Below are 144,179 nucleotides of genomic sequence, written 5' to 3' on the forward strand. Positions count from 1 at the left end.
ACACAGCCAGGTATGGCAAACCTAGAACGAGAACTTGGTTTTTGAGTTTATAATTTAGTAGGAAACCCTCCCAATATCCTCCTTCAGCTGCACTGCTCTATTTAGTTTTTCTTTCTAAGCAATAATTTTAACTCTCTCTGATCTTCCAGTTTCTGTCTTTAGACCCCAAGGTTCTCTCAGGCTTAGCTATAAAAGATAACAGCAGTTGTAAAAATAGTAGCAGGGCCCTCTCAGCAGTTTACCAAAAACCAGGGAACCCACTCTGGAAAGAATATAATCACCCTCGTGAAAGAACCCCCCACACACCCACACCTGTGGGCAGCAGATCCCAACTCTCCGACGCGCCCAACAGCAATACACAACCAAAGACAGCACACACACACACTTTTGCCACTTTTGTATTTTTATTGTGGAACTGATTTTCTTTTTTCTTTTACATCAAATATCCTCAATGGAAGAGGGGATATTGCACACAAATATCATAAAAGCACTACATATTACTTTCACTGGAAACTAATTTTCTACATTAGATATGACTGGATAGGATAGAAGTGATGCAGGATTATAAGACGTAATACCATACACAGCTGCGGACCGACACAAACGCCATTCAGGACGAGAGAGGAGTGGGAGGTGCTTCTCAGCAGGGCCCAGGTCCCCGCCCTCCCGGGGAAGGACAGGGCCACCCGCGGGGCAGCCTGGTCTCAGGCCCCATCTCAATGGCTCCTTTTTTGCGGGGAGCGCCAAATGAGTACAGAGAAGCTGTTTATTTTTTCCCTTCCTTTTCAGTTTTTGATGCTGCCTTTTAAAATGAATAAAGTCACAGATTTTTTTTTTCATAGTAAATAGTTTTAATACCAGGTGAATAACCTAATCGCCTTCAAAGAAGTGCTCATCCCTAGGCTGCTTTTGGTGTTCAGTTGGTTAAATGATAAAAAGCTTTACAGTTCCTTTCAAATGGAAACAGGATTGTTTCTTCTAAATCTGAAGTGCAAAAAAAAAAAAAAGTTATTAATCTAACTTACCATATCATTACTGAGCAAGAACCTCCTGTGACAGGTGACTAAAGAGACAAGAAAAGCAATTTCAGAATTGCAGGACAGCTCCTGAGAGCTGAAATTTGGTAACAGGGAAAATGGGAAGTGGTAAAATTTCCATTAGCAAATGATTAAACCTTATTAAATGAGTATTGGAAAGCTCCTAAACTGTAAGCTATTGGAGACACTTAAAACATTCATATACACAGGGGAAACCATTCACTATGATATGTAAGGTTAAGAAAAAAAATTTTTTTTTGAACTCCATGGGAAATGGCAGTTAAGGGTTGAGGGAGGGGCGACGGGGAAGGTCAGTCATTGTATCCAGTCCCACCACAAGACTGAGAAAAGCATGCACAAGGATTGGGTTTTGAGAAAGGGGATAGAATTAGTTAAAATTGAAAATGGAGGATTATCTCTAACATTTAGTCTCTGTAGAATTTTAAGAATACTACCAAAAAGGTCATGATCATGAGTGCTATATCTCGATGGAATCCCATCATTTAAACAGAATGTAAATTCCTTCCACTCAAATATTCAATCTATACAATTGGATTACATAATCAGTATGAATAAAGCTCCTAGAAGTCTGTGTCAATCTTTAGCTCTCACCATGAATGTACATGGTACATTGTGATGGCTGTTTCTAAACTAATTGTGTATTTATGGAACTAGCAAAATTAGGTTAGTCACACAGGTAGGAAAGGTGTCTGGAAGGACAGGAGCAACCTATAATGTAAATATTGGTTTTCCTGTGATATTTGGGCTCTGTGGTCATCACTGAGAATAATGGATGGAGAAAGGTACTTAACTATTTAAAGAGCCAGCTGATCAGTGACAGCTTTTGTGTATTTTTTCCACTAAATTCCAAAGCAAAAAAAGAAAAAGAAAAAAAAGAGTGGGATAGAATGGTTATATTTGAAGACTGGCTATAATTCTCCTAAAATGTTTGGTTTTTTTCTTAAAGCAAAATTATGTACATGGTAAATTAATGGGGGAAATTGGAAAACAATTCCATCTTCTATCAAAGAAAAATCAACCAGAGGTCTGGATTTGGCAAGAAGGCTGGAAGTCTATTTCTCTTCCAATGCATTTTGTGAACCAACTTAACAACTAGTTATTAAGAATTATCTTGAGTATCTTAGGTTGGCTCTTAAAATACCTTTGAAGTAGATGAGTTTATACTCACTGAAATCCATTTTTGTCAATGAGTTTTCTATCATGTGTTCACTTTTTGTACCCTTAATCAATGCATGTTCTTAAGGACTTCCAAAAAATAGGGTAATAAATAAAAGCTGCATTTCTAGAGAAGCCTAAAAAAAATAGATTAATTTTTTTAAAAAATTAAACATTTGAAAAATGTAATTCACAGCATTAAGTAGACTGCATTAGGTCCTCAGTGAAGGGACCCAGAAGAAGCATTGTTTAAACCCTCATAGTAGTTAGCAGTGCAAAACACACACTTATCAGACAAAAATAAACTAAATGTTAATTCTGAAATAAATAACTACATAGAAAATAAAACGAGGTGATTGTTGACTACTCCGTAGGTCTTAGAGTCTGCAGGAGACGCAACACGACAGAGCCCAGAACAGCTGTCACCGAAAAGTTTGCCACATCTGAACACTGGGTGCGTTGATCTGCAACTTGAAACTTGACGTCAGTTTTAATCATGATCTGGCTTCCCAGGTTCATAGTTCAGTGATAACAATGATGAACATGATCTCTGAACTCTACATAATAAACCATAGGAGCTGGAAATTCATTTGCTTTCAATGTATTTTTTTTCCCAGAAAAGAAAATCCCAAAGCAAATTTTTGCTAGGGTCCTTTGAACTTGTCTTGGTTCTTTTACCTCATGGTTGAAGATCTTGAAAGAAGTATGCAGGATACCACTGGGTGATGTACTTGTAAAGGCCTAGAAAAGTTTAGCCATTCTCCCCCACTCTCAAATAGCACATACTCAGATTTTTGTTATGGGACTCAAGGGGTGGGAGGTATCACTATTCCTGGTAGGATGGACTTTTAATAAATATTATTACTGCAATATCAGACTTCAGTTTTCACCAGAACTTCAAAAGACACTACTCATTATTTTGTCTTACAAAACACTTTAAAAAAAACAAAAAAAAAAGGACTGTCCCTTGAAAATTTTCTGTGCATTTTCCTGTAAATGAAAACATGTTAAAAAGTTCATCTATGAAAAGTTCCCACATATCTAAAAAAAAATTCTTCTGTACACTTGTTCCCATAATTATGCTGAAATTAATGGAAAATTTAAAAAAAAAAAAAAAAAGCCACTGTAAGACAAAGGAAGCTAAATACTGTTCACTTGCTGAGAACCTCTTCCACCATTAAGATTCACTGTTTTCCCAGTTCTGATCATAGAAGCCGTTTCAGTCTTGAATTTGCAGTAGTAAAGAAGCTAAGACAGGCTCAACTTGTTTGGTTGAGGGGCCTGAGGTGGTATTAACACACAATGCTCAGACTGTTGCACCAATCAGGTAAGCTCCAAGTACCCCTCCCACATGCACACACATGCTCCTGTAACTGGAGTATCTATAATCCTACACGGATGTTTTATAAACTTGCTGTCTCACATTAAAAAATAAGTGCATCAAGTATCTTTGTACATTCAAGTCACTTCCTAAGGCAAATTGTCTACCGTATGTACTCCCAACTGCTTTGGTATTTGCTTGGTAATTGGGGTGGACTTGGGTGTCTCCGCATGCAGGTTAATTGACTCAGAGTGGACTAGCTGTGTGCACAGATGCTGGGAACATGCCTTAGATCAATCTACTTGTGTGTTTGAAGAGTCTGAGAGTTCTGAATGGGGTTCAAACCACTTGCATGTCCAGTCTACACTCACTACACTACATCAGTGTGCAGCCTTCAAACTGAAGGAGCTTAATTAAGGCGTGAAAAATCTCACATGCCCTCATAACAAGTTTTGTTCTTTTCTGTTTTCTTCCAGCCAACTTGTTTTAGGAAATTAAGACCCTTTTGATGACTCAGACTGACACAAGTTGCAAACTTTGCAGACAACAGAATAGACAGAAAATGCAGACGTGACTGTTGGTTATTTTCTCCTCCCTGCCCCACCCTGCTCTCTTTCTCTCTGGTATCTCACCAGCACTCTCTACCATTATATCTCCTTCTCTTGCATTCTTTTTTCCTTCTCATTCTCTCTCTCTCTCTCTCTGTCCTGTGTTCCCTCTCTTTTGTGCACGCGCACTCTCTCTCTCCCTCTCTCTCTCTCTCTCTAAGACAAATGCCTCTACCTTAGCAGAAGTCAGTTGGGTTTGCTAGTGCATGGTTTCCAAATGTTCAGCAGAGATGAACTGGGGTAGGTAATTTTGCAGTAACTTGAACCCTAGTGTGGGAAGACTGCTACTTCCCTTAGCAATCAGCAAAAACTGAGAAATATTAGTGACTTGTATCACCATGACACAGTATAGTGTTTGGCAGGTAATAGTTCAGCGACTTATTTAGATGAATTGACTTTTTTTTTTTTTTTTTTTAGAAAAGGTGGTTTCAAATCGAAGAATTTCTGGAAACAAAGTTCAAATCCTGTGGTGCGGCTGACCTTGGTTGTTACAGTTCGATCTTGCATGCAGGGAAGGATTCATCTTGCATAACCACTGTGCTGCTGCTTGCTAAAACCATGATGTTGAGGTCCTGCTGTTTCTCATGGGTCTCCTGGTACCATTCCCTCATCACTTCTGAGTCATGAGTCGGGATCAGGGTCACCTGCAAGAAGGGAGAAAACAGCTGCTGAAGAGCAGAACCAGAAATGGGGTGGGGAAAAATAGAACAGCAGTAATGTGTTAATTAGACCATTAGAAAAAGAAAGGGCAAGAGAAAAATATTCTATTGTCTTTAGAAAACCCAAAGGACTTTTCAACTTACATTTTCTAGGAACCAGAATAAAGCTGCTAAAAAATTAGTTTTCCTGGGGCAATTGAAGACTAGAACCAAAAGCAAGTCATGACTAGCCAGTTAGTTCATCTATATCAGTTTTCAGTTCTTTAGCGTTATGAGAAGTTCTTCAGTTAAGGTGGAATTTCTTGTATTTTCTTTAACACAACTGATAGGATTTACATTAAAGATATTGCATATTTAAAAACAAAGGGGCTTTAGTTATTAATGCAGCCGAAAACCTTCTAATTGTGTGTTAACTAACATTTAATCAGGAGAGCATAGATTTATGCCTTTAGTTTGTGTGTGTGGCTGGGGACAGGAGTGGGGCGGGTAAGTGATTACTAGCTTAAATTCTACCTAGTATTCAGTAAGAGGCCACTGAGTGCTTCTCATTAGATTTCATATGATGAAATAACCAGGATTTCTATTTAATGTTACGCAAATACAGTTCACTAGATGACTATACAAAACCATAAGTAAAACTTAGATAAAATCCATAGCTGAAATACTATTAAGAGTGGTTTGTGGCTCATTAGGATGTTTGGGAGTTGGGAGTGTCCTGCTGAGGACCATTTTCAGCAGTGCTCCTCCTGCAGAATCTCATGTGGACAGCTGATTTTCTAAATGGCCATATCCCTAGCTTTCGTCTACTTGGGAAAGACAAAGAAGTAAAGACTAATCTTTATCCATCTCACATGGAAATATGACACTTGGTTACATTGGTTAATATTCTTGGTAAATGAAGGGTGCGTAATCTTGGGCTCACTCTGCAGATTATGCTTCAGGGTGGTAAAGTGGCCTTCCTCCAAGTCCATGGTGGCTGGTGGTGAGAATACTTTTAGATCAGCTTCTGTGTGTGAAATCCACTTTGTTCAAGTGCGGCAGGCCCCCTGGGCACCTCATGGGGATCCACGGTGGTGCCTCATTAAACATGATCCCTTCCCGCTGCCTCTGGACACAGCTCCACGTGTTGTGCAGACACCGCCCTGGAACTCTTACCTGCATGTTGCTGCCCCATTGGGCTTTCCCTTCCAGCAAGGCATCCAGGACAGCCCGGCTGGGCTCCTCAGCAGCAGGGTCGTTCCCACTCACCACGTAGTAGGACGACCTCACTCTCTTGAAAAATTCCACGTCGACATTCTTACTATTGCTATGGTTGGGAATATAGCACAGGTCCAGGTACACAGGGGGGCCTGGGGGCACAGCTGAGGGCTTGGATGTCTTGGTGGTTCCTGGCCCTTCAGTAAACAAATAAAAACAAAGAGAAGGCCAGGGTCACAAAAATGTGGAGAGACTCATCTGTCCAGCACACCTTCCCTACTTATTCCCAAGAAGGTGCTCTAGGACATGGGAGGGGGGTGTGGGCATTCCCCTCTTTCATAGAGGGCATTTAACACTGGCAGTTTGGGACAGTATCACCTGGTTGTTTACCATCTCAGGAGAAATGAAGAGTGGGGCATTTCCCTTTGTGGACAATGCATTAGCAACTAAGAAGAGTTGCCAAGGCTTTCCCCGAAGATAGAACTAGACAGTAACACTCCTAGAAGAGCTACTAGTGTGTCTTAATTTGAAATGTGATCTAAGAAATAGATTTTAAAGGATGAAGGAAAGCATCTGCATTTGGTAGAGCATAGTTAAGCCATCTTAGTAATTCATGTTAGGATTTCATTTAAAAGCAATTTGGCCCACAGCTGAATATTATCCCCTCACATTTGATCTAGCCAGTGGTCAGATCTTAATATTATATGACCTCCAAGACCCTCAGCAACTCATTCTCATGCATAAACTGATGAAACACTGTATTCTCTCCTTAGGACAGTACTCTAAAATCGTAGACCTCTCTCCTTAGACAAAGTTTGGATACCAAACTTTAGCAACAGGAAGGTTCTGCAAGAGCCTGCTTTCCCTAGCCAATCAGAACATACCAGACTGAGGTAAGGGGTATGTCGCAGCCAAAATTCCCCCCAAGTCAGAAAGCCCGGGCAAAGTGAAGGTTCAGATTAATCTCAAAGTTTCTGTGTACCTTGTTTCTAGAATTGGCTTTCTGATTTGTTCTAATTAGAAGGATGAAACAGTAACAGAACTAGCACTGTAAGGCAGTGGTTCTTCCTCCTGGCCACATAATTAGAATCACTTAGCATGCTTAATACAGATTCCCTGGCTTCACTGGGCTGGGGTAGGGCTTCACTGGCCTGGGTATCATCATTTTTTTAAAAGCATCCCAGCCAATGCTAAAATATGTATCTGGTTTGAGACCACTGCTGTGAAACCACTTAACATACTAGTGAGATCCTGTATATTTAATCCTCTTTCCTTTCTCCATGGGATGTATAGAGACTGTCATCCCACAGTTAAAACCAGCCATGAACTGGTTTATTTTTATTTTGGAGGGCAGGGGGTAGTGAGAATCAGCCAAACTGGTATTTGGATAAACTGAATCATTTCATGATATAGATTAACCAGCCATTATAATGAACCTAAGCTAAAAGCCCTAAACATATTCATGTGTAAATCTCCCAAAGAATTCTGACTTGTAGCAGAGGTTTGTGAGTTACAGTTCATCTAATATTTTTAAATGCCTACAGTTTCCACTTGCACCTTGAACCACTCCCATTGACACCAAGTGAATATTGCTCATAGAAGCCCAAACTGAGAGAACCACTAGAAGTTGACCCAGGTTTGTTTTAAAATTAATTAATAGTGCAGTTTTGTCTTTTAAAAAAATCTGTTGGGAAAGCATCTTCAATGTAAATTCAAATTAACTCACTTTACCTCAAAATTAAATGACAAAAAAAAAAGTGATAAAAAAATCAATTGTGTGGGCTATAGTGTAAGTTCATGAGTTTGGTAGCAAATTTCAGTTGTGTTTACATATGTTTGAATGGATTTCATGTTTTCTCCTAAGTGCAGGTCACTGTCAAGTCCTTTAGATCAAGATTTATTATCTGGTGATTCTATACTAATTCTAAGCATGAACAAATTCAGTTTGTTTTCTATGTGCAAATAAAAAGGAAATCTGATATGAGTCTTGAAATTGATGCTTCACGTTGCTTAAAAGTAAAAACTTGTACCTGTAACTAGTACTTCCTAAAGTATACTGAATTTTAGAGTCTCAAAGTTTCGTCTGTCAGATTTTCCATAATAAATCAAGAAAGTGTTGCTTATTTTTTGCTTTACATGTTTGTGAACTGTGATCTAAAACCCTCAAGGAACTATGTAAAGCAAATAAAATATATGAATTCAAATCCCTGTAATTGGTTTGAAGCAACAAAATGAAGCTGGGTCATCAGAAACCCGGATTCACCAAAAACCCAAATCACTGCCGAGAACTTGATAAGTCTAAGAATCTGAAGGCAGGGATGCCTGCTCCTGCCAAGTTGAATTTCAACCTAAAACAAAATGTTGAGTCTCTTATTAGTGAGGCAGTGTGGTCAGAGTGGAATAAGTAGAGTCTTGGATGCTCTTTCCTCAATTTGTACTGGGTACCCAGTGGTCAACTGACCTCACTGGTTGATTAAACAGAACATTGCCTTGAATGGAGATGCATCTCCAGCCGGGTGATTTAATTTTGAAAATATTATCATTTTAATTAAAATATTTTTATTTTAAAAAATGGAACCTAAACCTTGGACCTATGCTGTTTACTCCAGGCTTGCCTTGGAACTCTAGGTCTCCCTAGGCCTGTGGGAACTCCTGGCTCATGGCACCTCAGCTTGATTCTGGGGCCAGCATTGCTGAAGCCACTGTCAACAGAATCTTCCTGAGGAGCCTGAAACACACATCCTTGGTTCTGAAGATTCAGACAAGGCTGCAGTTTGGCAAAAGGGAGCAAACCCAGGGGTTGCATCTGGGAAATCGGAGCTACCCTGGGCCCCCCAAGGTCTATGGGCTACCCTGGGCGGGGCTCCCTACCTTGTGGCAAAAGAAAATGGTGAAAGGAAGGGCACTAAGTTGTGCTCTCCCCTCCCCAGTACAAAGTCAGGTGGAAAGGCAGAGGCTGTGGCTAAAGTAGAATTGCAGTGTCCTGTACCAGGATGCCAACACCTCCCACCTACCTGCAGTTGCTGTCTTCACCGATTTGGATGTGGAGGCATTGGCGGCATTCTTGGTCTCCTTGTCTTTCTCTTCCCCACGTGCAGCTTTGACCTCAGGAGTGGTGTTGGTTTTGGTCGCTTTTTCCACAGATTCTTTCTTCTTAGGAGAAGCCACTCTGGACACCTTATCCGAGGATTCCTTCAAGGCCCCTGGCTTGGGTGAAGCCGCAGAGGGCTTGGACTTCCCATCAGCCTTCTTGACAGGTGAGGACGACTTGGTCTTTGTACCAGGCTTTTTGGTCTTGGTCTTCTCTTTCAGGTCTTTCTTCAGAGCTTTGCCCAGGTTCTGCTCGATGGCCAAGGCCTCCGGGTCCATCATGGACACGTCAGGGTGGCGTGGAGAAGGGCTGCGGTCCTGCATGGGGGCCGGAGGTGGATCCATGTGTTTGTAGGTGACGGTTTTGTCTGTGGGGATGGTTTCCGACTCATCTTCAGAGTCGATGTTGGCATCAGCTGTGATGGAGGGGCACTCCTCAGTCTCTGGAGGGACATCAGAGTCAGTCTGGGACGGGGCGGACTCGCTCACTGAGGTGGGAGGGGTTTCGTCACATTGTCGGCCCTGGGGCTTCCCTCCAGGAGGCGGCGGGGCTCCTCCTGACTGGGTGAGGGGCTTTTCTGATTCTTCAGTTGGCTCTTCACTGGCAAACCACTCGAGAGGATTGGGATTAATGAAGGAGGGTGAGAGCTCCGTCTTGGGATGCTTGTATTCGCAGGAGGACACAAGGCATAAGTCCACATCCTGGCGAGCCTCAGAGGGGGACTTCTTTTCGGCCATGTAGCACTGCTCTGAAGTCTCATAGGCATATGAAGACGCCTGGGGGGCTCGAGTGATTTTCTCTGGGGTCTCATAACAGTATGCAGAGGCATCTGGGGATCGAGTGGTTGTTGTCGATGTCTCGTAGGAGTAACTTTCAGACTCAGGGAAACCAGCAGTTTTCTCAGTGGTCTCATAAGAGTAGCTGGAATCCCCAAGTGTGTGGCCCCCCTCTTCAGAATCATCATAGCCATTGCTGATGTCATCCAGGAGCCTTTGAGATCGCTCAGTCTTTTCATAGCTGTAAGCACTCATTTCAGGGGTCCTTATGGTCTTCTCACTTATCTCATATGCGTACCCAGACTCTTCCGGGCTCCGGGTGGTCTTTTCAGTAATCTCATAGGTGTAGCCACCATCTTCAGGAGTCTTGGCAGTCTTCTCCATGGTCTCATAGGAGTAGCTGCTGTCACATGGGGATTTGGTGATGCTCTCGGTCTTCTCATAGTAATAGCCACTCACATCTGGGCTCCGGGTGGTTTTCTCATAAGCCTCATAGTCATAACCTTCTTCATCTGGGGACCTGGTTGTTGTCTCAGGTTTCTGATAAGTGTAGCTGAAGTCTCCAGGTGTCTTCCCTCCAGTATCCTTCTCCATGACAGGTGTGGTCAAATCTCTATCCAAGGCTAGATGGCGCGGCATCGTATCAAATAACATGGAGGCACGGAAGCCATAGGGCTCTGCGGACGCTGCATCCATCGGTGGAGGAGAGGCACTGTGGCACGCTGCTGTGCTCTCTTTGACTGCAGAGGTAGAATCTGAAAGACTAGGGGAATACAAAGGAGAGGATTCTCTCGGGGTGAGTGGAGAGATATCAGATTTAGGGGAGAGCTTCTCAGCTTCCAGACTCTGCACTTTTTCAGAGGTGAGTGAGGCATACAAGGATATGTCTCTGGGAGGAACAACATCGGACAGAGTATCTTCTTGGAGAGGAGATGCTATCTGAGAAGGGGTGTGAGCAGAAGAGGTGGATGGGGAAGCCTCCACCTGAGACACCGAGATAAGCTCAGAGAGATCATTATCTTGGGTGTAGGATGGCTCCTCTGTTGGTGGGATCTTATGGGATAAACTAGAGTCCTGCATGTCAGAAGGACTGTAGTCCACCTCAGTGGGCCCGTTTTCAGTGATATGAAGCATGCCTGCACCCACTGTAGGGTGATCGGGAGACTGACGACTAAAGTCCATAGCAAGGGAGTGCTCAGGGGACTCCTGGCCAAATTCAATAGACATTGAGGATTGTTCTGACCTGTGATCTTGAACTGGTGTCTGAGACTTGGCTGTTTTAGGGGAGAAGTCTGGCGGAGAAATTGACATTGGTCGTGGGCATTCTTCTTTTGATGGAGACATTTCTGTTTCCTGGAAAGTGGTGGGTGTTTGCACAACAGACACGGAAAGAGAGTCATCTACTTCAGTGGAGTGTGGGGATCCAACCTCGGCGTGCAGCGAGGGAGACACATCGTCTGTCGTTGGCTCTGGGAATGAGCTCGTGGCCACAGAAGCTGTGGAGACCGAGGCCACACCCTCCATATGAGAGTATGTGTCTTCCACTACCCCCTCATCGACAGGGGTAGCTGACTTGTCTGAGACGGTGCCTTCAGAAATGGACATCTTTGTGTCTTCTTTAAGAGATCCAAATTGACTGACATCTATTTGTGTAGGAGAAACATCTCCTCCTAACTTCCTTTCATCTAAGGTCAGTCCTGCTTGAGAACTCATGTCTTCAACATCATCAGTTTTCTTTTCTTGACCAAAGTCTTCCTTTATTGGTATAAAATCTGTGCTTTTCCCTTCCTGTTTGTCTTGGAAAAGACCAGTGGAAGTCATGTCAGAAACTGGACTTATTTGGTCTGGAGAGGCTTCTTTTCCATCCTTTCCTTCAAAGGGGCTTTCGGTACCTCTGCCAGGAGCCCTGTCATCTGCACTTAGGAAACTTTCATATGCAGACTCGGATCCAATTAGGGGAGGGCTCCGTAATGGAGACAAAACTTTTTCAATAGGAGATTCTGAGTCAGGCACAGGTTCATCCATGGGGCTAATGGAAGCCCTTTCACTTTCATCTTTGGCATCACTGAATTCAAAGCTCACTGGGACTGCTGCTGGTTTTTCAATGACCTCTGTGGGAAGGTGACTAGATTTCTCTTCAGTTGGAGATTGGTAGTATGGTGTGTGGCCAGCACTGCCAGTCACAGACTGAGATGGAGACACCACTTCCAGGGTCTTATCCTCAGGACTGGCACAGTGTTCTTCCACTACTTCCTGGGTCACCTCAGGAGACACTGGGACAACTTCTGCCTCTGCTGAGACTTTAATCTCATTAGGTGTCAGGGAAAAGTTCACGCTACGTTCACCCAGGGGGGTCTTTTCTATGGGCGATGGCAGAGATGGGCTCAGGGATGGGCTCTTGGGTGGACTGAGTTTTTCATCCAAAACTGGTGAGACCGTGTCTTTGATCTCCAGCGTGGCACTAGCTCTGGCATCTTTCTCTTCAGAGTAGTAGGCCTCGCGTAGAGCAGATCTGCTGAATTTGTCTTCCTCCATGGAGGAGGGTGGTGAGATGGTGGAGGCTGAAGCATTATAGTCCCTCCCATCAGTGGCATCTGTTTTTGACCCATCAGAAAGTCCATTGAGAGATGTCACAGCAGGTTTGGCATATTCCTGAGAATACAATGAAGACTCGTATTTGGTGATATTTACAAATTCTTGAGACGGGGATTCGGTCTCTTCATTGTTGGTCTCGTCACTCATCACGTCTCGTGGAGTAGACATCTCATCCATAGGGGTGGGCTCACTGGATATCTCAATGGTAGACTGGGTGTAGCCGGAGGTGGCCGTGAATTCTTCAGGCTGGTCTTCCCGATTCTCCTCGTCAGAGGCAGTGGCCTCACTCTCCGAGCCTCCAGGTAAAGTCTCATCATGAATGGAAGAGGCAGGTTCTCGAACGGGAGACTGGGCTCCCACTGGCTTGGGGGACGTGGTGAGGAACCCATACTGGTCCTCGGTACGGCTGGCCTCCGCAGCCTTGTCCACCACAGCCATCACGTAGTCTTCCGCTTCAGCCTTTTCGGGCTCGTAGTCTTCCTCTCTGGCGTCCTCAGCTCTGTCCTCCTCATCCCCCTCCTCCTCAGACTGCTCGGCCTCTTCCTTCTCCAGGGCCTCGTCCATGTCTTCTTCGGCTCGGTCGTCAGCACTGGCCACAGACTCCCTCTTCTCCTTGATGTGCACGTCCGCCTCAGCCTTGGCACTCTCCTCCTCTTCCGCCAGGCTGTGCTTGGAGGTGCTCACACGCACGTGGTCCTCTGCATCCTCTTCCGGTTCCTCCGCCTCTTCAGTTTCTGCCTTCTCTTCATAGTCTCCAGTCTCAGAGGACTCCTCGAAACCTGCTCCCTCATCTTCAAATTTTTCGGTGTCCTCCACCCCCTGCTTCTCAACAGGCTCCAGCTCCTCGGGGGTCTGCTCACACTCCCCCTCCCCTTCAGTGGTGGTGATTCCCTCATCGGGGGACTCGGCGGGGCCTTTGATGACTTCGGTCTCTTTCTGGATGACATAGGCTTCGACGGGCTCAGTTTCCTTCAGTTTCTCTTCATCCTCGATCAGCTCCAGCTGAGGCTTGATGTCTTTCGCCACGTCGACCTCTTCAGCCTTCAGCTCCTCAAAGTCCTTGGTCAGATCCTCGGGGGAGGACATGAGGGACCTCTCCGCCTCGAGTTCTTTGGCGGGGCCGGTGGTTGCTAACCCAGCCACGGCTGCTGCGGCGGCCACGGTGCCAAGGGCTGCGGCCGCAGCCTCTGCAGTCTTGCCTTCCTTCTTGACCACTTTAATCTTCCCCTTCTCCTTTGGCTTCCCAGCAGCCACGGACTCTTTCTTGACAGGCTCTTCCTTCTTGGGTACTTTTGGTTTTAATGCAGCCGGTTTTTTTGCTTCAGATACAGGAGTAGGTGATTTCTTTGTGTCTTTAGGAAGTTTCTTAATTTCTTTTTTGGGTTCCTTTTCCTCCTTTTTAATTTCTTTCTTTTCCTCCTTCTTCACCTCCTTCTTGGCTTCCTTGAGTGGGGTTTCTTTCTTAACCTCTTTTTTGATTTCTTTTTTCTCTTCTTTCTTGATTTCTTTTTTGACTTCCTTTTTCACCTCTTCCTTTTTTGGTTTTTCCTCCTTCTTGACGGGTGTTTTGTCCTCCTTCTTAGCCACTTCTTTCTTTGGCTTTTCCTTTTCCTTCTCCTCTTTCTTCTCTTCGGGTTTTGGCTTTGTCTCCTTCTTCACTGTCTTCTCCTTGGCGACTTTGGGTTTGACATCTGTGCCCTGCTTCTCGGCACCCTCAGCTTTGGCCGGGGGCAGCTCTTCTTTGCTGGGCGTCTCCTTTTCTGTCACTGGAGGTTTGGTCTCGGTTTTCACAGGTTTGTCTTTTTTCACCGTCACCTTTTCTTTGCTTTCAACCTTGGGTGCTTTTTCCAGCCCTTTTGTGACTTCAGGGGTTTCTTCTTTTGACTCCTTTCGCACAGTTTTGCCAGGGAGTGGTTTTGCGGCTGGTTTCAAACTCTCGCGGCTATCAGCCCTCTGTTTCAGCTTTACTTGTTTCACAGCAGGGGTGGCCACCTGGCCCGTGAGATCCTTCTGGGTGGCCAGCGGCTGTTTCAGGAAGTCCAAATGTTTGAGCTTTTCCAGTCCTTCCAGGATATTGTATTGGGTGCTGTTGCCAGGAAAGAGAACTCGGATGATCTTCTCTGCAGGGTTCGCTGGATGCCACACGATCAAAGATGAGACTGACGTTAAGTAGGAAATTGGGATGTCTATTTCTTGACCATTAGGCAGGATTAGTTCGGCCTTGTCTTTGTTGGTGCCAGTCCACTGCTGCATGAAATACTGCATCTCCTTGCTGCTCTTGACTGGGTTAAGCACATACATCTCCAATTTACCAACTCCCATTTTTTGGAAAAGAATGACAGGATCGATGGTATTGCCTACGCTTCTGAACAGAGGTTCTGGCTTCATGGACAATTTGTTTAGGTACTGGAGAGTGAAGCAGGCTTCTTCTATGCTTCTCTTCATCTTGATGTTTGGCTCTGGGTTTTTCAGATTTTCAGGTACATTGAGAAATACAACCCCTAAGTCGGGAGAGATGAGGTTTTTCATCCAGTCACTATTGGTGGTGGAGCCCTGGGACTGTTCCTCCTCCAGCTCTGCAATTTTCCGTTGGAGCATGCTGTTTATTCCAGGCAAATTGTCGTCCCCAATGTGGGTGAGCAGGATGGAGTCCACTCGGTCCAAGTGTCGGATGAGCTTCCAAAAGCAGGATTTTCTTTCGGAGCCTCCGTTGATGAGCATATTGAATCCATTCACTGCAAACAGTGCAGAATCACCCCTCCCTCCTGGAAAAATGTAACAGCAGGGCTTGGAGAGCTTTAGAAATCCACCTGATGTGGGGGGTTCTAGGATGTCAAAGGGAGACGGGACTTCCACAGATTCCGAGAGATACTCAGTAAACTCAGAAAGTCCTTCCATTTCTGGCAATATAGACGCTGAGTTGAGTTTAATATTGATGAAGTCTTGGAGATTGTGTCTGTCAAGATTGGAGTTTTTCCAGTCCCCTTCTTCGGGACAGAAAAGGGTTAAGCTGGCTTTGTTCGCAGGATGGGTGGTACTCAGTAATTCCCCAATCTGGGATTTTAAAAAAAATGATAAGAAAAAAAGAAAAAAAAACGGTTTAAGTGACTGTCATCACTGATCCAGCCCCTCCATCTATTACTAGGTATTACAGGATCGTCAGATGCACACAGGGCAAATGTCAGGTGTTGGTAGGTAAATATTTCCATACTGGTAAGCTAACAGCCTCTGTCCTGACTGCTCCTTCCATTCCCTTCTGCCTTCTCCCTGCCCCCTGCCCCCCCACCTCAGACCTCGCCACCATCTGTTCTTGCCCCGCAGGGGATCTTCAGAATTCTGCTCAGCTTCGAAGGCCAGTGACCATCTGGATGATCAGTGCCTATGTGGTTATGAAACACTCTGCACAGCACCCCTGGGTACTTGCCATGCAAAAATGCCCTTTAAAAAGTAATAAACTATCACAGGAGAAGGCTAGGTGAGTCATTTCACCACTGATATAAAATGTTTTCTTTTATTCCACTGGGCCTGGCTAAAAGGACTGATGACACATTAAAAGAATTTAGATATAGTGCACATGGTGTCAATATTTAGAATTTGGTAGGTAGAGAAGAACAAAGTTTGCTGGCTTTTTTTTGCACCTTGTAGACAGGAAGTTATAGACTGCACATTGATACAAAAAACTACTGGTTCTGGCATCAGTTCACACTATGTAAAGCATGAGTGGGTCATCCAGCAGACTTTCTGCAAATACAGATACTCTGAAACTGTGATGGTTAGAGCAGTTGGGTATTACATGAGCAAGTAGCCAGATCTGTCCCCGATTTGCTCCTGTTTGAATCCAAGGTGGGATGTTCTGCTACATTCTAACTCCTATTTTTTTTCAGAGCAAGCCGGGCCTGAGTGGCTAAAATCAAATTCAGCTGAGAGGTGTGGCAGGTAAAGATATGATCCAGCTGTGTATAGGTGGTATTCAGTCACTGGCTCTTTCTATGTGAAGCAGGTAATCACCAAGCTCAAGGAGAAGGTAAAACGATTTAAGGAATACCTCTGTACCCTTCGGCTTTTCACCTCTACCCAGAGAGCTCCTATGAAACAAAGGAAATGACTCCCAAAGAAAACAAGGCTGCACAGAATTCTTAGGAAGTCAAGGGCCTTAAAAAACAGCCAAGAGGCTGGTGAATGGAAAACTGTGATGTACAGGAGAAAGCACAAAAGAAAGTCAGCAGTGCCCAGAGATAGAAAATCTACTTCTTTTGGAGAAGCAACAGTGCGCTATGCACAAGACAAGAACCCAGCCCATCAAGGAGGAAGAGGAGTAAGTACCATGACCTTGGAGCAGCCCCCAGAACTGACTTCCAGACCCGTGCCAGCACACATGCCGGAGAGAGGGGGTCCTCAGGGGCAGAGACTGGGTGTCACAAGTGCCCACTCAACCAAGGAACAGATGAGAGCAACGAAGAAGAGCCAGCAACATGCGGAGTGACCAGAAAACCTGTGAATGTGTCTTAGACTTGGAAACTGAGGCCTTCTCTGAAAGAATCTGGAAATTATCATAGTAAATGGTAGCTAGTAGAGCCCATTATACCAGAAGTTCCTGAACAGGAGGAAACACATCTTCTCTCTGTATCTCTTTATCTTTGTTTCCCCAGTATACCATCAGGTTCAGTAGATGCTTGCTGAGCTGTGCTGAACTTGGCCAATTTCAGTACATGCTCTCCTCCTGAAGTGGACATTTGGGAAGTGACCAGAGCCCATGAGTACTTCTCAAAAATACTGATTGCTACCCCCCCCCACCTTGTTCTTACAAAAATGGATGGGAGACAGTACTGGAAGAAATACTGCTCAGGGTAAAGATAGTCCTTTTTGTTAATTGCCTTTTCTAATTAAGTGCAGGCATACTGGAAGAGGAAGGAAGATATAGGAAGTGACTATGCAGATAATATTAATGAAATAAGAATGTAATTTCTAAACCATACCCTACTAACTACATTTCCTTTTGATTAGATTATATGCTTGGCTAATGAGGAAATACAACAGACAGCGTATCTCTGGGATTTAGCAAGATGTTTCAAAGGATCTCTGAACATTGTGACAGTAGCTGAACTTATAGCTGCTGGTTTGTGTCAGCCTGGAAAGGGGTCTGTGATGGGCTCATTTAGGTCCTGTTGGTAATGACCTGAATGAAAATGGTGGAGGCAGGCTTATCAGATCTGTGGATAGCATGAAAACAGGAGGCCTTGGAAATGTGGGATGGCAGAATTAAGACATTTAGAAAAGCTCTTGACATTGGAATGATGATGCCTAAGTCAACTCTTAACAGAGGCATTCTAAGGGATAAATGTAAAGTCCAGTAAACCAGATGGGAAAGTAGGATTGGGAGAGGGGGTGTGTATCAACAACATCCATAGAAAATACTCAGAGATTTTAGTTGACAGTGAAGTGCCTTTATCATAAGGCTTAAAGAAGCTTAAATTTCAAGTCTCCTCAGTGGTCTGGTCCCCTCCCAAAGTCCTGTACTTAATTGTTTATCAATAATTTTCTTCTTTTTCTTAAAAGGAGCGCCCCCCCCAAAATTATGTTAATTATAGAGCTCCTCAGAGCCCTCCTTCATTAACATTTAATGGTGGATGGTGATGGTCAAAAGTTACTTTTAGACTTATTGAAGATTATATTGAAAACTATAGAAGTCACTAACTCTCACAATCCTAACCTGGTCAGTGACCCCAGAAGTTTGGTATCCAGTGAGTCATAACGTTTTAGAGAAACTGGACCAAAAACAAACAAATTAAAATTGCTGGTTCCTTCTCCTTGGACACAGCCTCTGAATGCTAGACCTGGGCCCCTTTCTCCGCTAACACATTTCTCCCTTTAGATTATGTCATCTGCTTTCTAACGTGCTGGTGGCTTCCACGTTAACATCGCCAGCCCACTCATCCCCCAAGCTCTGGACCCTGCATGTGATTGTCTGGTAACGCCTAGGCACTGAGACATGGCCAAGGCTGAGCTCCTGAATTTCACGCATCTCCACCCCTGTGCCTGCTTCCTACCAGTGGACAGTGGTCAGAGAATGTAAGGACTTTTAATATCTTGGTTTATGAAGAACACTGAGTAGATCTGAGAATGATAAACCTGCAGGGGGAAAAAAATTGGCAGTAAAGGGCGTCTAAGATCTAAGCCACTGTCAGGTGGAAAAGGGATCACATTCCTTCCTTGAAGATAGGATGAGACATATAAGGAAAAACTTCCCAACAGAGAGACTGAAAAATGTCCCCAGGAGATGGTGACTTCACCAGCCTCAGCTTGAGGGAAGGGATGGATTAGCCAGATGACTATCCTATCTGTAGGTTCTGGTTTTTTAGTTGATCTCCAATGACTAAGACTCCCCAAAGCTGAAGCTTAAAATGTACCGATAATTCTGTTATTCAGCCCATTTATTTTTAGCTATTCTTGGGTTTTTTTTTTTTTTAATGTGTCATTTTGTTTTTGCCAAATTGTGTTTCTGGTTTCTCTGGAGTGACTAGTATGTTTCAAGGACTAAATAAAAGGAACAAAAGTAGACACCAAACGGCCTTTAAGATCAGTTAGTTACTGAGTCATTCTGGCCTCAAAACCTTTCCCCAAGGCAACAATAAGGATCAGAGCTCTAAAAAGCCGCTAACCATTGGCCTAGTCCCATGGTTTCCAGTCCACTTTGGCTATGGCATCCTTTCTCCAAAGTCCAGAATGCAAAAAAGATAAAGGCCCAGGTGCTCTGGTTGGAACAAGGGGAAGAAAGTAAATTGAACCCTATGTATTTCCCTTTGCCTGTCTTCCCACAGCACCCCAATACCACTGACCTAGTCTATAAGGGAAAATCCTAGCGATCTTTTCATGTGTGTTAAGCAGCAATGTTCACAACACTGTGCCTTATTTAAAGACATTTGGGGTCCAGATGGGTGGGGGTTGTGATGCCTCCAGATTTAAAATTCCAGCAGTGACAAACCCTTTCCTTTACGTATGTCCTCAATTTTATTTTACTGCCAAAAAGACAAACCTATGACAGGGGTAGACACTAACCTGGAATAGGAATGTAGGAGAGGCACCCATGCGCACATTAACAAGCTGAGGGTGCAGGGCTGAACCCAACATGGGGAAGCCAGGCAATGGCCCACCTGCACGTGGGACTGGGCCCCGGGGCTGGCTCCAGGCCTCTGCAGCCCTCTCTCCTGCCAAGGTGCTGACAGCGTGTGTGACCTCTTAGCTACCAGACAAATCCACAACATGAACCTGGGGACACAATCCTGCAAAAGATTCTGACGTTACGGTGCTCATCCACGCATCTCAAGGCAGTGGGTAGAGTGAGAATTAATGCCCTGGATTGGGCATCTCAATGCCATGGAACAAGGTTGTGTCGGGCCTTTCCTAGGTGTGGGCACCACAGATACAAGACGATCAAGACACGCAACCTGAACTCCAGCAGCCCTGGAGGAAGACAGGGGACAGCTCTGCAGAGACACAGGGCACAGGCCTCCCTTGTGAGGTGGTAACGGTGGGACCAGCTCAGGGCGCCCGGGGCCCTTCCTTGCTGTGGGGAGAGCCTGGGCTATCTGCCTTGGGGCCCAGATGACATCACAGCTTCTGAAAGCCGGAGCTTCAAATGCCAAGTAAAATGTTCCTTTTTATTCCTCCCCAGTGAGCGGAGCAACACAGTGATGTCATCCCACCAGTCTTTTTACAAAAAGCCTCCAGGTGAGCCTAATGAAGCTGGGCAGTTTATTTACAGCTCTTGCCAGTGATGGAAAGTACACAGAGGCCTCTCTGTGATTTGCGGGGCCAAGGAAGATTAAATGCAGAAAGACAGATGGCCTTTCCCAACACCCCCGAGACTAAGAGGCCGCCCTCTCAGGAAGTTCTCAGGAAGATGGTTTTAAATAGATGCTGTAACTCCTCCTGTCAGCACGTCCCTCGACCTCTCCCTGTAGAAGTCTGCTATCAGCCACGGGCAGCCCCAAGCGGCTATGCTGACGGCCCCGAGTTGTCACTCTAACTAGGAGACAGAGGTGCATTATTTTGGAAAGAGAAGTTTCCTAACCAGATAAAATTCTCAAGCAGAAATAACCAAATTAAAATCTTTGATTTGACCAAATAATACTATCATCCTGTTGGTTTCAGTACTTCATCATGTATCACCGTGAGTAAGATATACTCAATAGAAGTGTTAATGATCAGGCTTCAGTCCAACTATTCTAACCCTTTTTCTCTTCGGGCGTGGACGTGTCCTATGGATGCACCCCATTTTCCTACCTGCCTCCTTTCTTGGGCTACTCAAGCAGCCCAAGCTCAAATACTGGGGCCAGGCATTAAAAGTAAGAGAAATCAGAAATAATTTGACCAAGAAAAGTAAGTTACAAGCACTAAAAGAGACCAAGGCAGTTAAATCCTCCCCCTAAAGAGATCTTTGGGGTATTCTCTCAGAAAACAGGCAACCTGGGCCTTCTGGTGGGCTCTGTCATTCCAGGTTCCTCCATCATCTCTGCCATCTGTAAAATGATGACTGTTCCATCCCCCGCCTCCATCGGGCAATCAGAATGGTTCCAATTAATTATAGAGATGAGTGCTCTAAATTCCTCTGGTGATGAGCCACAGGACCTTGTACCACGTGGCTTTGCTTATTTCAAAGGAGTAGGACACCCCATCCCCTCCTCCTATCTCCCGTAAATGCTTTCAAAGATCAGCCTAAGGCTACAACAATAACCGAGCAACTGTAAAGCATGGATACTCCCAGACAGGAGCCTACCTCTTGATCGGTGAAAATCTCTATGAAGTTCTGGAAGGAGAAAGAGCCGGACTGGAGAATGAGCTCTCCGGTATTCTCAAAGCACTGCCCCGTCAGCACGAGCAGCTTGTGTCGGGCGGCGTCCGTGATCATTAAGCGCACCTGAAACGAAGCATGGGGAGCACTGAGCCGTGGTGGGCACTGGCCCCCCACCCGCAGGACCAGGCTGGCCCTTGGAGCGCCTCCGGTTCCTAACCAGCAAGAATCACTCACTTCCCGGTCTTCACACCGGCCCGGGGTGTTGGACAGAGCCAGCGACTATGATCACCAGCTGCCCATGAATGCCCCTTCCAAGTCTGGCTACAGCCGAGACGGGAGCGGTAGCTGGCTCTCCCCTCAGTTTCCGTGTCTTTCCAAAGCAGTCTGCACAGCTGGCCATGGTTCGTTGCACAGCTGTGCCTGCTGGCAGCGTGCAGTCTGCGAGACACGAACATCTCACAGGCTGACTCACCAAGTACAGGGCAGGTCCCCCAACTGCTCCCTTGGGAATCACAGGGCTCCAAGGAGGGTCCCAAGTCAGCCCCTCCCAGCCAGGACAGGACCCCCTTCCTGCCAAGAAGACACACAGCTCCAAAAGCAGTCTCCACTGGCATCAGGAGGGTGCCTGATACTGAACTTGAACATAAACAAAAGGCCACCCTGATTGGGAATCTTTTAAACAGACTTGTGAACCGTTTGCACGAAAGGACTCTCTGTTCTTTTAAATGAAAGGGAGCCAGCCTGTCCTTCAGCAGAACCACCGCTCCAAACACCAGGTTATGCGTTCTAAGCCCGACTCAGTTCAGCACAGAGTGACTGCCAGGCATCATGCGAGGCGCTGGTGGAGGGAATGGACAGTAAACAGGACGTGACCCACTGTCCCCACGAACCCCACAGTCCAAGGAAGTGCACGTGTACCAAAGTCATTGTTCCAGCCCCATCTGCTCCACAGGTGAGCCTGGGTTCTGCAAAGAAATTCCTTATTTTTTCCTTCTCCATTTCTCACAGCTATTCCAGGCGATCTGCCTGTACATATATTCAGCCTCCAGCTTTTTTCCAAGTTGTATCTACTTCCTGATTCTAATAGCCAGGGAGACCACTAGTGCATCATTTGCCTCAATCTTGTACCTTCACGGATTGTCAAAGAGGTCCTGGTCAACCAGAGCAGACGACATGGGATCAAAGCAGGCTATGTGACAACAGCCACAAAGGGCAAACAACCCAAATGTCCATCAACTGATGTATGGATAAATAAACATTGTGTACCCATACACTGGAATAGTATTCTGTCATAAAAGGGAATGAGGTACTGATATAGGCTACACGTGGATGACTCTGGAAAATACTATATTAACTTAAATAAACCCAGCACAAAGGGCCATAGATTGTATGATTCCATAATCTGAAATATTCAGAACAGGAAAATCCATAGAGGTAAAAAGTAGATTAGTGGTTGCCAGAGGTTATGGGGGGATGGTGACTGCTAATGGGCTTGGGATTTTGGGGGGTGGTGGATATGTTCAGGAATTAGATGTTGATGACAGTTTCACAATATTATGAATAAACTAAACCCCAATGAACAGCATACTTTAAAGGGATGGATTTTATGGGTGTGAACTGTATCTCAATTTAAAAAAAGAAAACAATCTACAGTCACAGAGATGCTCAGTGTGGGCAGAAGAAATGCCGTGGATAGTGGAGGCACCTGGGTCTGTGGCTATTCTGACATCCAAGAAGCAATTCAACCCTAAAGGTACCAAACTGCAGTAAAGACACTGGGAAATGGAGATGCATCAATTCCTCTGGCCTGGGGACCAAAGATTCTTGGTGTTAGCCTAGTTCTGATCTTACAGTAGGCTCTGAAATAGCCAGTTACTCTCTCTGGCAAAAGTTTTATATGGTGGCAATAAAAACAATAAGAAGAACGGCCAGCATTGATGTTTTGGTTGCCGTGTGCCATGCTCTGTTCTGATCACTCAACACGTCTGGACACATCACTAAATGCAAGCGCTATTAGCATCTGCATTTCACAAAGACAGAAACTGAGACAGAGATGGTCAATAACTTGCCCAAGGCTACCTGCTAGTGGGTGGTAGAACCCAGGCAGTCTGGCGGCAGAGCCCATATTCCTGACCACTGTGCTATCCTGCCTTTCAACCGTGACCAGGGGCTGGGCAGGATGTGCTGAGAAAGCTTGCGTCTGAGAAGCCTTTTCTCTCCACACTTGGGTCACAGCCGTCTCAGCCTGAAGGCTTGCGTCTAATCACCCTGCGACATCCCAGCCAGACTCCATAGCAGCAGCACTCTCTCTGGGTACCCCCAGCATTCCATACCCCTCACCTCTACAGAACCCTACGGTCTGGCCAGCGTCCTCCACGCTGTCCTTATTGAAAGGGGCAGTGTCAGGTGGTGCTGATGCAGAGAACCAGCCTCCGGCCAGGGCCACAGAAGCACCCCTGGACCCAGAACTTGCTCCCCCTCCTTATCCCTCTTCACCAACTGCCCCATCCCCTCTCATCAGCTGGGGCTCTGTCCACTGTGTGAGGCTCCACAGATCCACATGCTTACCTCAGTGCTGACGGCTTCATCTGAGGGGTTGATCAGGACCACTGTTTCTAAAACGTCACTTCGGTGATGAAGGATCTTTTGTCCTGCAGGCACAGAAACACAGACAGAAGAGACCGTTAGCTTTCTCCGGATTAAAACCACCCCGCCTGCCTCTGGGGCAGCAGAGGCATTGCCGCTCAGGGCACCAGGATTCTCCACTGTCCTGGGAAACACAATGGGTGTCACTAAACAAGAGTATAGCCACGGCAGGCTCCTCCCGAGCCGGGTCTGTGTGGTCTGGGGCTCTGCCGGCTCTCACAACCCTCTAGTTGTCAGGCCTGATCGCCAGGCTGCCTGTGTGTGAAGGGCGGGTTTCATCAGAGACTAGGGGTGGATGCCAGGAAAACTCAACGGGGCTCTCCACATCCCCTTTCTTATGGTAATTGGGGATGTTTCTCCATATCAGCCTTTCTTCTGGTGAGAACAGTGCTGAGATTAATTAGGAGCCTTACTGTGAAATGAATGACATCCAGAAACCCAAGCTAACAATTAGCCCAACAAGCAGAATGGCTGTCTGAGGCGGGTTATAGTCTGCTGCAGTATTTATTCATTAATTCACTCCTAGAAAACTACAGGAACTGTGAGCAAATAAAGATGGAAGAACAACTCTCCCTCTGGACAGGGTGGACAAAAAAAAAGCAAAGTGGATGGAGAACATAAGACCAAGGTGATGGGAGAATGAAGGAGCCTGTCTAAGAAGGGCTGAAATCCTTGCAGGACTTTTGGCTCCACACCCCTGGCTCCCCACATCTGAAAGGTTTTAGGAACAGCATGTGGCTGAAATCCCCTCCAGCAGGGGTGGTCTGGGACCTACGGATGACCTCCTACAAGCCTGTCCTTCCTCAGACAATGAGATGAAAGGGATCAGGTGGATGTGTGGTCAGGGTGGGTGCTATATGCACTGCCAGTGGGTGACGGAGCAGAAGGGTGTCCCTCAGCCAGCCAGCTGGGAGACATGTGGTTGGGAGGGTAGACAAGCGAGGAAAACAAAACCCTGGGGACAGGAGGAGCTGGAATGGAATCTGAGGGAGACAAACACCAGAGGACAGTATACAAGACAGATGACCGAAGAGCAACGGCTTTCCAGGGAAACATCAACCGTTCTTCATAAAGCTAAAATAGAATTTCTGCATGGCCTAACAGTTCCATTTTTCAGTGGATTGAAAGTATTAGGTTGGCCAAAAAGTTTGTTTGGATTTTTCTGTACCACCTTATGGGAAATCCCAAATGAACTTTTTGGCCAATCCAATAAGAACTTGAAAAGGCATTTGTATATCGATGTTCATTGCAGCCTTATTCAAGATAGCCAAAAGGTGGGGCCAACGCAAGTGTCCACCGATGGATGACTGGATAAGTAAATTATGGTCTCTCCATTCAATGGAGTATAACTCGGCCATAAAAAGGAATAAAGTTCTGATAGTGGAACCAATATGAACCTTGAAAACATTATGCCAAGTGACATAGGCCAGACACTAAAGGACAGATAACTGTATGATTCCATTTACATGAACTACTTAGAACAGGCTAATTCACAGAGTCAGAAAATCAGAGATTACCAGAGGAGGTGGGGGATGGGGAGTTACTGCTTAATGGGTACACGTGTCTCTTTGGGGTGATGAAAAAGTTTGGGGAATAGCAATGGTATTGCATAACACTGTGAATGTAATTAATGCCATCTAGAAATGGATAAAATGACATATTTTATATTTTTTATATATTTTACCAGAAATTCTTAAAAAATAATGCAGTGTATCAAAACCATTGAAGAACACACTTTAAAGGGGTGAATTGTATGGTGTATGAATTGAATCTCAACAAAGAGGTTAAGAAAAATGGAAAGCAGCTTTAGTCAGGGCTTTTTTGCTTTATATCATCAAATACCAGAAGTACTACAGAAACAGAACATGTTGAAATACTTAGCACCATCACGCTGACAAGTCCATCCTCCTCCTTATCATTGCTCACAGCTAATATTTACCAGTAGACCCCACATTAGAAATGGAAGAAGCCCAAACTAAACAATAATGGTGTCAGGCACTGTCTCAAGCACTTCACAAGTACGAACTCATTTAGTCCTCAGACGAGCTCTGTGACATAGGTACCACGCTTATCTCCTTGTACTGTTGAGGACAATGAAGCCTATAGAACTAGCCCTAAGTCACAGAACTAAGACGTGGTCAAGCCGAGCCCTGCATCTAGGCTACAGAGTCCACCGCTTCACTGTGCTGCGGATGAGGGTTTGGAAGAACAGACATGGCACAGACATTGAATGCCAGGGGAGAGCTTGGCATTCAGTGCCAAGGGGAAGATCCAGAGGAATAAAATCAGAGATGTGCTGAAAGAAGCAAGCCTTCAAAAAGCATTAGGAGAAGAATATTGGCCAAAAGAAGGGGGGAAAGGGCAAAGACAGAACACCCACAAAAAAAGAGGGTAAAGTTAAGGAAAAGTATATGATATTTCACTCAAATGCATGAACATGAAGAAACAATGTCACACAGTTTGAACAGGTGAAGGACTGAGCCTCAAAAAAAATAATTCAATTAAGCCATGGGAAAGAACATTTGTTTATCACGAATGCTCAAGTCTGTAATTTTCTGGACATGGCTTTCTGGCTTAGTTTTTGCTTTTGACAAGCATGTGCATTTCAAGCTAAAGCAAAAAAACATCAAACTGAATACACAAATCATAAAATGACAACCAGAAAAACATAAAAAACCCTCCTTTTTCCAGGTCCTTCCATCAGTGGCCTCCTTGAAACAAAGACTTCAGGAGCTTTAGGGACACTTAAGTGGAGATAAAACTAGGCAAAAACTTAAGACTAAGGAGAAGTGAGTGTTCATCTCCTTGATCAGACTTTTGACTCTTTTCTGCACCCAAAGCCTCAGAGAGCGTGTTGCCAGGGTAGGAGAGTGGCCATGGCTCTGTTCTGCAGGAGCCCATAAAAGCAGATCGAGCAAGGCACCCAGAATCAGCTCCCTCTCCAGAACTCCTCTCTCGCCTAAGCAATCTACACAATACCCAGACCCTGCTGAGCACGCCCTTCCCAGGGCAGGTCCAGGCACAGCCCAGCGCCAACCCCTTCCCCAAACACGCCGTGAGGACCTGATGCTGAGCTCCCCGGAAGCAGGTTCTTACCATCCTCAAGAAGTTCCTCTCCTCGTTGGCTTCATCACTTGCAAACAAAACAAATGCCATGTGACAGCTGCCATTTACCTCTATCGGTCCAAGTCAGTCTGGGGGCCTGTTGGCTCAGGAATTCAACCAAAGACGTTTTTTCTGCCCATCTTTGGAAATACTGACAGCAATGACACAGACATGCACCAAGATGCCATGGCTGCTTCTTCAACAAAAGCCTTTTTATAGGATCAGATTTGAACGAAGGAGGGGATTTAGAGAGAGAAAGCTTCAAGCTCTCATCACGGCCAACTGTTGGCCAGTTTCTCGCCCCAGACCGACGACGTAACCGGGGGCCGGGCCTTCCTGGCATCTGGCGAACCCTGGGCCTGCACGAGGGGCCCGTGCCGTGCCCCCACCCCATGCCAGCTCTCCTGGCGGCAGGCAGCTCTGGGCTTAGGCTGCTGGGCCGCTCACAAAGTTGCATATTTGGGGAGTGTTTCACCCTGGGAAACGGGCCAGGCATTCTGAAGGAGAGGCCACCACCCTCGCCTGCAAAGGTCTCATTGAGCCGCTTCAGAAAAGAAGTTCCCAGGAAAGACAGACAGCAGAGTAGCAGCCTCTTTCGGCCCCCGAGCCGCATTCTCCAGCAGCGGTTCACAGGGAGACCGTCAGGGGCCCGGATGGATGGTCAGGTCACCTCAGCCCTCGTCTCGGGGAAGCAAAAGCAAGCGTTGGAGATGGACTGATGGGGTCACTTATTACTGTGAAAAGGAAAAGTCTTTGAGGGCTCCCCTACGAAACGCAGGGCAATTGTGAAGGCTGCATCCTGGGTGGCAGGGAGGGGCTGTTATGTGACAAAAAGGGGTCTGCTCCACCTTGGAATCAAAAGAGGAAGGCCCAGGGAGCCCCGAAGCTGCAGGGCCCTCACACACAACGGGACTTTTGTCTGCGTGCTCCCAAAGGCTCGCTGAAACTCAGCAAGCCTGTATGTTTCAGTTATTGCTGGGCCTTTTTTTAATTACTGAAATTTTGACTGATTAACTCTATGTCTTTTAAGGATGGGCTGTTTCAGTGGTTTGCGTTTGACTATATCCAGGTGATGCTGAAATCTTTGAAAGCAAAACATCATTTTCTAGGTATATAACTTTTAGGATGCTTATAGGGTCTTGTCTCCACAGACACACACACACACACACACACACACACACACAGGCTCTCTCCTGGTTTCAGAAAGGGCCGACGATGGCTAAATTTAAAAAGACACGTACTATCTATTGAGGCACAGCCATAAGCAAGCCCCATAAAACCCAAGAGCCCTCTCGCCCGCACACAGCTGGCCCTTCTCTCCCACACACCTCAAATGTCGGCCCCAAAACAGTGGCTGAGGAGGCTGCAGCATCCCTGACGCCAGAGCAACACCAGCAACGGTCTCAGCAGCTGCTTAAAGAAACAGCCGAGCACAAAGGATGGCGTGCGGTCCGAGCTGCAGGAGCACCGAGGGAGGGGGAAACCCTTGTCAAAGTAACAACTCGCAATGCTGAAACCTCTCAAACTGTCTCTAAGAGGATGACAACTGCATGTCGTGAGGATGACTCTGTCATTTCCATCTCCATTAAAGATCACAAAGCAGAACCTTATCCCGACAACTTGCTTTTCCGAGAAAATGAACATATGCAAACATAACCAAGAAATGGGTGTGAAGAATCAAGACTGCTTGGGTACCCTTTCAGTAAGGAGTGGGTGATGAGGAGGGCCGTGCATCACTGATACAGACGGGCCAGGAGAAGGGTCCTCCACCCGCAAAGTCCTCCAACTCCTGGCCCTGGGGAAAACCAGAACGGACTCTTGGGTTTCTGGTACCGGCCCTTCCGCAAGGCCATGAGAAATGGTGCCTCTCAAGGGGGTGCCCATAGGAGGACTCGGGGGAGGATTTGGGAGGAGACCCAGGACCATACCTAACAGAAGCCTCTCCTGGTTCGCTGCAACAAGAAATCACCTTGGGGGAGCGTGACCACGAGGCAGGCTGGACAACTCAGCCCTTCACCCCTGCCACTGTCCGACTCTTTGCAACCCCATGGACTATAACCCGCCAGGCTCCTCTGTCCATGGACTTCTCCAGGCAAGAATACTGGAGTGGGTTGCCATTCCCTTCTCCAGGGGATCGTCCCCACCCAGGGATCAAACCCAGGTCTCTGCACTGCAAGTGGATTCCTTACCCTCTAAGCCACCAGGGAAGTGCCCCCTGCCACTGAGACACCCTTAAAACACGGTGCTAGGAGGTGACTCTGTATCTCCTGATTCCACAGTCCCCAAAGATCCACAGCGTCAGGGCAGACCGCAGAGCACTGGCCATCAGGGAGACCCACACACACACCCCCCTTCCCCAGGCAGTAAAACTCCGGACAGGCGCCCTCACACATCCAAATCAACCCTTGTCTTTCTCATCTTTGCTCTTCAGCTCTCAGCCTGGGGCTGGGAAGAGGACTCTTTCAAGGCTGGGTGTGTCTGTCCCAGAGGCAACAGGGAAGGAGGAGGCAAAGACAGCAGGGGCGTGACCCAACCCTGCCAGCTGGTTTTCAGGTCACACACGTGTGGGAGCACCTTCCATGTGCTTCATGCTAGCCCACCTGGATCAATAGACATACCTAAGTTAAGGCAGATTCGTGGAAGCGAGAACATTCCACTCTGATCAGCAGAGAGCCCATCACGAGAACACAGCAGTAAGCCCTTCTGGTGTAGAGAGCTTCAGAGTTCCCGCCTTGTCCTCTGAAGTGATGGGAGCAGACCCCTGTTCCCCTCTTGATGGACCAAACATTCAAGGTCTCATGACTTGCCCACGGCCTCACAGACGGTACCGGCGAGCAGGCCTGGGACCCGCGTCGCACGCTGTGCTGCCACTCACAGCCAAGGCTGCGACACAGTCCCCTCCTCCCTCTTTTCCCAATCCACCTCGTCCAAAATAAAGGTTTTCAAGTTGCGATGCCAAGACTGGTTTGTGAGAGGTAAACAGGGAGCCTGGGTCAGCCCTTGGCCAGCCAGTGCCCGCCCGCTCGCCCTGCAGAGGGCACGCTGGCTCCCACACACAGCCCCAGGCCAATCCCCTCTTTGTTTCCTCTGAACAATGGGAGCCCAGTTCTCTCCCACCTTCTCCCTGATATTCCTGGAAATGGCCTTTCTTTTCTGTTGGAAATAAATTTGTTTTGTTTCTGCATTTGTTTCGGCGCTGATATATGCTCCTGAGTGTCGTGTCACTCTCTAAGTTTTCAGTGTCTTTTTAATTCCATTATAAATAAGAGTTCAGGAGACTTCATAAATATTAAAATTAAAATAAGTTAATCATTACTTGGGAGCTTTTCTTTTGCAGAACCTTAGATATCTTTTACATTACAGAGAATTCAGTTATTACAGAATGTGAGTCTATTCCTGTTTTTCTCCACATTTCCTGGGCTGAACTGTTCTTTTTTGTTGTCATTTGGTTTTCCTTATGTCTGCCGGTCCTTCCATGCCATCATTCTCTTGGGTTCTCTGCCATCTTCTGTTGTATGTTTCTCTGTCCTTTAAATGCCCAGAAAAGCAAACAACCCAAACTGCCCAGATTGCCAAGGTTCTCACACCCCAGATATGTTCACCACACAAAGATGTGTACACCCTTGCTCCTGGGGACAAGGGGAGCCTTCTTTTGCATTTCCACCCCATCCTGTCCCAGCTGCTCACACTAGGAGCACAGCTTGTGGGGAAACGGGGCACCAGGGACGACAGGTCCGATTCCTTCTGCAGGGTCTCAGTGTACCCTTTTTCTAAATCCCCCTTTCGAGGTTTTCTTCTACCCAATCCCGTTCTCCTTGGTAATCTTCCCTTTCCCCACTCCCTTTTCTAAAAGGTCTCAAGCCAGAGAGATGAGAATCCTGGCTACCTAGGCTTAGAAGTGGAAGAAAGGCATTTGTCTACTTTTTCTTTTTCTCTACTTTATGCTCCAGCTAAAAGAAGTAGAAATAAATCTTAGAGATGGTGTTGATGAAAAACCACTATAATACTGTAATTAGCCTCCAATTAAAATTAATAAAAAGAGATGCCAATTAAAATAATAATATTGTAAAGTATTAGCCTCCAATTTAAATTAATAAAAAAAAGAGAGAGATGCCAATTAAAATAAGTTAATAAAAAAAAAGAGAGATGCTGGCTTCCTGGAGAACATCCACAGAGAAAACAGGAGTGCCCAATATTGCCACCAGCTGAGGGTGATAAGATAACCTGACGGTTGTTTCTTCACAAAGTAGAGATTCTACAGATTTTTTTTAAAAAAGCACACTTCGTGAAGGGCAATGTAGTAACCTGTTGGGGGCGCCAACTCCAGAGATCAAACCTACCTAACATTCTACCATTGCAAAGTGCTTTCCTCATGTTTGCACATTTAAACCTTGAGGAAGATGTGCCAAGCCTATGGACCCGGTTCTCTGGGCTACCGGAGAAGGCAATGGCAACCCATTCCAGTACTCTTGCCTGGAAAATCCCATGGACGAGGAGCCTGGTGGGCTGCAGTCCATGGGGTCGCTAAGAGTCAGACACGACTGAGCGACTTCACTCTCACTTTTCACTTTCATGCACTGGAGAAGGAAATGGCAGCCCACTCCAGTGTTCTTGCCTGGAGAATCCCAGGGACGGGCGAGCCTGGTGGGCTGCCGTCTATGGGGTCACACAGAGTCAGACACGGCTGATGTGACTTAGCAGCAGCAGCAGCAGCTCTGGGCTACAAGGTTGGAGGTTTGAGCACCCTGTTCTCAACACAACCTGCTGCAGATGAGAAAAATGCATATGCTCCTCACGCATGAGACAGGAGTCCCTTCTGCCTCTAAGAGGCCAGGCTGTGTGCCGTGCTTAGTTGCTCAGACTGTCCAACTCTTTGTGACCCCAGGGACTGCAGCCCGCCAGGCTCCTCTGCCCATGGGGATTCTCCAGGCAGGAAATACTGGTGTGGGCTGCCATGCCCTCCTCCAGGGGATCTTCCCAACCCAGGGATTGAACCCAGGTCTCCCGCATGGCAAGCAGATTCTTTACCATCCACCAGGAAGATGTAAGGAGTCAAAGAGAAAACCTCCTACTCATGAGCCTTGAGAATTTGCCAGTCCTATGGCAGAAGGAACCAAAATGTCCTCATCTCACAGAACGGAGGGGACTGAAGGAGTCCTGGTGATGTTCCACCTACCCCTCCCTCTAGAGGAGAGAAAGCTGAGCCTCAGCCCCACAGCCAAATATCATAGGTGACTGATGTGTTCCTACAGCAGCCAAAGGCAATTCCTCTGCATACTGCAGACAGTTATTCTAGCTGGTGTGTGCGGTAGATGCTGAAATACTAACACTCCCTTTTACTGTGATGCAGTTCATGGCTTATAAAATCTTTTAATTTGAGCCATCACAAAGATCAGTTCAGTTCATTCGCTCAGTCATGTCTGACACTTCGCGACCCCAATCACAAAGATCAACTGTTTTAATTATTCCTTTTCTTACAGATTAGGAAATTGAAGTTGATGAAGTAAATTGTTTAATAAGAGTTAGCTATCGTATCCAGCATCACAGAAATAAAATAAGCTGTTGAACGAAGCTTTCAGTCTGGCCTGTCTAATCCTGATCCCCATTCCTGTCAATGCCTCCCAGTGCTTTCCAGATTTTTCTGGGGGTTTACAAGGTCTGAAACCTTACTGTTTAAAAAAAAAGGTTTATCTAAGATACATTGTCCTTTGTATATTGTAGAATATTCCCAGAATTTTAGATCTAGGCTTCGGAATTATTTTTGTATTCAGGGATACCTGTCATGTGCCAGATACCCTACCAAGAATTAGGTTCAACTGTAAGATAGCTAATATCAGCTACTTCTTAACTAAATGACACTTTTCTATGGTTCAACAACTAGACCTCACTTTCTTGAGATCAGAGGAGGTTTTGGAGAATATTTTTTAATCTCACTGGTTCTTTTCTTTCCTTTGTAAGAGATGTTCTATTCCCTGTTTAAGACAATGTGAATTACTTAGAGAACACACCTTTCTAAAGTTCAATTTGGGCAAATTAGTGCTAACTCCAGAAACTAGCATTGAGATTAAAACATGAATGAGACCTACCCTGAAGGGAAAAGAGTTTAATGGGGAGACTTTGAGTTTTGACAGTGTTTAATTTGGGAAATGCAAGTCAGGAGTAGTGTCTGACACACGGCAGGAGCTCTATCAATATTTGATAAAGGAATGAATGATAAAAATGGCTAAGATTGGAGAAGGAGAAGGCAACCCACTCCAGTACTCTTGCCTGGAAAATCCCATGGACGGAGGAGCCTGGTAGGCTACGGTCCATGGGGTCGCAAAGAGTCGGACACGACTGAGCGACTTCACTTCACTCACTTCATACTTTATCACTGGAGAAGGAAATGGCAACCCACTCCAGTATTCTTGCCTGGAGAAACCCAAGGACAGAGGAGCCTGGTGGGCCATGGTCCATGTGGTCGCAGACAGTCGGAAATGACTGATGTGACTAAGCACGCAGTATAGTTTCTTTGTGGTCAGAAAATGTCATCCATCTTTGTGCTAAATTTTGTAATTTATCCAGTGTTTGTTTATGATCCTTGTATAATACTTTTTGTAAATGGTCCATGTATATTGGAAAATAAAATCTCCTCTTTAATTATCAAAAAAAAAAAAAAAAAATGGCTAAGATATATTGAATACCCGCCCTGGGTCCAGCCCTGACCTAAGTTATTTATGTGCGGTTATCGCATTTAATCTGCACATGAACCCTGGGAGGAAGTCATTACTCCCATTTTACAGATGAGAAAAATGAGGCACAAGGCATTTATGCAATAACCCAAGGGAGTATTAATGAAGGGTGGAAACCTGGGCAGTTAGTGAGCCTAGGGTCTTAGCCAAAAGCCATTTTAAGAGTCAGGAGGGAAGACAGAAGACATTGAGTTAGACTTGAGGTATGCTGAGTTTGAGGTCTCTCCCGTGGGAGAGTCAGGTGGCTCTGTCCAACGGAGAAGCAGAAATGCGGATCTGATGCTAGAGCCATAGGTCAGAAGCACAGATCTGGGAGGCATCAGTGATGCACTATTTTGAGTGATGCTCTGGAAGAACACAGAAAGAGCCTTTTTCTGAAAGCAGTCCTGGGAAATGTGACTATTTACAGGGCAGGTAAAATCAGGAAAGAGCTGGTGAAGGTGATGGAGAAAAGCCCGAGTGAAGTGGTGGTGCTGCTGACTTCCGGCTGGCCATCACCCCCGCCCCCGATGGGACCTGTAACCGCAGTGCTGTCCTGCTTTGCAAACTCCAACCACCCCCACACAAAGGAGAGTCAGGGCAGAATATTCCAGAGATGTTAAAATAATCCAGTAGTACCTAACACCTGTTTTACAAATTCAACCCAAAACACACTACGTATCCACTGCCATGATACTCGGCCTGGTTGGTGGGCATGGCTTTATTTTCTGTCTGGGGGACATGCGCCTGTAGGTTGACAGTTCTCAGAATCTAATATTCCTCACAGTCACCGGAGACGCTTAATGAAATGCAGATCTGCAGGGCCCACACTCAGGCAGTCTGATGCAGGAGGCATGGGTGGAGCCTGGGACTCTAATGCAATCTCTCAGATGATTCTGATGGTTACGTGGTCCCTTGAGAAACAAAGACAGTGCAGATGCTGAATAAGCTATCGATCAATAACAACATAAGTGACCTTATTTTAAATCATCCTCACATTGTTTTTATGTATTACTATCCTAAGGTCTGAGAAGACTCTAGAATTATTTCTCTTGGGAGTCAATGTGATCATTAAAGGTTCAAACAACTTTTCCCATGAAGCATCGATTCTCAGAATTATTTGACAGTTTTATCTGGCATTTAATTTGCCATCAAACTCCTGCCATTGATCAAATCCAGGAAAATGGTTGACCTCTCACCCTCTCCTGTTACTGTTCAGAACCAAATCATCACAGGACTCAACCTGAAAGCCAGCTGCCTTAAAAATGAAAATCAAATCAGTCCTTTGGATTACTAGCTATTGGAAAGGAAACAGAAGAAGAAAACTACAAGTAGCTGAGATAACCACACCTACTACCTAATAATCACTAATCCCTTGGAAGCTCTTAGCCATACATCAGAGAGAAACAGCGAGAGCTGAGTTTTTCCCAGCAACGTCCCAAGGGGGCAATGCTATCTGCAGTGGCAGAGTCAGGCTGGGGGCAGCAACCAGCTTGGTGATCAGCCAGGAAGGGACTTCTGAGGTCCTGACCTGGACGTCTGAGGCTCAAGGGACCGGAGATCTGGTCTGAGCTGAAGGGGTGCCTCAGTGGCCACCATGTGCAACGGGAAGGTGGGGACGCTGTTGTGTGTTGCAGCTGCTATGAGCAACGCTGGTCGTATCTGTTAGGGGTATAAAGTCTCAGCCCAACCCAAGGGAGCTGTAATTTTGTTGTTTGCATTAGTTCTGTTTATGTATACACTGACTGCCTCACTCAGAAGCTGCCCAGGGAGACGTCCGCCCACTTCTGACTGACCTGGGTCTTCCCTCCCCTGGGGCTGCAGGGCGATGCTCAGCACCCCGGGACCAGAGCTCTGACACTGCTCTGCCTTCCTGCTCTCCGCTCAGTTACGTGCCCGGTCTGCTGGGCCAGGCCAGGAAGGTTCCATGTCCTGGTCCTCGGCTTCTCTCCCTCAGATGCCCTGCTTACACGTCACTGACTCCAGAGCACACTCTTTCCACTTGCAAAGGTCTTTAGACCTGTGGACCCTAGCCGGGCTTCCAAGACCTTTGCTGCGCTTTGAGTCCTTATCATGCTCGGCCAAATGGCCCCAGGCCGACACCTGGGCTCCCGTGTGACTCTTGGTTTGTTCCTTTTCTCACTCTAAGTGAGAGGGGCAAGTCTTTCCAGACCCCTCCCACGTTATCCCCTCTACTCTGGTGTGTTGTTCCAACAGGCAGCAGCAGGAGGTCAGAAGTTGCTTGTGTCTGTATTTTTCACAAGTGCACTCAATTTTGCCTCAGGTCTTTCAGCCACCCTCTTATGATTCCTTAAATAATTAAAATAGGGGATCACTGGGAAGATTTCACCGTGAAGATTTCACCTTGATTCTCTACTCATCTACTAAGTCTTCACAAGGTCACCATCAATGGGATACCACAGCATGTCCCCAAACCACACTTGACCTTCGGGAGGAGACTGAAGGTGAATGACTACATCTGTGGACTTCAGAAAAATTTAACACAGCAAACAAGGAGTAAATTCAGGGCCATATAATTAAATATTTACTTAGCAGAGATTTGTTTTTGACATGACTCAATTAAATCTGGCTAAGGGGCATTTTTGAGGCATTGTTAAATGTATTCTGAAACAGTAGAGGCAGCTCTCCTGAAAAACAGTCCAAACTTTATAATGCAGAAGTGACTCCAACAGGTAGTCAGTAAAGCAGTTCTACCCTCTTCGATCATCTTTTAAGAAAGACTGAAATTCCAGTTGAGAATAAGTTCAAAGAGGAAGTCAGGTAAACTGGGGACTTTGAGAAAACTTGCTCTTAAGAAAATCTCCAGATTTTAATTTTGGTGAGAAGTAACAGGTTCTCATAAGAAAATTAGCATGCATAAAAATCACCTTCTACATTCCTATCTTGTATTATTCTCTACTGGATAATTTTAATGTATTTATACCCATGGAATATATGTAATTTCCATGTGTATACTAAGCAAAGTTCTTAGAATGCACTACTCTTTGTCCTTTCACAGATAAAATACTATAAGTTGGGAGTATGTTTTGACCCTAGTGAAAAGTGCCAACAAGTAAGGCCCTCTTGGAGAAGGGACGGAATCGGGCTCCCCAGACTCCTAAGTGTGAGGCTGGAGTGTGCTGGTCGTGAGCAGGGGCTGAACGGCGCACGTGAAGGTTCCCGGCCCTCCCACAACTCAGGTTCCAGAATCTTCAGTACAAGGCTGGTCCTACATGGAGAGCAAAGGCCAGTGGGTTTACTGCAATCTGCCCAGTTCTTCTGCCAACCACACTGAAGAAGAGACCGCTGTTCATCCAGCCTCCGGGCAGACCAGATACCCTCCCTCTAAGCCTGAACTTTTTCTAGAAGAGGTACCAGGATCCGCTGGGTGTCTTCCCTCTTTCCGAGAAAACTCTTCTGGATCAGCGTGTGGAGGCGGCTCTAGAAGCAGGTTCCTAGCTGCATTCAGGCTAGATACAGCCCCAGATGAAGAGGAGGCTCTTTCTCTTACATTTAGACTTGCGACAGGAATCTGCCCTCAGACAACCAGGACCTGGGGAGGGGGAGATGGGCCAGAAGAGGATTTCCCCTCCCGACCTGGCACTCAACTATGTATCCAGTACCTTCTGTGCAGTGTGGCTAAATGTTTGCTCTTGGGACAAAAAGCCTTATAGGAAGCTTAAAACATCTGAAAAAAAAGCTTAAATTTATGTCACTTCTTTCTTACAATCCTTAAAGGATAAATATGACGCTTTAATGTGTTTTCTAATCTGTTCTGGAAAATATCGACATTGCCTTGTCATCGGAGCAATCAATTCATTATGAAATTTCCTAAATGTCTCATGTTTCCAAAACTAAAGAATAAATTATATCTTTTTATAATAATAAATTAAGGATTATTGGGGTAATACTTATCAGTACTTCAACCCTTGGGATTTTGATGTCCCTGATGAAGAAAATATATTTCTCTTCCCTAGTCTATTTTTTTTCAATGTAAAACGTCTGTGCACTCTGATAAGCTTCATTAGAAAAACCATTATTTTATTATGTTGGTTTGTTCTTGCTTGATTTAATGAATAACCATCACCCAAGGGTATCTAATGCAACACCAGAGTTACAAGGTTTGACATGTGGAAAAAGATACTGAGAGAGTCTTTCCTACTAATGGATAATTATTTAAGTGAGCTCAGTCACAGGCCCTCCTCAGTTAACACCTGAGTCTTGTGGTCTACAGAGAGGTGCCTTGAAGTCAGAGAGAGAGAACCGGCTCACACTTACTTATTCACATTTGCTGGAAGCTACAAGAACTATTCCAGAGTCTCATCTTGCTAACTATATATTCTTTCCATCTAACAGATTTCAAGCTCTGGGAAAGATGCTGCCAAGGACATCACACACAGGCAGTCTGTGTTCTTCTCCATCAGGTTGAAGGAAGAGGGTGGTGCTGAGAGAGCAGAATGCTGAGCCATTTTGTAAATTCAGATCCCTGTTTCCCTTTGTTCCTCCTCTCCTTTATGTAATGTCTACATTTGGGCATTTCTGCATTGCCTCTTTGGTTTCAAAGCTTTCCAACTGAGCATTTCCCGTGGAAAAAAAAAAAAAAAGGAAATACAGTAATTAGCATACCTTATGTGTCTGTACCAAACCAGCAAATTCACAAGCACGTCTGTGTGACAGACAAGTCGGCCCTGTTTTGTCTCGGTTCCTGGACCGCCCTGCCCTGCTCACAGCCTGCCATTTGCCAACAAAGATGCCCGCCCCTTCCCCTCCTCTGCACAGCCCGGCCAGCCTAACTGGCTCGAAGTATTTAATGAGTTTCTAATTCAGCTTTGGCTCTGGAAGTTGGCCAACTACTGATGCCAGGGACTTGCATTTCTCTCTCTACGTTATCAGAGGATAGTCACAGAGACAAGTCTTGGCACTGCTGGGCTTCCAAAGCCTCACGTTATCATAAGGCCTTGCTGGCTGCGAACAATAAACGCACTAAAGACAGTCATCCCAGAGAGTACGGGAACAGGGAGGATGAGGGAGACACCTCCAGGAGCCTGGAAGTAGTTTCTAGGGGGTGGACGCTGCTCTGTTATTACTGGGCCCTAGTCCAGCAGGAGAGACAAGGAGGCCACACTGAACACTTGGGGCCAAAATCACATGATCACATGCTTTTTATACACAGATGCCTATCATAGAGCAGATCCCTGGAACACACTCTATTATGGCCACCTAATGCCATAGTAACTGACTCATTGGAAAAGACCCTGATGCTGCAAAAGATTGAAGGCAGAAGGAGAAGGGGACAATGGAGGATGAGGTTGTTGGATGGCATCACCGACTCGATGGACATGAGTTTGAGCAAGCTCCGGGAATTGGTGATGGACAGGGAAGCCTGGCGTGCTGCAGTCCATGGGGTCGCAAAGAGTCAGATATGACTAAGTGACTGAACTGAACTGAACCATTCCAGTGGCCAAGTCTCTGAAATGCCAGAAATGGGTCCGCAGGCTGCCCATCCCCTGGACACTCATGTGGGTCACAAAACAGCAGCACTGCTCGGAGGGAGGTTCTGGGGGAGCCGTAGACACCAGGACTCTGGGAGGAACTTGAGAAAAGGCTCTGAGTCTCAAAGTGCTTGGACGTACCTCATAAACCATGCAGTTTTTACATCATAGTTCTGCAGACCACAGCTAGGATGTTTCAACCTATTCTACCCCACCTTTCTGGTTTTTCTCTGTCTTGAAGACTTGTCTGCTCCTATTTACAGGGGAGCCTCCTATGGTCCTTCAGGTCTTGGGGACACACCACCACCTTTGGGGAGTCTTCTCTGAAGGGCCTAGCCCCAAAGAACAGGAACTCACGCCTACCGTCATAAACACCACACTCAGCTTCTCCATGTGGCTGGCGCAGAGGCCCACTCTGATGTCAGAAATCTGGTTTCAAGATGGGAGCCCGAGCTTTCTTACAGATGGGTGCTCGGCATTTATTTATTATTCATCAGCGGAGATGACTGTGCCCCAAAAAAAGCTTCCTTAATGGAAGTCATAGTTCAAGGTTTTGAACAGAGTACAGTGGTATTGATTGAATAATGGCTGTAGAATCATTAAAAAGAGGCTTTGCAAATGACGCAGCTAGGAACAGAGATTTAGACCACAAGCTATAGTCAGATATTTTCAAATAGCTGCATAAAGGTGTTCCACGTAAGCTGTGATTCCACCTATTCATAAATACCCGAGAAGTTGTTAAAAATTGGAGCCTGATTTAATCTACTCATTAAATGACTTTTTATTTTACCTATAAATATGGGGTTTTAGATACAAGTAGCTGATCATTTCAAGCATTTTAGAGTCAAGGCACATTTCCAGAGACTGGCTGAAAGAGGGTGGTTATCTCAGGAGGTAGTGAGTCCCCCACTGTAGAGATGGATGTGAAACCAGGATTGATGGTCCACCTGTCAGCCGTTCTTGAGCGATGGTTCCTGGTGCTGGCTGACCATGAGGGGCACACGAGGAGTTTCTGAAAATTACACACGGCGGGCCCCACTTGTTCATTCGCTCAGTCGTGTCTGACTCTTTGCGACCCCATGGACAGCAGCATGCCAGGCTTCCCTGTCCTTCACTATCTCCCTGAGTTTGCTCAAACTCATATCCATCGAGTCAGCAATGCCATCCAACCATCTTATCCTCTGTCCCCACCTAGACCTACCAAACCAGAATCTCTAGAGCAGGGTTGAAATCTGTGATTTAAAAGCACTGGGTGGGGACTTCCCTGGTGATCCAGTGGCTAAGACACCACACTCCCAGTGCAGGGGCCTGGGTTTGATCCCTGGTCAGGGAACTAGATCCCACATGTTGCAACTAAAGATCCCTCATGCCACAATTAAGACCCAATACAGCCAAATGAAAAATCTTTTTAAACAAATGTTAAAATAATAATAAAAGCACTGGGTGATGATTCTGCTCACCAGGCAGATTTGGGAGGCTCTGCTCTAGGGATTGTTCTAGTGCTGGGATGGGGAGAGGGCTGACCTCCCTCAAAGCTTCTTATTATTGCTGTTTAGTCATGAAGTCGTGTCCAATCTTTTGGTGACACCACGGACGGAGCCTCCAGGTTCCTCTGTCCATGGGATTGTCCAGGCACTGGAATGGGTAGCCTTTCACTTCTTTAGGGGATCTTCCCGACCCAGGGATCGAATTCTTGTCTCCTGCTTGGCAGATGGATCCTTAAGTTCCAGTGACTTATAACCACATTTGACACTGTAACAAGAAACTCCTCTGAGAAAGTTCACCTCTTATCAACATATCAGGATAGTCACTTCTAGGGTTTGAAATGGGAGATAATCTATGGGGCTTTTAGAAGTTAGACAATAAAAAAAAGAGGTGGCATTCTAGAAGGAAAGGAAAAGATGTCCAGCCAGCAGGAAGCCAGGAGAGCAGAGAGTCAGGGTCTAGAAGAGAGCTAGAAGCCAGTGTGAGAACAGGAACAAATGACTGGGCAGAGGCCATGTTCTTACATCATGATCAGGGATAAATCCAACCCACCACACCCTGCAGAGTGCTGAGCCTGGCAGGGGACCAGAACCATGGGGTGGTGGTCAGCAAGAAGGGCAGGACGGCGCCTGGCTCCTGGACACACACGCTGGCAGGGAGAGGAAGGGCTCAAGGGAGTAACTGGATGGTTTAGGAAGGCTTCCATGTTAAACAGAAGATGGCATCCAGACGGGAGCTAAAAGACGGTGGGAAAATGAAGCAAGGAGGTGTACAGCAGGGGGTCCCACACCCTGGAGACAGGTTATCAGGGACGAGGAGATCCGGCCCAATTAGAGGCCTATAGCCAGTAATCCAGAGCTGCAGAAATGTGAATTTGGATGGATCTACTCCAAACCCTTGTCTTAACAGATACAGACATTAAGGTTCAGAGAGGCTAAGTGACTCGTCCAGAGTCACAAGGCAAGATAACGAGAGAACCAAGAGTTGAGCGTGGGTATCCCGACACCCAAGCCCCTTCCTCTCCCGGAAGGACCACTGCAGAGGCTGAGGATGCTCTCTGGGGACCTCCTGATGCCACGACTCTGGGGTCCAGACGCCTCCCTCCCGCACCTGCGTTCTATCACACAGCAAACGGAAGCATCCTGTAAAGTGCCGGTAAAGGTGTCTGATACTCAGTCCAGATGTTGCCCAGATTCCTTACTGAAAGCCAAAGATGGCTGCGAGAGAAGCAACGTAAGCTCAGTTCTTAGGTTACCTACTTGGACCAGTGATGGCCAAAACACAGAATCTTATTCACTGAGGCTAACACTGTTGGTCACACGTCCTCCATTTTTGTAGAAAAATAACAGACTAGAAACCATAACTGCCTTATTTATAAAACAATATGGTGCAGAGCCAGGGAACGATCACAGAATGTCCAGGAAGTCTCCTCTCCTCAGACTCTTCTTTTCCTGTCTTCGGAGACCCCTCGTGGCAACCTGGGGAGGATGGATGAGATGACAATCCCCTCACCTGGCACCAAAGGCTTCAAGCCGGTGACGTCACCACCCTCAAGCAACACTCACTGAGCTGTCATTAACACTCCCCCACACGTGCTCTCATCGAACGGAAGGTCTCAGAGCAAAGTGGGGAGTGTTTTTTAACGACAATGATTTGATATTTATGAAGTCCCCACTGTGTTGGGCCTCTCACAATGCACGTGAACAGCAAAGCCTTTGGGCTCCACTGAAGCCTTAAGGAGGGAGTTACGTGATCATCCTAACATTTCTTTAGAAACGTTTCATAATCACGACCGTAAGGTAATGCATGTAACCACAGGAAGTAAGGTGGTAAGCTGTTTACAAAGAGCTATTACCTTTTGTTTTTTTATTAACTTTATTTTTTTAAAGAACTTTTTTTCCCTTAGAGCCATTTTAGTTTCGTCTCTTCTCCAAGGAGTAAAAGGAAAGAAAAAGAAGATGCCTTCCTCCATCATGTCCTGGCCCACACATCAAAGATTTTTCAGGTTAGTCACTTTGAAAAGATCTGAGAGGAAATGAAAAGGTCTTTAAATGGCCAGATCAAGAATAACCTTCCTAGGAGGGAAAAAAACTTCCGCCTCTGTATTTGGTTCTACCCTTTCTTTCATTGCAGGCACATAAGCAATCTGCTTGCAAAGCAGAGACCTGGGTTGGGAAGAACTCCTGGAGGAGGAAATGGCAACCCACTCCAGTATTCTTGTCCGGAAAGTCTGGTGGACAGAGGAGCCTAAAGGCACTGCAGGTCATGGGGCTGCAATGAGTTGGACACGACTAAACAACTTTCACTTCACTTTTTCCTCCTATCTCAGATAGTCATCTTGTCATCGTACCAGTTGTGGCCATGACAGGCCACATTCTCAGTCACAGAACGTTAGGTCTTAAACGCCACAGAAAGTCCAGGGCCTTCCACCTTGGAGGCTGCCTAGGGTACAGTCTCAGACCTGAAGACCCAGAAGGTCTCTGAACTGCTGTCAGTTCTGGTTCTTTCAGCACCTACTTTTTCACCATACCATCAACAAAGAGCCACGTGTGACATGAAGTGTCACAGGGTGACACGTGTGACATGAAGAAACCCCCAGGGTAGGTCAGAGGAAGCCAGGAACATCACAATCACACCCACCACCACTTTCTCAGTCCGTCCATCTGCTGAACTCCTGGCTATGATGCGGCAAGAGCCTTTCAGTTGAAAAGACTCTGAGATGGAAGCGTTTCAGTTCATTCATCCCTTCACTGTAGCACCAGCGTCAGTACTTAATTAAGACATTTCTTCCAAGGCTTTCTGATGTTGCCTGTATACCTGACGAGCCCTATGCCCTCTACAACAGATTTATAATAATATATTCTAGAAGAAGATCTCATTATGAGGGTACTGATATAATTGATGAGGGAATTGATATAAAAGCAAGCACCATGGAACAACCAGCCACAGGGACCTTTATGAACCATTCTCACCAGAAGGGACTGCCAACAAAGGGGTTTATTTCTAAACAGTGTAATCAGCCAGTCTATTCCCAGCCCACATCTGATTCCTAGACAATAGTCATGGCTGCTGAAATAACTTCAGCTATTTCTAGCCTGGTAAAATAAATATAGGCTCAAAGAAAAGTATAACTTATAGTAAAAGAGCTAATACTATTGCTCTTGATTAAAGACGTTATTCTCCTTTCAGAGTCTTTTCAAAACCAGCTGGGAAATGGCTGCAGGAGGTGGGGTTTAGTTCCAACTCCCCACCCGCCTTTTCCTCTGTTTCTAATTCACAATAACACCTTCCCATCTCCTGCTTCCTCAACCTTCTTTATGCTCAAAGTGAAAATGGAAGTATACAAGAAAGATAAAAGAATGGGTTCAAACCTTACCTTGCTCAGTTCAAAAACACATTTTTGCCCCTCACAAAAACTAAACAGTCCTTCCATTCTGACTCGACATGAAACCATGGAAAGATAAAGAAGTAGAAAAGGAGCAAACTGGGTATGATTCTGATGGAGCCCATCCTCGACCAGGAGAAAAGCATGATTTCCTCTGGACAAAGACAGCATGTGCCCCACTTCTCAAGTTCAGACAGCCATGAGAACAGGCTGGATCTCACACTATTCATGAAAAATGGTTTTCCTGAAAATTGGACTCAGGCTCAGATATGAACCTGATATGAAATGCTAGTTCCTACAGGGCCTGGAAATCCCTACTGACTCTTCATAAATGTTCATTTCCATCATTCAATGACAGGAGGGCTCCCTTGAAAAGCCATCAATGCCAACATTAAGAGAGTCTAGAAGGCACTTCTTCCTCCAGGACGTAAACTAAACCACTGGTATAATGATGTTCATCAACAACATAACACAATATGTCAACCTAAAACAAATAATTTCATACACACAGCCATGCTCAAAGATGGCCTGTTGTTAATTACTTACCAGCCCTCAGGAAGTGAGCACCGAGCAATACTCTTCACTGTGTTAACATATCCTACCCGCCCATCCAGGAACTTCCAGGCGATGAGAAGACTTGGACTAGAAGGTTCTCCAGCAAGGAACCATTAGGGGGTGACCATGAATCCCAGGTACAGGTAGAGAGCAGTACGGGCGCTCTAGTCATTTTTTTCCAAGTTGAGGGAATGAATCATTGATTCCTTTTCAGGCTGGCTGTCCACTTGCCCCCAGACCCTCCCCACTTCCCTGCAATCAAAGCCCTCCTCTCCCCAGTCAGTGCCCTGGGAGGGCGGGGGAGCCCACGGCTGGCTGTCCTGGGATTCCATCTCTGGCCTGTCCCTTGCCTCCCACTCTCTTCAACCCATAGCTGCAGCTATTGACCTGTGTTTTGCTACTATTTGCATTTCAAATACCTTAATTAAAAAAACAAGAAATTAAATAACAAATTGGAGATTTGTGTTTAAAACAACAATGACAAAGGCTTTTGATTAACCCACAGTACTACAGAAAGGCAGCTCAGTGGTATCCCTGATGATACTTGATGCACATATAGCGCCTCTCAGCTGATTGAGATTTTTATAAACATCACCCTCTTAATTCAGAGTGAAAAAAATCACATCTTTGGGTAGGAAAACTAGCTCAAGACAGATAAAGAAATGCACTGATTTAAACCCAGTTACAACTGAAGTCAGTCAATCATTCACACATCTATTCAACGCACACTTACTAAGCACTGACCAAGTATTCTGGGGTTCCCTGGTGGCTCAGTGGTAAAGAATCCACCTGCCAATGCAGGAGGCGTGGGTTCAGTCCCTGGGTCAGGAAGATCCCCTGGAGAAGGAAATGGCAACCGGTTGTAATATTTTTACCTGGAAAATCCCACGGACAGGGGATCCTGGCAGGCTACTGTCACAAGAAAGTCAGATACAACTTGGCGACTAAACACCACCAAAGCGCTGGTCACTTGGCCCCTAGTCAGTTAGGGTGGGTGTGGGAACTTACAGTTCATTACCCAGTACAAATAAGCCTAGAGTGAAGAGGTGAGGAGCCAGGAAGGCAGAAGGTCTGCTCTAGGAGATGCAGCTGATTTTCTGTTCTGACTCCCTAGGTCTCTCTGGCCTTGGCGTTCTCATCTGTAAAATGGGAGTGGGTGCGGAGGTGTCTGCACTGGCTGCTCTTGAGAGTGCCTTTCTGCTCTGACCACTAAGGAGCCGAGGAGCCCAGGGTCTCTGGTCCTGCCGTGTCCCCGTGTACGTCAGAGAAAACACTGCTTCCCGTGTTATGCATGGAAGAGCACAGCGACAGAAGCTGGAACCAGAAGAACCAGAAAGTCCCTAACTCTTACCAGGCCCTGGCTTCCTGGTATACAAAATGGAAACAATGACGATTCTTATCTACAGAGTCATTCCAAGGTTGGTGACATGAGCACCACGTTGGAAAGCACTGTAGGAATACAAGCTACCACTCACATCCCTGCAATGTGACAATCATCTTCAGATCAGGAACTGACAGCTCACCTTTCCACTGTGCTTCAGCCTCTCGGACATATGCCTTTCAATGAGCACACAGTGGCTCTCACCAAGTGGCCATGCTCTGCTCCATGATCAGGTGACCTTTCATTTTCAAGAAGATAAATTTTTAAAAAGTTCCTGACTTCATCTATTGTCTCCTTGGTTCATAAGTACATGTAGCTTAGCCAGACATAGTTCTGTTTTGTCTCCTGAATTGAATGCGTCTCTCCAGAGGGGCTTAAGAAACTCCATAGAGAAGAAAGTTAGGCTGAGGAGCAGAAAGGGGTGGGATGTCCTGAGTAAGGTCCCCGCTTCTCAGACTGGCACTTCCCTCTGCTGCGTTCACACAACCTGGAGAGATGAGTGTGATAGCACATGAAGGCAAGAAAGAAAATGCAGTGTTTCAAAAGCAGAGAAAGTGATAATCAGTGTGTGTGAGCATGTGTGTGCACATGCATGCGTGTGTGTGTGTTGGCAGGAAGGGTTGCAAGCCTCAGGAGCTAGGTGTGATAATCAGTGTGTGTGTGTGTGTGTGTGTGTGTGTGTGTGTGTGTGTGTTGGCAGGAAGGCTGCAAGCCTGAGGAGCTAGGTGTGATAATCAGTGTGTGTGTGTGTGTGTGTGTGTGTGTGTTGGCAGGAAGGGCTGCGAGCCTGAGAGCTAGGTGTGATAATCAGTGTGTGTGTGTGTGTGTGTGTGTGTGTGTTGGCGGGAAAGGCTGCGAGCCTGAGAGCTAGGTGTGATAATCAGTGTGTGTGTGTGTGTGTGTGTGTGTGTGTGTTGGCGGGAAAGGCTGCGAGCCTGAGAGCTAGGTGTGATAATCAGTGTGTGTGTGTGTGTGTGTGTGTGTGTGTGTGTGTGCGGGAAGGGCTGCGAGCCTGAGAGCTAGGTGTGATAATCAGTGTGTGTGTGTGTGTGTGTGTGTGTGTGAGCCTGAGAGCTAGGTGTGATAATCAGTGTGTGTGTGTGTGTGCGGGAAAGGCTGCGAGCCTGAGAGCTAGGTGTGATAATCAGTGTGTGTGTGTGTGTGTGTGTGTGTGTGTGTGTGTGTGTGTGTGTTGGCGGGAAGGGCTGCAAGCCTGAGAGCTAGGTGTGATAATCTGTGTGTGTGTGTGTGTGTGTGTGTTGGCGGGAAGGGCTGCGAGCCTGAGAGCTAGGTGTGATAATCTGTGTGTGTGTGTGTGTGTGTGTGTGTGTGTTGGCGGGAAGGGCTGCGAGCCTGAGAGCTAGGTGTGTGTTCAACCTGAAAATACTCTTCCTATCGGATGTTCTACGGAAAAGCTACTCAGCAGTGAGAGGGAAACTCTCAAGAAACAAGGTCATTCAGGACACGTTTCAAAAGGCCACCCACAGAAAAACAAAGTTTCTGATGACCAAGGGGGAAAGCGGTAGGTAGGGATGAGCTAAGAATCTGGGATTGACAGATACACATGACTATATATAAAACAAATAAACAAGAACCTACTGAGTAACACAGGGCTCCATACTCAGTATCTTGTAATAACCTATAACGGAAAATAATCTGAAAAGAATACATATATTTACACACACACACATATATATGTATAATTGAGTCATTTTGAGTACATCTGAAACAGTTAAGTCAACTATACTTCAATAAATACACACACACAAACACATATATATGCTTTTAAAGGGGATAAAAGGCCACCACAGACCAGAGAACATCACAGCTCCCCCAAGTCTGCGGATGTTGGGAACACAGAGTGGAGACCCTAAATCTGGACTGTGAGCCTTCAAATGATGGCTCTGCAATTTCTTGATGAGGGACATTACCCTTTACAGACTTAACCACTCTGTCCTATTTACACAGTGGTTTTCACTGAATCCATATTTTTTGTTGTTAGCGAAACTACAAGAAACTTCCAAGAACAGGAATACATAAAACCACAGCCTCTGTTTTCAAGCCATCACACTCTCACTAAATCATATGCTCAATCACTGTTTTTGTTAAGTCAGTCCACAGCTCAAGAACCACCAATGGTTCCCCAGTGCCCTCAGGATTAAATCCAAGTTCCTCAGCCTAGAATTTAAGCCCTTTCCCAAACTGGCTCTTTGCTGTACTCCGTCAGGAGCCACATGAACAAGACATGGGATTAATTACCATGTTTGAGGAGCTGATGCAGCCAGATTTTTGTATCTAAATATATACTAGCATATAATCAGGTGCCAGGACAGTGAAGAGAAACGATGGGTAAGGACATGGATTCATCTCCGATTCACCAGACTGTCCAGCACCTCCATTTTTATTCTTTCTAGAAAAATACCTACTCTATGGTCCAACCTGGAGTCTAGAATAGTCTAGGTTTTGGACCCTGATGACATTCAAGAATTTGCAGTGCAGCTGGATTTGTCAGGGCAAAAGCTCCCCAGGTAAAAGAGTCCCAGTTGAGAGGCCACTCTCAAGATGTGTGGAGGCTGACAGGAGCTGTCAGGAGGCCCATCCACAACGTGAGCAGGAACACAAAAGAGGCGCAGGGACAGAGCTCAGTCCTGCCAGGATCCCAGGACGGGGGCCCTGGGGCACAGAGGCCCCCCAGTTCCCCAGGCCTGGCCTCAGACACTGGCACAACTGCTCGCCTGGAGGCCTGTGCCCCACACACACACCCTTCCACCTGCTGGGGGCCCTGAGCTTATTTCAGAAACCCCTGGTCGGCCAAGCTCACGAGCTCCGGCGGGCAGGACGCTGGGCACAGCTGAAACCACAAGGCCTGCTGCTCCCCCTGCGTCCCTCTGACTCGCCTGCCCATGGCCATCTGCATCGGCCAAATTAACTACAGGTTGTCAAACCTCCCTTCGTGTTGTAGAGACACCACCTCGACGTTTATTTACAAATAGATAAAGCTGTTAACAGCAACCTGGAATGGGACCAAAAACACTCAACTGATCCAAAAATATGTCAGCCTAACATACACTTGGAAGAAAGTCGCTCCGTCTGTGTGGCATGACACACGGGCCCTGCGTGGGGATATCCCCTTCCCCGGCCCGAAATCCTGTCCCCTCTGCTCCTGAGAACACTCCATGTACACACTGTTTCTAGAATATTCGATGGGGGTCCTGTCCACTGTGATGAACACCCCGGGATGAGCAGGGAAGAAGAAACAACAAAGAAAACGAACCCCCTATACGAAATATGCACAATTTAAAAAGTAATAATAATTCCACACCAACACACTTGCTTCATGCTTGCTTATGCTTTTGTTCAACATATGAGAGACCTGCAGGACATTTACATAAAGAACTCCTTCCTAACTATAGCTACAGCCTGCAGGTTTCAGTCAGAACTTGTTTTGAACGTCATCTAAGGAAAAGTTTGTTATTTATTTCAATTTTTATTATTGTGTAGTTGATTTACAATGTCGTCTTAACTTTCTGCTGTACGGCAAAGTGAATCAGTTACACGTATACATATATCCACTTTTTTTTTTAAGATTCCTTTCTCATAGAGGCCATTACAGAGTACTGAGTAGAGTTCTCTGCACTAGTTTTTATTTATTTATTTGGCCTCACCATGCAGCATGCCGTATCTTAGTTCCCCACCCAGGGATCGAACCCGCAACCCTCTGCAGTGGAAGTGCAAACTCTTAACTGAGGGACCGCCAGGGCTTTTTTAAATCGCCATTGTGAAAGCAACAGCAGGGCTTTGGGAGGGAGTCCATGCAGCACACGACGCTGCCCACAGGGTCCCACAGCTGAGAGCTGGTGATGTTCTGGGTGTTTCCATTCTCATCTGCTAGTCAAAGTCTACCTGTGGTCTCTAAGCCTGGGGTAAAGGACACCCTCCCTCTCTTGTTTCATGACCCACAGAAAGGAACCCAGGGAATGAAGTAAACTGATTCTGACATCTTTAAGGGTTTATATTCCTAATTGCCTATCTTGTTTATCCACCACCACCACCCAAAGCCCCACACCACCCGCGTGGTGTGGCCCCGCCCAGATTCAATTCCAAATCGCCCAGATAAATCACCACCACAGCAGCTCTGAGGCCACAATTCTGCTTGTCTTCACTTCCCTTTTGAGTGAGACTATAATGGAAGACTGGTACCCACAGAAATGGCAAAATACAATTGCTTCTATCAAATATTTCCTGGCTTGAGCCAATTAAAAGACCTCGTACCTTCCCAAGATCAAGGGGGTGATTCTGGTCAAGTCAAACGTGGCCCCCGCTGACCTGTGAACCGGGGGTGGGGTGGAGGGGATGAAGCTGTGGGCGTGGCCCCGCGCTCCCTGCCCCGCCCTCCTGTGAGCGCTCGGGGGGATGGGATGTGCAGCGCAGCCTGTTGCCATGCGACAGAGCAGAGATGACACGTGGTCCCGTGTGTGTCGGTGGCACGGGAAGGAAGGCCAATCTATGAAAAAGACTCAACAAATACCGGGTAACTGAACAAATACTTGTCTATCGTCTGGCCAGAATCTAGAGAGCCAGACGCCAGACACAGCCACAGTGCAATTTCCTGACTGATTTTGTTTTCTTATGCTCAGTCCTGGGACCCTGAACTCTTCACCCACTGCTGCATCAGAGTGCATCCAAGTTGTGGCCATTGGGTTAATACCACAGGGATGGCTTAAGAGGGGAAAAAAAAAGTCTTTTTATTCAGTTCTCTCTAGGTTTAAGTTACTCCTCACTGGTAAATTAGGCACAACAGGTTGTTCCAGAATGTTTGGGTTCATTTTGGCCTTGTGGTCATTTAATGATGCTTAGAATAAAATGCCAGTGACCAACGCCAGAAAAATCTCAGACCATAAGAAAAAAGAATGCAAGTAACTCAGGGGAGTTACATGGGTATAAAATCTTAAATGGATTCTGAGTCAGAAAATAGTAAATAATAAGAAATATCAGCCCACTACTAAGAAACGAGTGAAACCTTACATATGTAAAAGACACAAAAATGGCATACACTTAACTCCTACTAGGGAAAATGGGATCCCATGTGATACACACACACACACAGCCAAATTCTAAAGTAAACTTAACCCTGCCAAGATTTCCCTCTCATGGTGCACTCAAAGTGGCTACGTCAATATTCAAGGGGAAAAAACCCAAACATACAAAGAGAAGTTGCCTCTGAGGAACAAATTTAAATTCTTATTTTTGAATTTCATCTGTCCGACATCCTCCCTTCTGGCTGTGGGTAAATGTAGGTTGCTCCCCATCTCCTGCCCCTACCCCGCCCCCCCCCCTCCTCATTTTCCATCCCAAGCCCCTTGTCTCCATGGCTCTGAATAACAGTTCAGAGGAGTGACAGAAGAGGACACAGCCATCCCCACTGAGCAAACAGTCTAGAGGACGTCCTGGGAGACTTCCAACAATCTGTTTGGAAAATCAAGTTCTCCCATCTCAGGAAGCTGGACCAGAGTCTTGCTAATGAGCTAACGATCTTTTCAACAAAGGCAACAAATTACCGAACTCTTCTCCAGGAATGCAGTATTCACCAGATATATGTCGAATGTAGCCAGTGAAGTAAATACAGTATTTTGAGAAAGGGAAATGGGATTTTGTTTACCAGCTCTGTTAATATGCTTAAGGAGTACATTTTCTCAAGAGGGAGGAAATCACGGGGTTAGAAATAGAAAATTTCTTCCTTGTTAGTTTGAAGGAATAGTGATGCTTAAGACCTTGTGGATCTTAAGTTCCTTAAGACCATGCTGCTTTTTGAAGTCTAGAAAGAGCAGAAAACTGCTCTGATAAGCGCTGGAATCTGGTGAGCTTCTTCAAAATGCAGATTCTGGGGTTCCACTGGGAGGCTCCGGGACAAGACTCAGGAATCTGCAGTTTCATCCCTGCATCCCCCTGCCAAGTGAGTGTAGTGAAAATTTTAGCTATCCTGGCCCTTCTGCAATTAATTTGAAGAGGAAAATATTGAAAACTAGCAGGGTAACACTGAGGTGGTGGTGGTGGTGTAGTCGCTAAGTCATGTCCGACTCTTTGTGACCCCGTGGACTGCAGCCCGCCAGGCCCCTCTGTCCATGGGATTCTCCAGGCAAGAACACTGGAGTGGGTTACCATTCCCTTCTCCAGCGGATCTTCCTGACCCAAGGATCAAACCTGAGTCTCATGCATGGCAGACGGATTCTTTACCACTGAGCCACCTGGGAAGCAGGTGGCCAATTCCTTAGACAGTGCTAGCAAAGACCTCCTTGCATGAATGCCCTTCTCTTACACACCTCCACTGGTCTCCCAGAACAGAGGGGCTGAGGGGGTGTCCTCTGAATCCCCAGGGGACTAAAAGGCGAGAGGACTTTGAGGAGCCCTGTGCAGCCTCAGAGTGAAATGAAAAATTCCACAGAATAACGTTTCATAAGTGGCTTCACTCAGCTGGCTATGTTCTTTGGTTCCCAGGAGCATTGCAAAAGAAATAAGTATTTTACAAACCAATTCCTATTTTTAAAATCTTCATACCCCTCATAACTACCATAAAATTTATTTATAATTAGCATGGGTCACTTGCTATAAACTAGATAACATCTTAATAAGAAATCGTTCTTCTATGTAAGGAAACTTCCCATTTCCCTAATTTGAGCAATTTCCCCTCCTCTATTCCCAGGAGACATTCTGGAAACCACGGTCCAGAACACCCCTTTTCGTTCTCATGTTAACTTTCCCCTGGGGTCCGGTAAGGAGGCTTTGTTTTTAAGTCTATAAATCTGCCAGCGAAGACAGCAAGCTGGCCGCTCCTGATCCACCCTGTGGTCAGCAGGGTCTCCCAGGCAACAGCCACCAACCCCAGGCCACCCAACAGTCACCGATTCTCTCTCTTGTCATCACTCCCAAGTCCTCCCCTCCCCCTGGCCACCCCCACCCCACCACGGATGTCCTGATGAGGTGAGAGGGGAGGGCAGGCAGTCCTGGGAGGACATGGCGCGTGAACACTGGCCAATCCATCCCTCGGCAGGGCGTCCTCTGGGGGCCGCACCCTGGGCTCCAGGCTTCCCGGGACTGAGCCTGCCTTTCCCTCCCTTCTCTTTTTTAAGTCACTAAAAGGGATCCGTCCAGTAATTCACCTAACCTGGACTATAAATAACTACAGAGCAAGCAGCAAGGCACAGGTGTTCTTCAAGACGCTGGCCCAAGGACAAAAGACAGGCCTCTCGGCTACAACTTTACAGAGAAAGGGGCCGGCACTGCTGATCCCGGACTGCGCTCATTAAAGAGGATTTTGATACAATATATGCCTCCATCAGCTGTGTAGGAGAGTATCCCCTCACCAATTACACTCTGCTTTTAAAAAGCGTTTTAGGTGACCCAGAAAGGGCTTGATGCTGCATGTCAAGTGTGTGTACTCTGTGCTTGGAATCCACTTGCCCTAGACGGACAGGGTACTCAGAGGGTCTGCCTTGGGATGCAGTTGTTTTGTTTGTTTTCACCTAGAAAATACTTTCCACTGGTATTTGAAGGTTCTGAGAATTGAGAAGTAGGCCCTGGTGCCAAAGTACTTAAGTCTGAGCCCCATCTCCACCACTCACTGGCTGTGTGACCAGTATATGTATGTGTGTGTATATATATGTATACTTATATTTAATACATATATACACAAATATATATAAATAAATCTTTTTGCTATACACCTGAAACTATCACCTTATTATAAATCAACTATACTTCAATTGGAAAAGGAAAAAAAAAATGAGAAGCAAGGCAGGCTGGCTTCATGGAGGAAAGGGGAACAAACACAGACCCCGAAGCCACCAGCTGTCTGAGAAAGGCAAGGATTCTTCCCTAGAACATGATTCACCACAGAAATCCCTAGAAAGGTGGCCTGCCTGGAAGTATTTTTAGATTTAATGAAAAAAAAGCAATCTAGTCCAAATTAGATGGGCTGAAGGGCTGTGAGATCCAGCCCTGGGGCACTGCTCAGATTTTTGGTTCTGGTGTCATGCAGGGCTGACATAAATTGACTTAAATGAGTTAATGAAAAATTCAGCCTCCCTCTTTGCAACGGGTATTACAAGGCTTTACGAAATAGTTCAACTGAACAAGCTCCTTCCTTGTAAATGACACCCTCTCCTTGAGAAACAAGACCATGCATTTAACTTACGTAGCTTTCCCCAAAATACTCCCAGTGAGTTTCTGATTTGGCCGATCTCTTTATTCAGCTCCTGCCTTTCTGTCAGGATTCCCGGCAAACTGACCATATTTCAGGTCTAACTTAACCAAATGGAATTTAATGGACTTGCTTGGTCGTTCCTCCCTGGACCCATGTGGTACCATCATCATGCTTCATGCATAATAAATAAATGACATTTCTAAAGTAATAGGGGTGAATATATCCGAGATTTAGAGCAAAACCCTCTATCATAATTAGCCCATGATTTACTGTTGCTATTTAGTCACTATGTCCAACTCTTCTCCAGCCCCATGGACTATAGCCCACCAGACTACTCCTCAGTCCATGGGATGTCCCAGGCAAGGATACTGGAGTGGGTTGCTATTTCCTTCTCCAGGGGATCTTTCGACCCAGGGATCAAACCTGCCTCTCCTGCATTGGCAGGTAGATTCTTTACTACTGAATCATCAGGAAAGCCCTAGTGCATCATTTAGGACAAATCAGTCTCCCATCATCGATGCCTCGTGCCTTAAGGAGAGCCGCCAACACGTCACTGCTTCTTGAAGGAGATACTTGGAGTCTGAATGGAATACTGTAGGTAGAGTTAGGCCACTTCTGAGTTGTGTAACATTCTCTTTCAAAATCTTGCTGATGATGCAAACACTGCATAATGACTCTGATTCATGCATTATACTCCATCAGAATGACAGAACATTCGTACTGACACCCCATTCCACTTTGCTAATGAAAAACAGCAAGCTTTTAAGACCACCATCCATCAAGAGTAAAAAAGAACTCATTCAGAGTAATGACAGGTGCACGACAACGGAAACGGGATTTTTCTTTTAATTCTTTTAAGTACGTGGGCTGCTGCCAAAGATTAAAATCATTTTGTGTTGAATATCATTCTCTTTGTTTGTGTTCCTCTGAGGTTCAGTATTTACTTTCAGCAGAGAAATAAAAAGGTTGGTTGCAAGGGCTCCCAAGTTCCCAGGAGGATCTTCCCATAACTTCATACTGTGTGGATGACCCTTTTCCACTGGGGTTGTTCTCCTTCTCCTTAGAGGCCAATGCCCTCACTGTCCACAGTCCAAATCTGCACAAGGGTAGATCTCAAACCATATTAACAAATGCAGCTGAGGAGGGAGCTTGTCCCAGACAGTGTCCCCCACAGCTGTGCAGAACGTGACCTGCGGGGACAGAGAGTAATTCACAGGGGGCAGGAGCGCGAGGCCGGGACGGGCCCTCCTCTAAAGTCACACACAAGTGCCAACGGCCTCCAGCAACTCAGACGGCCGAGAGAAAGAGGGGTCTGTGCTTCAGCTATAAGAAGGAACGCATTCTAGGACTTCTCCCACATAGCCTCTTCTCGCCCATGGCTGGTCATGGCCTCGACTACCTCTCAGAGTATGATTTGGCTCATTTCCCTCTAGTACCCTACAAAGCTCAGTCTGAAAGATCCAAGCGTAACGCATCACGTGTCCAGAAGGTCTTTATCCAGCAGCCTCCACTACAAGACATTCAGTCCAGGAGAAAAAAAAAAAAAAAAGAGCTCTAAAACAGACACCGTTAGTCAAAGCACTAAAGCTCAAGCGGACTTTATTCCAGGGAAATCCCTCACGGTTTAACACACAAGATCAAGTCTCTCCTACTTTTTTCTCCTTTAGAGACAAGGTCTAATAGGCTTAGTTGCCCGGTTTTTAATCTATTGTGGATTCAAAGGAACAAAATAGAAGGAAGAAGAGTGTTCCACCAAAACTCATGTCTACCTGAAACCTTAGGATGTGACCTTATTTGGAAACAGGGTCTTTGCAGATATTATTAGTTACGATGAGGTAATATCAGATTAGGGTGGGTGGGCCCTAACACAATGATTGATGTCCTGATGAGAAGAGAAAACAGAGGCGATGGTGGCGTCATCCACCTATAAGCCAAAGACTTCAAGGATTGCCAGCAACCACAGGAAACCTGGGGAGAGGCCTGGTACAGATTCTTCATCAGAGCCTCCAGAAGCAGCCAGCCTAGCTGATACCTTGATTTCACACTTCTAGCCTCCAGCAGTGTGAAAGAATAAATTTCTGTTGTTATAAGCCACCCAGTTTGTGAACCTTCCTTAGCGCAGTTGTAGAAAAGTAACACAGAAGAGTGTTTAGAAACAACCTACAGCATGATGCCAGGGGAGCAGACCCAGATGGGTTAAGTTTTCTAAAAGGCCATGAATTAAAAAACCGGAGCCGATCCCTATCTTGGTAAAGAATCTAAAAAAGAATAGATAGATGTAAATGTATAACTCACTCACTTTACTGGACACCTGAAATGAACACAACACTATCACCTATCCTCCAATAAAAAAGTTAATAAAAAATAGGGCTTCCCTGATAGCTCAGTGGTAAAGAATCCGCCTGCCAATGTAGGAGATGGGTTCAATCCCTGGTCCAGGAAGATCCTGCGTGCTGCAGAGCAACTAAGCCTGTGCGCCACAGCTATTGAGCCTGTGCTCCAGAGCCCAAGAGCTGCAGCTACTGAAGCCGGCGTGCCCTAGAGTCTGTGCTCCGCAACAAGAGAAGCCACAGCAACGAGAAGCCCAAGGACCGCAACGAGACAGCAGTCCTCGTTTGCCACAACTAGAGAAAAGGTCATACAGCAACGAAGACCCAGCAGAGTCATAAGGAAATAAATAAAAAGCAAAAAATAAAAACCATAGCTGAGACCATTTAGTGTGATGGAAAAACCAACAGGTCCTCCCCACTCGGACACTGAAGGCATGATGACATGGATCCAACTGTAGATGTTCAAAACGATCACCTTGAATTGCTGTTTTAAAGGCTCAAATCTGTTCAGGATGTTCAAACAGGGCCTCATTGCATTGCCTCACCCCTGAGTCCTAAAAAGGAAATGTATTTCTTTGCTCCTTGGATTGCATTGAATATTCTCTTTTATATGGCATCTCAACAAGGCAATGTATTCTTCTGTTACTAAACTCACATTTTCTTGTCTAGGAATCCTGGTCAAACTATACAACTTATCTGTAGCAAAATTTTCCACACTTAGTCAACAGTTCTGTTTCTACAGAAACCACACACACACACACCCCTTAAGAACACAACAGAGGAAACCTTTATTAGAACACCAACATATTGACAGCTAGACAACCAAACTTTTCACTATGGATTTCATACAAGAACCAGAAAATCTTATTTCTGAGAGTGAACTATGCAGTTGGCTTAAGATGATTTTATCTTTCCTTCTAATCACTTAAAAACTCTATGCCTCAATCTACCTACCTCCACCCCCCCCAACCTATTAAGAAATAGAAAATAACTGGAAGTTAAAAATGTTTAGATATAGATTATAGCCCATGTGATTATAGCCCATATAAAAATGGCCCATAACAGTTCTGATGTGGGTGCCTTTGATTCTTATGCTGGAAAATCTCTCTTGTTCCACTTGAAGAGAATCTCTTTTTTTTCCCCCTGGAAAATCTGTTTTCCTTTATTTCAGATCTCTTTTGACTTGAAAAATCTGTCTCCGCAAATCATCTTTGAAAATCAGAAGTGCACAGTTTTAACTACATTTTTAAATGATCCATTTAAGACTGGATATTGTTAGAAACCCCTAGGTACAGTCCTCAGCTCTTGCTCCCCCATTTGTTAAAGGACATCGAGAGATCTGGCAGAAAGCCTAGCCCTGCTCCTCTCGAAGGAAAGGAGGAGGTAGACTCCAAAAGGCAGGCCCCACCCATTAGCGGGCATTAGAATCTCATCCTCATCATAAGCAGCGCTCAGAGCCCTTCCCTTGGAGAGCCTTTAATCACAGCTCTTCACTGACTGGCCCTGCACCCCCAGTCAGCAGGGTAGCTAGGAGGGCTGGGGATCCACGGTGGGCACAGAGAGGGTGGCCCAGCCCCCTAGGCCAGCCCCCCGCTTGTCGCTCCCTTCTCTGGGCACAGAGCCAGGTTGGAGACGGTCAGCAAACTGTGGCTGGTTAAGGCCCCCACACACCTCCTTTGCTTTTGCCCTGTCAGCATTTTAAGATTTAGGGCTGGGGGCTGCGTTCCAGAAATAATAAAAACCGCCCATGTGCAGAAACACGTGGCAGGACTTCCCTGCCTCGCAGCCTCCCTGCAGCCCGAGCTGGAGACAGGGGCAGACAGTGTCTCATCAGGAAGAGCTTCCTTGGTCCAAGGCGTTCAAGATGCAGGGGAAGGTCAGCCAGAACCAGTGCAAGTGATGGATCTGCTGTCTTCCCCATGGTAATCCAGAATTAGGGTGGAAGGGATTGCAAAGGGTAGTTGTTTTTTTTTTTCTTTTTTAACCAAGCCTCTTAGTAACATGATATCATTGCCTTGCCTTAGGCTTTCCTTTCTTTTCTTTCTTTTTTAAAGCTATGATCCTCTTACAAACCAAACATAAAATAGAGTCTCAGAACCGCTCCATATAAGGAGTTTCAGACAGGCTGATCCTACACAATGTTTCTTGAGCTCAATGGAGAAAGTCATTTTAGGGCACTTTCAAAGCTTTCTGAGTCATGCAGAGTGGGGAGTTGGGGGATGGCTCACACAGGAAAGAGCTTCAGTTTTCCAAGCTCCAGGCGGGCCTCGAGTGGGAAAGGTCAGTCTGGCTACTGGTCCCTGCTTGATGCATTAATGATTTCAAGAGACCCGTTCGGCCACCAGCTGGGCTGGCCTGCTGATAAAATGCCCCGCACAAGGGCTCTGAATTCAGGACTTCTCATCTGTTTCTAACTGGGCATCAGAGACCATTAAAAACCTGCTGGAGCATTTGTATACACACACATAAATTGATGTTGTCATTCACTCACTCACTCGTGTCCAACTCTTTGAGAACCCATGAACAGCAGCACACCAGGCTTCCCTGTCCATCACCTCCTCCCGGAGCTTACTCAAACTCATGTCCATTGAGTCAGGGATGCCCATCCAACCATCTCATCCTCTGTCACCCCCTTCTCCTCCTGCCCTCAATCTTTTCCAGCATCACGGTCTTTTTCAACAAGTCGCTCTTCACATCAAGTGGCCAAAGTATTGGAGTATATAAATAGTGAGTATAATATATATATTTTAGAAAATACCAGGTTTCTAATTTAAAAAATAGGTATGCAGCAAGCAACAAAGGTTTGCTGTATAGCACAGGGAACTCTAGTCAGTATCTCGTAATTTGAAAATAATCTGAAAAATACTATGTGTATGTGTATATCTGAATCACCTTGCTCTGCCCCTGAAAAACTGTAAGTCAACTATACTTCAATAAAATATATATATTAAAAAAAAAAAAAAACCTGGTGAAAAATCAAAGACTGTGGCTACCAAGTCCTGTGCAAAGACCTCCAACCACTTACATCCCGGAGCGCTGGGTCACAAGTGCTCAGCCTTACTGGCCATGCTCTGAGCTACGTCATGGTCACCAGTGGCACTGGCAAATCAGAGGAAAAGACGGGAGGAAAGCAGGAAAAAAGCTAGCGGACAGGAGGAGGGCAATGTACAGGAAGAAAGGGCCGGGAGTTGCATGGTGGGCCTGGATCCCCGGGATGTAGGGTACCCCCGCCACACCGGCCGAGGGAGTCTGGGAGACACAGACGCCAGAAAAGGCACGTGGTGTCATGCGCGTCCCCAGTAACTGAGTGGTCCAGAAGGCAGACGGAAGTCGGCCGCCCCCAGGAGTGGCTGCCTAGAGCTGGTTTATTGTGTGGTTACCCTTTCAATCACAAGGACCCATACACTCCACTGGGGTTGAGACAAAAAGCAAAAAGAACCAGATGGACACCAGAAACAAAGCCAGGACCACTTAGATCTCAGCCTTTTTCTTTTCCCTAGTTGTCTAAAGTTGGTGGCAATTTCTGCCACCTGCACAGGTGAAAAGCCATTGCTTCCATAAGCACCATTTTCACCTCCTTTCAGATGCTTTCTTCTCACCTGAAAATTACTGGATCTGTGCAAACTCCTCCTTTAACATGTTCTTCCATGTTATTTGTGTCCTTATTTCATCACAAGGAGCTTAATACAGAAAGGATCTATTTTCCTTCCCTATTTCTCTGCAAAGAAATTTGTTAGTGGTATTTAATAATTCTCAAGGATAGTTAACAGTTTTTCTCTCCATCCTGGGCACTTCTTTAAAAAGTTCTATAATACCTGTGTTCTTCCAAATGAGCTTTGCAATACTTAAGTGTGGCAGGAAATCACATTTGTGATTCACCAACCAGTATTTTTTAATAGAATACAATAAAACACAGCAGATAGGAAGGACAGGTATTATCTTGTGACAATTTTATTATATTTAATTTTATATGTACATGTTGGTCTCTACATATTTTTTATATTGTGGTTAAAGTAGAAGTCTATAGAACATTCCTGTGTATCTCTAAATATAAGTTTGTCTGGGTTAAACACTAAAATCTCCAGCACTGGGCCCTCCTTATGCACCAGTGTGCTTACTGCATGTAGATCTGCTGCCCCTAAAGTCTCAATTCTAAAACCACCTCTATCAGTGATGGGACGAATATTAACTTGATGATAATTGCAAACTTGAAAGTCTTCTTTTCCCTTATTGTTTATTACAGTATACTGAATATTGTTCCCTGTGCTATACAATAGGACCTTGTTCTTTATCCACTCTATATGTAATAATTTGCATCTGCTAGTTCCAAACTCTCAGCCTGTCCCTCCCCCATTCCTTCTCCCCGCCTTGGCAACCACAAATCTCTTCTCTATGTCTTCCAGTCTGCAAACCTGAATTTTTATATAAGTAAAAAAATATATCGTTAAAGTATACCAGGTCGGTTCACATTCTGTGACATACCCCTGCTTTCAGTTTATGAGCTCCGAGAGAGAGTTAAACTGCCTTTTTTTTTTAACTTCAACTTCAATCCTTCTGGGGGATTTATGTCATAGTAACTTATTCAAAAATGACAGGACCAGGATTACATCAGAGGCATCTAATTCAAGGGTGTGACCCTAAAGAGGCCTCAATCTGTCTCAGCATTGACCAGACACCACAAGAGATTCACCTTATGGGGCTCAAAACTGTATCACAATGCCAAACTGCAAAAAGGAATCAGTATCCAGCCCTGGAAGAAAACTCAAAAGTTCAGAAAGTTTGGTGACCTGCCCAAGGTTAAATACAAAATGTATTAGCAGAGCATCCAGAAGGAGAAGCCAGGCCTCCAGGTCCCAGCCCAAGGGCCATGCACCTTGATACAGATTAAATATGGCGGCATAGACTGACCCTAGAGGTTACCAGAGCAGGAGATAAGAGATTAGTGAGTTTTTTCTTCTAGTGGCTGTTTTATGTATTTACTCTAAACTCCTTAACTCAAACTGACATCTGTGGCTTTGCGTGCTATGTCATTATTCCACTACATACTAGTTTGAGGTTTCTGAGGTTAGTGTTTGTAAGAGCTTTCCAACCTCCAACTCAAATGAGCTCTATTTTCCCCAGACACATAACTTACTATTGAATCTCATTTCCAGGAGAATCACAAAAGCAACAGTGATTCATGTCTCCAATGCCAGGCTTACCATTTTTGAAAATTGTTTTAGTTCTCTGTGACTGTAAAATACCATATGTCCACTGTGTAAAATATAAAAAATACAATAAAGGATAAGGAAGAAAAGTAACATAACTTGTTGACCTATTTTTCAGTGATTACCCATATTAAAAAAGTAATTTTGTCTATGGATATACAAAAATTCTTTCCACACAAAATTGTGATCAAACTGAAAAAAAGTTCATACATCTTGAACTCTTCACTCCCCATTACACATTAGTAGAGATTTTTTAAACATATGCCTTATAAAATGGGCCAAGTGTTATTCCATCCTACTGATGAATCAATATTCACGACACCATTCACTATTATTGAGAACTTTGGGGGTTTTTTTCCCAGCTTTTCACATACATAATGTGGCAGTAAGCATCTTTTTACACAGGTTTTTTCTTTTTTTTTGGATGTGTGTGTATGCCTATCTCTGTTTATTTTCCATAGAACAAATTCCTATAGGGAATTACTAAGTAAAGGGTGTGAGCACTGTTAAGACTCCAGATATTTATTAAAAAATTCCATTCCAGAAAGGTTATTTACATCCAAATAACAGAATATGAAGCCTATCTTATCATCTTTGCCAATCATGAGTAGCATAATTGTTTAAAATATATTATTATTAAAGGCTTACAATTTATAGGTAAAAATGTTGTACCTTCTGTTGATTTATATTTCTTAAATGATGGAGAGGTGGAGTATTTTTTTTTACATTATTTTATGTTACTGGCCATTTTTTTATCTCACTTTTTCTTGACCCTTCTCCGCCCCTTGCTGTGTATCTGTGTACATGTGTTTAAACTGTTCTTATCCACCCATTTCTCTACTGAAATTTAAGGATTTACTTTTAACTTGTAAAGGCTCTTTATATAATACGGTTAAATTTTGACTATTTCAAGCAAATAATTGGGAATCACTTTTAATTATTAAATAATTTAAAGGAACAAGACACGTTGGTTTTTACACTGTCACCAGCACAGCAATAACTCATGCCACCTGCTGGTAAAAAACAAAACAAAACAAAATAAAACAAGTGGGCAAATGTCCACATTTCCAAGATAGGATGCAGAGTTAACACTTTTCCCATGCTGATCATATTAAAGGGTTGGAAACAAAAGGCAAATGGTAGACTGAAGTGATTGATGACATTTCATACATGTGGATCTTATGACTAAATCTTTGTTCACTAAATATTTTTAAAGTTACTTCACTTAAATGAACAGAAAATGACTCATATTAGTTATTATTAAGAGAAAGCAACATTTAGTTCTCAATCATCTCAAAGCCATCTCTAGAGTCAATTTTAGATACAGGTATATACCCCTTGTTTTACAACAAGGAATCATGATAATTGAAAACCCAAATTTAAATATTAATTAGATGAATGGAAAGATGTGGCCTTATTATTTTTTCTCCTACACCATGATATGCACTAGTTATAGACCACTTAAAATCAATACAGGCTTGATTTGGCCAAATTAGTTAAGGGACGATGCTGCCACTTCATTTTGGATGAAGATGAGTCTTACCAATTCAAGATCAGAAGGTTTTCATGTAATTCAAATGGAAAATATGGTCAAATGTGTGGTTTTTGTGAAGTCACAGTTATAGAAGCCACCGTTTGTTGCCTGTAAGTTTCCCCAAGGAAATTGATCTGGGAAATACAATCCTCTCCCAAGATTCTACAGAAACAGGCTGTCAAGATGATCAACTACTTAAATGAGAGGGCCAACAAGTCATTGATTTTACTCCTATGTATGGAGGTCAACAGCCAAGCTACGGGATCTATCACCAAATGGTCTGACAGCCCTAAGAAGATAAATGGAAAAGCTTCTTTGTAAAAAGACATCCTAATGAATGAACTGAACTGACTCTGTGGAACTGTGAACTATCATTCAACCCCTGAGAGTGCTGATGTAAACAAAAATGCCAGTCACTCTAAGAACCTCACTGATTTGGTGTGTCACAGACACAGCCTGCAATAACAAAGTACTCAGTCCTTTGGGTGGAAGAAGATGCAGAAATCTGAATCTCTCTACAATGTGAAATGACTGAAGGTAAAATACTCAAAACCAAATTCATATATTTCTAAGAAAATAAATGTTTATTGCTTTTGCAAAAAACAAAAAAAAAAATTCATGTATTATTCACTCATCTTAGCAAACTATGGACAAGATTTTTCTTGTAGGCTGACTTGGACTCAGTAGGCAAAATCTGTAAGTTTGTAGTTTATAATCAGGTGAGAATGCAAAACGACTCAAGAACATCCTCTAATTGGAAGGGAAGGGAGTGTCTGGCCAACAATTAAGTATAGAGAACAAAACATTAAAGCAGGTCTGATCTGGGGTAACTGAGAATGTTTCCCTCCTCCTACCATCTCAGCTATGAGGTCTGGGGAGGTGGGGGCGGTGGGGTGGATAACAGCTATTTATCCTGGAGAACCAAACCCACAGATGAGTCTAGATGACGGCACCATGCTGAGAGCTTGGAGAGGACACCACGAGGCATTGGGAAGATGACCCAACTGCCTCCCCAGCCACCCAGGAAAGAGCATCTTGCCACCTAGAGAGAGGAATTTCAACTTCCAAGAGCAACTGCCAATTTCCTACTTGTAACAGGTCTCCTATGAATTCCATTTACATTCAGGTAACTTGTGGGAAGAGCACTGTCCTGCATTTCAGATAATCCAAGGGGTACTGGAGGTGGGGGTGGAGGTAACAATGGCAAACTTCCAAAAATGCAGGAGAGCAACTCAGGGGAAGTTGAGAGCACTGGTACCCAGGTATGTCCAGTGCAGTAACTGGTACTTTACGCTGCCGGTAAGCACTCAGCACACGTCACTGTCTTCTCCCTCTCATTCCACACAAGGGCAACAGGACAGGTGACTTGGCATTTTTCTAGAACACTCGCACAGAGCTGGGCACATCTAGATTCCTTTCCAACCAAGACAGGTGAACACACCGGCCTTGAAGACTTTCAGTCCAACCCAGCTGTACACTACTACATACATCTCAAAGGCAAGTGTGTCTCAGGAACTTACTTCTAAAGTGTCATTCTAACAAGCAACCATCAGCTAGGCAGTTGAACCTGAAAAGTCAGATGGAAAAAGAGAATTAGCTTACCAGTTGCCTTTCAAAAGCAAGATAAAAATGAAAATGGAAAGGCCCCAGGGCAATGTGGATGGAAAATTATCACTCGGCCAGCGGGCCTGATTTGGACTGGATTCAGCCTCCTTCACAGGAGGACTCTGTTCCAAAGAAAATGGATGCTAAGAAAATTCTGGTGTCCAAATATAGAGAACTGAGAAACACTATAAGGGTTTGAAAAACTCCCAAGAAAAATCTGTGGGAACTTTTCAAAATTCTTCCAATGCTTTGGCAAAATTCAAAGACTGGAATTCCAGCGCCTATCTAATCCAGGGACCCTCGACCTCCTCAGTCTCACAGCTCCTGGCCGACGCTCCAGGGAGGGACTCTAGACTGAGGAGAATCTAAGTCTGGGTCTGCAAGACACTGAGAGAAGTGGGGAGACAAAGGGAAAGAGGAGGTTGCCTCCTTTAGTCACTGGTCACCTCAGAACTATCTTCTGAAAGGAAATCATTCTTGGATACGAAAAGTAGCCAAAAGGTACCAGGCACAACTCCACAAGGGGTAGGCTCTACTGCTAGGTAACCCCACTGTACAGATGGACAAACTGAGGCTCAGAGCCATTCATCCACCCAAGATCACACAGCTAAGTATAAAAGCCAGAGCTGGCACCTGAACCCAGTTTTCCTGATGCAGATTATCGGCAGTTTGCTCCAAAAGAGGAAAGGACTCCCGTTCTCAAGTCTGATCATGATTTTCTCCCTACGCTTATTTTTTGTTGGAGGCACTGGAAATGACTGATGTTAATTATGTTCTCCCATGGACTCAGCTCTGGGACCAAAGCATCCTTCACAACAGATCTCTCCCTGACTGATTTATTTATTTTTTTCACATGGGACGGGAACTAAGCTTTCCCCTAAGATGGAAGGAACGAGACTTTAAGACATCCTCGATCAACGCCATCATGAAAAGGGGGAACATTTCAGAGGTGGGAGGGACTGGCCGCCTGCACACCCTTTCAGCTCCGCCACAGCCTTTGCTTCCTTTTTTCCAGGAACATTTTCTACAGCCAGGGCCAGGCCATTGTGAGCTTTGAGAAGAATGATATTCTGCTTTGGTAAGAAAAGGAGCAGATTTCCCAGGCACGCTTTGTGTCCCAGACCCTTTCACTAATTGATAGAGCAGTGCTGCCGAGCACATTCATGCGGTCAGCCATGTCCGCTTCTACGGGCTCAAGTTCTTCTTTTTCTTTTTTTCCCCCTTTTTAAAAATTTCTCCTATGAAATAACAGTTCCTGTTAACAAAATGAAGTAAAACCAAATTCTTCTTAATGAAAATGAACATGTCAGTAGGATTTCTCTCTTCATGCTAATCCCCTGGTTGACAGGCAATGACATCATCCCACAGAAGCCGGGGACAAGTGTACTGTCTGGTGTAATTACAGGCTTAATATGCAGAGGGAGGGAGGCGGCCGTGAGGTGAAGGCGAGCCCTTCCCACTGGGCCCTCTCTGGGAATACAATGGGACCCATGAAGTCTTGCTGAGACAATAGTAAAAGCAGCAGAAATCAAAGCACTACCTGGGCCATGGATTCAGGCTTGATTTTCTGATGCAAACTTTTTGTCCCCAAGTGAACATTTAAAGAAAACTGCATTTTTCTCGTTCAGTCGAGTCATACTGGAGTGTTACAAAAGACAATGTGTACAGACATAAAACTCTCACTCACAGACATGCAGAGTCTAAAGGTAAAAAAAGAAAGTTGTAATTCACAAGGTTTTCTTATAGTAACCAAAAAAAAAAAAAAAAAGATTTCGGCAGAAGCTAGAAATTGCAAGAAGGGATTGTCTACAAACTGAAGAGAGGGATTTATATAAAATTTTGAAACATATAAAGCCCTGATTAAAGAAGGATAAAAATATTTAGCTCTAGGGGACTTCAAGTATAGAGAACTGATAATATCATAAAGAAACCATGGTGTTGTTGTTTAGTTGCACAGTCGTGTCCAACTCTGCGACCCCATGGATTGTAGCCTGCCAGGCTTCTCTGCTCCTAAGCCCAAACAAATCATGCTTGAATAATACTGTAGATTTTGTAGAGTAGCAAATGTTACAGGCCATTTGAACATTACATAAAAATGAATCAGCTTTTCCTGCTAACATTTTTAATTCATTTCCTTAAACAGCAGATTAAAAGTGTTAATCGTTAACAAAAATTTTATCCCCCCACCCCCAGGCCATAGACAAAGTTTATTAGGATTTGTGGAAGCACGAAAGGATTGGTTTCATGATACACAGCATACCATCCTCATTCTAAATAACGTATATATATTTTGTACTCTAAACCAATATTTCACTTTACCAAATATGTTATACTAGTCTTTTTTTAAAACGAATTTTCAGCTAAAAGTGCTTAAAAAAAACAAAGAAAATCTGCCTAGGAGGGACCCAGTCAACTAGCCACGCCTGCCTGGTGGTGGGGGTGGAGGAGAGGAGAGCTGGGGCAGGAGTTCCCACCTGCCCCCAGCCCCATACACGACACACAGCAAGCACAAAGCAAGTTTACCAGAGAAGATGTTTTGTACAAATGACATGTACAACTCGGTCTTAAAAATATGATTTTGCAGTATCCAAGATAACAAAATGGTACCACATCCTGTATGCATTACAGATTTTCACAAATGAAGACTATTACTTTAAGTTGGAATTAGGAAGGCTGGTGTGTTAATGTGGTAGCCAAAGTGCCCGATATATCCTTATACAAATTTATGAATTTTGGAAACATTCATGAAAATCTTTAAAATCAGAAAACTGACCATGGTGATTTAAACAGACGGCCATGTGCCAAAAGGCTGGGGGATAGAGGGGCTCAGTGGGAGGAGGGAGAACGGCAACAAAGGGAACGGAAACGCACATTTTCGGAAACTCTTGAACACACTCTCCACCCCAGAGAAACAGTACCTAAAGAATCCACCTGCCAATGCAGGAAACACAAGAAATGCAGGTTCGATTCCTGGGTCGGGAAGATCCCCTGGAGAAGGAAATGGCAGCCCACTCCAGTATTCTTGTCTAAGAAATCCCATGGACAGAGGAGCCTGGCGGGCTACAGTAGATGGGGCTGCAAAGAGTTGGACATGACTGAGCTACTGAGCAGCACATATTAATATTATCAACAACAGCTAGCGCTTGTAGAGCACTTAGTATGTTCCATCCACCCTTTCAATGCTTTACATGTCCTAATGCCACAAAATTTTCATAAATCGTCTTTATAGACGAAGAACATAAATCCTCTAAAGGTAGATTTACAGATGAGGAAACTGTGGCACAAAGAACTAAAGCATGAGGTGGAGCTTGCCTTTGAACTTGGGCACTCCAGCTCCTGAGTCTCTGCTCTTCACCATTTTACTCGACTCGCTCTTTCAGTATCTGCCCCGAAGTCTAGGAGGCAAAGACCAGCCAAAGGAGCCTCAGTCCCTACTGCACGGTAACCGGTACCTTCGTTCCCCCCCACTCCCTACACCTCCTCCAGCTCTTCATCTTCCGAACTCCAGAGACTAGGGGAAGAAAACTATCGCCAACCTGCATTACAACCTGAGCTGACTGGCTTCTAAGGAAAAGCACTCACAAGTAGAAGCAGAAAGAAGAAAAACTCAGAAGAGCCCATGCTGTGCACGGTGGACCTCACATCTTATCTGTACAAAGCAGAACTGCTGGTCCCATCTAATTCTCTAGCAGAGGCAGAAGCTCTGACAGCAAAGACACGTCATCACTTCCTAGGCCTGCATCCCATGTCACACGGTGGACCACAAACACGGAGTGGGAATATGCACTTGAACCGACTTCCAGGGTCCAGTTATGAAAGGGTGAAACCGCCAGCACCCAAGTGGGCCATGGGGATCACTAAGGAGTCTCTGCAACCCTCTGCTAGCAAATGCTGCGCCTCGACAGACCTTTCTTTGTGTTATAAGAAGAAGAAAATAAACAGAAAAAAAAAGGGACCTTTGAGAAGACTACAGCACAAGAAAAAAGCAGCAGTGTCTTAAGGCTTGGTGGAAAACATCTCTAAAAATGAATTTCCATAGGAAACCGAATAAAATTTTAGAAAATGACACTCGGCACAAAAGATGGCAGACATCATCTCTGTGAGATGATGGAGAACAACAAAAAAGTCAGGTTTTATTTTTCCCAATAAGGGACACTGGTTTCAAGTAATACATGGATGATTTGCTATGGTCATATCCTCCAGGTTAAAGAAAAATTATCTTTATACATAAAAGTTGAGATTTTTAGATACTTCATCAAGTAGGGCCAAGAGATAGTAATTGCCAAGCAAAAGAAGTGGAGATTGAAACCAGAAGGTAAAGGATAAACGATCAGATATGTGATGCAAGAAAGTTGCTTATAACTGATCTAAAGAAAAGAAGATAAGAGAAGAAAACATCAGTAAGATATGCCTGGCTTAACACAGCCCTGCAATTACTAGGTGAGTATCCCTCAAGGAAGCACAGGGAAGATGCTGGGAAGAAGGTAATGAGTGAACCTCTAAGCACCATGTATATGAAGGGTGTTCCGGAGGGACTCAGGAACCATCATTATTTTGTAACACAAATCTTCAAATTCTGATTCAGAAATTTTAGTTGCAAAAAAAAAAAAAAAAGAAATATTAGTTGCTTCAGTTTCCTCTCATGGGGATTTTTGCAGCCCAGCAAACCTGTAATTAAGCCCATGCTTTTAAGAGGTCAGTGAATATTCAGATAGTTTCCTCTTATTTTCATTCTTAACTCAAGTAGTGGAATCCATACAAGAATGTTAATACCCTCATAGAAACATTTTAAAATCATGTCTATTTAATTGTTTCTATTCTTAACAAATGTGTTATGGTAACCTCACATTGACCTCTGTGAAAGTTAAAAAATATTTGTATATTCTAGAACCTGTAAAACTAGGCTGAATTGCTAATGTTGCATTCAAATGGAAAGATAAATAGAGTGTCCAATGTTTAATATAAAATAAAGAGCATTCATCACAAATCTTAGCTCTACAGTTCTCTCACTTTCCCCTTATAGGTCAATTTCCTCTTTTATATCTTTATATAGCACTATCTTCTCTTCCCTGGTACTTAGCACAGATTGTGATACATATTTATATGACTATTTGATTAATATCTGCTTCCCTACCTTGACTGAGAGAGTTCCATGGGAGACCCTGTAGGAGATGTGGATGTATTTATTTTGCTTACTATTGTTAAGCTTAGTATCTGACACAGTACCAGCCCCATCAGACAAGCAACATGTGTTTGTGAAATGAATAGACTGAGGGTCTCCCAGGTGGCTCAGCGGTAAACAACCTGCCTGTCAATGCAGGAGATGTGGGTTCGATCCCAGGGTCAGGAAGGAAATGGCAGAAGGAAATGGCAACTCACTCCAGTATTCTTGCCTGGAAAATTCCATGGGCCAGAGGAGCCTGGCAGGCTATAGTTCATGGAGTTGCAAAAGAGTAGGACACAACTTAGTGACTAAACAACAACATGTTTTCTTGCACTGCTCAGCCAAGCAAGTTATTGTATCCTAGAATTCCAAAGGACTTTATACTAACAACACATCTTGGCTTTACACATTAGCTATGCATATCAACTTTGCAGGCAAACCATTTTTTAAAATATGTAAATCACTCTTTTTCACTATGGGTTGGTATTATATTACAAGTACTGAGCATTATCTCATTACAGATAATGAAACTGAAGTTCATAAATGCTAAAGAATTTGTGCACAATAGCACAATCTACTTAGCAGTAAAACTGGGATTGGAACACATTTTCTGTCCCCCACTTCCATCCACCAAGGAGTCTGTCCATTGCTTCTCAAGACACTGGCTCTTAACCAGAGCCTCTAGGTTACCAAGTTTCTGAAATCAACCATTAGTTTGTAAATAAATGTTTTGCCATATCTCAATGTTTAAAGGAAATCTGTAATAAAGAAATTGCAATATAATCACTACAAATTTTCAGATTTCTTATACAGCTTATTCTTCAAACCTAAGAGCTAATTATAGGTTCTCAAACCCATGACACCTCTTCATCACTGTCACACTAAGCCAGTACAATGTGCCAGGCACTGTTTCATGGTTCTTTACTAAGGGATATTAGCGTAAGGCCTCCTTGGTTCTGAAGTTATGACATAATTGCATTCCTTTTCTCTTATCGTTCAGTTGTAATTGGGAAAAAGCCATCTCTGAAAAGTTAGAAATCTGAAAGATTAAAAATCTAGCCCTACAATTACCTGGCTCAAGGTCTTTGGGCTCCATTTTTTTCAGTCAAAGTAGGTTTTTGCTCGGTTGGTTTTCTTTCCATTCTTCTTAAGTTGTAAGTTGAAGCTTGAGTTTTTTTGTTTGTTTTGTTTTTTAACAACTGGTTTCATATTTTTGATGACTCTGCTTACTAAGCATAGAAAATCCATTTGCTGGCTAAAGGATTCCAACGACAGAAATTTCCATCTGATGACAGAATCATATTTCTGGATGACCCCAGAGTGAGTTAATTTACCAAATTATTTCATTTATATTTATATGCTGGAATGTTATTCCAAAGGCTCCAAATAGTCTCTGTTCTACGTATAAAATAATTTTAAAAAATAAGACATGTAATAATATGTATAACGAGTACACAATATAATGCTTTTTTTCAAGACAATGATCTTGTTAGAGGTTTTAAAATAACTCATACCAGCATTATTGGTAGAAAAGAAGACTGTGATTGGAGAGTGGGGAGGGGCATACTGGGAAAAAGGGGAAGAAAAAGAAAAGAGAAACTGGGGAAATAGATGATATTAGATTGGGAAAAAAGGCTTGAGCGATACAGATGATAAAACAATAGAAGTTGATAAAACAATAGAAGTAAAGGAGGTGAACCCCCATGAAATAGTCACTTTTTCACTAAAAGGCATTTATATGGCTGTTGGCATGTACCTTTAAATGGAAAAGATGGTTTTCAAATAATACAAAAGCAAAGTCATTCCTATGTGCATGCTTAGTCACCTTAGTTGTATCCAACTCTCTGTGACCCCATGGACTGCAGCACGCCACGCTCCTCTGTCCATGGGATTCTCCAGTCAAAAATACTGGAGTGAATTGCCATGCCCTTCTTGAGGGGATCTTCCCAACCCCGGTACTGAACCCACATCTCTTATGTCTTCTGTCCTGGCAGGCGGGTTCTTTACTAGTGCCACCTGGGAAGCGGCACACATGTAATTAATTGCACGCGTGCACATACATGTTACATGACTTTAGGGGCGCAACCTATTCCTGGGATGTAAAGCTATTCCAGATAACCTTAAAGCATAGGCATTAAGCCTTTTAAAAATTACCTCACTTCTCATTTCCTTTACTTGGTTGGGTTTTTGTGTTTATTAGCTCATTAGGAGGAAAATGGTATAATGGAGAAGACAGTTCTCTAAGAAATCATGTTTTCGTATCATGAGACAGAGGAAGCAGAGAGGAAAAGCGCTTGGGACTTAGGAGCCGAGTGGCTGTATATGTAACAGGACAATGTAAATGCAGTGGGCCCATGCATATTTTGCAAAATCACATTTTTTTAAAGCTACCTAAAGTTTGCCATCCTTTCTTTCTTCACACTCCCCTTCTTTCTTTACAGCAGTTCTGAGTTCCACTGCAGTATTTAGAATCAATGACTCTTTTCAAGAATCAGTATAATCTCCAGGGAAATCGCTGTTTTATATAGAAAGACAATCACATTGGTATTGAGGTAGCCATTTGGACAACTCAATGTAAATGGTTTGCTCACTAATGTTTCAGTAACAAAAATTTGCTTCTGATCAGCACTCCCCTATGTGGACAGTGCAGTGACCACTAGTGTTTTGCTCCCAAATCATCTAAGGAAAGCTCACCTAGAGTGTTCTGAGTTTGGTTTCCAAGTAGGAGGCAAAGTGTGTTCTCTTGTGTAAGTGCAACTTTCTTGGCCTTTGCTCCAGTAAAATACCAAATATTTGCCCCCAAAGTACAATAGTTATTAAAAACCTCCTTTGAAAATATCACCATAATCAGAAGGAAAAGGGAACAACAGATTTCTAAGTGCATGTTTTGAATAAATAGTTTAAACATATCCTGAGCTAAGGAAACAAATTTGGTTTAGGAATTCTGAGTCAATTCTAGATACATTTCAGGGTATATATTAAAGAAAGGACTGTATAATTAGATTCTAAAATTTGCAAAAAAAAGAAAAAAGTATAATCTTTTATTATTGGAATATAAGGAATTATTGGCAAGTCTCTCTTACCTAGAATATTTGATTAACCACACCACCATTCTTAATTCTTATCATCCATAGAGATATTATCAATAATGTTCTTGGTACAAAGACTATTTCATTTGGGTTTAGAACACTCTATAAGGTTTGTTGTAAAAATAATAATTACATGTAGGTCATAGGGAGTGAATTAAACATTTTTTGCAAACATGATCAAATTAGGGAGAGGTTAAAACTGAAATTGTTACCTCAAAGGTATTAGATACCAAGAGTCAACCACATGACACATTACCATAAAAATCACTTTTCCTTCTGGATAATCATGGCTTTCTGATCATGATTACCTGTATGCAAGCTGCACACTGTCAGTAATGATTTGAGCATTGCTTCCCAAGGGTGTTCATATCTGCATGCACTGACTTGTGAAACTGTGTTGTGCTAATTGATGGTTCGCAGGACACGATATGCATAGCTGATCATGCATATTAAAATGCAGGCCATCCTCAATTATCCAGAACAAACAAGGTCCCTGGCACTTTTAACACACACAACCTAGAGATGATCCCCAGAACTCAGGAGGTTCAGTCTTCAGCCTCCTCCCAAAGATGTGTGAATAAGAAAATAATCTGAAGCTCAGTGCAGCACCAAACATCAACGTGGAAATTCTAATTTTAATGGGAAAAAAATGTAGCTATTTCCCATTTGGCATTACGTAGACACACTCAAGAATTCGACTTTCGAAATACTTTCCACGCAGGTGTTTGGCACTGTGCAAACACAATTAAGTTCCGTCTTGTTGGGTCTGTCTGGAAAGGTACGGACAGATGGGAAAAACCAAGGGCCAAGAATTCACAAACTGGGAAATTAGTTGAAGTGTCATAAAGCTGTGCATCTTCACCTAAAAATGAATAATCCCAGCAAACGCAACAGGCAGATTTTCTAAACTAAATTCTTTCACTGACATTTTAAAACCTGGATTAAAAACCATTTTAAGCTAGACAGCGAATAGGACAAGTTCCCTTCTACATTTCAGAGTAGAGACAATTTAGTAAAAGTTCATGAATCACAGAATATGAATCTGGAAGGAACTCAGAGATCACTTGGTCCATCCTTTCCCAAATTGTGTTCTACAGAAATCAAGATCCCTGGGAGACAGTAGTAGGAGAAGTGGCATGTCCAACAGGAAAGGAAATTTATGGTTATACAAAATTGAACAAGTTTATTGACATGCAGCTACATACTTCATGGCTCCTCAAAAAATAAGATCTGCTATAAATTCTCAGGCTTATTTCACCATGAAATTCTTTCCTGCTGGCTCTCTGTTAAAGTTTTACAGGACTAATGGCAGACAGAAAGAAGCTTCAGATTCCCTAATCTAGTCTTTGTTGTTGTTTCAGCGCCGATCATGTCACTCTCTGTGACCCATGGGCCGTAGCCCACCAGGCTCCTCTGTCTGTGGGGTTTTCCAGGCAAGAACACTGGAGTGGGTTGCCATTTCCTTCTCCCGGGGATCTTCCAACCCAGGGACTGAGCCAGTGCCTCTGCTTGGCAAGCAGATTTTTTACCACTGAGCCACCCGGGAAGCCCTAGTCTAGTCTAGCCCCTCAGCTCTGCGAGCAAGGCAAAGGCCGCGCAGCAACTTTTCAGAGCTGCATGGGCAACGGTAACTTCAGGTGTGGCCCAGAACTGCCGACTAGGTCAAGCTTAGAGGACTCGGAGGTGGGGGGGTCAGGGTTGGTCCTGGGAAGCAGCTCACAACAGACATCCCCTCCCTGCTCTCTCAGAAGTGTCCATTCTGGCCTGGAGCAGTGAACCAATTACTTCAGATTTATTTCCATAAAACCGTTCACTTTCACAATCTCTCTCAAGTGGCTTGAGTCTGCCAATGGATAATTTTCCAGCTCTCAAAGATGAAGACAATCTTGAAATCAAGCCTTTACATTCTGTTCAGCAGTTCTGTTCTCACAGAAATTTTGGGGGGGAAGGGGAAGCATCCTAAAATTTTCAATCTTTTCATAATTAAAGGCCTTAAAATGTAGCTCCCAAATAGGGTATAATTAATTCAGTATGAATCCAAATTCCTTGATCACAGAAGGAATCCACTGCATTAGATCTGTTGTACTTATGCCTCAATTTGTATAGGTAATATGATTTTAGTGCATATTTTTATGCATGTATATTTTAAAAAGATAGCTTGAACAAAAAAATTTACAGGAGGGTTCTCGCTTGCAAAATTCTCATTTGCATATTATTATACCCTAGCTTATTCTGTTTATCTTATTTTCATGCTCAGTTGTAAACAAGTCCCAGGGACAGTCTTACATACACTTTTTTTTTTTTTTCCCCTCCCCGCAGCCCAGTTACATACACTTTTTACGGCCTGCAGAACTAGGAACTGGAACTGTGTCTTGAAGCAGGAAATACCATGTAAATATTTAATGAGATTGGCTGATACTAGGGTACCTTCTCAAAAGACATACCATATAATGTGAAAAGATTATCTCCTTTCCAATCAATTAGAATATATAAGGTATGCGCGCATGCTTCAGGATGCAACATTACAGTATGCTAAGTTGCTTCAGTCCTGTCCAGCTCTTTGAGACCCCATAGACTGTAGCCCGCCAGGCTCCTCTGTCCACAGGATTCTCCAGGTAAGAATACCGGAGTGGGTTGCCATGCCCTCCTCCAGGGGATCTTCCCGACCCAGGGACTGAACCTGCCTCTCTTGTGTCTCCTGCACTGGCAAAGTGGCTTCTTTATCACTAGTGCCACCTGGGAAGCCCCATGAGAAGATACCCCTCTCTCCATCTCTCTCCTTCTCTCATGCACGCACACAAACATTAAAAGAGAGGAGTCCCATCAATCAGTTTTCACGCCTATTTTGCTGGTCTTTTACACAGGTCTCAATCTTCAGATAAGAATTTAGAAAGCAGAAAACAACTGCTCAAGGGCTGAGGAGCTCTGTACCAAGACAGTGTCATCAGCCTGAGATGCAGGATTTATTAAATATCTCATCTTCGATTTAATTGCTATCGAGTACTTCTCCAAATGTGACATTTCCATTGACTAACATTTCAGCAACCAAAAAGCATCATCTATATGGAGTAGCATCCTAGGGGCAAGGTGCATCGAGATGCAATGCCCCCTCAGGGGAGCAGTTGTCCCTTCCCCAGACTATTCTTGGGAGACACAAACAGGGAATCTAACAATTTGGTCCAAAATGCTCCACTGTGCCTCACTTACTCAGACTCCAATGAGAATCAGTTTGATTAAGAAAAGAAAGGGCCAGCAAAGGGCAGGTTTAGAGGGCTTTCCAAATGCAGGCAGCCCTCGGGATGTTCATATTTTATCTCAACCCCTCAGGCAATCAACTGCACAAAGCAATTTTCAGAAGCAATTCAGTTGGTGTCTTTAAAATGACAGATGCTGTAACTGGGGAAAGGAGCCACCTCCCACAAAATGCCACCTTCCCTGGGCCTTAGTGTTCATTATTACTTAGATAATCTTATTTTTAAATCATATGTAGGGTTGCATTTTTGGTCAGCAGTCCCCTTACCAGCCCTGACTGGAGGTGAGTCTTTGACACTGGTTGAAACAGCTTATTAAAACATTATTTTCAACAAACAAAATAAAATAAAACATTATTTTCGTCTCATGTTGATGTTCATCTCTCCCATCCCCATGGTCCGTTTTTAAGGGCTCTTCCCCAGGGACACGTCTTACTTTCTCACATTTCTCAAGGACCAAGGAAATCTGACTTCACATGCAATAGAAATCACCCATAGACCGCAGCCGAGAAAACCAAAGGCGTCAGCCCTGGGGCACGATGCTTGGATGCCTGCTGTTGCCCGGGCAACATTTAATTAGGCTCGGGTTGCGGCTGGGGTGGGGGTGCTGGTACCTGGGTAACCTTTGTCACTGTGACTAAATCTGTGGTTGAACAATCAAAATGCAATGCTTGCTATGATCTCCATTTCTCACCCTCTCTCCTCTTTAGGAACTGGACTCAATCTGCCCTCGCATACACAGGTCTTAAATGAGGGAAGCGCTGTTTGTGTTCCTTTTAAGCTGTAAATGACTTCTCTTCCTAACTAAATTATGACCAGCGGGGATACCTAATTCTTCCGTGGATCCCTTTACAATTCCTGGCTTCTTAATAAACACTCAAAAATATGACCTGACTTCTTAAAAAAAAAAAAGATGTTCTTCTTAAAAAAAAGCTTTAAAAGTTCATGCTTTATCCCTCATCTCCCACCATTCTTTCCAGCCTGTTTTCATAGATGCCGAACAAAATACCCTACAGAGAACACACAAAAGCAGGCACTAAAAAACTAAGGGGACTTGAGCCGCTGGCTGTGGTGGCTAGCTTTAAAAAACAAACGAACACCCATCCACCACCACAACAAATCTAGCAAAAAACCAGGGCTCTCTGGTCTCTGGAAATGAAGACAAAAGCACTGACATTCAGCGTTAAGATGCCGTCCTTGGTGGGCGACGGGAGCAGCTGTTCTCAGATGCACTTAGTCGGATTTAATGGCGGGGCTATTGACGATCCCCCAAATGGCTACGGGGCCCAAGCAGCCAATTTTCTGGTCCCCTCCTGCCTGTGTTTGCCTGTGTTGAGTGGCTCCACATTGCTCATGAGGAACCGCTTGAGAGCCATTATGGCCAGCAAAGTAAAGCATCCTTTTGACTTAAAAAAAAGTGAGATGAATGGGTATTTCCAGGATGGCCTGAATGAGCCTTCATTAACAGCCCTGGGGAATGACGGTGCTGCACAGGGCAATGAAACATCATTTTATTCCTTTGACCACACCTGCACCAGGAAGAGAAAAAAAATCATGTGCACTATAAGGACCTATGAATATAAAGGATCGCTAAATCTCAAAGTTGAGCCAATTGTAAACCTCACAGGAATTAGCGCCTAGTATTGCATACACTACCAAATTCTGGATCTTCTCCTCGGAAAGTCTGGACCTCTCACTGTTCCAAAGGAATGCAAGTGGGGGCTAGCAGGCAAGGTTTGCTGCAGCGTGTGAATGGGAGCACTGGGGCGGGAGCACAGAGCAGGAGGGGCTGGGAAGGCTGAGGGCAGGGGGCGCACAAAGAAAGGCGAGCAATTTGCATTAAAATGGGAGTCCCCTTCCCAGGCGGGCGGCAATGACCTCCAGGGATGTTAAACAGAGGTCTGGTTACTTCCACAAAAATAAGGCTCTTTATTTGCCATGTTTCTTCTAAGACCAGGATTCTTCCTATAACCTCGAATGATGATGCAATGAGAAAAGATGAACCTGATGGGTCTGTGGGCAAGTGCCTGAACCTGTGTGTGTGCTAAAAGGGAAAACAGGAGGATAAAGCGTCTGCTTTCACTCAGAAATCACAAGGGTTAAGTCAGCCTCTCAAATGCAAGTGAAAGTATAGTTGTGTGCTTTATCTTTCAAAGGTTAGGAGCAGGGCTGAAAACACATTCATTACTGGCTGTCATAGAGGGGTTGATGTATTCTAGGCACATACAATTAGGCTATAATTCTGTACAATGACAGACTAAACATACAAGTCTAGACAGAGGAAGAAGATGACTGCAAACATTCTTAGACCTTTTCTAAGAGCATTTTAGTATTTTCTTATCAGTCTACTGGCAAATGTAAATCCTTGCCTCATTAATGTCAAAGGGAGGAGGGGATTCACATGAGTTAAATTCAAAGGGCTTGATTTCAATTCTCCATCAAAAAGCAATCTTGAGGCCAGATATTTTTAGCAGTCACTCAGCACAAATCTGTGGTTTATTTACCTTCCAGAGAAAAGGCACGGATTCTTAAATAGAACCACCCATACATATATCACAAGGGCAATCACACCACATAAAGCTTTTTGTGAATGTGATCTAGGGGTTGTAAAGCTAGTGACAAAATGTAAACATGCCAAGGTCTCACTATTTATTCAGTTGACTAAGAAAATGAACCACAAGAAATCTCAGTTTCTTAAAACTAGCAAAATCTGTAGTCACTTGTTTGGAGAGAAGAGAGAAACAAGAACAGGAAGGATCAGAAGATGTTACCCATGGAGGTATTATCACGGCAGGAAAGCCAGCGAGCACCTGTGCTCACATCAGCATAGGCAGGGACGGGACCATTTTGCAAACAGTCTTCAACCGTGCCCTCAGGTCCTGCTATGACAGCACCTTAAAGCATCTCCTCCATTTTGCTCTCACACCCAAAGGACTTTCCTAAACTCAGCCCTGCAACGCTGCTGTCCCTGCGCAAAACCAGCAACCAGCCGTGTGCCTTCTGATAATGCTGAGGGCAACTGCTTCTCTACAGAACACCATGAAATCATTTTTTTAATTACTACAAAAAGGAAGCCAGCCAGTATATAAAGCCACCACTTCCCCTAGATAACAATAATCAGCAAATATACAAATCCGATAGATTTTCACCAAGGGAGACAATTTTAATACTAGTTTACACGTATTGTTTTACTGTGTGATAAGCACCATTTCAAGATCTTGGCACAAATTCATTCATTCTATACTCAAAAAAACTATGAGGTAGAAGTGATCATCACTGTTTCACAAACAACAAACTGAAGCACAGGATGGTTAGGTAACTTGTCAGAGATCCTACAGCAAATAACTTTCAGAGCGAGGATCTAGACTCTGCATTATGTTGCTGGTGAGGATCTGGGTTAACAAAAATGTTTAATTATTATAGCAGACAGATGTAGCAAAATGATGGGGGAAAAAAGATTGAAATTAATTTTCATTCTGGTGTCCCTCGTCCTAGGAATCATTTGTATTTGTTTGTTGTTTTGAAATGATGTCTAATACAGGAAATCATGGGACACTTTCCATATCCCCTCTCTGCTGTTAGGGGCAGATAGATCTAAAGTTAAGTTAGGGAGAGAAGCAAATAGGAATGGAGGGTGAAATAAATTCCATTCAGCATGGTAAACCTAGCTCAATTCTCATGATAAGATTTATCAAAATGATTCTCATCCAGCATGATTAAGGTACAAAAAAAATACATAGAAAAATTTTTTAAAAATTTATGACAGTATTTGAATTTGTACACATAAGGAAATATAAGATTGTTGCTCTCTTGTGAAAAGACTCAATTGTTGAACCTTGGCTTGAGTGAGAACACTGGGGAGTGTTCATCAGACAATACCTAACCTTTTCTCTTAAGAAAGCTGGTCTCACTTGAGTCCACCTTAGTTAGATGTGGCCAAGAATGGTGGTATACCAGGGCTAATCAGCAGAGACCAGCCCCTGCCACACAGACACCTGTTGAAGGATTTTTAGGAAGTCAATGCTGCAACAGCTCTGAGAGAGTAAGATGGCCCTAGATGACTGGCCATTCCAAGAAGGAGAGTATACCAGAGGCGGACAGCACTTGGCAACCCCAGGGCTCACATTCGGGGGAACTGGAGGACTCATGACCTCATCACTCAGTAGACGACCCTCACCTTCTGCCGAGAAAGTAACACATTCCAGCATCCTGCTCAAAGGATATTTGTTCAAGATGACTAAACTATTCCACAAGACCTGCAGTCTTCAAGAAACAGGCCAACTGAATCTCAAGACCATCTTAAAAACTAGTGCAAGGGTTGAACGAGCACAAGCACAAATCTGGTTGTGCCGCCGCGTAATCTATCACCTGCCCTGGAGGCTATCACCAGTCTTCTATAAGGGATCGCCAATTCTTAAAAACAGCAATAGAGGTATAACAACATGAGTGTAAAACAGGCAGAAGAGCAATCCTAGTTCCCCATCTACAGCTGGGCCTTCATATTCACAGGATTCTTCTCTACAAATTCAACCAATTGAGGATTGAAAATATATACTTAATTCTAGAAAGTTCCAAAAGGCGATACTGGAATTTGCCACAGGCTTGCAACTATTTGCATAGCTTTTAGGTTGTACAATACACGTTGTATTAGGTATTATAAAGTAACCTAGAGATGATTTAAGGACTTCCCTGGTGGCTCAGACGGTAAAGCGTCTGCCTACAATGCGGGAGACCCAGATTCAATCCCTGGGTCGGGAAGATCTCCTGGAGAAGGAAATGGCAACCCACTCCAGTATTCTTGCCCGGAAAATCCCACGGACGGAGAAGCCTGGTAGGCTACAGTCCACGGGATCGCAAGAGTCGGACACGGCTGAGAGATGATTTAAAGACTATGAGAGGATGTGCATAGGTTACACGCAAATATGAAGCCATTTCATATAAGAGACTTAAGCATTCACTGACTCTGCTATCCACGGGGGTCCTGAATCAAGTCTGCAGGTTCCCGTTGCCACTACACTTGTGTCAGAGCGGACAATGAATGTAATAACTCTGCTAGCCTAAACAAAAGGAAACAAAAACTATTTGGACATGATGCAGACTGCAATTTTATGCTAGCCTGTCTGTGACTGTTAAATGTCTGCTCTTCTCACAAGAAGATAAGAGTAAGCAAAGTAGTGACGGTTTTATAGTTTTTTGTCATCACTGTGTGTTCACCCTTCCCCATCCCACAGTGCCTGGCACACCATAGGTGCTATCTAGGTTTTTTTTGTTTTAACTGGCTGAAGAAACAACTTTTTTTTCCCCTTTATTTTTTTGACCATACAGCATGAGGAATCTTAGTTCCCTGACCAGGGATTGAACCTATGCCCCCTGCAGTGGAAATGTGTCTTAATCACTGGACCATAAGGAAGTCCCAAAGAAAAGCTTCATTTATTTATTTATTTATTCATTTATTTTTAAAGATTTGACCTTCCTTTTGTTCCAGGCCTAAACTCATTTAACTTAGATTCTTGAAACTCTAAGTGCAGAGGTTCAGCTGACTCCATTTATGAGTTTGAGGTACATGCTTCAGCTTCTACGAGTACCAGGAGTGGGGAAGAGACACTACATGTGGATCCACTTAAAAACTGATCTCAAAATTTCCCATAAAACCCTTCAATCAGTTTAGGAAAAGCTAAAGACTTCCTTTGGTCCAGTGGTCACCCTATGATATCTGCTCAGCCCAATTTTGCATCCTCCTCCAAGATAACATCTCTTCTCTCTAAAACACACTCACTTACCTGAACTGAACCCGATGTGTGCTTTTATCATCTGTGGTAGTCTTAGTTAGAAACCTCCACCCCACTCTGAAGGGGAAGGCTCACAGGGCCTCACGCTCATGGGCTGCATTCTAGACACTTGGTTTTCAGAGAGAGGCCCAGCCCTGCACAGGGAAGCTCGTAACATCTCCTTGGGAGTTGGCAAGAATGGGAAGGTGCTGTGTGTCCAGGGGCCAAGCTCTGGACACACAGCCTAGCGTAGCACTGCTAGAACTAGGCAGGAAACCAATCCTTACTGGAGGTTTCAGCAGGAAAAAGAGGGATAATGGGGTAGATGGGCTAAAGCAGCAGTTTGGGGGACCAGAACTTCCTAGTCCACAAGAGTAATGCCAGGTCTCTGGTTCATTCTTTAGAAATTCTTGCAGCCTTTCATTTTGCAATACACTGTCACTCTGTAAAGTCAATCCAAGTTTGAATGAACACAGTGAGCACCACAGGATTCATTTACCAAAAAAAGCCCAAAAAGTCATAGTAAGAAAGCCAGAACAACCTACAGAGAGAGGATAAAAGCTTGAATTTTACATTTTGAAATATACTTGTTGGAAAAGGATACTTTCCTTATTTTTCTTTTCATAAGATGATTTTTAAAGTCATGGAAATGTGTAGGACATAAAAATACAACATAACAACGAGAAAAACGACGACATACTGTACCTTAATGTCAGCAAATCACGTGCTCTGGACCATTCTCTTTTTGCCTCAATGCAAAGTTACTTAAGAGCTGGTTTTCACATGGCTTTGCAGCAATTTTAACTTTTAATGAACCAGCTCTTGTTAAGTTTTTCTTAAAACATTTACTCAACTCCATGCTTGAAAGCTATGATTCATTTGATGGCTGAAAAGTATGGGATTTTATTCTAAGATCAAACTCAACGAGAAGAATGATTCCAGTCTCATGGGCGTATTGCTGCAGTCAAGTGTGATGCATGAAGAGGCTGACATTCTGTAAGTGGCTTCAAATCTCGGGCGTAAAAGGCTAATGGAATGTGGTACTGCTGTGCTGTTCTTAGTAGCTCAGTCACGTCTGAGTCTTTGCGACCCCAATGGACTGCAGCCCACCCGGCTCCTCTATCCATGGCAATTCTCCAGGCAAGAATACTGAAGTGGGTTGCCATGTCCTCCTCCAGGGGATCTTCCCAACCCAGGGATTGAACCCAGGTCTCCCACATTGCAGACGGATTCTTTACCATCTGAGCCACCAGGGAAAACCGAGAATACTGGAGTGGGTAGCCTATCCCTTCTCCAGGGGATCTTCCCCACCCAGGAATCAAACCGGGGCCTCCTGCATTGCAGGTGGATTTTTTTACCAGCTGAGCTATCAGAGAAGCCCAATGGAATATGATGTAATCAGTCAAAATGGCTGAACTTCATTGCTGATTTTTTATCAATGCCAATAAAATTTGCAATCATACAACAAAATCATAAAGACAGAAAAGAGCAGTCTCTATTTTACATAAAATTCAGGTGATATTCAAGAAATAAAATGCCAAATGGCAACTGTGATAGATCAATGGCAGAACTTTTGAGAGACACACCCCAGGTTGAGAGTCTTTACAGACCAGTAACTCTGTTCGTAATCCTCAAATGTGACCAAGTGGGAGAAGCATGGGTCACCCTCACAAGAGGAAGACAAGGTGGGTGAGTCTGACTACCTCCTCAGTGAAGTAGCTAGTTAGCAGCAGCATCTTCATAAATGACAAATTTGTGTGTCCTTACCTTTAATTATTTAGTAGTATTCATTTTCATCTCTGAAAGAAAGGCTATCTTAACAGTAGTTTGGAATTCCAGACTCTTTTACCCACACTAAGTGGGAGATAATGCAATGATGAAATAATGATACATATTTCGTTGAGATAAAAAATACAGAAATGCACACACATATTTCATTTTCTTGAGAGGGAGGGTGCTTATGGAATTCTGAGAGCATCCAATTTGTATTCATAACTTCATGTGAGTAAAATTCACATTTAAATAGAGTACAATCTCTTAAGCTCAGAGTACAGTGAGATAAGAATGAAATTTAAAAATTTACCCTGGAACTTAAAATCTTCTAAGACTCCACGAAATAGAAACCCACACAATGACAAATTAAGAGTTAGCTGACTTTCTTAAAAGGTGGCTTCTTGCTCACCTAGTTGATAATAACAAACACAGAGAATCCCTTTAGCAATAAAAGGAAGTCTTTTCCATGCCCCAGGCAAAGCTTTCCAGCCAAGGGTCTGTTTCTTTCAAATTCTAGGTTGACTACTACAGAACTGAAAGCCTCACCTGGAACTTCAGGAGAGAACCTTGCTGAGTGTCGGGATACAAAAAGTTTCAGTTCTTGATCCAGATTGCATTCAATCAGGTTTGTGTCCCATGATCGGATTCCTAAGGAAGGAAAGGAAGACAGATGACAGAAATGACAGTTAGTCATTTCGCTGTGGTTTGGAAAACATCACTGTAGCATTTTTCAGGCTTTAAGGAAGGGAGTGGAGACTCTTTTGCTGAAGAGCTTGGTGACCAGCAGTGGATACCCACAAAATGGGAGGGCGGGGGAGCTCTCCCCACCAGGCCACAGGGGAAGGATAACTAGCAGTGCGGACTGAACTTCTGCCCCTCATAACATGTAAATGCAGCTCTTCTGGAAGAGTAAAAGAAAACAGCTATTAGGAAAATGACAGGCTTTACTCCTGAGAGGGAGCAGAAAGGACAGGAAGACGGTGAGCTCCGTAGCAGTTAGGGGGCTACTAGACAATTGCTGGCTTTCCCATGGTCCACTTGTACATGGCTAGAAAACGGAGGATGAGGGTGGGAAGTAAATATGGGGGGTGGCATTCAAGTCCATATGTCTGTTTTTAAAGGTTTTCGCAGTGTGCATGTGCATTTTGTATGCCTATCTGGTTACTCTTCTTTACTCCTCCCATTTTTGACCTTGATTTCTCAACCCCTGGATATCAGTCAAAATGTGTGCTATCTTTGCTAAGAAGGCAGATCTGGCCTATCTGTCCTCCCAGGCATTCAGCTAACTAGCTTGGCAGACAGTTCTTTCATTCACAATTGTTAGTTGTCTGCGTTTTCTTATCCAGAGGCAAAGAGATGTGGCAACTTTTTATACTTTATAAACTTCTACAGAGCTGGGGGCCGTGAACTGTCTATTCCCATAAGAGTTCACAAGGCTGGAAGCTGGGGTGAGGGGAACATGGGGTAAGGAGAGCTGATGCCCTCCCTCCCTCCTCTCTCCTGACCTTCCAAAAGAGGCGGCTAGAGGGGAACCAGGAGGACAGCAGAGAGGGGAGGGCCAGGCAAAACTGAGGGGTCACAGAACTCTGGAGTGTATTTTCATATCTTCCCAAATAGATGGCTCGTGGGAGAATCATTATGTAGGCAGTATCCTTGACTCTACCCCTGCGTGGAGCATCCTCAACCTCCAGAAACAAACCTCTGGAAGGGCAATCATTTACTCTCTATCTACCAAAGGCAGGGACTGTGTATCACACAGGTGAACTGTCTCTAAATAAACACTTGATCTTTAATCATTTTTGCTGGTCATTTAGTCATGCATCCAGACTTGGGAGTACAAATGGCAGTATGTTACTTAAACATACCTCTTAAATCCTTAAAGTATATCTGCATTTACCCCTATTTAAATCTTGTTCAGTTTTCCTATTCTGCAGAGAATCACTGTAAATACACACACAAACTACAGAGATTCTGTAAACTGAGTTGACTATACATCTAAAATATCTTCAGATGATACACCAAACACCTTTCCAAATTATGAGAAATATTTTCAAATAGATGTCCATCCACTAAATAGAGGTAGATATTTCTCATACAATCTATGGGAAGGATTCAGGTGTGCAAGAGTTAACATTCCTAAAGAGAGGCTAAATTATAAGGGAGAATTTTATGGGTCTCCCTGGAAACATTAACAGCCTCAGTTTGCATTTGTGCTAATGGAACACTTAAAATTTTAACAAGAAAGGCATGTTGTGACTTTGTGAATCTTTTTCATGCAGAATTGATAAAGAGGTTTCCTTTTTGTTCCACAGAAAGCTTGACAGGTGAAGAGGTCTGAATTCATTAAAATATTTGACTTCCACATATATATTCTATATATTCAGCTAGCGTGGAAAATCATCAAGCCCCTGTCTGAACTGCTTAATTGGAAATTGTTGACTGGATTATCTATGCTCCAGGTCTGAGCTCCACTTTGTCTTCTGGCTTGTCAAGTAGGGTCAACAAGTTAATAATGAGACATATGTATTTTAATTAAATTCACACGATTTCTCTGCCTTTGTTCTAAGTAATGTCTAAATTGCTACATTATTTGAATGGCTTCATCCAGGGCTATACATAGACTGGTTCTAGATTGCTGTTTCCCATTTCTCCCTCGGCTTCAATTAACTTGTCATGACACAGGCAATTAAATGTTTGCTTTCTCTTTCATAAACCTCTGCTTCTATGATTTGTAACTTAAAAGAGGAAAAAGTATGAAACAGTAGAAAAATCATTTAGTAATTTTTAAGTTCCATTAGCAAACAACTGATAAAATGATTATTTCTCTTTTTTATACGCCCAGTGAAATTAAAAATTCTGGTTCTCTTTTTCAAGGGAGCAATTTCCAGCCAAATTACATCTTAAGAATGCATAATCACTGCTACCACTTATAAAATAAAGGTTACAATGGATTTACCGGTTATTTTAGTTGAAAAGGAAAATTCTGGAACGAGGCCACTTTCTATACCAATTTTAGAAAGAAAATACTGTGTAATTGCTTTGTACCTTCTACTGGATAATGTTAGTAAAGGGAAATAGTACCTCTCAATGAAAACTCTCACAGCATTCAGTTGGTTTATGTATCTCCCCTTTGTGCCTAAGAAGCAGTGGACCCTCTAAAGCTCATAGGACCAAAAAAAGTCTTCTTTGGCTCTTCTTACATTGTCCCCTCTAAAGCTCATAGGACCAAAAAAAGTCTTCTTTGGCTCTTCTTACATTGTCCCCTCCCTGAGTTCATGATTGGAGGGGACAGTGGGGTGCTGGTAAAGAGGTTCCGAAGAGGCTTTCAGAAGGAGGTCATCCTGGGCTCTGGTGGGGAGTAGAAAAGCCATGGAATTTTCTGGCCCTTCCCCCAAACCGTGCCAGGTCAAGTTCCTCCCTGGGCCTTTGCTTCTCCAGCAAATCTGTCATGACTATGCCCTTACTGGCTTTCTCAGATGGGGGCAAAATAAATCCCCCAGTTGGAGGAAATCAACCTGCACTTCCCGCTTTTCCCAGCCATCCCCTACATGAGGGAATCTTAGTTCCCCCACCAGGGATCGAACCTGTCACACCCTGCATTAGAAGCATGGAGTCTTAACCACTGGGCCACTAGGAAGTCCTCACCTCCACTTTTTAAACTGGCCCCAGAGAGCATCTGCCACCCCTGGGCAGGTGGCCTATGGTGAGGGACCCTGAGAACCTCCCTGCCTGACCGGGGGCTGGCTTCCAGCCCTGGAAGCTGGTACCATCTCTCTCTAGCCCGATGACCAGCGGGGAACAAAGGACCTTTCCATCTCAGTTCTGATTCCAGGGCGAGCAGTGCACTAAGGGAAGGCTAAGTGCACATAAAGTTGACAGATGAAAAAAAGAGGGAAAAAAAGGTGTGTGTGGCAGGAGCGTAGGAGGCAGGAATCCTAGGCCAAGTCAGGGTGAACCATAAAGAAGAGCCACATCCTCTTACTTGACACAGGTTAGACTTGGCCAAGTTTATTGATGATGCAAGCATTTTGTAGGCTTATTTAATAAGAGCAACAATTATTTTTTAAAGCCTCTCATTTAAAGGCTAAAATCTATATCCTGACAGAAACAACAGATAGAAAGCATAAGGAAACGACCATGCATTGCGTGTTGAAATGGTACCCGGGTTCCATCTGCTACTGGGACTTATGACAAGTTGATTTTTTTCCATGAGCTTTAGTTGCTCCCTCTCAGGAATAGACTTTTGAACATTTTTTGCCCAATTTCCTATACTATTTAACTACAACCATAAAATTCTATTTGCAAAACTATATTAAATAGTGATCTGAAGTCAGATTAGACTCATAAAAGAAATAATTAAAACAAAGGAAATGCTAAATTCAATAAAGTTTTCTTTTTTAGAGAAAAGTTTTCCTATTTTTTTCCCCTTGACCTAACCTTCAATTTGCTTTTTTCCTTTTGTTTTAAGCCAACAAGTTGATGTTCATAATTTATGTGTTCTGTGTAATGCAGGCAAGGGAGGCCCATCTTACACAGAGTTCATGATTTCAAAGCTTTGATGATAAATAAGTTAGATCTTGGCTGGCATTTTACATTAGAAACCAGCAAAAGAAGTGATTTATAATAAGTTATTTATTGGCAGTAAAAGTTGGAACTTATTTAAAAGGTAAACCTTTACAGAAGATTAACAATGACTCATCAATTCAATGACCTTAAGTTTGAGGACTGGCTTATATTTGGATCATAGAACTCTTTTAGTAGATAATACCAATTAAGCAGCGCAAGCAGAAATCCATCTGCCTTCTGATTATGAAAAGTATGAAAATGGATGGATATAATAAATGTATCATTCCCCAACATTTCTTTTCATTCCCACCACCCCTTTGTTTTCCTGTTAAAACAAAATGGAAACAAAGTCCTAACTCTTTCCTGGGTTCTTAATTCTCTTAACCAATTTAGACTGAAAGCATTCAATAAATGACAGCGTAATTAGCAAAACTTACATCTAAAAATCCAGGGCAGTAGATGTTACACAGATCTATCTTTCTGATGAACAAATCCTGTTGATTACCAATGTTAACCAAAGGAAAGTTACACTCTTAATAGCAATTGAAATCAAACTGACACTTAGTGTTTTTTACATGTTTTAGTTAAAAAAATAAAATAAAATGAAGCAATGAAAACTTCACAAGACTCTAGAATTAGTTTTGCAAGACATGAGTGTAGGTAGTCTATGTCCCAAAATAAACTGGAGGAGGGGAGACTCTGCTAAAAATGGGGCTGACTGTTAAGTCTATGTTGGAGACTAATTAGGAAGGGGGCAGAGGAGGTGCCAAGGAGTAGTTGGTGGAGTGACAATGGTTTGGCATGGAGTCCTGCATAACTAACTAACTAAAGCTAGACCAGTCTGAGCAAAGACTGTTGTTTCAAACCTAAGAAATGACCAGAGCCTACATTATGCATTTTGAATGCAGCTGAAGAAACGAATGATGGTCTTCTGTCCTTGTGTAACCAAGCAGGACCCTAGGGAACCTTCCTGGGACAGACCCCTCCCCTATACCCTTGGCTTTAGTTCCTCTCTGAAATACCTAGATATTAGTATCTGAAGCATATTTCCTAAGTTATGTTTCAGATGCTAAAATCACCATCAAATGGCAGAAATGAACTACTTGATGACCACAGTCCTCATTAACATAGTCTTATTGTACTGTGCCGTCACTCAGTCATGCCCAACTCTTGGCAACCCCATGGACTGTACCCACCAGGCTCCTCTGTCCATGGGGATCTTCCAGGCGAGAATACTGGAGTGTGTTGTCATGCCCTTCTCCAAGGGATCTTCTCAACCCAGGGATCGAACCCAGCTCTCCTGCATCGCAGGCGGAGTCTTTACCATCTGAGCCAGCAAGGAAGCCCAACGTAGTCTTGTCACCTCATCATCAATCTAATTCTCAATTAGAGAATGGTGCATGAGCTGATGACACACTCTGGGACACCTTCCCTCACACTGCCTTTAAAAATGCTTTGCTGAAAACCCTTGGGGGGTTTCGGGGGTTTTGAGCATGCGTTCTCCTTATATCAGCATCTTACAATAAAGCTGCACTTTCCTTCACCACAACCTAGGGTCAGTAGATTGGCTTTATTGCGTGCAGGTGAGCTGCCTCGAGTTTGATGCAGTAACACTAGGTTTCAAGAAGCATGTACTCAGCCTCCATGGTGGGCTGATTCAGGCCTACTGATGTACTTGCATTTCCGCCATCTTCCTACAGATTTATTTTCTGGGTTTCCCATAGAGCCTTAAATCATCAAATGGCAAAAATCCAAGTTGCCAGGGTCTCCAGACTCGCAGAGCCTCATCAGGATGAGAGGGCAGACAAGCAAGAGGAGCAAAAGATGAACCACTTTCCCTGCGGAAGGGCTGCGGCACACAACCAGGGCCAAACCCCCGGAGCATCTCCATCTTGCTTCAGACAACCGGTCCCGTGGGCGCCCGCCACCGCAGCCATGGTATCAGAGTGACCTCTGGAGGAGGAGGCCCTGCTGGAACCTGAGAGCTGAGGAAGCATCACATCAGGCCCGGGGCAACAGCCAGCCTGCCCTGTTGCTAAGTCATCTCTGACTGTCAGAAAAGCTACCGGAGCAGTATTTCCACTTAGCACTGGAAGGCCCTGTGGTTTGAGCTGCATCCAAGACCCCAGGACCCAAGAGAGTGATCTCCAGAGGAAAAGCAGCATCTGTTACTGTGCCTTAGGAAATGGCTTTGCTCACTCACTCGGCTGATTCTTAATGGGATCAATACTGCTATTTCAGAGTTCCCTGCAAAAAGCTGACTAAATCAGGGCACTGAAAAATCAGGAAGGCATGCTGACTGAAAAGGAAACCTGAGGGGGCTTCTGGGGGTCCCAGGAATGTCTGTTTCTTGATCAGGATCACACAGGTATGTCTTTTTGTGAAAATTCACCAAGCACCTCATTTATGATTTGTGCCTTTCTACATAACACATCTACTACATAACACATCAATAAATTTAAAAAAAGAAAAGAGGCAGGAAGACAAAATTGAACTTGATCACTAAGTTCCAGTAGCGTGAAAAATAGTCGAGACCACGTCACATAACACATCTACTACATAACACATCAATAAATTTAAAAAAAGAAAAGAGGCAGGAAGACAAAATTGAACTTGATCACTAAGTTCCAGTAGCGTGAAAAATAGTCGAGACCACGTCACAGTGACCGATAACTTGGATGAATCTAGTTTATCCTCGAACAGAAGCAGCTTGAATAAACCCCCTGAGAAATAGGGCACTAAAAGGGTGATCAGCAGAGTAACAAAGCAGGAAGATAATTACATGGAAGGCGATTGCTGAGCCACCTCCCTGCATGGGGTGCTGCCCACAAGTGGATGACTTCTGCCTTTGTATAAAGGCAAGCTCTAGAAATTGCTCTTTGATCTCCCGGTGATGTTAGCCCGGCCCATACCAACATCATGACAGGGCCTGAAAACCACTGATCTCCCAGTGATGTTAGCCTGTCCTGCACTAACATCATAACAGGGCCAGAAAACCAGTGATGCTGCAATGCCGGCATTCTGTCACTTATGAGTGGTGTGACCTTGAGCTGGTCTCCCTATCCTTCCTGCCTCTCTGGGCCCCCATCTCCAAACTGGGGATAAGGGTCCCCCTCCTCACACCACATCGGGTGGTTATGCACCTTTTATACATAGAAAACACACCTCCTGCTTTATTATTACTTCCCAGCAAAGGTGCTGACAAATAGTATTTTTTAAAAAATCCCAAGTCATAGATTCATACAGCAGCCACACCCAAAGTCAGTATGTGTGAAATTTCCCAAGGAGAAAATGTGCAAATAAACTAAATTAGTACAGATCAAATTAAAAGGACTATAGTTTGAAAAATGAAGGGGTATTAGATGCTCAAATGAGGCATTTCACTATTGACCTAGCCTATTCTTCAATTTTTTTTTTCCGAATAAAATAACAAGTCTGCTTTCTGCTCACATTTCTTTCTTTCTTTTTTTAAGCAAAAAGTAACACCAGTGCTTTAAAGTTAAACAAAAGAACCAGGTCTGCCACTCGAGTCTCCACCCTGCAGCCTTTTGTTCTGGGCACAGGCGACCGTTTCCAAATGCAGAGGCAGACCACTAGAGTTTAATTTTTTTTTTTTTTTTTCCATCTAAAACAAGGTTTTTCTTGCGTCTTTCACAGGGAGTGGGGGGCGGGCGCGGGGAACGAGGGCTGCGTGAACGCCCTTTGTCCGCCTCGGGCTGCCGTAGAGACCGCAGTGCGGGCTGCACCACGCCCACCAGCCGGTGTCTCGGGGCAGACGCGCTTCAGCACCACCCCGGGGGAATAGAGCGCGGGCTGGGGTGCGGAGGGACTGGCGACCTCGGTCTGGGAGAAGGGGCGGTCTGCGATGCCGGGGGGAAAGGGAGAGGCAGAGGACAGAGCTGCCCACCCGCGGACTTCGCGCGCAACAAAGCCGGGTTGAGGCAGACGTGGGGGCACGCAGCACCCCCAAGCCCCGGCGGAACGCACGCCCGGCCGGCCGCGCCCAGTGGGGGCGCCGCAGTGCGGGGGGCAGGTGCAGCGGGCGGGGGCACTGCGGCAGCCCGGGTGGGGCTGCGGGGCGGGTCGGTCCGCGCGCCCGAGGCTGCGCCCGCTGGACCCTTACGGCCCCGCCCAGGGTTTCCCAGCGAACCGCTATTCGGCCTCTGCAGAGCGCGCTCCTAGTGCCCGCACCGGACCAGGCGCCGGCCCTACCCACCACCCCACCCCCAAGCCATCACTCCCGAGGCAAAGACTTTTAAAAGGAGAAGCCCCACCCCGCAACTTGGGGGTCCCATTGTCCTTGCAGAAAGCTGCAACCGAGGCCCCAGGGGCAGTAGAGAGGCAGGCGCCGTCTGGGAAGGAGGCGCAGGCGGTTCTCCATCTCTGCGTCCCGGGGGGGTGGGGGGAGCGGGCGTGGCCCTAAGACTAGCCTAGTCATTCCGAGGGAAGAAAAGATGGAGAGGTTTTAAGCCAGCAAAGGCATTTCTCGGAGCTGAGGTGGTTGTGGCTAGAGGGATTCCCACGCACACCCTGGCACATGGTACTTCAGCCTCGGGTCTGCTGACGAGGGACAATCCTAGCATTTTGCTGGGGGGGGGGGGGCGGGGAGGGGAGATGAAAGAGGTAATTGCAACGTTCCCCGCCCCCCCCCCACACACACACCTTTGGTGTCCTGCGGTTGCGGCTTTATTGCAGCCTCTGCCCCCTTTGACACCTGCATCTCATCTAGCGGGAGAGGCGGTAGCCAGCTGGAATCTGTAGACCCAGCCTAGTGACGGATCCCTCAAGGTTAGGAGACTCTCCCACTGGGTCCCAAATCTAATAATTTGCATTATTCTCCGAAATGAACCCGGGGAGGGGGGGGCGGAGAAGGAATCTGGACAGAGTGCTGTAAGTGGCGGGGAAAGGCGTGGGTGCGGGGCGTGCCGGAGGAGAAAGGTGGCCGTCGTGCCCTGGGTGGGGTCGCGTTTGCGCGTCTCCCCGAACGCGTCCCCTGGGGGCGCAGGGCCTCTTACCAAGCTCGATGTTTCCGATGGCGCGTCGCAGGTGCTCCTCGGTCACAATCTCGCCGACGACCACCAGCAGGTAGAATTTGCTGTCGAGGAAGCGATGCGACAGGCTGGGCGAGGTGGTCGCCGCTGGGTTGGCAATGCTGCCGGACGGCTCAGGCTCGGCGGCTTCCACCACCACGGTCGCCATCCTGCCGGCCCGTTAAGCCTCGGCGAAGTGCCCGGCTCCGGCCGCTCCTCTCGTCTGCCGCAGGAGAAAGGATTATATCCGAAGGTGCTGTCTCCGCTCCGCCCCCTGCGTCTCCCCTCCTCCTGGCGCTGCGCGCCGCCTCCCCCTCCGCCCTCTCGGAGGGCGCGCGGCGGAGAGGAGTCGGGAGTGAGAGAGGGCGGGGAGGCGGCGCCTCTTTTATATGGAGACTAGGCAGGGCGCCGGGGAGGAGGAGGAAGAGGAGGAGGGAAGGACCACCCTGCACATCCTCGCGGGGTGGCTGCCTCCGCTCTTCCAACCGTTGGCCCAGGGCTGATGTCATCTGCAGCAAATCATCTCGCCCGCGGCCCGGAAGCTGGAAGGACGAGGTGTGCGGACAATGGTCAGGGCAGGGCCGCGAGTCGAGGGGCTGGAGGACTCGACTAGGGGAAAACACTGCCAACCTACACCCCCACCCACAGCCACTGCCCGCTCCAAACCCTCACCCGGCTCGTGCAGGAGAAGTGGATGGCTTTCCATTTTCAGGGTCGGGATATTTACCTTGTCCTAGGTGCACAGGCCAGGCCTCTGCCTCGGGTGCCGTCTGCGATGAAGCCAGGTCCTCAGAATCTGTGTTAGCGCAGCGGACGTGGGGCTGAGGGTACCCCGCCCAGGAAGATGGAACCTGTCTTTTCTTTGATGTTGTGGATTTCGGAAGACATATTTACCAGTATTCACCACCTATACGTGAAGAATACATCAAAATGCAAAACCTCAGCTTACCATTGTTCAGGCTTTGGAACTTATTCTGCAAGGCCCACTGATGAAAAAGTACTGGCTTTGTAGTGCTCATGGGAAATGAGAATACAGATGCATTATTCCAGATACAGATTTCTGGTCTTAATAATATACTGAACAGATAGTATCAGGCATAACAATAAGGAGAAGATACTGTCTCTATACAGCAGGATTATAGTGACTATAGTGTACTTTTCAGTTCCTTGGGGAACACACAAGCAAAATTATTTCATGTAACAGTGATGTCTTTTAAAATACATGTAGCATTGGGGGTTTTTATTGCCTTTTATGTTTAGAAGAACTCATAAAAACTTTTAAAGGCAGCCCATCTACAACCATTTCTCGCAAACATATTGAATATAATGAATATGATTTATGTCCCAGGAAGGGAGTGGTGGTGGTGAAGAAGGAACAAAATGGTCAAACATGGTACTATCATAAAAGACTGGAGAACTGGAGGCTTAGGAAAGAGGAATGAATGGAAGCTAGAGCAGCCAATATAGTTTTAATACTAAATTGCATGTAAATGAAAAGAAAATCACTAAGGAGAAAATCACTTAGTATCAGGAGATACTAAGATTTCCAAAAAGCCTATTGTCTTAGCTGTTAACCGTCCCGACTTATTGGTAATGTACTCTTTGCTCTTATCTTCTTCCTGAAACCCTGACATGGTTTTGGCCCCATCATATATGCCAGACTGATTGATGGGGACTAAGGTTACTGGTGAGCTGCTTTCACCAGTGAGTGATCAGTGACAATGAGTTTTCAAGTAAGATGGTAACAGAGAAAGCATTCAATTTCTGTTAGAGAGGGGAGGCCAACACCAAGGCCATAATAGGGGGAGGAGATGTAGTAAGGAGCACTGTTTTCCAATTTCAGGCATTGAAATCAGTGTCAGCTAGTGATGGCCTTCCATTTCTCTGAACCATCTTTATTTTTATTTATGTAACAGTTTTCATTAGCTCCATTTCTTTTCTTAAATTTATTTTAAATGAAATTACTGCTCTATAGGTGTGAACACTAATTACTATAAATAGAAGGTATCCCTAAAATCAACATAATGAAAATAAGTACCATGACAAAAATTCCTGCAATACACTATTGTTATTTGCTCAAGACTCTGAGCCTGACCTATACCCTAAGTTAAGAGCAGAAAGTGTTAGAAAGGTATTGAAGACATACTAGCACTTGAGTTATTCTCCACTGTCATAACAGAAGGTTGGATGAGAACATCAGAAGAGTTTTCCTACTGTGTGAATTAGTGCAATTAAATACTATGACAATGAACCACTTAAGTCATTACCCACACTTTGAAAAAGAGACACAATGGAAGAACACAGACTAGAGATGCTGGCTGCTACTGTCCAACTTTGTAACTTTGGGCAAGTGACTTATCCTTATCTTCAGTCTCTTCATCTATATACTGAGTAGAAGAATGCATTTTCAACAGTGTGAGTACCTCTGTAAAAGAAGAGTAAACGATAAGAATGTAAATGCCTAATACAGTGATTGGAAGATAGTAAGCACTCAAGACATGATTGATGACCTGTTTTGACCAAGTTTCTTGGATAATGGAGTGAAAGCATCTTATAAAATGTGTAAGTGACATCAAAGACACAACTACCAACATCTCTGAAATAAGAACTGAATACTGACACTACAAACTAGAAAAGTAATTGCTCCCATGCCCATCTCAAGAAAAAAAAAGGTAACGGTTCTAAGGAGGAAGGGGAAAACTAACATATAAGAGTGCTGGTGTTACCTGCTGCCACTTGACATTACCTGGGTGTCCCAAAGGCCTCTCAGGCTCAACATGCTCCAAACCCAAATCATCTTTGACCTCCAAACCTGATCCCCTGTCACTTTACCTATTTCATCAAACATTATCACCACCTATCCTACAGTCAAACCAGAAACCTCACAGGCATCTCGGACTCCTCGCAGACTTTAACCCCATATACAATTTAGCATGGAATCCGGTCAATTTTACCTCCTAAAGACCCTGATGCTGGGAGGGATTGGGGGCAGGAGGAGGAGGGGATGACAGAGGATGAGATGGCTGGATGGCATCACTGACTCGATGGGCATGAGTTTGAGTAAACTCCGGGAGTTGGTGATGGACAGGGAGGCCTGGCGTGCTGCGATTCATGGGGTCACAAAGAGTCGGACACGACTGAGCAACTGAGCTGAACTGAACTGAAGTATCTCTTCAATCCTTCTACTTCTTTCAACTGTCCCTGACCTAGTCCAAGCTACCATCTTCATGAGAGATAGTAGTGTATAGGTTAAATATTGGGTTCTGTCATCACACTGCCTGCTTTCAAGTCCCAGCACCAAAATTTGTTAGCTATATGACCTTGGGCAAGATGCTTAATCCCTCTGTCCCTTAATTTCATCATTCACATAATAGAGATGAGTGCCCACCTCACACACAGGGGAACAGTTTAAATATGTAATGTGCTTAAAATAGTACCATGCATATAATAAGCACTCAATAAGAGTTAGTTGTTCCTTCTATTACTGTTTAACATGTTACTATGGAAAATTTCAAACATGTATAAAAGCAGAGAGAATAGTATAAGAAAACCTCTATGTATCCATTATTCTAATCAGATAATTTTTACAGTTTGTTTAAATCAAGATCCAAATGAGATCTATATATTTTGATTGACTGACTATATCTTAAATCTCTTAATCTATGTGTTCCTATTCTTTTTTTCCTTTAAAACTTCTTGTTGAATTATAGAAACATTTTTTCTGCAGAATTTCACAGTCTGATTTTTGCTGATTGACTCTCTGCTGTATTTAACATGTTCTTCCATCTTCTGAATTATCTATATACTGATAGTTGAATGTAAATGCTTCATCAGTTTCAGGGTTTTCTTTTTTTTTTTGCAATTATACCTCTTGGGTGATATTGTGTTCTTCCATCAGGAAGTACATAAAGACTGGCTGACCTTGTCCTGAGATGTTGACAACCATTGATGATCATTACCTAGATCCTTAATTTCATTAAATGTCATAAAATAATATTCTAATTTTATTATCCTTTCTTCATTTGACAGCTGGAAGACTTCTGTTAGGAGAAATATCACCCTGTCACTTGGTTAGCCTGAGGTACACTTATGGAGAAAGGGAAGGATAAACACATGATTCTTTCTCTTTATTTACTAATTTTGAAAATAACTAATTCATCCATAACATCCTCCAATGGTGATTAATAACTTTTTGTATCATAAAGAATATAACTTGAAGTTATATTCATATTGATATTTTAATTTTTCCATCATTGGGCAGTGATATGATGAGATATTCCCAGCTCACCTTGAATATACCTGGCCTCAGAACATAGAATTAGCCGTTTCTCTAATGAGGAACTAGGGTTCCTCAAGAGGGAAATGGTACCTAGAGACCATAGTCCTAATACTAGGAGTTGCTTGTTGCTACTACCTTAGTCATTGCTTCTAGATATTTTCAGTGGACAGAAATAGAAAATAAAATTTTTTTCAAGATCAAATATAAGTTCATACCAATATTGCCAATTCAGGAAGGACTAGAGATTTTGCTTAACCTCAATTTTACATCTGTATTTCCTTTGTCTTACACCAAGAATTTCAGTTCTCAAAAACACCAAAGGTGATAGAATTAGACAAGCAGATAATTTCTCACTTCTTTATCTGAAAATACATACCAATTATACTCACAGTAATGCTGGGTCAAAATGGAACATTTTTTCCAACAATGATTACTAAAAGCAGTTTAAATTTTTTGCAATTACTTTTGTTCTTAGAACGTATCACACTAGAGAACCAAAATTTCCAGTTGCCAAAAACACCAAAAAGGTTTTTTTGTTGTTGTTTTATTTTATAATTTGTAAATCACACTCTCAGAATAACAATAAAAATTCTAGTATCAATGGGATTACTGAAAGCAATTTAGGGGTTGTTTTTTTTTTCAATTTTCTTGTTATTAGATATATGCCACAGGGATACAGTTTTAAAGTCACTTGAATTAATTCCTTTTAATATATTATGCCACTAAATACATAAATAAGTTCCATTGTTACATTTTGTTTTCAGCTTTTATGAACTGATTTAAAAATTATTCTTTTATTATACAAGAGATGGACCATCTTTTCACATGTTTAAGGGTCTTCTGCATTTCATTGTCTATGAACTGTCTCCTTACACCCTTTGCCGATTTTTCTATTGTATGGTTGGTGTTTTTCTTATTGATTTGTGTGTATTCTTTTGTACATTAAGGAACTTTGATTTATTTCTATAATATGATTTATAAATATCTTTTTATCAGTTTGGCACTTGTTTTTTGACTCTATGTATTGAAGACCTTGCCATGGAGAATATTTTTTATGTAGTAAAATTTAACCATTTTTTTCATTTATACTTTATGAGTCCTATGTTATATGTAGAATGGCCTTTGCCATTCTGAGATTATATAAAAAAATTTCTCCCAGGGATTTTCTAGTACTTTAAGACTTTTTATTCTTAATGATTTGGATTTATCCAGATAAAGACTGGGAGGTATAGATCCACTTATTTTTCCTCAACTCCACAGCATTTTACTGAGAGAAGATTTTGCAGAATTTTGTAATGACTTAGTAACCTCTCCTTCTTCCCAATAGATTCTGAGTATGTATGTAACAGCAGAAAGTTTGATTTCATGCTTTTATTCCCTCATCCACCCTGCCCTTTAACCCACTTCAACCTCAGCCCCCAGTTTTACCTAGCTACTGTATGGCAATTAAACAGTTCTTACTTATGCATTTCTTGATGGCTGGAGGTAAGATCCTTCCTGTGCTGAGGTAAGGCCGACCCAGGGAGTGGTTGAAAAGGAGGCTGGGAAGTTCTGGTCCAGTGCCTTTTCATTAAGCTCAGGCTCTTACCAATTACAAGCGCCAAGTGAGTCATACCAACACATGCAGAGGATGGCATCCTGAGGGGAACAGAATTATAGTGGAAATAGCCAAGGCTGCCTGGAGACAGAGCTCCTCAGCGGGCCCTGCAGAAAAACCACCGGGCCCGTAGCAGACACAAAGCAATAAGAAGCCGGTTTGCGCAAGGTGGGAAGCTGCAGACAGACGTAAATGCATACTCCCTTCCTGGGCCACAGGCAGCGACCCCTCCCCAGAGACAACTGTCGTCTCAACAGCTGGACCCAAGCAGCTCACGGTCAGGGAAGCCCGGCCGTGAGGGGTGCTGTCTGCGGACTGTGGGGGAGACCTCCAGATGGCCCCAGGCCCACGAGAAGTGGCTCACGTGTTCTCTGCTGAGCACCATCAGCTACAGCTGAGCACCCACAATCTGCCGCTGTGCTCTAGGCCCTGGGAGGGCACAGAGTTGGCTCCTGACTCAGGTCAGTCAGGAGAGGAACAAGTGAACACTCCAACGTGGTGAAAGGAAGCAGCAAGGAATGCTGTCGCTCTCTGTGTATTAGGTTAAGGCTACAGAATAAAGGAGAGTGTTAACCGCAGCATCCACTACGCTCCAAGCAGTCCCCTGTACAAAACGCATGCCCCCTTTCAGCATGTGCAACAGGGTCACAGACTCTAAGAAGATCCGGGTTGCTCAAAGAAACGTGAAGGGAGACGAAGGTAGCATCCAGATGGGAGGACTAGGAAAACTCAGAAGAAGGAAGTGGCAGGAGGCCTCCAGCAGTCTGTGAATGTGCTCAATCTTGGGAGCAGGGAGGCCCCGAAGGCCACTTAGGAGGAGCAAAGCAGGTGGGGTGGGGGGAGTCGGCAGAATAATGCCCCGCACCATCAAAACATTCACATCTTAATCCTCAGAACGGATGACTATATTACTTTTCCTGGCAAAAAAGACTTTGAAGATGGTGATTATGTTCAGAATTTTGAGATGGGGAGATTATCCTGAATTATCTGGGTGTGTATGTGTTCTTTCTTTTGTGACTCCATGTACTGTAGCCCGCCGGGCTCCTCTGTCCATGGAATTTTCCAGGCAAAAATATTGGAGCCATTTCCTTCTCCAGGGGATCTTCCCAACCCAGGGCTCGAACCTGCCTCTCTTGTGTCTCCTGCATTGGCAGAAGCATTCTTTACCACTAGCACCGCCTGGGAAGCCCAAGTGGGCCCAGTATAACCACAAAGGTCTTTATAAGAGGGAGACAGGAGTGTCTGAGTTAGAGAAGAAGATATAGTGACGGAAGAGAGATGTGATGAGGTGAGAGAGCAAGTGAGCGAGATGAAGACAGACAGACAGGTTGAGATGTGAAAGTCTCTGCTAGTTTTGAAGATGGAGGAAGAGGACCACGACCCAAGGAACATGGTGGCCTCTAGAAGCTGGAAAAGGCAAGGAAGTGGATTCTCCAGAAGGAACGAACCTCCGCTTGACACCTTGATGTTAGGGCTTCTGACCCCTAGAGCTATAAAATGATACTTGTGTGTTGTTTTAAGCCACTAAACTTGTGGTAATTGGTTATCATGGGCGACACTGTGGGAACCTAATTCCTTGTGTCATGCCTGTCTGGAAGCTCCCATGTAGTCTGGCATCCTGGATGGTGGTGCCCCAGTCCTGTCCCACACTGTGGGCTGGCTCATGGGGAGAAGGGCTGCTTATGAAACTGCCTGACCCAGCATCTCTCATCTTCGTGCTTCTCAGAGAGTACAGTCAGGGTACATGGTGTTCACCCTCTAAATAGGTTGGGGCTGGACAAGGACACCTGAAAACCACTGGGATTTAAAATAGCAATACAATCAAAATTGCCGTTTGGAAAACCGTGGGCCATCTCTCTCAAATCTCACAGTCAGCAAGTATTCAATTTCCCAATAGATGGTATTCGAGTTTTGCCATTTCTGAAAGGAGTTTGGTTCTGTTCAGAATTCCATTGTTGCTTATGCATTTGTTACTTCAGGGATGGGTTCTTTCTGTGTGTATGTATAAGAAGTTTTTAAAAGTGATGGGGGGAAAAGGCAAATTATATACAGACAAGCAGAACAAAAGAAAGTTTTCCAAGTTGTGATATTAGTGCAGAAAAGGGTTACTCCTTTATTTAGTCACTCATACATTCATTCAGTCAGTACGCCTTTAATAACCATCTACCATGTGCCAGGTACTGTTGGAGATCCCCAGGAGGCAATGATGAGAAAAGTAAGCGTGGTCTCTACCTTCAGAGAGCTTACTTTCCAGATGGGAAGAAGTGCAGATACAGAAATCCAGGGAAAGGAGAGAAATGACATCTTAAACACTTTTTAGGGGATAAGGAAGGTTCCCTGGACAAAAGGCAGCTGAAAGAACTGTGAATGGCACCGATTCAGCTTGGAGTGAGATGGCATCTTGAATGCCCTTGAACCAAGTGTCTTCATCCACACCAGGGAGTGAGAAGCGGGACGTGACATAAGAAATATCCAACTGGCAGTAAAAAGTGTGGAGAATCTGCCAGAACCAAAGGAGCATGGGATACAAACCAGGGTCAGAACAGCCCCCATGTAACCTGGTATTTTTACTCCCTTCACAGTTTGTAGCAGGCTTCAGAAACATTGTCTCTCTGAATCTGCATCCTTCTGCTTTCCAGGATGCAAAACTGTGGCACAGGAAGGTCACTAGGACTACCGCTAACAGATATTATTATAACCTGGGGGCATCATGACTATACCGTCATTTCTCAACCCTTTAAACCATATGCCCTCCTGTGGCAAATATAAAAATCAACTGCTTTTTAAGCATTTGAAATTTCAAAATGTATTAATCATCAGGAGTACAAATAAACCAAACCAAACCAAGGTGTACCTGTAAAAGAAGGTTCTGATTTGATCTGGAAAAGCATTTTACCCTAATCATGACAGTTGCATGAAGCAGGGGCACAGAGTATGCAAGAGGGGACTACTTAGGTCATGTTAACATTCTGAAGGCCAATGTGCTCATCTTTGAGCCACAGGTGCTGTCCCCTGAGATTCTGATCCACCGTCCCTCTCACCATCACCAATGAGATGATCCCAATAAGTGATTACTGAGAGTGAGGAAGATAGACCAATATTTGTGAATCTGACTTCTCATCCTAAAAAGTAATTATTAAATATTCACTCATCATATTTGATGGAAAAATGTCATGCTACCTAAATATCTATCATCTCCAGAAACTTCACTAACATTATGTCCAAGTGTGGCATAGAGGTTAATCCTGTGAGTTTACAGTAAGGTTGCCTGACTTCCAAGTCCAGTCCCACCTTTTATTAGCTGTGTGTATTAGACAAGCTAACTTACCTCATTGTGTCTCAATTTGCCTGCCAATGCAGGAGACACCGGAGATTCCGGTTCAATCCCTGGGTTGGGGAGATACTCTAGAGGAGGAAATGGTAACCCACTCCAGTATTCTTGCCTGGAAAATCCAGTGGACAGAGGATCCTGGTGAGCTACAGTCTATGGGGTCACAAATAGTCGAACACAACTTAATGACTGAGCATGCACACACCACAGTTTCAGAGTTGATCTTACTTTTAAATTACTTAGTTTTGCTGATTTGACATATTTTTGTTGATTTTTTTGTTTTTTTTTAGGGCAGCCAGCAGCAGTGGAGAGGCGGCCTCTCCACTCCTGGGTAGCGGGCTGGCTTTTTTGGTTTGTTTTTGATAATACCTTAAAGTATTGCTGTTGTTTAGTCACTAAGTCATGTCTGACTCTTTGCAACCCCATGGACTGGAGCCTGCCAGGCTCGTCTGACCAGGGGATGTCCTAGGCAGGAATACTGGAGTGGGTTGCCATTTCCTCCTCCAGGGGATCTTCCCAAGCCAGGGATCAAACACATGTCTCCTGCACTGGCAGGCAGATTCTTTACCACTGAGCACCAGGGAAGCCCTTCCTTAAAGTATAATACATTATAAAAAATGTCACAGTATAAACCACCCATGGTTGTACTATTTTGTCCTTTAAGATTCTGAGGAGCCACAAAAGATATAGACAAATAGACAAAACAATATGCAACATATAATGCAGAAGACATATTGATAAAGCAACCTGCAAGTAGACTTACAAACAGAAGCTAACAATATTTTCTGGAGTGCCCCAGAAATGTGTCTAAATAAATAGAGCCCTCTGAACAAGGTTTGTGAAGTGAAGCAATACAGTCTTGGCCACTGCATTTTCCTGAGAGTGAATCCTAATTCTATAATATGTAACAGCAGCCTGCCATCCAAAGACTGCAGTCACGTGATTGCGGGTGGCTTTCTGTTCCAAGATACCAGTTATACTGAGCCTAACCTCTGAGCCAGAAATATTTGTTTCTGCTTCTTCTGAACTCCTACAAAAAAGAGAAAAATCTACCCTCAGAAGCTCTATTCCAGCTCATGAATACCCATGGGATAGACCAGGGGCTTTGAGTGTGAACATACGTCTTAGAGTTGCTGATTAACTGGTCTTCAGGACACACGCCTACCTTGGCTTCTGCCAAAACCTCACTCCTGGGGAGGTTTCCAGGGCATTTAATTGAAAGGCTTTCTTTAGTGTGATGTGAAGACACTATTAGAGAGAACAGAAATGGAAAAACAGGAAACCATGACCATATGCAAAGAAGCCACCAAGATGTAGAGAAGCTGACATTACAATCTGTGACTCTTATAGAGGAAATCACTGTTGGATATGATCCGAACTCATGAGAGAACCACCACTTATCTGGATGAAAATAGTATTTCTAAAGAATATAAGACTTTAAACTTAAACATGTAATATTTCAAAATCACATCAGACTTTAAAATTAATCTCTCATTAGAATTCTTTTAAACACAAAACTTTTAAAAATAGTCTGAATTTTGACTTATGTTTAGAGACATTATGGAATATAGATTACAACTTCTAATTAAATATTTGTGCCAATTTATTCAGGTGGTTCTTTTAAACTTTCCATAAATATTTACAGTATGCCAGAGACTATTTCCAGCTTTCCCACCTTTCTTAGGATTATGTGTCTTGAGAGAGTTCATTTTTAACCCTTCGCTGTACATATATGCTCATTTTGTTGAAATGATAATATAAACAAAACAGTCTTCTGGGTTAGGGTTAGGGGCTTCCCAGGTGGTGCAGTGGTTAAAAATCTGCCTGCCCTAGCAGAAGGCCCAGGTTCAATCCCTGGGTCAGGAAGATGCCCTTGAGTAGGAAATGGCAACCCACTCCAGTATTCTTGCCTGGGAAATCCCATGGACAGAGGAGCCTGGTGGGCTACTGTCCATAGGGTTGCAAAGAGTCAGATATGACTGAGTGACTGAGGACAGCACATCTTGAGAGAGTTCAGTTTTCATCCTTCACTGTACATAAATGCTCATTTTATTGAAATAATAATATAAGCAGAAGAGTCTAGGTTATCACAAACTAGTGTCTAGCTGTACCAAGTAACTTTGATATTCATAAATGAGCCATACTTTACTTCCCTCTGGACCTTTGCAACAGCTCCTCCTTATATCCTGAACATCGTACCCCTCTTACCATGCTAACTTTTCATCCATCAAGTCCTAGCATACAGATAACCTTCTCAAGGGAGCTTTCCCTGACTCTCCAAGACTGGGCTGGATCCTCTAGCCTCCCATATTATCATGTGTTTCTTTCTGTCAGAGTCCTTACAGTAGTAGGTTAGAATTAGTGACTTACAAGTCTCTGTCTTAGACCACTGGTTCTTTTTTAAAAAATGATTTAATTAATTAATTAATTTGTGGCTGTACTGGGTCTTTGTTGCTGCCTGGGCTTTTCTCTAGTTGCAGCAAACACGGGCTCATCTCTGGTTGTGGTGCACAGGATTCTCATCACGGTAACTTCTCTTGGTGCGGAGCCTAGGCTCTCGGGCACGCAGGCTTCAGCAGCTGTGGCTCCCCGGCTCTAGAGCACAGACTCAATAGCTGTAGCACACGGGCTTAGCTGCTCCAAGGCAGGCAGCATATTGCATCTTCCCAGATCAGGGATTGAACATGTGTCTCCTGCATTGGCAGGTGGATTCTTTACCACTGAGCCACCAGGGAAGCCCCTAGACCATTGATTCTTAAGGTTTTGGGACTGGGGCTGATATTTACTCTTAAAAATTATAAAGGACCCTGAAGAGCTTTTGTAAATGTGGATATCACTATTGATATTTATTGTATTAGAAATTAAAGTTGGGAAATTATTAAAATATTTTTATCGGTTCATTTAAAATAATAATAATAAACATTACATGTTAATGTCTAAGAACATATTTTTATGAAAATTATATTTTTCAAAGTAAATATTTCAGAGAGAATATGGCATTATTATACATTTTTATAATGGACTCTCCCATATGCCTTTGCATTTGGTATGTTGCAATAAATTGTTTTGGCTTGAAGTATATGAGGAGAATCCAGTTTCACATATATAGTTGGAAAAGGGAGAGCTTTTTTTATAACCTTTTCAGGTAATTGTGGATATTCTTCTTTGATACTATGCTAAAACTTGACAAGTGGTAGATTCTCAACATTTACTTTCAATGTGTAATCTGAAAGTAAATCAATGAAATTTTTGTATTTTGTTACATATAAGTCCACTTGGTCTATTCTTCACTTTGAGTGAATTTTTTTAATCATGTATGATTTTGTAACATACATTTTGGTAATGTGGAAAAGATAGGTTCACTGAATTATATACATCATTCTAATCTGATGATTTCATTATATAATATATATATATATTAAAAAACCCAACTTGCTAATACCATTCTCATCAGACAAGTCTTTTATTATTGGGAAGCTGCAACTTCTAGTTTTCCAGAGCTCAAAGTTTCATCTGAAAGCTCAAACTGCATTATTGGCAGCGAACACTATAGTTAGTTTTGTTGAAGTGATAAGCACACGTTTCTCACTTCTGACAAAACTTCTGCCAAAATTTCTGCCAAATACTCAACTTTGAACAGTTTGTGTGTCAATCATCAAGTGAAATTTTTGTACCACTAAAAAAGTAGCTATTTCAGCTTGTAACTCCAGCAATCACACAAGTGTTTTTCCTCTAGACAACCATCATACTTCGACAGGCAGCAAAAGTGATTCATGCATACCTTCCATTTCATAACACAGAATATTAAAAAAGATATATTCCAAATTGAAATTTAATAAAATCATTTTTCCTACTTTGTCAAGGACATTCTACAGTGACAGTAGCAGGATTTTGGTTTTTGTTTTTTACTGCGCACGTGTTTTCCTTCAGTGATGACTAGTAGGTTTGGTGCCACTGTCTTGATCCATGCTAAGGAACCAGCAACTATTTCAGTTACAAGCTGAGACAGCAGTCGTACTCACCGTTACTGTTGCACTATAAGTGAAAGTGCCAAAACAGTGGGAAATAAGCAAATGCCATCCTTGTGTGTATTATTAATAAAATAACTTTGACCTTGAACATAGCCTGGAAGGATTTTATGGACCTAGGGGTTCGCTGACCACACTTAGAAACCTGACTTAGAATGTGAGTTTCTTGAGAGTCAGAACTGCTGTGTGTTCCCAAGACCTACCTAGCACAGTATTTGGCACATAAATAAAAACATTCAGTAAAGATTTGCTGAATGAATAACTCTGAATAGCTTAATTTTCTGTTTGGCTAAACACTTCTCTCCATTTGCACACAGAGTGTTCTGAACCTAACTTATCTTTCTTTGATGACTCAGGTGTCTCATTGTCAAGATTAGCTGAAACACAGTGACAGCTCTTGGAATGTTGTCCCTGCAATGAATTGTCAAGTATCTACTTAATACAGGCAGTTTTACTCATTGGTTCTTGGTTCTTGATTTGGTTGCCTCCTTCATTGCTGATGAACTGTCGGGCATCACTTACTGATGATGTTAATATTATAACTTTGAAGAACGATCTCAAACTCCCTCCTTTTTATGTAACATTTAATCAGTAAGTTTAGAATGCTAAATCAACGAGGCCAAAATAGATTCTGAGTTGCCACTTAAATAAAGTGCATGAGCTTTAGTGTATACATTTTCCAAAATTTATTTGGCTAATCAGAGTCCTCTTTTAAATTATTTTTTTTTTCCTGATGGTCTTGAGCCAACACCCCCTTGTCTCCCTGAGATTTCAGGATAGCTGAGTTTTGTATAAAGTTTCGCTGTATGTGTGATTGAAAAATTCCAAAATACACTAACTTATAATTTAAGGTAAATAAATCGTGTCTGCTATTGCAGGAATGAAGGTCAGATCTTATTTTGAGAACTCTTCAAATTGCTATAATTAAAACAAATTCAAATTATCTGAACAGGAGAAGAGGAGCAGAAGTACCAGAGTACCAGAAGATACAGAAGATCTCTTAAACAGAACTTGAACTTCACGGCTTGTTTCATCTTTAATTTTAATTTCTTTAATTTCAAACTTGTGAATTCAGCTTGTATTGTATTACTTTATATCTAGCCATATTGTTTTGTCAGGTGGTTACAAATTAATAGCACTTCAAACTCATTTTAAAATGTCACTTTTAAAAGTGAACTCGGGGTCTCCCTGGTGGTTCAGGGGTAAAGAATCTGCCTGCCAATGCAGGACACGCAGGTTTGAGCTGTGACTACTGAAGCCACGGCAGTGAGCAGCCCCCGCACTACAACTGGAGAGTAGCCTCCACTCATGGCAACTAGAGAAAAGCCCTTGCAGCAGCAAAGACCCAGCAGAGCCTCCCCCCAGCAAAAAACCAATCATGCTTCCAAGGGTTGGGGGGCTATTAGCTGGTGGGGAATGTTCAACCCTAGACTTTGATGTAATTTAACAGAGCACTTGATAGTTGAGCTTCAATACTCCAGGTTGACTCAACAAAAAAGATGTGTTTTACCATGAAAAAATAATAAAGAGATTATTTCCTAGATGAGGATAAAGTTTAAAGGGCCCCATCTTGCCTGAACTCCTGTAAACCAGAAGCTGATGCAAATTCTTAGGGTACAAATATGACATGTCCTGGGTTCTGAAGCGCAAATCAAGAAAACACAAGAGTTTGGGGTTTGATGCCAAAAGCTCAACTTTTAATAGTAATTGCATCTTAATTTTTACTGAACTATTACAATGTGCATGGCACTTGTGTCAGGTTTATGGGGATTATCTCATTTGAATCTTCAAATATCCCTATGAAGTGGGTGCCACTCATGAGCTGAACAGATATTTCTTGGGTGTCCTTATGGAGTTGTGACGTGCAACAGCGAACAGGGGATAAAATGCCTGCTCAAGTAGTGTTTACCTGCTGGTGAAGAGGGACAGACAATGAGCAAATAGATCCTGCTCTCCAGTAAACACTGTTGACGGCCCACTATGTGTCAAGTGTCCAGCTAGGCACTCAGGATACAGCAGTGACCCAAATAGACAAAAACGTCTGCCTCCACAGAGCTATATTCTAGTGGGGAAAAGACAGACAACAAACTAAAGAAAGAAGTGAATTAAGTAGTATATTGTACTTTAAGTATCAGTAAGCAAAATAAAGCAGGGAAGAGAAATAGGGGAGAGATGGGGTACACTTTTAGATAAGGAGGAAGGAAAATGCTTACTGAGCGAGTGCCAAATCAATGTGTAAACAAGATAGTTTCAGAGTAGCAATTTTTGTGAGGACAGTAGATCAGAATGAAAACGCAACCCTGAATCTGGGGGAGCCGCTCCTTGAGATTGTCTGGCCAAGGACTAATGACTGTATGGCTAAGGGGGATATCTGAGTGAAGACTGCAGGGTGGAAAGAAGGCTGGGGAGAGCCTGCCCGGGGTCTGAGCCGGGGCTGAGCTCAGGGCGTATGAGAAGCAGAAACAAGGTCAGCGTAGCGTGCAGGACGCACAGCGGGAGGAGGAACGCGATGCACGATAAGGCTGAGGAGGCAGCCCGGAGTATGCGCCCTCCAGAGCGCATCCTCCAGGTGAAGAAAATGAGGCTCAGAGAAGTGCCGTCAAGGTCAACAGCGCTGGGATCCCGCTGGCTCGGAGGCTCCTGTTTATAACCATCTGCCTGTGCTTGCCCCGTCCTGGCAGCACACAGCTAGTCAACAGCTACAGGCTACAGAATAGCTGTGGAAGCCAAGATTCCATGCCGGGCCAGTTGCCCCACGGGGAATCCCAAACAGAACTACACCCAAGTCAGTGGTTCCCAAGCAGGCTTACCCAGGGGACGGCGGAGGGGAGGCCTGCGTGTCTAGTCTCTCACCTTGAACGGGGTCCTTCATTGCTAGTCTGGCCTTCTCAGCACCTGAAACCCCAACAGGAGGAGAGACCACTGTGAATCTGGTCATGTCTAGTCCCAGGCCAGGAGCCCTCCAGCTCTTTGTTCAAGGACTTGTGTGCATGGGATTAACAGGAGGTACACTTAGGACACCTGGCAGCCCCCAGGCCCTATCTGATCATCCCAAGGGGGGCCATCCTGGCGCTGTACGTATGTGCTAAGGAGAATGAGCTTCAGAGGGCTGGAGGAACCACCTTTTGAACCTCTGCCTCCCTCTGCACTCTCAGAGCTTTCCATGGAAAAAGTCCTCCTATAGACATTGAGTAAATGAAAACAATTTTTTGGCTCCAAAATGGAGGCTTCAGTTCTCTGTTGTTACTCATTTCCTTCTGCCTTACCTCTCTCCACTCACTCTAAAACCCTGTGTAACCCTGCACGTGTGCCTCGGGGGCAGACTGGCCATTGCAGGCAATTACGAGTCTTGAACAGAAGACAGAATTTTCTGCCCTTTTATCTAAATCCCAGCTCCTCCTGGTGATGCTGGTTATCTGTAGGCTCCCCACTCTCCCTGAATCACGTGGTGGAATTGGTAGAGAGGCCAATCCCGTAGACTGTCAGTCATGTGCAGCTGCCCCAGGAAGGCTGGGCTTCTTGCCTCCGACCGGCTGACATATTTCTCTGGGGCACTGGTCACACCCAGTCCTTTCTCCTTTTGCAGGCTTTGTATCCCGGAGGAGTCCCTGATGTCCTTTTGTACCTCCTTCTTCCCAGCCTTGAGCCCTGAGCACACTCTCTGCAATGACCTCTTTTCTCAACAGGTCTCTGTGAGTCTGTGATTCTGAAGGGAGCCCATGTCACCCTCCTCTCTGACTCTCCGTTGGCCCCAGTGCCCTGGGAATTAGGCCCACTGGCCATGCCAATCACATGACTGCCCTGTTGATTCCTGATCACCCCTTTTCTGAGGGGCTGTGCCTCAGCCCATGTTTTTATCCTTTTTCATTTGGCTTCTGATAAAACTTACCCTGACCCTACACTTACCCAGCTGTAGCTCCACTTTGGGAGAAAGAATGGATTCATTTTATTTTACATTATCTTTCAAACACAGTGGCAACCTAATCTCAGAAATGTTCACATCCGTAGAACAGGGTAAATAATGCAAGAAGTGTCTCTTTTATGCCATGATGGAAAATACAGTCTTTGAAAGGGAACAATCACCCCCTTGCAGGTCAGAGGTTATAAACAGAGGCTCTGAATTCATTCTGGTTCATGGATCCAACAGCAGAAACGGCCATGGCAAGTTGCTTAACATCTCTGTGCCTTAATTTTCTTATCCTTTAAATGGGGTGGTGACAGTAACTTATTTCAAAGGAGTATTGAATGACATTAAAAAAATAATCAAGTGCTTATCACAGTGTCAGACACATAGTAGGTACTCAATAGGTATCACTATACTTACAGGAAGTGCTGAGAGCATCTCTCCTGTTATCACCTTAGGACCTTCTGCAAGACTCAGGCAGTAGGGCTTATTTCTCCTCATCCTATTTTCACTGGACTGAGTCCCCACTACACCTTGAGGATGAACTCATCGCGGATGTATGAATGTACCTTTGAGTTTCCTATCACTTAGCCCATACTTGAAAGTTATATCTAGACTGTCATGTCTGACTCTTTACAATCCCATGGACTGCAGCCCACCAGGTTTCTCTGTCCATGGGATTTCCCAGGTGAGAATACTGGAGTTTGCCATTTCCTTCTCCAGGGCATCTTCCCAATCCAGGGATCAAAGATGGGTCTCCTGCATTGGCAGGCAGATTCTTTACCATCTGAGCCACTGGGGAAGCCCATTACTTAGCCCATACTTGGAAGTAACTTCTAGACTGTGCATCCCAGCCAGCCACATTTCCAGGCTTCCGTGTTGGTCACAGTTGAGTAGAGCCTGATGTGTTCAATAAATTTCCAGCCACCTTCGGTTTCTCATGGGTTCTATGTTTGGATCCTTCATTAAACCCAGCACTCATGGCCATTGCTGATTCTCTCCCTGGAATGACCCTGATTTACCCACGCCCCGTTTTTCTGCATCCCCATCTTTGACCTTCAGTGTTTGTGTTTGCTTTCTTGGCAGGCTATTAAGTAGAACAGGAATTCAGTCCAAAGGATTTGCTATTTTTCAGGGACAGTTTGCACCCCAAAGAAAAGCAAAAAGTATCTTTTGCCTCAAGGGTTTATTTGCATTTTAAATAGAACTCGATTTTTAGAACATGTGTTTGGCTTGCGCCCATTTATCCTGTCTTTGTAAAATAGCCTTGTGTTCAGGCATGCTCAGTCCCTTCAGGCACTTCTGACTCTCTGTGACCCCACGGACTATAGCCTGCCAGCTCCTCTGTCCGTGGGATTCTCCAGGTGGGAATACTGCAGTGGGTTGCCATTTTCTTCTCCAGGGGATCTTCCCCACCCAGGGATCAAACCTGCATCTTCCACATTGCAGGTGGATTCTTACTGCTGAGCCACTGGGGAAGCCCAAAATAAGCTTATCTATTGTTACTTTTGCTATGCTCCTGAAAGCAATCTAAAAAGCTGTTTGAAAGCCTGTCTGCCCTGTTAGTGTATAAACATTGGGAGGCTAGGGGATCTGCAAACAGTTATCTGGCTGATTCAATTTGTATCTGTGGAGCTGGTACAGTCTGGCCCATAGGAGGCTCCCAGTAAGTGTTTGTTGAATGAATGTGTGGCAATTTTAAAGACTGATTCTTTTCTTAAAAAGAATCCTATACTTGAATATTTTGCATTATTTAATCTTCTGGCAACCCTGTGAACTGAGGGTCAATACGAAGTTTTTTTAGTTGAAGTGGTTTTCCCAAGGTCTGGCATGGCAGAGACAGTCAATGTTTCTGCTGGGGGCTTCATGTTTGTCTGATTTGTTGGATTCCAGATGTATGTTCACTGGAGAAATTATTCAGTGCAGAAGTGTTAGAAGCTATAAATATACAGACTCTAATCAAGTCCAGAGAAATTGCAAATCTAACACCAAATAAGTAAAGCCCCCACTGAAAAGCTGATAGGTCACTTAGGATAAATTTATAAGAGACGAGAAAAGATGATTAAATCAGAGCTAATAATACATTTGACATTTTTATAGAAATAGCCTGTGTATATGACAAAGAAGTTCACTGGCTTTATTAACCTCATTATTCAGTGTGTTGAGTTTACAAAAATCTGGAAGTTGATAACAGTAATTAACTGGGGAAACAAGACAAACTGGAGCATCTAGGTGAACTGTGAGGCCTTGGGCCAAGGGCTTTTAACCACCTGGCAGAGATACTTGTTAGTAGAAAAAAAGAAAGGAAGGTAGAGAGGACAGAAGGGAGGGAAGGAGGAAGAGAAGAAGGGAGGAAGGAAGAAAATTAGGGGGAATAATTTGATTTGTGGGGTTTCCCTGGTGGCTCAGACAGGAAAGAATCTGCCTGCAATACAGGAGACCTGGGTTTGACCTCTGGGTTGAGGAGATCCCCTGGAGAAGAGAATGGCAATCCAATCCAATATTCTTGCCTGGAGAATTCCATGGACAGAGGAGCCTGGCAGGCTACAGTATGTGGGGTTGCAAAGAGTTGGACATGACTTTAGCGATTAAAACCACCACCACCAGTTTGATTTGCTTTCAGCTAATTTCTTTTCACCTATCTTATCTCCAACCTGCAGCCTAATGACTGGGTTAGCCTTTATTACTTTGAAAGATATCCTGGACTAGCCATTTCCTTGGCCTCAGTGATCAGCCTGGTGGGCTGCAGTATGGCTATAGCCTCCAGCCTGCCCTTGCCACTCATCTCCTGCCTCATTCTCCAGAGTACCCCAGGCTCCCTTCATCAGAAACTCAAGCAGACCAGAGTGGTGGGGATGTGGTAGACCGCTCCCTGGGGTCTGGCTCCAAATCTTTGCATTGTGTTTGTTAAAGTGTATTCTACAGGGTACTCATCCCAAAAGATCCTCCATAGAAGAAAGACTTCAGAGGGCATATGATTGCTCCAAGAAACAGACCAGTGCACGGGGTCATAAAAGATCCTCAGAGGAAATATAAAGTGAGGTTCAGAGATGGCAGAAGACATGACCTATTGGGAATCTTCAAAGAAGAAAAGACTCCAAAGAGGTGGTAGCATGGAGAAGAGCTTTGAAAGGTGCATAGATTTTAAATGATGGAGAAGGAAGGATGTTGAAAGCAAGAAGGTATTTGGAAGCAAGAGGCTGCATGTGGCTGGATATAGAGGTTATTCATGCTAAGTTGCTTCAATCATGTCCAACTCTGCGACCCCAGGGACGGTAGCCCCCCAGGCTCCCCTCTCCATGGGATCTCCAGGCAAGAATACAGGGGTGGGTTGCCATTTCCTCCTCCAGGGGATCTTCCCAACCCAGGGATCAAACCCATGTCTCTTAATGTCTCCCAAATAGGCAGGTGGGTTCTTTACCACTAGTGCCATCTGGGAAGACCATAGCGGTCACACAGAGGATGATAAGAGAGAACCCTGCACAGTTTAGCTGCAGCCCTAGCCCAGCAACACTCACATGCCACATTGAGACAGTTGGCTGAATTCCATGGACAATGGGCAACCACTGCAGGTTTGTAAGTATGAGAATGATCCAATGGGAGCCTTGTTTTAGGCATGATGGGAAGCCATGAGAGCTATGACCAGGATATAGCAACCAAGGTAAAGGGGAAGCAGAGATGTCAAGTAATCTTTCATCTGCGCAGAAGTCCAGGTGAATGGTCATAAGAGCCTACTTAGGGGAGGGGGAGGTGGAGGACACTAAGAACGCGTTGGTGGCTCCCCAGGGCCAACATTCGCCATGGTCTGCCCCCCGCCTGTTTGTCCAGGCCAATGTCTCACCACACCGAGGCTGATCACAAGTTTCTTTAAACTCCTTGACATGCCATGCTGTCTCTCGTCCCTCCAAACCTTTGCAGCTGCGGTCTCTTTTGCCTAATTCAATGATGAAGATAATGATGATGACAACGGACGCAAGGTGCTCACTATATGCCTATCTACGTGTTTTCTTTTCCAGAAAAAAACCCTCATTTCTTGGAATAGTGCTATCCTTCTCTCATCTCTCACTGGGAGCTGGCACCACTATGGAGTACTAAATATAGGCTGCAAATAGGGGGTTTCCAGTCATGCTAATGTTTTTGAGGCATAGATTTACTTGTAATTGAATTTTACTAGAAAGGTAGAAGATTGCTAGCCTGTATCATTGGGTGTATGTTTCCATGTCTGCCTATTTTTAGAAAAGTTACAACTAAACTAAAAATGACCAGGAAATGATCTCACCGTATTACGAATATCTAAATGCGATGTTTCTATCTGCTTCATCTCCCTTTGTCTGTAGCCACAGCATGTAAGTTTCTGGCACATAGTGAGAACAAAATATGTATTTGTTGAACGCTTGGAAAACCGAATGGGAGAGCAAATGAATAAATGAATGAAATTCTATGGACACGTGCTGTGGTCACCAAGCCAGCTCTTAACCCTCAGTTCTGCTTTTCTTCCTCTTCTCGTCAAGTCCACCAAGACAACAGCCACCCACTTGCAGTGTGTTCTCTCGGGGTCACAGAGAATACAGCAGGACAAGAGCAGTGACCTCAGGACAACACAGCTGTGACTGCCACCTGCCCACTTGCGTTTGCTGGCCCAGGACGTAGAGACAGCTGAAAAGGTCTGCAGGTCAAGCTCTGAGAGTGAGGGCATGGAAGAGAGAGAAAGAGCAGTGCTTGATACAACGTGTCACCAGTTCTTACTGATGAAGGTAATTCTAGGACTCTTAATTCTCAGACATTCTGATAGAGACTTGAACTCAGCCTCTGCTGTCCTGAGTTTTGTGGACAGAGACCTGAAGGCCAGCTGTCCCCTCGATGACCCCAGAGTTTCAGATTTCAAGTTCCTTACCAGGTGATGCTGAGAGATGTGAGCTGGCAGGGCTGAAGGCTCTTGGCGCTAAAGACAGAGCGTGACCAGGTGGGTGAGGGGCTCAGAGACAGAACCAAAGCAAGTGGGAAACAGAAGCTCTTGACTGTTATCAACTTCCTGCAAAAACCTGCCAAATAGCAACGTGCATCCTTCCGTGAATATGAAGATGTTAACCCAGAGGGAGCCAGTTTTGCTCATATATTTTCATTTCACTTCCCCAAGTTAGAGTTATGATCACAAGGAACCTGAAAAGGCAATTTCATTCCTAGTGCTAGATGAAGAGAAATATATTGCTAGGCTGGAAGTAAAAGTTTAGTGGGAAAAGATTAGTGAGTTCAAAGAAGTACTTCTTTATATGGGAGAAAAAGCAAGTTTTCACGTGGCACTAATTCACTTGATCATTCCAGTAAAATAGAAAATAGCAGATTAATAAATAAATAGCCACTTTCAGAGAATACTGACTTGAACATTTTGGGGATATACCTTTCTTAACTTGTGGGTATGTTTGTGTGTGTATGTGTGTTGCATGTATATACGTTATTTTGTTTTTGAATAGAATTTTTCATTATGAATGGAAATTAGAATTTTCATTTTGAAAATGGAGTCACGTTTATATGCTATTTTGTACCCAGAGAAAATATAGACCTCATGGATCTGAAGCTTATGAAATTTGAGGGCTTCTTTAAGAAAACATAACAAAATGATGGATATAAATATATTCACAGCACCTTGGAAGGGGCCGTGCACATGAAAGTTCCTGAAATCTAAGCTTCATTAGCTTTTCAGTTAAACATCCCTCTTTAGGGACTTCCTGAGTGGTCCAGCGGTTAGGAATCCGCCTGCCAATGCGGGAGACACAGGTGCAATCTGTGGTCCAGGAAGATCCCACATGCTGCCAGGGAACTAAGCTTGTAAGTCCCAGCTCCTGAGCCTGTGCAGCTTGGAACCTGTGCTCTACAACAAGAGACGCTCACGCACTGCAGCTAGAGAGTAGCCCCGGCTTGCCACAACTAGAGAAAATCCATGCCCGGCGATGACGACCTAGGGCAGCCCAGAGTAATAAAAACAAAGTAAATGATAAATTTAAAAAATTCCTCTTCTTTATGCCCTGGTTGGCTGGTTTTGTTCCCCACTTGACAATGCATGGTAAACACCCATAAACTCCTTTACTTGTCTCACGCCCACAGTGAGGCCACTGAACACAGCTCAGTTCAGTGAGCATACACTGAACACCAAGCGTGCCTGGCAGGGGAGCTACAATGAAAGGAAGCTGAGTCCTGGCCTCAGCTCTCATCCATAAAGGAATTGTGGCAATGTGGCCTCTTTGCTGAGTCTCTGAATGGCCTGTGCACAATTCAGTTACTTCCCAGGCTCGTAAGAGTTAAGTCCTGGGAAGGGCCCCACTCACTGTGTTCTCATGTATAACCCAACACAATCATTCATCCTGGTGATTTATTTCAAGTCAAACTCTTATTTCAGGAAGATAAGTTCTCCTATCTGCTGTCAGTTCTGCAGTCACATTGTCTTTTTTTTTTTTTTTTTCCCTCTCCAGCACATGTTCTGAGAGCCTTTGTTCTCCCAGTATGGTTGATGGAACATGGTCCTGAGATCTATCAAAAATAGATGCTATTATGTCAGTGACATAAATAATGTAGCTTCAAAACTGGGGGAAATGGATTTGAAGGCTATAATTAAATATAGTTCAAATGTTGTTTAAAGTTAATCACTATAGCTTCAGTTTGAATCTTTAAAGCTCCAAATTAGAAAGCAATTAATCCTTTTCTGCTGTATTTGCAATACACACCATAAGGCAAAGGGAGTGTTACCCCAGTGAAGCGCAGTGGCAGAATAGAGCAGATGTCGAATGCTTTCTATTTTAATATAGTAACTATAGTGGTTTCAAAGCAAACGTTAGAATAACCCTCATTTAGGCACACATGGACATTTATCTACGTTATTATCAAATGCTATTGATTAATGTTTTGCACTCATTTTTTTTAATGCTGTAAAAGTGGGTAAATCCTTCTTAGCAACCACCCAGTGCCTTATGGAGTGCTGTGGAGGATTTGCAAGTCCAAGTTTGCAGGAATCCTCAGCTGACACTAGTCAAAGAAAACTGTCTCATGGGTATCATTCAAACTGCTGTGTGATGAGAACTTACTTTAAAATACCTCCAAGTAGGTAGATTTTCAATGCTCTCATTGATTAGTCAGATTTTAATGGTCAAAACATAGAAAATTATTAACCAACATTGGGGGACAATATAAGAAATTAGTACATAAACTGAGTGGAATACTATGTGGGCATAAAAAGATGGCTTTTTATGTACTGATATCAAAGATCTTTAAAATACATTGTAAAATGAGAAGCAAAAAAACCCAAAAAACCCCCAAGGTGCTGAATACAACAGGTTATTTATATATATATATGGGGGGAAAAGTAACTAGATATATACATGTCTTGCTTGTGCAATGACCCTCTGTATCTGGGGCTCCACATCTATAGATTTAACCAACATTAGATTGAAAATACTTGGAGAAAAGATATTCAGAAATTTTCAAAAGGCACTACTTGAATTTGCCATGCACAGGCAACTATTTACATAGCACTTGCATTGTATTAGGTATTATCAGCGATCTAGAGATGATTTAAAGTTTACAGAAGGATTGCATAAGTAGGTTACATGCAAATACTATGACATTTTGTATAAGAGATTTGAGCATCCATGGATTTTGGTGTTCTTGAGGGTCCTGGAACCAATCCCCCATGGATACCGAAGGATGACTGTATACGCAAAGATTATCTCTGGAAAGATACACAGGAGAGGAGAAAGCCCAATGGCTAAGGCACAGAGAAGTGGGAACCATTTTGCTATATACGTATTTGAATTTTGATCCTTATGACCATATTACCTATTTGAAAGTTAACTATAAAAGTATAATTAATCATCACCTATGGAACACCTGCGTTTGTTATGCTATAATTCAGATCTGGTCTCTGGGCTTCAAAGTCAGATGATTTCCCATGTTTTCTGTGCCTTCACTTAGAAAAACAGACTGTGGAGGTAGTGTTCCATCTTGCTTTCTCCTTACAAATACGATCTATGAGAGAATTCTGTCTGATAGCAAAATTAGCAGGAAGAAAAATTAGGGCACATGGTGTCTTGATCCTTGAAAAGAGGACCTTTGCTTTTTGGATCATCCATTCAGTTTTCCCTGGAGAGGGGAGAATGGTGACGGCAGGCTTCTCAGGCAGCTACTATAAGGTACCAGCAAGTGAAGTCCGGCCAGATCCCAGATCGCCTTTCTGAACTGCTGTCATGACTGGCAGCACCTCACTGTCCCAGGGATGGCAGGGGGAAGGGCAGTTGTTCTTGACTTCCTCCAACAAGAGCTGAGGGGTTAACGGGGCCCGAACCTGTGAGTGTGGCTGGTCAGCCCTTCTGGACAGAAATCTTTGTCCTCTGGAGGAGACAGGCCAGGAGGACACACAATTACAGCAGCTCACATAGCCCTGATGTTCAGCAGAATAGTTTCAAAACATAAATCTCTACAATGCAGATGCAAACCACACACTCTTTTTTAAAAAAATCTGAGATCTTTGATATTGAAAAGTCCCACCCCAAAAAATCAAAATAGGACTGCAACCATCTGTTTAAGTTAAGAAAAGGATCTCCTTGAGAATAAATCAAACAGCTTTATTACTATTCATATTCTGTTTAGTGGATGTGGTGGTGACATTTTGTTCTCATGGTATCTTATTTACCTAAAATAAAGAGCAAAAGATGGCCGTGTCAATGGAAAATAAAAGACATTTCAGTTCATCAATAACTGGACAGTGATAAAAATAGGCACTTAGAAGCCACGGCTAAAACGTGCTCTCAAAGTTCTATGCTTGTGGGAGGAAATGGATTCTCTGGCTGGTATCTGAAAACTCCTCAGAGGTGGCTGTTTGTTAAAGAGGTCCCCTCAGATCTCAGGCTCTTCTAAATATTCCCTTCTTTCAATGCATCTCAGCCTTGCTCAGGAGCTCAAATATGAAGCCATTGTCAGCCAATAAACCAAAAAGTCCTGCTCCCTCTTCCCAGCATCAGCTGCTGATTAAGAAGACATCTGACCCCCAGATGTTGACACAAACCCAGAAACTGAAGTTCATGGCAATTAATTTTGTCATTTCTTTCAATAAGAGTGTAAGCGCCAGCTCTAGAAAGTTGAAGTCGAGAAGGTTAAAGAGCAAGGCAACAGCCTTGGGGAAGAAAAAGAATGTGCAAGGAGAAAAAGAAAGAAAAGCTCCAATATTCTGCTTCACGTGAGCACCAAACCTCCATTTGTATCCCAGCCACTTCTTGAGCAAATTATCTAATTGCTACACCTCAGACTGCTCCCTTGCAAAAGTGAGATAAAACTAATCCACGTCGCAAGGCAGTTGTGAGGATGAGATAATCAAGGCCCATAAAACCCACAGACACTGCATGGCCCAGAGGAAATGCTCATAAATTGGGAGCCATTATTGGCATGGGGAGGTTGGGGAAGAAGCAAAGTGTCTGGTAGCCTTTCCTTGGAGTGGCCCAGTTATATGGGGACAGGGTCACATTCTGTTTTCCCAAGTGCAGGTCTGGCAACCAAATGGAAAAATCAGCAAGAGAATGGCTGTGTCTTCGACTTCCCCAGTGGTCCAGTGGTTAAGAATCCACTGTCCAAGGCGGGGGACGAGGATTTAATCCCTGGTCAGAGAACTAAGATCCCACATGCTGCAGGGCCGCTAAGCCTGCACGCTGCAACTAGAGAGTCTACGCACCACAATGAAAGATCCTGCATGCTGCAACTAAGACCCAACATCCCGTCCCACCCATTCTCTGGAAGACTGCCCCCACAAGCAGGCCATCCTGTGTGAGCCCCTGTCACCCCCATCTAATAAACATCTTCCTTGTTTATCTGCAGCTGCCTCCCAGGCTGTCATCCAGGTTATTCCAGACTTGATTTGTGCCCAACGTGACAGTAATCGACACAGTTATCACACCATAAAACCCCAGGTCACATGGAGGTGAAGATGCGCTAAAGAATCTGTTACACTCAATGAAAATAATCTGAATAAATCATCCTGATTTTAGAAAATGGTTATAGGAAAACACATAAACACAGGCAACAAACTCACCCTTGCGTGTGATTGGATGACTGGCTTCCCTCCCTTGAGGCACAGTGGCCTCCCCTTGACTGAGGCAGGGGTCCTCATTTGTTGCCTTCCACAACAGTGGAGAGAGCTGTTTCTGCAAAATATTTAGGGACCCATAACATGTATAATGAGAACATAGATGGATTGCAGTTAAATAACTTCTTAAAGGGAGGAGATTGCTGCCTTCAGTTTCCTAGGCTGCAAGTGTCTTCCCCTGAGAAAAGTGAAGGTGGGAGGTGATGATGCAGCAGAGGATGGATTTCCCGCCCTCGTCTGCGTGCAGAGACACTGGACCAGGAAACGGAAGAATCTACCTGGACTTTGTCAAGGTCCTTAAGACAACTTGGGAGTAGTTTTAAGTTCAGCAGCAAATCCACAACTACTTTGTGTTTCGAGCACTCCATCTCTTGGACCTGATGTGGGTGATGTCCCACAAAACAGAGCAGGACACAGAAGCAGAGAGTGGGGTAAATATTACAGGGGTCTGGGTGACCTGGACCATAGACAGCTCTTCAGCTCCAACAGGGTTAACTTGCTTTGTGAGCTCCTTGCTGTTGCTGCTGCTGCTAAGTCACTTCAGTCGTGTCCGACTCTGTGTGACCCCATAGACGGCAGCCCACCAGGCTCCCCCATCCCTGGGATTCTCCAGGCAAGAACACTGGAGTGGGTTGCCATTTCCTTCTCCAATGCATGAAAGTGAAAAGTGAAAATGAAGTCACTCAGTCGTGTCTGACTCTTAGCAACCCCATGGACTGCAGCCCACCAGGCTCCACCGTCCATGGGATTTTCCAATACAGTACTGGAGTTCCTTAGACCATCTGAATTACTTCAGACAGTTCAGACAAGTCAGAGTCATCCTGGTGGAGGTATTTCTTTACCTTCCTGTTGCCTAGAACTGGTCCACCTGTTCCAGGATTCCTTCCAACCTCAATCGCTTTCACAAGGTTGAGCCTAATGATCGCCTATATGTCACCTAAATAGCAGCAATATAGAGAATAATATCCCTATTACATGTTTTATCCTGTTATATACATTATATATTTATTTATTATCTCTTTAGTATATTTTATGTTAGTATATATTTACATTATATCTTATATCTTATTATGAGTCTTTCACGGCATACCAAGCATTTTCACATATAGTTAGAAGCATATTATTGCATTGTCTGCATTGCTATTGCCCCTAAATATTTATACACATGGCCAGTTTAAAGGGTCCAACAGTTTATTTTACAAGCTGTTCTAAATTAATGCAGCAGAAGGCCAATATAACGAGATAAACAGATCCTCATCCACCTCTGGCCAGCCATGCTCAGGAAAACAACAGTTGCACAAATAAATACTTCACACTGGCATTCTAACACTTGTTCCAGCCTTGCATAAGGCTGCGTCAGCACTTTGACTTCATACGGCAATTTTTGTTGAATTGCTCAGCAAGGGGTTCAGATCTGCGGGCTTCTTTTAAGGACCAATATCAGTATAATCCCCCCTGACTACAGTCTTCCAGCTAATGGGGGACATTGGATAAAAGGTTTCCAGTCCTGAGGGAGCCAGGTAGTTCCATATTTTCAAATGGTTGGGGATCCATCATCACTTACTGGCTTGAAGGGATTTTCTTTTTTTTTCTTTCTTTTTTTTTTTTCCCCTGACACTGTATTTCAGTGCCCAGCGATGTGTTTGGTTACAGGAACTTAAGATTCCTTTTTCCCTATTAGGAATGTAGGTGAGAAAAATGACAGGTGTGGCAGTTGTATCTGTGTGGCTGGACATGTGACAAAATGTCTCTCTGTGCATTTGCATTTGTGCAGGAATTTTCTTGAATATGCAATATCCTTTAGGAGAGACAGAATCCATGACCTCTTATATAGCTATTTTATTTATATGAAGGGCCTCAGTTAGCTAAATTCGGTGAGACATCTCTAGTTTTGAGGAGGATCATTCCTGGAAATATTCTCGCAGGAAAAAAAAAAGTAGTCAGTCGTTTCTGCCTCCATTTCCTGAGCTTGTCGCCTCGTTGTCTTCATGGCTTTTAAAGGGCTACAGAACATTTGAAGCTTAAGCAGAGAACCATGCCTCCCAACACAATTTAGAGAAGGAAGGCGCTGTTAGGAGAGAAGCTGGCATTTGGGGCACAGACGGCCACCTCTGCACGCCACCAGGACGGGCCCTCCTCCATAGGAAGGTGGCGGCCGCATCAGGAAAGCAGTTCAAGTTTGCCTAAGTTCTTATTCATGGCAATGGTGTTGTGCCTTCATTTAAGAAAAAAATGGCCAAAAAACAACAACAACAAAAATGTCTTGCAAAACACATTAAGCAAGTAATACATTTTGAATATAATAGTACACATTAATAGTATTTTTAAAAATAATTTTATTTACTTATTTTTGGCTGTGCTGGCCTTCTTTGCTGCAGGGCCTTTTCTCTGGTTGCTGCGAGTGGGCTTCTCATTACGGTGGCTTCTTCTGTTGCGGAGCACGGGTGCTAGGGCACTTGGGCTCAGTAGTTGAGGTTGCCGGGCTCCAGAGCACAGGCTCAGTAGTGGCGGCACATGGGCCTAGTTGCTCCACAGCATATGGGATCTTCCTGGATCAGGAATTGAACTCATGTCTCCTGCACTGGCAGGTGGATTCCTAACCACTGAACCACCAGGGAAGTCCCTAGTAGTTTTCATTTTGAGGGAAAAAAAAAAAAATTGGCATCTGAGAACCTTACAACACAGTGAAAACTTGATGCAAATTTTAAGAGTGAGTGTGTGGTATGTCATACATATATGTTTCATGTATATATTGACAGATGGGATTTTTATTATTTATGCAAACACTGCACACAAAGCATTATTACAAGTATTTAAATGGCACATAGTTTACCTTCTTTAAAGCTGTGGGTGACGACATAGTTTACCTTCTTTAAAGCTGTGGGTGAGCGAGGCAGAAGAACGTTCCGTGTTCCAGTAGGACGGCCCTCCTGACACCAGGCAAAGTCTACCTCACCTCTGCAGCACGGCTGACATCCGGGATGTATCCGCGATGAGCATTAGTACTTGTCTAATGTGGTCCTCGAGCGCAGGTGGTATTGATCTGCTTGGGTTCCAGCTCACTAACCCCAGCTGTTCCCAGCGTCAGGGGAGACGATGCTGAATAACCAGAGGAAAGAGGCGACAGGTGGAGGGGACCAGTCCTTTCCCGCTCACTCGGGGCGGCTTACATGACCCTCAGCTACAGCAACAATGAAAATCACAGTGCGACCTGCCTGCGGTATTGATCGTGCCTTGGAGGTCACAGGAGGGCCCCACAGCACCTGCACAGGACCCAGGCCCTGCATTTCTCTCTGGCCGCTCCTGCTACCCTGGGATTCCAGAGAAAGTTATCTTGCCTTTGTTCTCTCACAGCCAGAAACTGATGGAAGGTACAGGTTCTGGAGACCTCTATGTGTTGTTCTACCACTTCCCTACTGGTGTCTCAGTTTCCTCACCTGTAAAGTAGACAATGTCTAACTCACCATGTGCGGTGATGACTCAGTGAGACAACGCCTACATAGCATGCAGTGTACTGCCCAGCACAGGGTTACGATTCATGCTGGGAGAAGTGTCAGTAACCTCAGGTAGGCAGATGACACCACTCTAGTGGCAGAAAGCAAAGAGAAGCTAAAGAGCCTCTTGATGAAGGTGAAAGAGGAGAGTGAAAAAGCTGGCTTAAAACTCAACATTCAAAAAAACTAAGATCATGGCATCCAGTCCCATCACTTCCTGGCAAATAAAAGTGGGGAAAAAATGGAAACAGTGACAGACTTTATCTTCTTGCGCTCCAAAATCACTGCAGATGGTGACTGCAGCCATGAAATTCAAAGACACTTGCTCCTTGGAAGAAAAGCTATGACCAACCTAGACAGCATATTAAAAAGCAGAGACATCACTTTTTCGACAAAGGTTTGTATAGTCAAGGCTATGGTTTTTCCAGTAGTCATGTACAGATATGGGAGTTGGACCATAAGGAAGGCTGAGTGCCAAAGAATTGATGCTTTTGAACTGTGGTGCTGGAGAAGACTCTTGAGAGTCCCTTGGACTGCAAGGAGATCAAACCAGTCAATCCTAAAGGAAATCAACCCTAAATATTCATTGAAAGGACTGATCCTGAAGCTGAAGCTCCAATATTTTGGCCACTGAATGCAAAGTCCCTGATGCTGGGAAAGATTGAGGGCAGGAGGAGAAGGGGATGACAGAGGGTGAGAAGGTTGGGTGGCACCATTGACTCAATGGACGTGAGCCTGAGCAAATCTCTGGGAGATGGTTGATGGACAGGGAAACCTGGTGTGCTGCAGTCCATGGGGGCGCAAAGTCAGACAGGACTGAGTGACCGAACAACAATAACAACTAGCGCTGCTGCTGCTGTTTCCTCTAGTCTCTGAGCTGATGCGGTAGGGTGACATCCAGAGCCGATGGGGATTCCAAGGGTGGAGAAAATCCGAGCTCCTCAGGTGGTCTTACTGATTTGCTTCCATTTCTCTGCACAGAAGTGAAAGAATGTCAGGGATCCCTTCCAATTAGACTAGAAGCCTCCAAGGAAGGGCTGGAGTATCCACTGGCTAGTTTTCAAGGCCCTATTGGTTTTTTCAATCTGCCATGTTAAGCTTTATTATTTTACGTCTCACAAATTTTTTTAAAAAATATTTTTAACCGAGGATTTGTTCTTCAAGCAGTTTTGTGTAGGACAGCACTAAGGGGGGAAAATACATGCATATGTATTCCCAAGCAATTAACTTGTGAAAATGGATATGAGCAAATCCAGAAACACAGTGCATTTTCCACTTAAAATGAGAAACCAATTTCTTGATTTAACATTGCCAACTCTGCCTTGTGGCCCAGTATCCAGAAGCCTAGAGATAAGCATCTAAAAATAGAACCGAGGTTTATTGGATGATTACTATCTGTATCCTACGTAAACATGAAAGTTTCTTTCCCTCCGAGTGGTTAAATATGGAGAGATTCTGAGATAGACGAGTTTCACGTCTCATTGATGTGACAGGCGCTGTCTCAAGAGGTACTTAATGCTGTGGTAGATTAAGAGCACATTTCTTTAAATGTTCATAGCAGATCCAACAACTGGCTGTCTTCATCTTCCTTACAAAATGCGTGAAATCCAAAGCTAATGTCCTGAAGGCCGAAGGACCCATGTGGGTGTCTTGTTTCATAACTGGTGGCAAGAAGCGCAGTCTTCCCTGTGGCTCCCGCCTCTGCTCAGGGTAGGAGGCGTTTAGCACTCCCAGAGAATGGAGTGGGTAGTTCTCCTCGACCAACCAACCAACCAACCATGCCTCTTGGTCCCATGCCTTTCTCCTATTTCTCTCGTTACTTTTAACCCCTTCAGGAACTTCCCTGGCGGTCCAGTGGCTAGGACCTCATGCTTCTACTGCAGGGGGCGTGGGTTCAATCCCTGGTTGGGGAAATAAGATCCCACATGCTGCATAGTATGATCGAAAAGTGAAAAGAAAGAATCCCTCCAGTCTACCCCATCCTCTGTAGCCCAGATACACTTATATGGAAATCACAGTTTTCCCTGCAGCAGAATTGGGGCATTAAAACCTTCTGCTGCTCCTTTAGTCAGGCATTGGATCTGGTGCTTTCCAAACAAGGGCATATAGGGAGGTCACAGAGTCATTTGGATGCGCTGTGGTGCTTCCCATCATCTCCTGATCACGGCACCTTTAGTGGAAGAAGGCCAGCGGTGCCCCAACCATTACAGGAGGTTGGGGCACCAACAGTCCATACAATGAAGGGGTGCTCCAATGCCCATAGAATCTTCATTGCTTCTAGACTCTTCTAGACCCTAAGGCATTCTGTGCCGACTATAGGCCTCTCTTCCCTTATCTGTGACTGATCTGAAGGTCACTGACCCCTGTTTGAAGGCCCTCTGGCCCCAGAAACTCCCTCCTCACCCCATACCTACCAGAGATCTGGGGTGAGCTCCTGTGTGGTAGTGTCAACTCTGTGTGTAACGCTAGCTTCCCGTTTGGGCAAGAGCCAGCTGTAACCCCTGACCTCTTGCTGATGACATTATCATTTAGGGGCACAGAATGAAAACAGGACTGAGGTTGACCATCTATAGTCGCCAAGCCTCGAATTCCCTCTGGCTGGAGCAGTCACCTCTAATCCTTGATCTGTGACCTTCTTCCTGACTTGGCCAATGGCTTTGTCTGCACAGTCCTTAGCTTGACTCTGACCACTTGTCCCCAGTTCATTGGTGCGGCACTCTTTTTTCTACTAGTGGAGACTTCCTGCCTGGACTCCAAATGTACCATTCTGGGCTTGGGCAAGAAATGCTCCCCCAGTGAGGTTACCTCTGAGTGGAAGCATTCAGTTCATTTCAGTTCAGTTCTGTTGCTAAGGCATGTCCAACTCTTTGTGACCCCATGGACTGCAGCATGCCAGGCTTGCCCGTCCTTCACCAACTCTCAGAGTTTGATCGAACTCATGTCCATTGAGTTGGTGATGCTATCCAGCCATCTCATCCTCTGTTGCCCTTTATCCTCCTGCCCTCAGTCTTTCCTAGCATCAGGATCTTTTCCAATGAGTCAGCTCTTCTCATCAGGTGGCCAAAGTATTGGAGCTGCAGTTTTAGCATTAGAAGCATTATAAACAGTTTTTATTTTCTCTTAATAAAGACCATTTTATTTTTTAACAATTTATATAGTCTTACACTCTCTCCTCATTGCCTTTAATTTTTGTCTTTAGTTACAGAAAGAATATATAAATACAGTTTTGTTACTAAAAAGAAATCTAACAACTTAGAGGTATTTAAAGCAGAAGGCACTCATTCCACTTCCCTCAACCCCCATTTAATTTTTTCCTCTCCAGAACTTGTTATCAGTTTGGTGTGTATTATTCCAGAACTTATCTATGCTTTTACCTAAAAATATTCACATATATTAGTAATAAACTCAGAAAAAAAAATGAGTGTTAACAAATGGTCACTTCTTGGCAGCCATGTGGTCCACCATCTTGGTTAGTCTCCATTATAATCTGTTTACCCTGAGAGTCCTTCTCTCTTGGTTCAGGGTCTGCTTTCTCAGGGTCTGATTGCCCTTCTCTGGATCCGTTCTTCTGGCCACCCTCACATCATCCACTGCTTCTCTCAACCTCACCCCTCTGCCATATCAGCTTGTTTGATGAATCTTTCCCTGTTGACATGGCTACCAGGTTCCTTTCTAAGGAGCAGGCCAGGAGTCAGATATTAGACAATAACAGGCAGGGAGGTGGCCACCATCCTTCTCTGGGAATTATGCCTTATAACATACTTTGCATTTCATCACAGACTCCCTATAGGGTGATAGCTCAATCATAACAAGTTTTAGGGGAGGTGAAAACATTTTTACCACAACCTTCCACAGTTTACAAATAAGAAGACGCTATGGTCAGTTTTTCAGCCCCAAGGGAGATGCTGTCCCCTTGGACACATAGCTGAACATCTGATTTGTGGAAAAATCCAACTGAGAAGCAACAGCTAAAAATAGAATTTAGAGAAGCAATGAGTCATGGCCTAAATGAACAAATATATTAAACAATATATTAAATAGAACAAACTTGCCGAAGGAGCACTGAGGCTGCTTGAGCTAATCTTCCCTATCTCAGAATTGTAGATGTTAGAGGGGCTCAGGAATATTGAGAATCAACAGTTTTTGGGTAACTTTATTATTTGCATCCTTTTTCCTTCTTAAAGATGTAATCTGTACTCCCCTCTCCTTTACCCCAACATATAATTATTTTAGTCTTAAAGATTGATTCAGACTGATTTTTTCCTCCCTTAAATGACCATAAACCTCTCTTAGAAATAGATAAACAAACTAGCTCCATGGGCTTAGCAGGACAGTAACATCTATGCTAATCCCTGATCAGCCAGGTGCGTGCCCCCTGGGTGACCTTGAAGTAAAACCAGCTTCCCTACTCTTCCTGTTCTCCAGTTACTTCCCCAGACAGTAACACTAGCCTGCTCTTCTGCCCTCCCTGGCTGCTGGGTAGGCTGACAAATGCAGAAAGGAAGCCCTTAGTGACACAGGCATGATTAGAAGAGACAGGTCATTTCAGACAAGAAGCTCTAAATCCTGAGTCTGGCTCCATCCTCATCGCAGAACCCAATAACTCCAAGTTGGGTTTGAGGCTCTGTGCTTGCAGTTGGGAGAGAAACAAAGATAAAACCAATTGCTCTGGCTGGGCAGACTGGACTAAACCATGTGAAACATCAGACAATGGTACTAGAAAATAAATAATGCCATCACCAAGTGTCACAGGATGTGATTTCCGTACTTGGTGTTTAAAATATCTCCTCTGCAAGGTTTGCCACATCCCCAGGCTGTTGCCTTCACAGGATGGCATTTCTTATGTCTCAAAGCAACCTCTGATTCTGGCCCACTGGTATTGTTTATTATTTTATATATGCTTGTCTTCCCTATTGATCTGATAACTCCCTGTGGGAGAGAGCCACATTGGGTTGTTTTCACTTTGGGGCTATCATGGAGAATGCTGCTATGAACATTTGCATGCAAGTCTTTGTGTGGACACATATTTGCATTTCTCTTGGGTACATAGTCAGGAGTGGAATTGCTGGTCATATAGTAACTCTATGTTTAACATTTTGAGGAACTGTTGGACAATTTTCAAAGTGGCTGCTCCATTTTACACTCCCACTACCTAAGAGTTCTGATTTCTCCATACCCTTGTGAACAATTATTACTAGCTGACTCTTTGATTCTACCATCCTAGTGGGTGTAAAGAAGTACCTCACTCTGGTTTTGATTTACATTTTTCTGGTGGCTGATGATGTTGAGCATCCTTTCATTATGGCTATTTGCATATTTTCTTTGGAGAAACGTCTGTTCAAATCCTTTGCCCATTTTAAATTGGCTTGTATATCTTTTTAGTGTTGAGTTGTAAGTGTTCTTCATACATTTTATATACAAGTCCCCTGTCAGATATATGATTTGCAAGTATTTTCCCCATTCTGTGAGTTGTCTTTTCACTTTCTTGATCATGCCCTTTGAAATACAAACATTTTTAATTTTGATGACACCCAATTAATCTATGTTTTCTTTCATCGTGTTTACTTTTGAAGTCAGATTGTACTACTCCATTGCAAATTTAAGGTCATGAAGACTTACACTTATATTTTCTCCTAAGAGGTTCATACTTTTAACTCTTATGTTTAGATCTTTGATCCATTTTGAGTTAAATTTTGTATATGGTTATAATGCTCTCTAACATGGCTGTTAACTATTTATTACCTAATTGAAAGAAAGCTCAAACTGAGTTTTATCATTGATTAATCATTCCACAAGTATTTGTTGAGGACCTACTATGTGCCAGGTACTTGTGATACAAGAGTGGGCAAAACCGTTGAACCTTGCCCAAACGCAGTTCTAAATGCAGTGGGAGAGACAGCTAGTAGCATTTCCCACAAACAGCAGTAAGAGTTCCGAAAGGAAAGTACAAGGTAGTTTAAAAGAGCTCAGCCTAGGGACCTGATCTGACCGGGAAGGCCGGGGAGGCAGTGATCTCAGCAGGGAGGAGAAGGTAGACGGGCAAGTGTAGAGTGAAGCCTGGAAAGACTGTTCCTCTCAGAAGAAATAGCACTGAGACTGAGTCATCCTAATCCAGCCCTCATTCAGGCAACTCCCGAGGTTTGGTTTTAGGAAAAAGCGGCCTTCACTGAGATGTCTTAGCAAAGAAACTTGAAAGAACTAGTCTGGGAGGAAGAGACTAGAGCGCATGTGTATAGGGCCAGAGTCTCCTGGCCAGTGAAAATGGGGAAATACCAGCTGCCCTACAGGGCCTTAGGGAAAAGCCTAGGCACTCTCAGGGTTAGTCCCCCAAGCTTGACTGTCACTCACACATAGAAGTCATGTTCTAAGACTCCTCTTAGAACCCCTCTGGGGTTTCATGGCCCCAGCTTGGAGAGCACAGAGTTTCTCTAGAGGAATTAGATCTGACTTCCTTCTCTGCTCACTTCAAGGACTTTACACACTGGACCACAACACTGAACCACGCCATAATGGCTCTTGCCTTGACCAGGGTGGGTGATTCTCCTGGTTAAAGGGAAGGAATCAACTGTTTATACTCTCCTCTCACCTCCGCCTCTAAAAGGGCAGGACTGCTGGTGTGGCTACATGAGCCTGAACTCTGCAGGAGCCTGGGGAAGACTGATACAGCAGGAAACGCTAGACTCAGATGAAATTTCCCACCTGACCACCCAGAAGCAGGCAGGCTGGTGTGGCCATACAGCCACAGTGGCAGCCAAATGCTCTCCTTCTCTGCAAGTTGCAGGCTTTTAGCTTTCGGATTCTGTCCAGCTGGAAGCTCAGGCAGGAATAATAAAGCAGAGCTACGGCAAAGCTTTATGAAAAGCAATCAGTTAAAAGCAGACAAGGAAAGTTGCTTGTCTCAGAATATAGAGCTTCCTGAGATTTCTGTGCATCTGTCCCCCTCCCTGAACCAGCTTTTCTCTGCTTATCTGTGAAAATTAGACAAGGGACCAACTGGCCTCAGTGATGAGCTTTTGCTCTTTGAGTGTGTGGCTGAGCCCAAGGACGCTTGCTCAAGTAACTGAGCCTCACCACCTCCTTCCTCTGTTCCAGCTCTTCTCATTTGATGTTTTTATTCCAGCCTGCATTCTGGGAGCCAATGTCACAATTTCAAAATGCTAACAAGGGTCAGGCAAGTTCCACAAATGATTGAAATGAGCTAGGAGATAGGCAAGATGGAGCAGTGTAAAAAAAAAAAAAAGTCTCCAGAGAAATTGAAGAATTCCCTTTCTAGAAGGGGCAGCATTCATTCCCAATTTTATTGCCATGCAAAAAATTGGGCCATTGTTGGCAGATCTTATCTTTTTTTCTTCAAGAAAATCGAAATTCCTGAATTTTATGGGACATGTCCATTTTGTAAAGTAATGTGGGGACCAGACACATAGAAAAGCAGATCCAGGTTCATAAGCTACCAGCTTACAACCTCTGCAAAGCAGCATGGGCCTTGAAGGCACAAACTCAGGATCCAATGAAGTAAATTTGCATTCTGTGCTAACTGTACCCCTGGAGTGAATGACTTAATCTTTTATCATCATCATCAATTTAAAATTCCCTCACTGAGATGTTTTGAGAATTAAATGTGCTGAGCACAATATCTGGGCCTCCCTGGTAGCTCAGCTGGTAAAGAATCCACCTGCAATGCAGGAGACCTGGGTTCCATCCCTGGGTTGGGAAGATCCCCTGGAGGAGGGCATGGCAACCCACTGCAGTATTCTTGCCTGGAGAATCCCCATGGACAGAGGAGCCTGGCAGCCCATGGGGTTGCAGAGTGGGACATGACTGATGACTCAGCACGGCGCAGCACAGCAGAATATCTAACCGATAGTAAGCTCTCAGTAAAGACTGTTTCTATTCTGCCTTGATTTCCTTTGCAAAGACAACCCTCCATCCATGAAGAGCAGCTTTGCAAAGACTCCGAGTGCTGAAAACTGCCCAGCAACAGGCCCTGCTGGGAGTGGCAGAGCGAGCAGCAAGCTCCGCGGAGCAGACACTCGATTTCCTGCAGCTCAACAGCCCCTCCCCCACCAGGCATGCCCAGAAAGCCCATAGATTCTGCCTTAATTACCAGCAATTAAGCCAGCTTCAACCTGCAATGCAGGATCAGGCCCAGGACCTCTGCCTCCTGAGGCTCTTATAGGAATATGGCTCAGCCCTTCCGGAGCCACCTCCTTCCACAACCATTTATTAAGTCCCTGGGCCCCTCCCCCAACCCCATGCAAACCTCCCTGCTGTCAGAAACACCCTGAGCCACAGAAATCTGAAGACCTGGACAGGGGTCCACCGTCAGCTGCGTTCTACATCACCACATCCAGACAGTTCTCAAGGGCAAACCACAGCTCACAAGGTCCTTTTTGGATTGCATAATGAAAGATGGCTGGAGAAGGGAATGGTTACCCACTCCAATATTCTTGCCTGAAGAATTCTATGGACAGAGGAACCTGGTGGGCCACAGTCCATGGGGTTGCAAAAAAGTCATTCACAACTCAAGTGACTAACACACACAAACGCAATGAAAGATGGAGGCCCCTGTCCTTGCCAGAACATTTTCTTCATTTGCTAATTTTCTTACAACCAGGAAGAACTCATACATGCACTGGAGTGGAAAAGGAAATTGAAAAGAAAAATAAAAGATCTTCTGGTATGGCAGGAAGGCAGAGTAGCAAAGGTAAACACGTTTCTGTAGAGGAAGATCTTTTCTGCAGGAATTGAGTGAGTCAATTTGGGGAGTAAGAGATGGAGGGAAACACTAGCCATTTAGACCATTCTTCAGACACACCCTCCCTGTCTCAGCTGATGCCTGTGCAGACTTTAAATAGCATATTGGTGAGAACCTCGGGACTCAGGCTTAGAGACAGACGCTTTGCTGAAAGCATCTTCTGAATCTGAAGTGCTCTTGCACACAGGCAGGTCGGGGGTGTTTGAATAAGGCTGATTCCCTCCCCCGCCCCCTGGAGCCCTGCTCAGGCTGAAACAGCTAGGAAAGGCCTGTTTCCTGGCTTTTGTTGGCAGTGTGGTTCTCGGAGCTGCTCTTCCTGGCCCCTGGGGAGACTAGGCATGGGACCCACACCTGCTCTTGGCTCTGGGGCCCTGAGGCAGATGAAGCTGGTGCTCAAGGCAGCTGAGCCGCCTCCATCTGCGACCCGAGGTTACAGTGAACCTCTGGGAGGGTGAAGCGGGAACTTCTATGCTCTCCGATGCCACAGATGGCTTTGTTCTATTTACAGATCAGGAGTCAATGGCATTTTGCAATTCACTAGTTCAGTCGTTATTAATGTCAGCCCAGTTAGAAACACACACACTTAATTAGCATTTAGCAAAATTTTAAAGTGACGATTTAATATAGCTTCTTCAGGTATAAATATAAATCTTATCTCTCAAGCACCTCTGTGTTTACCTAGATAATTTAGATAAGGAAACTCCCACCAGCTTAATCAGCATGATTATCCATCTCCGCAGATTCTAGGCCTGTCTCTTCTTTTGTACAAGTTAATAGATGATGGCACGAGTTCTTACTTCACTGCAAGTCTGCACCACTGGTTACTGGGTGCTTTTCCCTCTGTTCTCTCCCCTGTCCTTTAACCTCATTAACTGTATTCAAATGGCAGATCTACAGCCTCACTGAGCACAAAATCAGCCACACCAGAGCAAAAATAACATATAAAGGCACACCAAGCTCTTTCAATCTCTTGGAAATCAATTCAGGCCAATTAAAAGCTTGGAAAATAAATAAAAAGTAGTGGTCAGTTGCAGACGCCCAGAAAGTTTGGGGTGATACCAACCAGCAGCTCCTTTACACTTGCAGATATAAAGTACAGATTGGGGGTGCCAGGCATAAACGCATTGCACAGGAAGATTCATGCATAAGTACATATTTCTGAGGATACTTTTTCATGGGGGTGTCACATGATAAGAGAGAATTAAGCTGGTAGAAAACTCCATCAGAAGTGTTAAGAACAATCCCACAGGACTAACCCTCTCTTGTTCTATCCCATCCTAGCTTACAGAGGGCCATGGATCTCTACTACTAGGATCTATGTGCTTGCTCTCTATCTTTGTTTCCTCTGTAGATGGGTTAAGGTGTTGGACTAGATATTTCCTAAAATTCTTTCCTGCTGTTATATCCCGAATTCTAAGACACTTTCTTTTTATTTGTTCTCAAACCTCCCCAGGCCACCCCATCTATACCTCATGTGATTGCACAAGTCCAGTAACCTCACCTTCATGGAGGATGAGACATCCAGTTGAGAGATTACCATCCCCTAACTTTGGGGTTTCAGCACCATGGAGAGCAACATGCTCTAAACTAACCCCACCCATTACCTTCAAACTCTTTGAGGTGAATGTCTATGTCAAGTAAGTATGTAAATATATATATGTACATACATACACACATATATATACATATATACATACAGAATTATATTAAGCCCCACTCAATAAGCATTAATAGATTGTATATAATACTAGGTATTACATATACTATATTATATTCAAACATAATTATATAATTTAATGTAATTTAATATTTGTATTGAATTAATCTAAGAAAAAACATTAACATAAATGAAACCATTGTAATAGATGTATCCAACCCTCTTTGCTCCCTTAGCGTTAACTCAGTTGTCACATTAGAACAGACATTTTCTTGTGTAACCAAGCCCCTATGCCATTGTAGAATATTAGAGGTCAGTGGATGTAAGCTTCTCCCAGCATAGGAAACTCTTCTACAGTATCTCTGATGAGTGGCTATCAGGTTTCTTACTGATTATATCCAGGCCCAGAAAACTTGGTACTTCATTGGAGATTTAAAAATCTCTATATTAGGAAGGTCTGTCTTTATTAAGCTGAAAGCTGCCTGCTAATAACAATTTTACCACATTCATATCCAGAATACGACCACTTCTCACCCCTCCAGCAGCAGCCCTCTTATCCTAGTCGCCACCATGTCTCATCTGGATTACTCCAATAGCCTCTTAATTGGTCTTTCTGTAACTGCCTTGACCCCTATTGGCCCCTAACAGTCTATCTTTACAAAGCACCCCTTTTAAAAGGAGTAAAACCTTTTAAAATCTAAGTTATATTTATGTCACTTTACTGCTCTATAGCCTCCAATGGCTCACCATTTTTCTCAAAGGAAATGTCAAATTCTTTTTAATTATCTAAAAAGTCTTTCATGATTTGCCTCTCACCCCCTTATCCATCTCTGACCTCACTCCCTATGACTCTCTTCTTCACTCTGCTCCAGCCACACTATCCTTTTTTGCTGCCCCTTGAACTCCAAGCACACTCCTGCCTCAGGTGCTTTGTATTTGCTGTTTCCTGTGACAAGAATGCTTACCCCTCAGATATCCATGTCATTTATTTTTACATGTCTTTCTAGCCTTTTCCTAAATGCCACCTTATTGGAATTCTTCCCTGACCTCCTGTTTAAAGCCCCACACACTCGCTATCACTATCTCACTCTTAGCCAGTAACTGGTGAATGCTGGTAAATGTTTAACAACCCCTGGGTGGGGGGAGTTCCTGATTTGTAACATTTGCTCATGGACTCCACCATGGTCAACTTCATGCTACCAACGTGAAGTCACTGAAGGCAGTGTTGGGAAAGGCTCACAATGAGCTCTCACCATCTGGTACAAACCGGCTCAGCACACTCCTGCAGGGGAAGGAGGGGAGGAGATGCAGCAGACTCCTAGGGCTGAGTGCCCTGGTAGCTCTGGGGCTTATTATTCAGAAGAACCCCAAAGGAAAGGGAAACTCCTGGGGAAGGAATTTTGCTATAGAAACCGGGAGCTTTCAGCTTTCCTTTTGTCTTTCACCTACTTCTGGGACACCTGAACCTGCACGTTCTGTCCACTCCTCGAATGTCATCATGTTGGAAGGCAAGCCCTTGAGTACCTTTCCAAACCAACATTTGATTCTTTTTCTGTTTCTGTTCAGGCCTGGTCTTTGACCTCTTGTTCTTCTTTGCCTTAACATGTGTTCCCAGTAGCGCTGACCCTCCAGGCTGACAGGACCATCATGTCCCGAGGTAATGTACCTTCAAAGCCCATGAGGACATGGGAATACTCATAGACAGCTGAGGTGAGGAACACCTCATTGCTCCTTTCTCTGATCTGACTACACCTCATACTCCTGCTTTTGAGGGCTCTGGGAGTCATTGAATTCATGTCATCCTCAGGCAGGACAACTGGATTGTTCTGCATTTCCAAGACCATCTAACAGGGTTGCCAAGGCCCCCAGCATAATTGTTCTCATCCATCACTTCTATAGCACATTGATTTCTTAATCTTTTGAGGTTATGGGTTCTCACTCCAGAAAAAAATGCTTATGTACCTTTCCATAACATTTTGCATATAACTTAAAGGGTAGATAGACTGCCCATGAAACCAACTCATTGACTCCCTAGATATTCATGCCCTCAAGGTTAACAGTCCTGGACCAGGTCATCTAGAAGTCTTCTGCCAGTTATAACAGTATGACTATTTTAATTCTCTTATGCTCCCCATCCAAGCTTAGTCAGCTCCTGTCTTCTTTTTCTTTTTCTTTTTTTTTATTAGTTGGAGGCTAATTATTTCACAACATTGCAGTGGGTTCTGTCATACAATGACATGAATCAGCCATGGAGTTACATGTATTCCCCATCCTGATCCCCCCTCCCACCTCCCTCTCCACCGGATTCCTCTGTCTTTCTTTCTGAGAGAAGGAGAGAGTTAAATACTTCTTACTTAATTGGTTCTCTCTAGCCATATAATGGCTTGTGATTATCAAATTAATAAAGCATCTTTGTTATTCATAATGTGCTCACAAATAAATGAATACAATCTTATAAATTGTGTTTCACTGAAGGTATGACTAATAAGTTAATGAATTAAAATGTTTCAGTTTTCACAAAACTGAAAATGAATTATAATGTTATTACAACTTTTCTTCCATCATTCAGAACGCTTACTTGCAATATTTACTGCAAATAAAAATGGCCCCAAATAAGATGCTGTTTCATTTTTGAAAAGAGAAATGAGCTGTTGCAGTTGTTTTTAAGCACTCATTTTGGGTTTATTTTTCATATTGTGATATTTATGATGTATATAAATATATTACAAAATTCAGCAATTTTGTTAGATTATTTTTACCTATCTTGACTAGCTCCTTCACAGCCTTCACATAAAGACTTCATAATAACTTCTGCTACTCAAAGACAATCCAGGATTTATTTAAAAAGAACAACAAAAACAATAGCAACCATACAAATAGTCATAGAGAGGCCCAGTGACAAGCAACTACTGGTTATTGACTTCTCAGTTACGGGAAACTGAAAGGTAAAAATAAATGATGTCCTCTGCTCCCTATCCTTACCCACCCAACTTCCATAGGCTAGCAGGAAATAAAGCCGACAAAGAAAGGGCCATGGGACACATGGGTTTGTTTACTGGCAAATATTTATTGAGCACATCTATTTGCCAGGTGAAAAGAAATTGGGATATGAAAGCAAAGAAGAGAAATGTAAATATAGGCCCTAAGCTCATGGAGCTCACACAGACAGATGAATAAGTAAACATAGCTAAGACACAGCAAGTGGGGAAACCTTTAAGTCTTGTAAAACACACTCCTTAACCTCTCCCCTATACACAGCTTCTAGCCCGTGTATCTTGGTTTCTTTAGAGAGTTGAGAGACTGTGCCACATTCCAGAGAAGGCAGGTTAGCATTAGCATTGGTGATGGTCTTTTATTCTCCCTCTCAATATGTCAAAGGGCTAATAAGTATACCAACTCTTAACATGGTATTATATTCTTATCTTATAAACAAGCTATAAGAGACACAGTATTTTATGATTGGCCAAAGGAGGCAAGCGGGGCAGAGGAAAGAAGAAGCTCTCACTCCTCACTTATCTAAGAAATTAGAAATATATTTGGTCTCCCTTCTCACTCTGATCAAGACAGCCAGTTTCCATGTATGATTTGGTTTGGTTTTGGAGCAGTAACAATGCTCTGTTGAATGGGCCAAGAAATGCTACATGCATTAGTTTGGGCTGCCAAGGAGCAGATGCCAAGATGGGAGTAGATGTGCAAGAGATGTCCTGGAGGAGAGAGCTTGAAAGGCAAGGAGCACTTTTAGACCACACTAACAGTCTAACACCTATAGACGGAGAGGGGGAAGGAAGGATGGTTGTGAAGGAAGGGTCTCAGACCATAGCAAAGTTCCAAGAAAGATTCAAGCCTGTGGAAAGACTTTGAGATAAGCTTATCCTTAAAGGAGTCCTGCATCTCACAGAATGAGCCCACCTTAATGCCTTTGCCCTGGGGCTATGAGCAGCTGGGGGAAGCAAGGTCCAGAGGGCCAACAGCTGGAAATATCAGTCTCCCACAGCAGGAGACCTGAGTGGTGCATTTTCATGGCCACTGCACTATGTCAGCCTATTGATCTCGAGGCAGTCTCCTGCCTGCTCCAAGCCTCCATTTCCATTGCTGCAAGCTCGGTTCTGGTCTATAAGCTGATTCTGGGAAGCAATCTCCACTGGACATTTCAACAACAGCCCTGGGTCACATGTGATGCTAAGAAGCACAAATTCCCCTCTCTTCTCCATACTCAGTTTAAGCATCAAGAGCATTTTTATTCTTTGCTTCTAACCACATTTCCTGATACTCTGAGTGGAATGGAAATGCCAACTTCAATGAATGGCCACCCCGGTCCCTTCCAATCACTGATTTAAAGTCCTGTGGGTGAAAAAGTTATCTGGTGACTGCAGAAGCCAAAGAACCACATTCAGCCAAGTGGCATCAGTTCCCAGAATCCACCCTCTCCTTGCCTCATGTTTGGTAAAGAATTTATTTTAAAAACACTTTCCCCAGAAGAATGAATACAGCCTTTATTTGATACTACCTCGACCGCATCAGAGATGCTGGAGCTTGGAATCTAAAAAGCTAAAGCTACCCTTTGTTCTTAGAGGAACTAAGCCCCCTAAGAATTGCCTAGCCCGTTAGTTGCAAGGCAACTTTATTTGTATCTGGTTTTAACTTTGCTTAGATAGCCTTAATGAAAGAGTGCTGTTCTGCATTAGCCCTGGTTGTGGTTAGACATGTTATCAGGTTGGTCAAAAGTTTATTTGGATTTTTCCGTAACATTTTATGGAAAACCCAAATGAATTTTTTGACCAACCCAATACATACATCTGGATCTTCTAAGCACGATAGTAGCAAGGAAGACTCAGGCTGAGAAATCTGAGATTGGCTCCAAACAGTAGCAGTGACTTTCATATTGACCATGGGTGTTTTTCTAGAAAATAATTATTATTAGAGGACAGATATGGAAGCATGTACAGAAAGCAGTTATTCATCATTCAGAGTCTGGTGAGTTCAGTTTATCAGGGCTCATTTGATCAGTCTGTGAGCTGAGAATTAGTTATTTTGTTTCTAGTATTGTGATCAAAACAGACATGCTCTCTATTATCTGGGTTCTTACTGTCTAATAAGGAAGAGCGACAATATTACAAACGAGCACTCCAAGTTAACCTCAGTGCTTTGCCAGACTGCTAGCCCAGGCAAATGCTCTATGCGTGGATTTAATGACGTATTTGACTAAGTGTCTCAAGATAAATCTTGAAGGCAAAATGGAATAATGTGAGCTGGCTAATAGCACAGTCCCATTTTATGCTTAGGTCCAAAACATTCGCTGTTCAAGAACAAAAATGAGGACATGTGGGCCAAGAGAATATTTCTTGGAGGCGACCTGGAGAACACGGGGTGGGGGGTGGAGGTGGGGATGGGGGGAAAGCCAGCATGACTCAGCACTTCTCTATGATGCCCAAAGCTCCTGTGTCTGGCGCCTACAGCACAGGACATAGAGGGTTAACAGCAGATCAGAGCCGCTGCAGCCAGGGACACTGTGGTCCAGGGGGAGGGCTGCTGTCACCTAGGAGATGCCAGCTACTCCGGTAGGTGTGGTCTGATCCACTGCCATAGACTAAGTCACCATCCAATCAGAAGGTTGTTATCAAAACACACCACAGCATATTTTTAAAACTGTACTTTCTTGGCAGAACACCAACAGAGAGAGATCAAAGATACAACACATGCCTCAGAATGGATTAAACAGTAACAAAACGGAGCTCGCGAATAAATTATTTGTTACAATTAGCAATTAATACTAGATCCAAAATGGTTTTATTTTACATAGGACAAAACCAAGAAAAATACTGAGTTAGGGAAATTGAGGGTTTAGTACGTGTCTGGGATATGTTGTGTTTAATGTGTACTGGCTCCTTTAAGACTCTCAGGAGTCTGTGAAGTCAGTGTTATTATTATATCCCCCATTTTCAGGCAAGACAGGAGGGCTGACCAAGGCTAGGAAGTGCTAACTCAGAATATGGATCCAGGTCTGCCTGGCTCGAGTTTACTCTTGTTGTCACTAAACACTGCTTCTTGCAAGTAAAATTTTTCCTTTTATAAATAATAACATGAACAACATCAACCTTGTAAAAATAAGAAGTGCATTTTCATGAGATATTTGTATATTACAGGGAAAAGGCAATCCTTTTCATTTGTTGTTTTTAGAATAATAACAGAACTTTTGTTTTCAAAGATGTTTTACAAAGAAGTAGTAACATGTGGCATGTCTGTGTTTAGTAACAGTCTCATACTCAACCCAATCTTTTCTGAACATCATTAATTTATTTCTATTAGATACTTCAGTTTCAATTTTTTAGAAATCTAAATCCACAGTGGTTTTTCTTTCCTTTGTAGAATTCTGGGTTTGTGTTGGTTTGATTCAGAAGCAGATTAAGAATTAAAGCTGACTTTTCATTTAAGGCTTTCTTTTCTTAGAATCTGACCCGTGGGAAGTGAGATTTTTTGGTACACACACTCGACATAACAACAAATCACTGTGCTCCATCACTGTTGTTCACCTTGGGGGTCTTCATCCCTGCATCTTTTTGCCTGTAAGAGACACTATGCTGAGCTTCCCTCTATGGATCTCAATTTTCTTTAACCAGTTATTATAATCCTGTTCTCATTTGTCAGACACCCACTTTCCCAACGTCCTTTGCAGCCAGTGGTAGTCATGGGATCCATTTTTTTCCCCAATGAAATATATGGGTGAAGTCCACTAGGGGAGGCTTTAGAAAAGATTTTATTTTCAGATAAAAGGATAGACACAAGAGGAAAAGCTTACTGGAATCATACCTTGTCAACCTTCTGCTCTATTTGCTGCCTATGTGAACATGCTGCCTGGAAAGGCAACCTGCACTGTGACCGTGACGCAACCTGCAGAAGATGCCTGAGTAGGAAGGCCTGGCTCTCTGGTCTGGTTACCAAGCAGCTGAAACAAGCCTGCCACTGCCTACCTCCCAACTACTCAGAAGGTAAGAAAACCAAATTTTAATTGTGTAAGCCACTATTAAACCAACTTTCCTATTTCTTGGTATTAAAAACCTTTTTACCTATTACACCTCACAAATATATGCTAAATTTATACGACCCCAGTGATACAGGTCAATGCAGTGTTTGTTTGGTCAGTGCTATTGAGATTAAAAGTCACATGCTTTGCAGTGGTGATTTCTCCACCTGCTCGGGTATAACAGGTCACTCCCCAAAGGCTTGTTATCACATGAAAGCAGCTATATAAACACACCTAGTATTTTTCACCTGTGTTCAATGCAAAATACATTTTGGAAGAACCCCTGCTGCTGGCATTGATTTTTCCTCCAAGAACCACCTGTGAACATCTGAAGGCTGCTGAACGGGAAAAGGCTGGCCCCACAAGGTCCTCTCTTCCCACTTGGTCATCCCCCTAGTTACAACTCTGGAGAAGGCAATGGCACCCCACTCCAGTACTCTTGCCTGGAAAATCCCATGGACGGAGGAGCCTGGTGGGCTGCAGTCCATGGGATCGCTAAGAGTCGGACACAACTGAGCGACTTCACTTTCACTTTTCACTTTCTTGCATTGGAGAAGGAAATGGCACCCCACTCCAGTGTTCTTGCCTGGAGAATCCCAGGGACGGGGGAGCCTGGTGGGCTGCCGTCTATGGGATTGCACAGAGTCGGCTATGACTGACGTGACTTAGCATCAGCAGTAGCTACAGCTCAGAGATTTGGGTGAACGTGCTGATCAGAGTGTAGCTGTGGTGGAGTGCTCTTTAAAGGAACCCAGACACAATCAGTGAAGGTTGTCCTTGAGGAGTAAACTTGAAGCAATCACACACATAATGCCCGCAAGTTCTCAACAGTTGGTTTAAAGCCACCACGACCCTCAGACCAGTGCTCCAGACCCAGAACTGCATGACCCAGGAGGGAACAGGCGGGTGGTGCAGGCGTGGGATGATGAAAGGGCTGGGACACCAGCTGCCTCCTAGCTCACCCCGAGGGAAGGCCTTCAGTGAGTCCCCAGTGAAGAAGGATTAGACGCTAATATCAGAGCTGAATGCCTAGTTCCTTGCTATTAGACCTAATCATGCGTAGTAAACTCTTGAGCAAAACTACATTATTTCCTTTCTCATAGTATGCTCATTTATAATTAGTCATCTTTTTCACCTTTGTGAGCTTTCAAGTGAAAGATACTCTTCAGGGTGATATCTGGAATGGATGGCCCCAACTGGTGATCTTAGGCAAAATTTCCATCCCTACAAGCCCCAGAAGCTGAGCAGAAATGCCTCCTCCTTCCCCCGCCCTGCTTAATGAGCATAATGGGCTAATACTTATAGAAAAACTCAGAGTCTGCCCATGGTAAACACCCAAGATAATCACTTTCTCTCCCTGCCCAGACAGAATTATTTCTCATCACAGCTTATGTTTCCCATGAATAATTGTCATTGTCACTGATGAGGAGGGTGACAGTCACACCATGTTCATCTATAGCCAGATCATAACCTCAAGTGGGCAACACACTGTAAGAGAGATGAGAACAGAATTCTTCCAGCCGAGACGGAAAATTCACGTCTTTAGAGGAATGGCTGATGTACTGGGAATGCTCAATCTGTACTAAAGAAGGCTTAGAAGAAATGTCTTCATGACAAGTGTTTTCAACTCTATAAGGGCTGTCATGTTGAAGAAGGCTTTGACTTGTGCTGTCCCCAGAGGATAGAAATAAGATTAATGAATAAAAGGAGTACAGAGTTTATTTTTTATGTCTATATCCTTTGGAAGTGTGGGACTCAGGAATCCTGGGCTAACTTCAGGGACTGTTGACACGGTTGGCTTGAAAACTTAGGCAACATATAGAAAGAGGAAAACAAACATTGTATAGTAACAACATATATGGAATCTAGAAAAATGGTGTTGAGGAGCCTATTTGCAGGGTAGGAATAGAGATGCAGACATAGAGAACGGACTTGTGGACACAGCTGGGGAAGGAGAGGGTGATACGAGCTGACATAGAGACGGACATAGAGACATGACCGTGCGTAAAACAGATAGCTAGCTGGGAGCTGCTATGTAATACAGGAGCCCAGCCCTGGGCTCTGTGACCACCTAGAGGGGTGGGGTTGTGGCGGGGAGGGAGGCTCAAAAGGGAGGAGTATTAACACCTACACTTATGGTTATCTGCTTTGTCCTACGGCAGAAACCAGCACAACTTTGTAAAGCAATTATCCTCCAATTAGAAATAAATAAAATCAGAAAAAATAGATAAAAGAAAACTTAGGTGACATGGACACGAGGCATACCCTTGTTCTAGCCCAAATCAGACCATGAAGATTTCACCAACATCTTGTGTGTGTGTGTGTGTGTGCTAAGTCACTTCACTCACGTCCAACTCTTTACGACCTCATGGACTGTAGCCCACCAGGCTCCTCTGTCCACGGGGATTCTCCAGGCAAGAATACTGGAGTGGGTTGCCATGCCCTCCTCCAGGGGATCTT

The 144,179-nt window shown here is 44.1% G+C and overlaps 1 protein-coding gene and 1 long non-coding RNA gene across 3 annotated transcripts; both read right to left on the reverse strand.

Annotated features, from left to right (window-relative positions):
* Positions 1-385: 385 nt before the first annotated feature.
* MAP1B (microtubule associated protein 1B) lies at positions 386-93,927 on the reverse strand. Of its 2 annotated transcripts, XM_043489249.1 has the most exons (7): positions 93,516-93,927; positions 84,481-84,582; positions 23,823-23,905; positions 21,237-21,377; positions 9,013-15,514; positions 5,957-6,195; positions 386-4,786 (listed from the first exon to the last, which is right to left on the reverse strand). In XM_043489249.1, exons 1-7 carry the CDS (start codon positions 93,697-93,699, stop codon positions 4,631-4,633), a joined length of 7,407 nt encoding a protein of 2,468 aa, XP_043345184.1. In that variant the 5' UTR covers positions 93,700-93,927; the 3' UTR covers positions 386-4,630. The 2 variants fall into 2 exon arrangements, with proteins under 2 accessions (XP_043345184.1, XP_043345185.1); XM_043489250.1 differs by lacking the exons at positions 84,481-84,582; positions 93,516-93,927 and adding an exon at positions 26,997-27,340.
* On the reverse strand, positions 28,512-39,057 carry LOC122454640. Its single transcript, XR_006273460.1, has 3 exons — positions 38,920-39,057; positions 36,976-36,981; positions 28,512-28,522 (listed from the first exon to the last, which is right to left on the reverse strand). It is a non-coding gene; the product is annotated as an uncharacterized LOC122454640 (long non-coding RNA).
* Positions 93,928-144,179: the final 50,252 nt, after the last annotated feature.

Source organism: Cervus canadensis, chromosome 16 (genome assembly GCF_019320065.1).
Source record: "Cervus canadensis isolate Bull #8, Minnesota chromosome 16, ASM1932006v1, whole genome shotgun sequence".
In the NCBI taxonomy this organism is placed as follows: Eukaryota; Metazoa; Chordata; class Mammalia; order Artiodactyla; family Cervidae; genus Cervus; species Cervus canadensis.

Bases quoted from the DNA above. Each gene is read 5' to 3' on its own strand.
- MAP1B (XM_043489249.1), bottom strand. From the start codon at position 93,699: ATGGCGACCGTGGTGGTGGAAGCCGCCGAGCCTGAGCCGTCCGGCAGC. The intron at 21,378-23,822 runs GTAAGCATGTGG...GCTTCGTTTCAG, and splicing joins ATGAAGCCGTCAGCACTGAG to GTGCGCTTAATGATCACGGA. The intron at 15,515-21,236 runs GTAGGCTCCTGT...TTAAAATCCCAG, and splicing joins AGATTTTCACCGATCAAGAG to ATTGGGGAATTACTGAGTAC.